At 36.1% G+C, this 144,179-nt stretch overlaps 2 protein-coding genes, 1 long non-coding RNA gene and 1 pseudogene across 3 annotated transcripts; 2 read left to right on the top strand and 2 right to left on the bottom strand.

Moving 5' to 3' along the window:
* Positions 1-36,799: 36,799 nt before the first annotated feature.
* On the bottom strand, positions 36,800-122,760 carry PTEN (phosphatase and tensin homolog). Its single transcript, XM_028512714.2, has 10 exons — positions 122,571-122,760; positions 121,576-122,352; positions 98,376-98,460; positions 73,614-73,658; positions 66,418-66,461; positions 64,369-64,607; positions 53,972-54,113; positions 48,892-49,055; positions 45,512-45,736; positions 36,800-42,523 (listed from the first exon to the last, which is right to left on the bottom strand). Exons 1-10 carry the CDS (start codon positions 122,758-122,760, stop codon positions 42,338-42,340), a joined length of 2,097 nt encoding a protein of 698 aa, XP_028368515.1. The 3' UTR covers positions 36,800-42,337.
* Positions 122,722-127,816, top strand: KLLN (killin, p53 regulated DNA replication inhibitor). Its single transcript, XM_036026957.1, is given in 4 exon segments — positions 122,722-123,706; positions 123,708-123,882; positions 123,885-124,027; positions 124,029-127,816. Coding segments are annotated over 4 exon segments (825 nt in total). The 5' UTR covers positions 122,722-123,523; the 3' UTR covers positions 124,353-127,816.
* Positions 127,817-131,841: 4,025 nt separating this feature from the next.
* Positions 131,842-139,588, bottom strand: LOC118500850. Its single transcript, XR_004903434.1, has 2 exons — positions 138,240-139,588; positions 131,842-132,160 (listed from the first exon to the last, which is right to left on the bottom strand). It is a non-coding gene; the product is annotated as an uncharacterized LOC118500850 (long non-coding RNA).
* Positions 139,589-140,868: 1,280 nt separating this feature from the next.
* LOC114496348 lies at positions 140,869-141,553 on the top strand (annotated as a pseudogene).
* The last annotated feature ends 2,626 nt before the right edge of the window (positions 141,554-144,179 follow it).

Below are 144,179 nucleotides of genomic sequence, written 5' to 3'. Positions count from 1 at the left end.
CTTATCAGCTGCCACCAGATTCAGAGGCCCTAAGGTAGGATTCTGACTCCCTAGAGGAAGGAGCCTGAATCCCTAAGCAGCTGTGTGTAGTCAACACCCTTGACGACCAAACTACAAGGACAGTAACATGAGCAAAAAAGAAGGCTTTGCATATTGCAGCAGTTACACCACTTGATTTAGTACATTTAGTGCCATTTTATTTAGTACATTCTGTATGCCCGAGCTTCCTTGTCAATGGCAAAGATTAAATGACTCACTTAAACAAATTAGCACAATGCCTGCCACACATGAAGTACTAAATAAGCAGTAGCCATGTTATTTTTACCGTTGATATTGTTCTTATCATTGCTGAGGCCACGAATGCAGATACAGAATTGTAATAGGCAGGAGGCTCTTTTTGCAATGGATAGTAGAGGGAAGTAAAATTTCTATAAATACCAAATGATACAGGCTGTATTTAAAGTGAAATTTGAGCAAACACATTTTCAGAGACTGAGAATAATCTGCAAATAGTAATAAAGACCCTGAAACAGGGAAGTGACTGATTCCCAGGCAGGAAGAGTATGTGAAGGACCAGCGTCAGACTCAGAGGAGGTCAGCAGAAGCCAAAAGTGGAGGAATCTGGGGGAGCCTCACTGGACAGTGCTTCTCAGCGCCTCCTCAGGGAGGAGGAAGTGGTCTTCATCACCGAAATTTCAGCCTCTGAGTATATAATGGTAACGTTAATGTAGACTAAAATATAGGAAGTTCTTTTGTAATAGCATGTCAGTCATCCCCGTTGATTCCTTTACTGTTTCCAAGGTGCTCAACTAGAAGACCTTTCGGGAACACACCCCCACCTGCAATTGGAGTCGATTCCAGCAAATAAAGTGGCTCCTCCCTGTCAAACACGGCTTTGACAAGCTCTCTCTAGCTGTGTTACAGGGTGCAGCCAAGAGGGGGGACCCCAATTAGGCATTTGAAATGGGGTCCAGAACTCAAGGTGTCCAGGAGATTTTAAGGTGCCTTCACCCCTTCCCCCACAGGTATGAGTTGGGGGAAGGGACACACAGAGCAAGAACATGCAGGGCAGCTTTGCAGCTAATCCATGGCATGGTCATTTAGCATACCTATAGCCTTTGGCTGGTCACTTAAATATGCTAAATAGCTATGGCCATGCTCAAGGCCAGGGGGATGGAAAGGGACCTCCCCCCCAAGATGGGACCTGGGAGGTAGGTCCCCTGAGTTACAGCACCTGCGTGGGAGCTGGGAGAAGATTGGCTCCATGACATGGGGTGACACCTGCCCAGACTGGTGTCTGGATGGTGACCAGAAAAGCTGGAGAAGACAGCAGATTGAGGGCAAGTGTGCCCAAGTGTAGGAGGAGTCGGAAATGGGGCTGCAGAAGAAGATTGGCGCGGGGGATTTAAACACGGACACGGCAGCCATCGAGAAGAGAAACCACGCGGCCTTGACGGAGTGGAGACTCCTGCAGCCCTGAGAGAGGGAGAACCACGCGGCAGCCCTGGAGGAGAGAACCATGCAGTTTTGGCAGAGTGGGGACTCTCCCTTCCTGCAGCCCTGAGAGAGAGGACCACGTGCCTGGCAGAGTGGGGACCCCCACAGCTTTAGAAGGGGGAACCACCACCTGGTTTTAGCAGAGATCCTGGTGACTCAGCCGAGGGTGCCGGGAATCCAGGGAGGTCTCCCAGTCAAGATGGAGTTCTAACTGGGAAGAACCAGAAGACTACCTAAGCCATGGACTTCTATTTCCTTTCCTGAGATACGGTACTCTGGACTGGGCAAAGGGGGAAGGAAGGAAGGACTGTGTGTTTGTGGGTGTTTTTAGGGACTTTAGGGTTTTTTTGATAAAGACATTAGGTCACTACTTTAAGTTAGTATAGCATTAAATAAACATTTTCTTTCCTTTTCACGAATCTCTGGCATTGAGAGACGTCTTTCCTAGGGCGGGGGACATAACGGACTGGGGTCTTCTTTTAATAATAGTATATCGTCCCAGGCCCCCCCGCCCTTGTGTGTTCTGTAACAGCTGTGTCTGCAATTCATTCTGCTATCATTTCAGACTTTCCCCAGTCCATCTTGTCAATTTTTTATTCATTCATTCATCTATTTATTCATTCACTCAAGAAATATTTATCGAGTACCTACTCTGCCAGGTACCATGTTAGCTACTGGATATACCCCAATAAGCAAAACTACTACAGCCCCTGCATTTATTGTTCTTACAGCTCAGTGAAGAGGTTGGGGGAGTGCACAGGAATAGAAAGAAATAGGTAAACAAAAAAATGAATGATTACACATATAGAAAATGTTCTAAAAGTGAAAAAAAGAAAAGAACAAAAGGAAACCATGATGTTCCCTAATGGGAAAGAATCTCTCCATTTAGAGAGATTACGGGGAGATGATATTTGCTTGGTCTCTTCAATAGACTGTAAGTGTCTTCAAGATGGGGGAATTCCCATAGTATTTGACAATGTCCTCATGCATAATAGGTGCTCATTAAATCCATCGATGAGCCTTTTCCTCTTCTAGTGAGTATGAGCCTGATTCTGAGTTTTGGCCTCTTTTCTTCTGGCTATTCATTCCTTTCCCTTTCACCAGTAGCATCAGCTTCAAGGACATGGGCATATATTTCAATGATCTCATGTAAGATTTGCCCCAGTGGCCTCTCAGCAGGTCTGATCTCCGTGGTTTGAACAAAGCTGGCGGATGTTTGGGAATAATCTCGATAACTACCATTTCTCGCACACTAGTCTTTGATGGCGGCTCAAACACCCTGAGATGGTTTCCAGGATGGTCTCCTTTTTAGGAATGTTGTCTGTGGCTTAATCTTTCTTTATCCACTCTCTTAAAATAAAGAAACACAACAGTCAGAGTCATTATTAAACGGAAAAATCAAACAGTAATAATACTCCAGAGACACTAGAAGTATTATGAAAAGGAAGTATTTAAGTGGAAAATACCCAGCATTGGAAATAAAACTGCAGGCATCAGGACTTAAGTATGAAGCCCAGTTAAGGGATGTGAGAAATGGTGGAAAGCTCTTTTGCCATTGAGTCAAGTCTCTGGCAAGTGACCCTTGGTGAATCTAAATTTGCACTGGGATTTGAAACTTTCCGTGCTCTTTATTTCATCAGCTGCTTTGAGTTACTTTTAAGAAACACATTTTTAATAAGAAATTTTTAACAGAGAATGCAGTGCAGATGTAATTCTTCAGAACAATTATTTCCTTTGTTGATGGCTTTTTTTTTCCACATTACCCACTTGCAAAGAAATAAAACTTTAATTAAAACTCTACATTCACTCAATATTACTGTCCCACTGGTCGTCTCCAGAGATCCTTCAAATGTCATTGTGGAAAAAATGTCTTATCAGAAATGCAATGTGCTAAGACAGAAGGTCTTCGATTTTTCTAATTTGGAATCATAAATTGATTATACGTGGGAAACTTTTAAGTGATTTGAAAACTACCACAATGAAATAAAAAGCTAAGGCTATAGATCACAGTAGAGCTTAATTCTCTTGGGGGTGGGGGGAAGACTGTTTTTTTTTTTAACATTTTCGTCAAATTACAAACACATTGAAGAATTTAGTGACATATACGTTGCAGACATAGACCGACACACTTCCCGCAGTGCAGACATGAAACGTTCAGTCTAATTTCGCCATGACATAAGTGTGTCTTTCTGAGTCTTTCCCTAAGTGAGACAGGGTGTGTTAACTCATCAGTTGAGTCTTTGAAGCTTCTTAGAGTGATTCAAGAATGGCCTCCCCTCCCCCGTTATTTTCCCCTCTTCCCCAGCCCCTCCCCCTCCTCTAGCATTCCCCACTTTCCTAAGAGGTTCTGCATCCTTACAAAAACACAAGCAAGCAGCATCCTAGAGTGACTCAGACTGCTTCGTTTCAGGGCCCATTTGAGCCATTCATCTGTAACTTTTTTCTCGTTTGCTCTCTTCTTGTTCACCTTTTTTAAAAATGACACTGTCCCTTATTATCTTTCACTAGGTCTCCTGACTTTTGCTCTCCCCTTACTCCAATTTTCACAACACATTGCATCCAAGTTAATATTCCTAAGTACTGCTGATGACTCACTCTCTCATTAATGAAACTCACTTTGCCTGTGTAGGGGGCATTTTGGGATTTAGTCTCCATTTATCTTCCTGTATGCTTAGCACCCCAATTGAAATGAGTAGTTGTTAGTTTTCTGTATACACAGCATACTTGACCCTTTCCACATCTTCCATTACACTATTTTCTCCAGAAAGGATGCCATTCCTCTCAAGTCTGCATAATCCTAATCATCCCTCAAGCTCCAGCTCCAAGCAATGCTGCTCTGTGAATTGGGCCTTGAAGGATGGCTCCAGACTCCGTAGAAGTCCTGGAGTGCTTGGACAATTCCTGATTCAAACTTGTATTACATTCAAACCTTCTCTTTCTCCATGAAGCTGAAGTTAGATATATTCTCCTAATATGTTCACTCCCTACAATTAATTTTCACCTTTTGTTCTGTTGCTTTTTGTTCATCAACACGAAGAGTGGCATTGTCACCATGAACAACCCTGCGGGTGTAAATGGTGAAAGTGGGTCAATAGTCCACCCAGCGTCATTTGCAAATACTCCCTCATGACTTGAAAGCATCAGATGAGCAGTCCCTGAGGGGGCAGACCGCTAGGCCTTGTGAGTTGGAGTGCAATGAAATCCCAGACCTGCCAGTGAACCTTACGTCCTCCGGCCCTGGGCATTCCTGGCCTGCACTAAAAAGTTCATTCTCCAATCCTACAGATTTTCTATGAGGTAGACAAATTAGATTCCACTATCTACCTAAACATGGACTTCCCATATTGTCAGTGTTTTGGGCCAGGGCCTTCGATAGCAAGAACTCTCAAGCTAATACACAGAAAGGGCAGGTAGGATGAGAATTCATCAGGATCTTACAAAAACCCAAGAGCAGGAAATTGTACTATATCCTGGTGCCTTGCTGAGAACTAGAGCTAAGGAACTACCAGGAGCCAAGGTCACTTCATTTCTTAGGGCTTATCTGCTTTCCTTAGCACCCCTCTTCTCTCCTTCTCCTTTTGCCATTCACTGGCCCCTGTTTCCTCAGTCTTTCCTCCCTCATAATTTTAACTTGTACTTGGCTTCTGAAGACCTCCCTTGCCCTAATTTAACCTGCGATCTTCATGTCCAGTCCCTAACGGGCACAGTCTCTGTGCAGCCAATTCGGCCTTACTGAGAGGGCAATGTGATTCATCCCAAAACACTTCCAGCAAAGGTTACCTTAGGTGCCCGTCCAGCCTGTCATGTGTATGTGTGACAAGGCCATGGTAATGAGGACAATAACATAATAGCTGTGACCACTGCCTATGCAAAGCTTCTCCTCCGAGGAAGGAGCTGTGGCAGAGCAGGCAACGAGACCCTTCACTGGTTTGATTAGCACAGGTGCTGCAGCCTAGGGGGCATCTTAGACTTTCCTAGATCTCCCTTCACTGAGCATATTTTTGGGTAGTGAGAGCACCTTAAATACTCTCACAGTTTGGGAATCTAGCCTACAGGCTCATCATTAAGACCTTAAAATGTTTCGCCTGTCTTCTTACCCTATAATTAAACACAAAGAAAGGTCTTTACAATCACATTCTCATGGAAAGATGGCTCACTTTTCATGACTTTATGGAATACTTTAAAAAAATTTCCCCCCACACATAATTCATTAGCTTTGTATTTAGAGAGGTTCAGGGTGTACCTTGTGGAAATAATTGTGAGCACAGGAGATAATTGGGCACAGTTGCTGAACATGGTTCACAAGAACAGCATTTACCCATAGCTGTTAGAAATCCCAAGACTTAGTTCTAAAAGTTTGGCATTACGGAAAACTGCTAAATATGAAGCGTTGCAGAATTAAATCCCCTAATCAAAAACTAAACAAAATGAGGAGGGGGAAACAGAAGCAGCATTAGAGAAAATCTTAATGAACTCAGTCCTTACATGCCCTTTTGGCAGATTGAACTGGCAAGGAGAAAACCTGTGATGTCTGCACCTGGTTACTTCGCTGGTAAACAGCCAGGTTCATAATTTTCTAGCCTGCTGGCTTCATCTTGCTCAATGGCTACAGCATGTACCCACACCCTGGCCAGGAAGCTGACTCTGCAGGCCCTTGTTCTCCTGTTCTCTTTGGGGATAGGTTAGGTTTGGGGAGAGTGATGATAATTTATTGCCATGACAAAAAGAAAACACACACACACACGACTAGCAAAGCATACTTCAGTCCATCCATCTTGCCATCTCCAGTGAAAGGAGACATCCGACCTATCACTCGTCAGGGTCTTGATGACCAGCCTGCTCTGCAATACGGAATACCCAGGAGAAAAGAATGACAGCGACTGCTCTCAATTAGGAAATGTGTTTATTTCATCAACTCAAGGGGGAAAACATTGACCTTCTGAAAAATGGTCAAAAAATTTGATTAAAATTCAACATCGATGTTTAATTTTAAAAAAATAGCTTAGTAATCTAGAAATAGAAGAAACAAAGATATATAACCCAAATAAGATAAAAAATGTCTATATGAAACCAATAGCAAATATTTATGTGCACAGTGAAAATAGGGGTCTTAGCAACATCAGAAATTAGATAAAGATGTCCTCTCTTACCATGAGCATTTGACATAGTCGGGAATTGCTGGTCAATGAAATAAGACAAAGAAAAGAAAAGTAACATGTAGCTTTTACTAAGGAGATAAAATTCTTGTTTGCATGTAATGTCATTGTTTACCTAAAAAACTTGAAACAATTAATAAGAGTCTATTAGTCTGAAAAAGAGAATTTAATACAGCAGGAAGTTACAAAATAGGCATTCAATTTTTTCATACTTACAGCAGCAACCATGTTTGTCATGTATAATGCACACATTTTTGCCCAAATTGAGGGAAAAATAAGGATGTGCATTATACATGGTAATAGTAATTCTGTATCTATATAAATGTTTTGTATTCTTTCATTTACATTTATGCATTAAAAGTGTAACTCTAGGAAGCAATCATGATACCCATATGCAAAATAACACCCTGGTATATGATCATCAGCTTTGTTTCTAAATATAAATAAGTAAATAATTGAATCAAACGATTAAAACAAAAGATTTTTTTCTGAAAGTTTGGGCCTAAAACATGGGTGTGCACTATACAAAGGAGTGCATTATACACAGCAAAATACAGTACATTGGAAGTGGGGCAAGGTGATAGACTGAACACAGATGATTGTGGAACCTCCAACCCCAATGTTTTTTTTAATATAACAAGGACAAACCCAATGAACACTGGAAAATAGAGGGAAGTCTCATTAGTGACTAGAAATTTTGAGTAATCCCTTGAAAATAAGAGAAAAAAACTGTAAAGAGAACAGAACACAAGAACCTCTACGCAGACTGAATGAACACAAATTGCATGGGGGTGGGGGGGCTTGGACCAATCAATGTGTGATTAATAGTTCAAAGGCCAATTTCATTTATAAAGTGATATAAAGAGTATCTGAAAATGGAATCCAGCAGAATATTAGGGGAATAATGTTATGACCAAGTAGAATTCATTCTATATTCTATGTAGAATATATTCACAAAATTCTCTACAATAACCGATCAAAGGAAAAATAAGAGTTTTAATAGACTTTTAAAAGGATTTAGTAAATTTCCATATGTATCCCAAGTTAAAAAGGAAAAAACCTTAGGAAAGGAAGAAGAGGAAATTTCTTTATTTTTTTAAGACCACGAGGATCTGCATTTCTACCACACTCGCCATTAATGTCCTTTCCACTTTTTGCCAGTCTTTATACATTTTACCTTCTCTAGGCAACACCCCAGCCACAGGAATCATGCCCGTCTTTAGGCACGAGACTCATGCCCTTCTTTAAGGGCGAAGACTCTGCTCTTCGACCCCTGCTCTCTGCAGTGTGTGCTTATCACACACAGCAAGCTGGGGCCACATATTCCACATGTGCCTGCACTGTTTTCTCATTCCATGGCATTCCTTCCCCCGTACCTGGTGGGGTACTCAACAGTGATCACGCATGAGAGTCATTTCAGGAGCTTTGTGAACAGTATTAATACCCAAGCTCAACCCCTCAGGTATTCTGATTAAAAGATGTGTAGTAGACCCTTGGCAATGGTAACTTCAAAAGAGCCCCAGGTACCATAGTTCTAATCCGCAGCCAGAGTTGAGATGACTGCCTTGGAGTTTCAATGCCCAGTGCCTTCTTGCTGACCTCGGCTACCCAGAGTCCCCCCCATGCCTAACTTCCCTTCCAAAAGAATCCCTCTTCCCTCAGAGATTTCTTTAATTTAACAAAGGTTATAAGGATATATAGTAGAAGCCTATAGAAAGTACCATATTGATATAAAATACTAAAACAATTCCTATTAAATCAAAAAAGACCAGAAAACATTCCATCACTGTAGCTATTAAATATTTTACTAGCAGTACTAACAAATAAGAAAAAAATTTAAAGAAACATATATATGGGAAAGGAAAAGACATATAATCATTATTTTCAGATAATATAATTGTTTACATAAAACCTAGGGGAATAAATTAAGAAATTTCTGAAATAATATGAGAGTAGATGTGGCTTATATAAGATCAACACTCAAAATTTAACTTTATCTCCAATCATCTGTAATAATCATTTAGAAAGTTTAAAAAAAGACACTATTTATAATAGCACCAAACAGTGGAAAATCCAACAAGAAACACTGAAGAACTGTACGAAGAAAATAAAGAAAACCTAATTAAAGGAAGATATACCATCATTTCAAGTGGAAGTATACAATATTTTTTAAAGTTAATCAAGATTCTAACAAAAACTTTTCTGGACCATGACAGACTAATTCTAAATTTCATATGAAAGAAAATGAATGAAAGAAGCCAAAACATTTTTTTTAAATAGCAATAAGGGGTAACTTGATGAATGCAAAAAAGCTAAGGGAAAAATATGTTAGTATATGCTGATGAATAGAGATATGGCTCACTAAAATAAAATATTCAAAAATGTTATGTGTATATTGGAATTTAAAATACTATAAAAGTAGCATTTCAGATCAATGGGAACAGTCATGATATTGTAGAAAATGGGTATTCATTAGATTACTACCTTATACCATGCAAAAATACATTGCAGATAGATTCAAGAATAACGTATATAAAAATAAAATTTAAGGTTAGAAAACAAAGTATCTTTATATAATCTATGAGTGTTCAGGGTAGGACAGAAAACCCAGCAGCTAAAAACAAAAGCAATAGCTTTGACTGTATAAGAATTTTAAAAATGTGAGGGCTTCTGGTCAAGATTGAGGTGTAGGTAGACATGCCACACCTCATTGCACAACCATAAGAAGCAACGTAACTAACTTAAAAATAAAATAATACCCAGAATCATACTTAAGTCCAATAACCAAGGATTCAAAGAAGCTATATTCATCCAGACAGGTAGAAGGGTCGGAGATGGGCAGTCAGGGTGGAGGGGACTCCATGTGGCAGCAGTTGGTGGCCAGAGGCAGAGTGGCTGCGAGGCAAAGGCGGTGGTGGCCGGCAAAACAGGCAGCCCAACATTCACCGGTGATGAATAAGGATCAGGGAGATACCTTGTGAGCCAGCGAGCCCAGCCCCAGGCGAGAACACACAACCCAGGGCTCCAATGCCAGGAAAAAAAAAAGCCTCATAACTTCTGGCTGTGGACCCAGTGGGGGCTGGGGCAGTGGAGGAAGCTGCCGGTTTTTCAGGAGAGCTGGGATTGTGCACAAACCCACTCACCCTGGGAACTGCAGCCAGGACAGCGGCCCAAGGGGTGCCAGTCACAAACAGGGAGTGGATGAAATGGCTGGAAATGGGGGCCAGGCAAGCTCCCAGAAGTCAGCCAGCTGTGGCACTGTCCTCTCTTTGATCCCCAGAACCATGGTTGCCCCGCCCCTGCAAATGCCTAAGGCTATGCCCCACATGATTTTACAGGTGTGCTAAAATGGAATCAAAGTGGCTCTACCTAGTACACAGACATAAAATCAGGAGACAAAGAAATATGGCCCAAAGGAAGGAACAAAACAGAATCCCAGAAAAAGAACTAAGCAAGGCGGAAATAGTTAACCTGTAAGATGCAAAGTTCAAATGACTGGTGGTCAGACAGCTCAAAGATCTCATTGAGTACAGCAAAAGCATAAGGGAAGAAATGAAGGCTCTATTAAGGGAAATAAAGAAAAGTCTACAGGAAACCAACAGTAAGGGAAGAAAGTCGGGATTCAAATCAATGATTTGGAACATAAGAAAGAAATAAACATTCAACCAGAACAAAAAGAAGAAACAAGAATTTTTAAAATGGGGAGAGTTTAAGAAGACTCTGAGACATCTCCAAAAGTGCCAGCATCTGAATCACAGGGTTGCCAGAAGGAGAAGAGGCAGAGCAAGAAATTGAAAACTTATTTGAAAAAATAATGAAAGAAAAATTTCCTAAATTGGCAAAGAAAATAGACATATAAGTCCAGGAAGCACAGAGAGTCCCAAACAAGTTGGGACAAAAATATCCACACCAAAACACTTCATAATTGAAATGCCAAAGGTTAGGGATAAGGAGAGAATCTTAAGAGCAGCAGGAGAAAGGCAGAGAGTTACCTACAAAGGGGTTCCCATAAGACTATCAGTTTATTCTCAAAGGAAACTTTTCAGGCTAGAAGGGATTGGCAAAAAATAGTCACAGTGATGAGAACCAAGGACCTATAACCAAGAGTACTCTATCCAGCAAAGCTATCAATTAGAATTGAAGGACAGATAAGAGCTTCCCAGATAAGGTAAAGCTAAAGGAGTTCATCAACACCAAGCTGTTATTATATGAAATGTTAAGGGGACTTATTTAGGAAAACAAAACTATGAACAGTAAAATTACAACAAACTCACAGCTATCAACAACTGAATTTAAAAACAAAAACTAAAACTAACTAAGTGAGCAACTAGAACAGGAATAGAAGCATAGACATGGAGATCATTTGGAGGGTTACCAGCTGGGAAGAGGAAGGGGAAGGATGGGGAAAAAGGATTTAGAAGCATCATTTGGTAGGTACAGAACAGACAGAGGGATGTTAAGAGCAGTATTGGCAATGGAGAAGCCAAAGAGCTTACATGCACAACCCATGGACATGAACTAGGGGAGTGGATCACAGGAGGGAAGGAGGGAACCAGGTGGAGAGAGTCAAAGGGGGAAAATTGGGACAACTGTAATAGCATAATCAATAAAATCTACTTCAAAAAATTTTTAAATATGTGAATACTCATGGACAACATAAAAATGTTAAAAGGCATTCAAAAGATGGAGAGAACATACAACCAATAATAAATTACTTTTCATAGTTCAGAAAAAACAGTTAGTTACGAGTAAGTAAGGGAAAGATAGGCAACTCACTAGAAAATAAGTAAAATATTAGAACAAGCACATGCATAAGAAGAAATACCAATAGACAAGAAATACATGAGATCTGTTCAACCACACTTAGGAGTCAGAACGATGCAACTTAAAACGATGAATATAGTTTTCCCAAGCTAGAAAGCACTAAAAAGATTAATAGCATCCAATACCAGCAAAGCTGTAAAGAAACCTTATGACAGGAAGTAAAAAGTTTTAAACCATGACAAAACCCTTTTGCAGAGCAATTTGGACACATGTGGGTAGCATTCCCACAATTTGTGAAAACACAAAGAAGCTTAAATATATTAATTAATTGAAGTATTTTTTCAATTGTAGTTCATCCATTCAATAGACTCAAGCCTCTTGACTTCATGGGTGCTGCTCCTTCCCATTCTTCACTGTTGGAAATGAATGGAGTTCAGCCCAGCCCAGCAAGTCAATTTTTCAGCTTCTATTGCTGAGAGTCCAGGATCTAAGAAGCACAGAAAAGGGTAACAGCAGAACTCACCACCCCCTCCACTGCCCAGATTTAGCAGCAGTTTAAATATTCCAAGGGTCAGATCAGAGGGCCTGTACCAACCAGATGGCCCCAAATCAACACTACCGTGACTGGGTGGTCTTGTCAGTCTGCCTCCGGGGGATGGCAAGAAACTAGAAAGTTTAGTGAAGTTCTTCACTGTTTATTGAAATTGCTGCTATGGATGCAACTCAATTCAACAAGCATTTCCCTAGACCCTACATGGGGTCACGTGGATGAGTAAGACACAGTTTGTGTCTTCTAGGAATTTAGGTCTTGGTTTTCATTTTCTAGTCCAGATACTTAGTGATGATTATGATCCCATGGGCAAAGGCTAGTTACTCTAAATTAGTGGTTCTCAATGTGAGGTCCTGGGAGCAGCAGCACCAGCATCTCCTAGAAACTTCCCGAAAATGCACATTCTCAGGCCCCACTCCAAACGTACTGAATCAGACTCTCTGGGTATAGGGTTCTTCATGTAATTCTGATCTACACTTAAGTTTGAAAACCATCAATCACTGCTCTATATTAACCGCTAAACAATGCCTACGTTATTTTTCTTGTAAAAATTTTGCTTAAGATCACTTATAAATACAAATGAGGCTGCTGTATGATTTGTATATGCTCTTTGATTATAAAGTGGCGGGACACATTTTGCACATATGACTTTTGGAAACATCCCATTATCATAGAGTTATCCTATATGGAATGTTCCTGTAGCAAAAGCATGTTCCTTCACTGCTAGATCGATACATGATTGTTTCCTGAGCTCCTAGTATCTATCTGACACGGTGACATTGTAATGAACAAGTTCGTGCAGATAGCTTTTATCCCTGTGAATTAAATCCATGGGATAGATTTCCAAGCATAGGATAACTGGATGGGGAATAAAAATTAGAAACATCTTTATAGTTCTTGATGCATGTTGCCATGCTGCTTGCCAGATGGATTTGTCCTCAAATGATGCCAGCTGTCCTGTGAATGCAAGTTTCATCACCAACTTCCCCACTCAGGGCATAATCATTCCATTTTTATGTGTTTAAAATAATGCCCCTAGGCTGTTCCATTTTACTTCCTTTGTTTTCCAATGAGATCGTCCAATTTTCCCATGTGTTTCTTTAATACTCACATTGCCTCTCATGTGACTCATCTGTGCATGATTTCTTGGTTTTCAGAGATATCACTTTAGAAAATACTCAAGAAGTTCCTACTAGATTCTGTAAACACAATTGTGTTCTGGATATGTTCCAAGTGTATGAGAAGGTGGAATTAAGCATCTACAAGATAAGAAACCCCTCACCTGAGCCCGTGGTAACGCTTCTATAACACTCAACAACTTCCTGAGTTTTTCCAGGGCTGCTGCTAGCCCATATGGAGTCCGTGTGAATGAGAGGGGGAAATCTCTTCTTGGGGTGACCCTCCCTCGTCCCAGGCATGGGGCTCAAACAGAGAGTTCTGTTCTCCAGTCTCTCCCTAGACCAGGAAACAATAAACCTGTTTGACCTTATCCTACTGCCCTGAGTTGGTCACTCCCAGTTCCTAAAGAGAACACCTGAGTTTTTGAAAACCGGAATGAAGGGAGAGGATTCCTGCCTGCCATTTCCCCATTCCTATGGCCTAAGCTTCTTTTTCTTTTTTTCTAAGATTTTATTTATTTATTTTTAGAGAGGGAAGGGGGAAGGGAGAGAGAGAGAGAGAGAGAGAGAGAGAGAGAGAGAGAGAGAGAGAGAGAGAAACATCAATGTGCGGTTGCTGGGGGTCATGGCCTGCAACCCAGGCATGTACCCTGACTGGGAATCGAACCTGTGACACTTTGGTTCGCAGCCTGTGCTCAATCCACTGAACTACGCCAGCCAGGGCTAGCCTAAGCATCTTACATGGTGGCTCTAGGTTTGAGGTTGGCCTCACCACTTCTGGTTGTCTCTTCTGTGGTTCCTAAGGAAGCCCTGCACTTAGATGGATTGCAGACTAATAAGGAAGCAGGAGTTGAAGGGCACCTCCTGCATGGCTCTTGAAAGTCTATCACTGTGCCCCTTTACTGAGAAGGGAAAGCATATTGCTGAGGTTATTTCTATGGGGCCTAAGGAGGCTCCCTGCTGTGGTGGCGTGTTCAGAGAATTCTCAGTCTCTGCCTCACTTACCCCTGACCACTGACCTCTCACTAACTTTCCTTATTCTTCCAAATGTTGACACTCATTTGTACCATGAGCAGAACATGTGCAAGCTTTCCCTAGTTTAAAAGGAAAATCCTTTATTCTGCTCAGCCTCCCCACTAGCTCCTGCCTTTTCTCTTTCCTTTGACAGCTAAGCTTCTAAAGGCATCCTACACAATAGTCTCTACCCCTTCACTACTGGGCCAGCATAATCTGGCCACCAACCCAACAATTCCTCCAGAACTGTTGTCAGCATGGAGGCCCGCTTAACTCTTTAATTGCCGAACCCAATGGACATTTTTTAGCTCTTATTTTTATTGGTCTAGACAAACTGTTGATCCTTAAAACTGCTGTTTCCTTGACTCCAACACGTAAAGACAGGGGTCTGTTTTGCAATAATGTGCCTCGAATGCCTAGGACAAGGCATGGCCTATAAAAAACTCTAAATAAATACTTGTTGAATTAATTGTTCTTTCCTGGTTCTCCTCCTGCTTATATGGACTTTCTCAATGCCTTTTCACCTCAGTATTCAGCTGATATTCAGCTTCAGCTCTGAATGCCAATGTCATTATTATTTCTGGCATCCTTGAACTTGAGCCTAGCAGAAATCATGACAGCACAGGTATCCATCATATCTGACCATGTACCAATGTAATACAGAAAAAGGATGTTGTTCAGATTTATTGTTAATATTAAAATATTCACTTTCAAATATAAATAACATTCTGTATATAATTTGGAGTGAAAATCTTGAGTGCCATATATGCAAAAACTCTACCAGTTACTTAAAATACATAAATAACTACAAGAATAAAATGCTGAAATAATTAGCCGTAATTGTTAAAGATGTCTATTTTATGAACAAAAACAAGTAAAGGCTTTCAAATAGTTCAATAGAAATTTATGATATAAACATACAGTATATTTGCTAAGTATCTTTAGCAATAACATGATATCCTTTGAATCAATAAATGTTTATAAAATTTTAAATAATGGCAATACAGGTCAAAATAGTAAAGATAAGATAACATGACTTTAGTCTTTGTGGCATTTCCAGGTATACTAGCATTCATGAATCATAGATACATTTTTGCTTTTTATTGAATTTATTGGAGTGACACTGGTTAACAAAATTATACAGGCTTGAGGTGCACAATTCACACATCATCTGTGCATTGTATTGTGTGTTCATCACCCCAAGTCAAGTCTCCGTCCATCACCATTTATCCCCCTATACCCTCCCCTGCCTTTTTCCACCCCCTCCTCTCAGCAATCACCACACTGTTGTTCATGTCCATGAATCTTTTCTCTTTTTTTGGTTTATCCCTTCACCCCTCTTTTGACAGCCCCCACACCCGACAACTGTCAGCTTGATCTCTATGAGTCTGTCTAATAATTATATTTAATGTTCAGCTATTTAATTGCATTAGGACACACGTCTTTCAAGATAAAGTACTATTTGGGAATCTTTGCATGCCTAGTGAGGATAAATTAAAAGGAAAATGTCACCTTTTCTACCTCCAACTCTTATAAGTATGAGGTTCTTCAAAAGCTGGACACAACAGCCCTAGCTGGTGTGGCTCAGTGGACTGAGTGCCGGCCTGTGAATCAAAGTGTTGCTGGTTCGATTCCCAGTCAGGGCACATGCCTGGATTGCAGGCCAGGTTCCCAGTGGGGGGGTGCATGAGAGGCAACCACACATTGATGTTTGTCTCCCTCTCTTTCTCCCTCCCTTCCCCTCTCTCTATAAATAAATAAAATCTTTTTTTCTTTAAAAAGCAAATCTGAACACAAAAATCAGTTACCTTTGTTGTAAACACAATAAAGAATATAAAGAAAAGAAGAAAGTATTAGAAAACAATGAGGTATCCCCAAATATCCTGCCTCTCCACTGACCTCAACTGAAAGCAAATGGCAGTTCAGTGTAAACGGGCAGGTGCTCGAGCGCAGGAGATGTCCCGGAAGAGACAGCACTAAGGAAGAACAGTTTCTATGCTGTGACATCACAGTTTTCAAATTTGACAACTCAATTTCTAAATAACCAAATAGTAAAAATAATTACATTTAAAAATAAGAATTTATTTTTTATATGCCAAAATTTCATTCTGTGACAGTGTATCATTAGTTTTGGTCAAATACTAATTATGACACTAGACCATTCCACAAAACTGTCTATTTATAATCCCTGTTTCTCTGATGACTCATTAAATATTGATGTCTCTTTGAGAAATAAAGACAAAAAAGAAAAATGTTAAGTAACACTGCATTACTGAAAAAGCAAACTAGGGGACAAAACAAATAACCCATTTTCTTTATCAAATACATGTAACCCTATTCATAAGCTATCTCTTCTCTCCCTGTTACGAATGGGGCAGCAACCATTGAGGCAGCTTTAGCATTCTGCATTTCCTATGTCTCTAGTTCGTAGCACTGTAGCCAAAAATAAAAATCAGAAAGGTAAATACAAGTTTCCTTCTCTAGTCCTCCAGTTGGATAAATGGCACCATCACCATCACCTCCATTACCCTAGCCACATATATGTATTAATATATATAAATATATGTATTTTAGTCTGTCTGGAAAAAGTCTAGCCATTGTTAATATAATGAGAACGGTTTGCATCACACTGATGTAACCTGGCAGCCAAAGAGAGTGGACTGGGATGCACATGTGTGCACAATGACGACTTCACTGTACTAGTCAAGCATCTCACTCGACCTCAGATGCTGTTGAGTGAGCACGGGTACTGTGTGGCCTTCACATTCAAAATGACTGAGTGAGTAGAACAATGAATCTGCATCAAATTTTGCATTAAGCTTGAACATTCCTCCATGGAAACTGTTTCGATGAATCAGAAAGCTGCAGCTGTGGGCAACTGGTGATGGGCATTTCATTACGACAACATACCCACTCATTCATCATGTCTTAAGCAGAGTTTTATGGCAGAACATCAAATCACCCGGGTGATTCAGACCCCCTGCAGCCCAGATTTGGCTCCCTGCAACTCTGGCTTTTCCCAAAACTAGTATCACCTTTGAAAGGGAAGAGATTCCAGAACATCAGTGAGATTCAGGAAAATATAATGGGGCCACTGATGGCAATTGGGAGAAGTATGTGAGGTCCCAAAGTGCCTACTTTGAAGGAGACTGAGGCGTCATTGTCCTATGTACAATGTTTCTTATACCTTGTAACTTCTTCAATAAATGTTTCTATTTTTCGTATTACATGTTGGATCCCTTCTGGACAGACCTGTACACACACACACACATACACACACACACACACACACAGTACAATGGGGATTGCCTTATCTTCTCTCATCATTTACAATTAAATCCTAAATCCTGAGAATTCCACATCCCTGAAGTTGCTAGGTACCCTGCCTCTCTGTGTGCTCAGAACTGGCAAGTTCAGCCCTTCACTCCCTCTTCCTCCTCACTGACCTTCCTCTCTTTTGCTCTATGCGTTTTCACACTGGTCCCCATCTGGGCAGGAACTTTCAATGATACTCTCACCAGTAGTAGCTGGTTGCAAACTCCTCATTCTAAGCATTAGCAAGTTGTGGTCAGGTCCCACATTCTTTCCAGCCTCATTCCCTGCACTATTCCCATCCACTGATGCTCTAACACCACAGAACTGGTACAATTTCTTGATTCTGATATAAGAGTTGCCCTTCTAAGTCTTTTACCCTTTCATCAAGGTGTCCCTCCTCCTACTCCCTGCACTTTCCTATGATAAAACTATTCATCATAAAGTGGCTTAAATAATATCTTTTCTGAAGCCAGTCCTAGCACACAGAGGTTCGTACAATCTACTCCTATAGGATTTACTATAAAGAGCTACTTCAGCACTGAACACATTATAATCATTGTTCATGCATCTCTCTCCCAATGCCCATCAGTGGCCTCACTTTTCCCCTGCTCTACTCCGTATTTCCCGGAATTTTATTCCCAGGTTACTTTTCTTCTAGTTCTGGATAGCTCTGGCCACCAGAAGACACTGGTGAAAGATGAGAAAGCTGGAGACTGATAGGAGTCAGGTTCTCTCTCTTCCCTCCCCTTCAACTTCCTGTGATGGTCCTGGCAACGAACTTGGCCCCACTTCTCTGCAGGACCAGCTCCGCCATACTTCCACGCCCTACCACACTGCCCTGCCTCCTGGGCTTCGTTCTTGGGCAGTAGCAGTGTCCTGCTCGTGTAAACCCCTGGGTTGCCTCACCATCCTCTTTGGCATCTGTTTTTCCCTCACCATGTAACCAGTTCTCTATATGAAATTCTATTTGGTTTGACATGTCGAGTGATTCTCTTTTATTGAGTGGATCTCGACTCATATATATCACCTTTAAATCAGGATCCTCATCAGCAGGAGTCATGTATTCAACCAGTGCATAATAAATGTTCATTTAAAGAATGAGTAGAGCCCTATAAAGTTCTGTCTAAAGTTAAGCAGTATCCATACACCATACACTGTTTCTCTATATATTGGAGAAAAGGAAAGAACAAAGAGTCCATACAGATGTGAGTGGTTCCCACAGGCAGGTGATCATATGAAACACTCCCATAAGACAAGCCAAGAAAGAAGGACCCTAGTGGGGGGCCTCCACAGGAAAAGGCAGAAAATTCTCCCAAACTGACCCTGAACTCTGGCCTTCTTCATTAAAATCAACCAGTATTCCGTTAAAAAGTTTCAGCCACAAAATGGGGCATTCTTTCCTTGTGATTCACATTACCCAGAAGCCTCTGGTTTCCCAGAATCTGTGTTAAGTAGTAGCTTTCAAAGAGGATAATATTTGCCAACAATCCCTGGGGCACTGCTTTACATTTTCATGAAACAAAAAGGGGATTATTTTGTCCATATTTCTCATTTCTACAGGCTTTTGCATATATTAGTTCTTCTTGCTCTGGCATTAAATAGCAAGATGTTCCCATTAAATTATGAGAATTACTCTATTGTCTTTTAAACATCAGTTGTCAATTAAGGTTGACAAACGAGCTCTGACATTCTCATGAACATCTTACTCAGCATGTGGGTGCTAATTTTTCACTTATTTTGAGAAATACTGGTCACAGGCAGACAGAACTAAACATTTGAGAATTTTATTCCTACCAACTTCCCGTAATGAACCTGCTCAACTCTACATGGCTGCATTGTCATCCCAAGCACACAATCTTTTAAATTGTACAGAAAAAAATGATGCTGTGATTATTGTTGTTCTAATCAAATCAAATTACTCTTTATTGACAACTTGTTATTTTTCTTCTCTGGCCTTTTGTCATCTTTTCTCATATCCCTTTATCACACTTCCTCCTGCCCATTGGTTAGTATGTCCAGACTCTAGCTTTCCTGTAAGATTCAGTCCACGTGCCCACATCTCCTGTGTGAAACTTCCGTGGCACTCTGCTGCCCAATGTCGTCTACCTGCCCTCAGTGTAGTTCCTTCTCTACTACCTCACATCGCATTTGTAGATATTACTGTATAGTCTTAACTCTCCTACTGCATTACAAAGTCCTTGAGGAAAAAAAAATACACATGTTCTTAATATGTTATCTTTACAGGACTTACCCGAGTGTTGAACTTATAGAGTTTGTTGAATTAATACATTTTTCTTGAATATAAATTGCTATCATAGGTAAATTGTTGCTCTAGAGGTTTTAGTGAATAATTAAGAGAAATCTAGGACAAGGTTTTCATAATTATTTGAACAGTATTTGATGTATGTGATGTAATCTAAGATCCACTATTCTTTCGCTCAGAAATTCACCTCGTCTGCCCAGAAAACTCTTAGTCTTTACGAGAATGAGCTGCGTGAAGGCAGAGACAAGGTCTATTGTTTCCCTCCGTGCCCCTGTGCCTGGCATGTAATAAGTATTCAGCACACACCTACCAAATTAACTCCTCAAGGTCCAGCTCAATTTCTTTCAAAAGCTTTTTTCTAACCAAGACCAGATTCGTTCATGCCTGATGCTACCTAAATATGTGTAATATACATACATGCATAAACATATATGTGTTTATAAACAGGGTGGGGCAAAAGTGGGTTTAGTTGTGAGTACATGAAACAGATATTACTCTTGTATTGTTCTTTACTAATTATTGTATTATTTTCCAAACAACTGCAAACCTATGTTTTCCCCACCCTGTAGGTATACATTTATGTATATATTCTTTCTCTGAATAATTCAATATAAAACAAGCATCCAAAGAAAGCATTATCCCCTTTCAATAGATGAGAATACTGTGGGTCAGAGACTTTTAAGTAATCGGATTACAAACTGGTTGAGTGTTGGACCTTGAATTCCAATTTGAACATGCTTAATTCCACAGGGTTCTTTTTACTACACCACAGTGTCTCTTATCATTTCATGAGGCTTGAAATTTTCTTCACTTTCCAAAATCAACAGTATAGTCATATAATCCTTCCATGGTTAGCATTAATTTTAATATCTATATTCCTTTGAGATCTATTTCTCTTTCTGTTCTTTACTTCATGGAAAAGCATTCTGCCTGTGATTAGGGCTTTCATTCTAGTTTTGTGCTGCCATGGCTTCGTTTTCTCTATATGAATGAATAATGTATTTTTCTTGGAATTCTCTCAATTCTTATAGTTTAATAAAGCTTCCCAAAACACACTCTTTTTAGTTGTTGCTGTTTGTTTTTTGTGTTTGCACACTTTCTTGTTCCTACTGTTTACTTCTCTTTTATAATGGTCTTTTTTCTAATAACATTTTATTTTAGCATAAATTAGCTAGCTGTTCCCTTCACTTTTTGATTATCTAAGCAATACAACTTCACTGTAGAGATGTTAGGAAATACATATAAAAATATTAATAACTAGAAATTTGCCCTGGTCAGGTGGCCCAGTTGTCTGGAGCATCGTCATCCCATACACCAAGAGGCTGCAGGTTCGATTCTTAGTCAGGACACATACCTAAGTTCTGGGTTCGACTCCTGGCTGTGGTGCACACAGGAGGCAACCACTCAATGTTTCTCTTTCATATAGATGTTTCTCGCTTACTCTCACTGTAGCTCTCTCTCTCGTCTCTTTCTCTCTCCCTATCTTTTTAAAATCAATAAACATATCCTCAGGTGAGGATAAAAAAATAATAATAATTAGAAATCCTATGACCCCCCAAAATACTATTATTCGTGCAGTCTCTAGTTTTTTTAATCTATGTGACTATATTTGTATATGTGTATAGAGAGTTTTTTAAAAATAAAATTATGCACACAAGTTATTTTTAACTAAAAATGTATCATTTAGTGTTCCATGGACATTAAAAAGAAGAGTTTTCAGCAAAGAATAAAATTTACTATATACTTAAATAAATCCATTAAGTTTGAGATGCATTTGAGAGAATAGACAAGATTGACACTCTAGGGAGAAATCTGGGAAGGAAATGTAAACCATGAGTTGCCAGGGTACAGAAGACATTTAACATCATGTGAGTGGACTGGAGCACCTTGGGTAAAGGCATAGGGAAGAGGTAAGGAGGTAGTCAAACACCTACAGCCTGAGGGAATGCCAAAAGTTAGACATGTCACAGAGAAGAAGGAGCTGAGAGGAGAACGTGAAGCCTGTGGCGTCACAGAAGCCAAGGAAGGGAGATGTTTCGAAAGGAGTGGTTGACTTCCACTGAGCATGGGAAGGGTACTGCTGTGTACTTTTTCTCAGAAACTCCTCCAAACAACAAGGAGAAGGAGAACAAAAACACAAATTCCGACTTGAATGAATCCTGGAGACATTCGTAAACCACAAAAATGGGAAGAATGGAAGAGGTATAGAGGAATAGTGATCACCAATCAGGATAGCGGAAAGTGAAACTTACCTGCTTACAGTCGGACACACTGATGAGAAGACGACGGTGAACTTATTCCATCAGACCCCGAAAAGCTGCCGGAAGCAGAGTTAGTTGTCCGGTGCTGCAGAAGAGGTGGGGGCAAAACTGAAAACAGAGCTTTGAGATCTGGGCTCTCTTGCTCCTCCACATGAATGGGCAACCAAGCAATATCCAGAAAGACGTCTCCACGAATGTCAAAAAGATATCCAAACAAACAAACAAACAAACAAACTGTAAAAAGTATCTTGAAGAATAACAAAAACAATGCAAAGAGCAGAAGAAACCTTAAAATTATTTCGACTGTAGTTATTTTCCTCAGGGTGATGAAAATCTGTTTGTGTTTATAAATCCACAATAGGAAGTCACACAAAGGAAAAGTTGAGAGAATGAGAAAGAGATCCTGAAAGTGAAAATAAAACTAAAATTCTTTTTAAAAATCAATGGAAGGATTAGAAGGTAAAGTCAAGAAAATACCCCAAAAAGTAGAATAAGGAGAGAACAATTTTTTAAAAATTAAAGTATTAACCTAAGAATTCACATATGGCTAAGAGGAGTTCCAGAAAGGGAGAACAGAGAAAACAGCGAGAGGGAAATGATCAAACACACATACGTGCACACACAAAATTCCTAGGATTAAAAGACCAAAGCTATAAATCAAAAGGGCTACTGTTGCACAAAACAAATAAAACAGATTCCTAGGACACATAATCATGAAATTTTAGAACACCAAAATAAGAAGTTCCTAAAAGCTTCCAGAGAGAAAAAAATAGATCCCCCAAAAGGAACAGAAATCCAAATGCTGTTGGACTTGATAACAGTTCCATCGAGGTGGCGGCAGAATGTAAAAGTTGGGAACCTGATGGCTGGGCTTGAGTCCTGACTCTACTCTTTACTGGCAGTGTGATCTTGCACAGTTAATTTCTCTGGGCCTCAGTTTCCTCATCTGAAGAATGGCATTAATAACACTAGCTACCTCATCTGGTTGTGATGAGGATTCAATGAGTTAAAATGTTTGTACAAGTGCTCAGAATAGTGTCTGGCACCTAGTATTTTCTACTTAAGCATCCTCTAAATAAATTTAAACAGGACAAATTGAACAAGACTACAAACTTTTAAGGGAAAGCGAGTTGAAACCTAGAAGTGAATATATACCTAACTAACCTCTTGAACAAGTATGAGAATTAGAAAAAAATATCTTTTTAGACATGCAAAATCTCAAAAGCTGTTACTTCCTCAGCACCTTTTTCTTAGGAAGCTCCAAAATTATAAGCATCACTAAAACAGGAATTAGAGCAAGAAAGAGGAAGACGCAGTATCCAGGAAACAGGGAATCTAACACAGGAGAAAGGTCCCAAGATCAAAGCAGTGTAGCAGGCCTAGCAGATCAAGGGAGTGTCTCCGGGGAAGTCCAAGGAGTGGATAGTTTACATCCAGACTTGGCCACGCAGAACACTGTACTGAAAGGAAGGAGAAACGTCACCAAAGAATACAAGGTACAAGGAAATGGACAAATGAAAATAAATCATGCAATTACTAACTACAGGAAAACCCAAAAGTTCTATAAGAAACAATTAGTACACAGCTTGGCGAAGCAGAGAGCAATGTTTATTTAATCTAGTGATGCAAACACTTAACAGTAATTTAACCACAAACTGTGATGTAATTGTACCAGGAGGATTGGAAAAGGATAAGAGTTGGGGATTGGGAGAAATGTGAACTAAATGGCATCTACTAAAATAGGAAGTCAATATCATCTCTAAAATTAAAAAATAAAGAGATTGAGGGGTGGGTGGGGCGAGGGAGAGCAACAGGGGGAAAATTGGGTCAACTGTAAATGAACAACAATAAAAAAAGAAAAAAAGAAAAAAATTAAAGAACAACAACAACAAAAACCAAGAGATTGAGTATTGACATACTATTCAGAAACATGGTGGTCAATTCGAGATCAGATGTAGCCCCGAACGGGGTACCTGCGTTCTCCTTGAGTCCCCGCACTGACCCTGGGCACCCCTTGTGCTTCCTCTTAGATCCCGCTGGAAGGCTGACCGCACATGTCCTCATAGCCACTCCAAAAGAAGTGTGCAGAAGGCTGGAGAGAATTGAGGCCTGAGCCTGTGCTGGGGTGACCAGAGTGGGGGAATTCTTTGTTGTTTGACCTCCGGATTCCATTCTCTGTCATAGGAAGGCAATTTTTCATGTCTAGATCACTATTTGGCTTGACAGCCACTCTTGGTACATCGTTTGCAAAGCAGGCATTGAGACCACTCCTGTTCGGGAAAGTCCTTACCTGCCTGAGTTACTGAGAGCATGGATCCGAGGAAATCCCCAACTTGCTTTTCATTCCTGTAAGTTGTGCAGCGCATTCTCATATTAGCTACATCTCTTTCCTCACTCTTAGGCTTGATCTTTTTAACCTAAGAGGTGCCGATAGGGCTTCCAGGGCCTCCAGGGCTTCCTTTTTTCTGTCACTTCAGTCCGACCCCATTGCACCATTCCTAAAAGAAATTCTTTGAATCTTCTGGAATGTGGTTGGCACTATTCCCTGCTTTCAAACCAAATGAGTGGGGGGTGTTTTGTTTTTGTTCCTTTAATGTCTCTTAACCATTTCCAATTCTGAGAAAAACTTCAGAAGCTTGCACATAAGCTACCATTTTTCCCAGAAGTCTGTGGCAATTGGTAAACTTTCTTGATTCTCCTAAATGTGCTTAATGTAAGTAATACATTATAATAATTTATATTATTAATAAATAAATAATATAGAAACATTCTTGTAAAATGTATCTAAAATAGACCTTTTCGAATTCACAACCTGAAAAGGATTTATGTGCTTTTTGTGTGTTTTTTAAAATATTTTCTTTCTTTATTTTTAGAGAGAGAAGGGAGAAAGAGAGGGAAAGAAACATCAATGAGTGGTCACCTCCCGCGCACTCCCCGCTGGGTACCTGGCCCACAACCCAGGCATGTGCCCTAGACTGGGAATCAAACCAGTGACCCCCTGGCTCGCAGGCCATGGTTCAATCCACTGAGCCGTACACAGCCAGGGCAAGGATTTATGTTTTAATGTATACTGGATCACACCACTTGGTCCCGTAGTAATTTGGGAATTCCAGCAGAATTAAAAGGTGGGTAAGAAAACAGTGAGCCAGACAATGAAGTGCAGAGGAAACTGCAACAAGAGGAGTCTTGGACTGTCAAGTCTAAGGGCATAAACTTCAGAGACGGAGATGCAGTATTTGTGTGTGTGTGTGTGTGTGTGTGTGTGTGTATGACTTTCGTTTGTTGGACAAAAGAGATAACAATGAGGAGCAAGATTTGTACCTGTTCCATCACATCTCTACCAAATCTTGATTTATCTGAAACATACTATAAAATCAGCTTCCACTGGAGAGGGCTACAGGGGAAGCAGTGAATTCTGGGTGCAGCCAGATATCAGTTATAGAGTACTAATAATAGCATATCATAAAATAGAAGAAATCACCCCAGAAGGTTGTTGGTATAAAAGAAGGGAAGAGAGAGAAGCTTAGAATCCTGGAGAACACAGACATCAAAATCTTATGCCTAACTTACAATTATTTGATATCAGAACAATAAATGTACCTCATTTTAAACTTCAAATAATACTAAAAGGTGTATAATGTACCCACCTCCATGCTCTGGCCAAAAAACTAACTCCAAAGGCAAAGTCTGAAATCCATTCTCCACTGTTCTTATTTTCCTTGGTATTTGCCTTTTTATATTTAACTGAAGATTATGCTTCTTTTTACTCATCAATTTTAGGTTTTAGGTGTTAGCTACTGACTTCCTACTGTGGTGGATGAGGTCTTAGCTCTTCTACAACATCACCTCCCTCCAAACCCCACCACCCACCACAACCAACAGTTCAACAGTTTTCAGTAAAATCATTAATCAGAGTTTACATTATATTAATGTATCATAATGCTTCTGAGGACCCAAATTGTCCTTTGGGACCATATATCATGTCTTGTTCAACCCTTCATTTTTCCTAGAGTTGATAATTACCCCATCTTTTCACTTGATTCTCAATATACCTCTAATCTGTATTATTTTTTCCTAACATGCTCCAACATCTCTGTCGCCTACCTTTTGATAACGTTTTACACACACTCAAACACATTGGTTCCATTTTCCCTCCTAGGTATCTTTCTACCTGATGACTTCATGTTTCTGCTTCAATCTAGACTGGTTTTCCTTAGGCCTGCTGATAGTTTCTATTTTTAGGACTTCCCTTTGCTGCTCTCCCTCCCCTTTCCCAGATCCCATGTCTTCCTCTTTCTTAGCTTACTTCTGCATTTTGGTGGAACTTATTCTCCCATACCTTCCCGAGAAAGGTTGCATAGGAGATAAAGTTTCAGCATCCCTAAATATCTGAAAGTTTGTATATTCTACCTTTATACTTGATTGGTAATTTGATGAAGTCTAGAATATTTCTAAATTGATATTTTACATATGTGATATGTGAATGTACACTTGTAACTAAATTAATATAGTAAATATTCATAAAAAAATGAGTGAGTGAGATATGAGGCAGTAGAGACAAATGTAAATTGTCTTTTTGAACTTGATTTTGAAAAGAGAAAGGAGAGGGAAATAACTAAATAGAATGCGAGAGAGAGGACTTCCTTTTTCTCTCCCTTTACTAAAAAAAAAGGATTTGTAATATTTATAGGGTTCAAGAAATGATCTAACAGAGACTAAAATGCAAATAAAAAGAGATAATTCAATTGAATATGATCTTGGTCCTAGAAAAGAGAGGAATTAGTAGAAAAGTTAGCCTTATACAAGAGGGTAATATTTTTTATTCAATATTAGCGACAGGTAGATTTGAAGGAGGTGGAGGCTTCACTGATGGCAGACATGAGAGAGACAGGAAGTTGAGGCAATCTGTGCGTATGATAACCTTTATTTTCTCTGTTTAGTTGAAGGGTAGGTTCTGAGAGACAGAGAATAGAGGTGGTGGGAGGGATAACCCCAACAGGGCAGTAAAGTTCTGGGGAATGGGAGAGAGCTGGACAGAGGAGCATAATAAGAATGCCAAGAAGTTCTGAGTTACAAAAATAATCCAGTCCTAAGTTTTAGAATCCTGAGTCAGATAGTAACTGGCACATGAGATAAACAGTCACTTTCCCCTTCCTTGCAGCCAGGATGGTCAGGGTTAGGTTTGGATGGGAAAAGCAGAGACAGAGAGAGAGTGCCTTGGATTGCTTTGCACCCAATAGGTCTTTACTGATGAAGTTTCCACTTCCCCACAGATGGTCCTCCCACCAGAAGATCAAGTTCCTTAGGGTGTCCAGGCACTGTACAAATCTGCTTTAATCACACAGTGTGGAATTGCTTCAAAACGTGCTGCACAGGTGGTGACAGAGGCAAGGAAGTGAGAACATGTTTAACTACTTGTTTACAGGCAAGGTACCTTTGAAAGGGTGGTTGTTGTGTGTAGTTTTCTCTTGCAAGATGTGATTTATGCAGTAGCTTTGCCAAATGTGTTTAGTAGCATGCCATGCTTCTAGGGAAGTCTACTGTACTCTATTCAAACTACCCACACAAACCCCATGTTTTACACATGGAGAGATGGAGGCACAGAGTAGATAAGTAAGGTCACAGAGTTACTAAACAGTAGCACTGAGAATCAGACTGGTGCCTGACCTGGTCCAAAGCCTGAACCCTAAACCATCATTCATTTTCCCTGAAACACGCACATACATTTGGTACACTCATTCATTCACTTAATACACATTGAACGACTTTCTGCTTGAGTAAAGGGAGGAGAGAAAGCCCCCATACCCCATACTAGGTATCATCCCTCATGGTACTTGCCCCCACCCACCGCTGACAAATCCTGGGAGCAGAGCTGGTGGAGCCCTAGCATTCATCTGACCACAGACTGAGAACACGATAAAGACCAAATGTGTAGCAAATGGAGCTTCTGTGAGGTTCTCTTGTCAGAACTGTGACTGATGTACATCAAAGGGTAAAATTAGATTTTCACTCATTATTCTTTTTTGGAAACTGTTAGCTAGAGCAGCACTGTCCAGTAGAAATATAATGCAAGTCATATATATATATATTTTTTAATTATCCAGTAACTATGTTTTAAAAGTATGTTTAAAAAGTACAAAGACACAGAAATTAATAATTTAAAAAGTGCAAAGACACAGAAGTTAACTTAATAATTTAACCCAATATACCCCCAAATTATCATTTTAACATGTAATCAATATTAAAATGTTATTGATTAGATATTTCACTTTTTTCTTTGATACTAAGTCTTTAAAATCTGGTGTGTAGTTTATGCTTTCAGCAGATCTCAGTTTGGACTGGTCACATCTCCAGAGCTCAGTAGCCACATGGGGCTAGTATTCGACAGCTCAGACTTAGGAAGCTCCTTATTGTGAGGCAAACTTGGCCTCACTAAAATTCCACTCACAACTCTGGTTATGTTCTGTGAAGTAAGAAAGTATAACTCCATCTCTTTCAGGGGCCTCTGGCTCTTTTAATGCTACAGGCATGGAACACAGGTCTAGCATTTTTTTTAATTTTAATCATTGTTCAACTAGTTTTCTCCCCCATACTCCCATTCCAGCCCACCCACCCAACCCTTCCCCCTTCCCCCCCATTACCCCCCACCCCTAGTTTTTGTCCATGTGTCCTCCAAATTTGTTCCTGTAAACACAGGTCTAGCATTGAACTAAATGCCCAAGGCCATGCACTGAGCTGGTGTGCAAGCCAGGATGAGCTCGCAGATGTTCTAACTCCTGTGCTGTCCATGCTCTTCCCAAAATGCCATGCTACTCTCTCTCACAAGGCAGACTTCTTCCATTTGGAAATATTCCTGGGCTCCTGTTTTCAAGGCAAATCCTTTCAGTTTTTCTCATGTGCCTCCCAGACCCACCCTTTGCCTGTCGCAGCATTTTGCATATGGCAGATATTCTATAAATGGCTTTTAATCAAATGAGATTTGTGCAGTTTGTAAAAACAGTACCTGTACAAAGTATTGTTCAATTGTCTTTCTGTAGTTTTTTAAGCATTTTGGTATGTATACCATGGAAAGCACTGAGTCACATAATCATGAAGGAAAAATGAACTTTGAGAGCACCTGCCTAGCCCTCATGACATCTGGTTATTGCTGAATTATTTTCTAATGTTCTTAAACTACCTGCTACAGAACATAATATAGTCCCTTTTCTGGGAATCAGTGTTAAACATGCTGGCCTTTGTTACCCAGAATACATCCCTCTAGAGAATTAAGGCAATCTTTTCGCATTTCTGTGTGTCTGAACTCTCTCCCATTTCCCCTAATTTATCATAGATTGCTAGTGATTCTGAGACCTCATTCTCAAGTTCCTTCCGCACCCTAAAAATTCATTTGCATGAGCCTTTTAGGTCAATGTTCTTCTACTTGCTTCTTTCCCATAGAAATTCTTATACCAGTGACCCTCACAGCATGGCCTGCAGCCCTGGCGGCACAGCGAGACCCTTTCAGGAAAACAACTAGCAGTATTTGTTATTAGTAATAAAATTCTAGCTTTTAAGTAAAAATTAATATTTAAAAAAACTTATCTGCCACCTTGAACTGGGTAGCTTCTAGATATTTAAAAACTTTTCTGCTGTGCTCAGGATGATATTAACAAATGTGGGGGGGGGGTTTTGCATTGTATAATGAAGTATGTCAACATTTGGAAGCTCTACACAAGTCTATGGACCAATGTTTCCCAAATAACCCATGCTTGACATTGCAAAATCATACATAAGCAAAAAAAATTCATTCACAGAACAACAATACCAATGGATTTGAATTTAACAGAGTACAAAAAAATTCATTGAAGATTTCCAATTCCATATTGCAACTAATCTTTAAGAAATTATAACTTATTGAGTTTGGTAGTGTCAAATACAATTATCTACAGTTATCTGAAAGGGCTATTAAAATACATCTCCCTTTCCTAACTACATATCTGTACAAGCCCACATTTTCTTCATATGCTACAACCAAAACATGTCACAACACATCAAATGCAGAAGCATATATGAGAACCCACCATTTTCTATTAAGCCAAGTAATAGGTAAGAAAGATTTTTCAAAAAGCCATTCTTAGCACTAAAATTGTTGTTTTGGAAAGTATAGTTTTTTAATTAAAATGTTATTTATGTTACTATGTAATAAGTTTATTATTGCTATTTTTAATTAACAAATATTAGGTAATAAGAAATATCTATTATTTCTGATATGGTATAACCAACACAAACAATAGCTCTTTGAGGTCCTCAATAAATTTTAAGAGCGTAAAGAAATCCCAAGGCCAAAAAGGTTGAGAACTGCTTCTTACACAGTTTTTACCCTCTCCAGTTCGAAGATTATGCTCTTTAAAGAAAATAAGGTCTTACTGAGTATTAAAGGAGGTGACATATAACACAGGAGTCAATGGCCTAGGTGTGGTAAGCTGATTGACTTGGATTTAAGCCCTGGCTCTACTACTTACTAGTTTTACTGTGTTCAGCAAGTTCTTGAACCTTTCTGCACCTCGATTCCTCATGTATCAGATGGATGTAATTGTTACGTCTTACATTATGAGAATTAAATGACAACACTGTTAAACTCTTAAATCCAGAATTATCATTGCCATTACAAGGACTTGTATTACATTTTAAGAGTCATCTGGTGCTAGCAACTCATGGGGGAAGCATTCCAAAGGTTTGAATTTCTCTTCTTTCATCAGAAAGTCATTTCTCCAAACATAATACCAGTTCAGTTTTTCTCCAAACTCACTTCAATGATTTCTCATAACAGATTTCTAGGTACTAGCAGCATTAAACATTGAATCTCTTTCTATTACAAAATTGAAAAGCACATATTGTGCTTACAATGATAGGTTGACTTTCCTGTGGCATCTTTGTAAGAACATTTATATTTGGGCCCGATTGCCAAGGCAGAATCAGAGTCAACATGAGCAGGCGAGCAAAGCAATTACTAGACACCAACTCTGGATGAGCTTGGGAACTATCTAGTAATAAGTCTGTCATGTTTCAAAATTACTTTTATTACAGACACAATTTAATGGACCCAATCAGAAAACTTTTCTTTCCAAATGTATATTTCATCTTGGACACTGCAAGTCATGGAGCATTTGAAACATGTTCTTACGTATCTAGCCTGTATAAAACACTGTAATAGAAAACTCCCTAATCATGATTGGCCCTATGATAATGCTAATTCTTTACTCAGTGTAATTGACAAACAGCAGAAACTTCTTCATATGTATCTGAGAGAGCCACATAAATGTACTTGGATTATCTTATTAAGGTTTGTTTGGTTAAGCAATCAACAGCTAGGATTAGACTGCAAGTTCTGTCTCATCTTCTGTGAGTGGTGATTCTGATCTCTTTCATTTTGCAGGACTTTGCTGGGGTTTCCTAGGTCTTGTTCTGTGTATGCCTGCTTAGGAGTGAGCCCAGGACTTGTGGAAGTTCACACACAGAATTAGAAGATTCACTCTCCAGCTCTCTCCTCTTCGGGATTTCCCCCAACCCCTAACACCCTGTTCTCTGGCCCATAGGAAACTCTTCTGGTTCTTCTTGGACAGAAAGCTGGATTTCTCTGAGTTTCAGCTACTCATGCTCTCCACTGTTGTGTAGCTCCACAAGTGGGGCCACTTTTGGGGAAAAGCCAAAAAAGAGAAAAAGATGAGGAACATCCTCGTATAGGTTGTTTTTCCAACTCTTGACTCTGCTTTACAATCTGCCTGCTTTTGTTTACTTTCCAGTGCTTCGGTACGTGCTTTCTGTCTTTAGTTCAAAGATTTTTAATTGCATCAACAAAAAAGATGGCCTTGAGTAGTTTTATTCCATATTGGCTGGAACCAGAGTTCCCCTCCCTACTCCTCCAAATTTTATCTTCCACCACTCTCCCCGGTCACTTATTAGCCTCTCTCCTTCTGATTTCCTAAATGGCATGTTTGTTCCTACACCAAACCATTGCACTTGCTCCCTCCTGAGTAAAACTTGGTTCCCCACTCTACAATGTAAGCACTGTATGATTTTTTCTGCCTTGTATACTACTGTGATTCCAACTGGACACAGTAGGCAAGCAGCGACATACTTGTTGGGTGGCTGGTTGGCCCATTTAACTGAGAACCAATGACTTAAAACTGGGTATACTAGTTCAAGCAAAAATAAAGTACAAGTTTATTCGATGGATTTAAAAGCGGTCTCAAGCTGCCTTGATATAAAAATGTGCCAACATCTTACCATCTTACCTGTCAAGAACTTTGCAAGATGGAGTTGTTTGTTTTCTCTTTTATGACTCAAACAATTGCTAAATACTTATTTTGCAGGACTTACACCTTGCACTAAAGTTTGTTTTTCTTCCATCAGTAATAAAGAATATTGGCAGGACTTCATGACCCAGTAATTGTTTAGGCTTTTGTTTTTTGTTTGGTTTGTAAATCTGATTCTGTTCAAGAGGTAGCCGACTGCCTGGGGTTCAAATCGTTTACTACTCACTAGTTGTGAGACCTTGGTAATTTATCTTTCAATTTTTGTGCACAGAATGAGATAAAGCCCCTACCTCAAAGGGGGTAGTTAAAACAGGTGAAATGTCTATCACAGTCAACTGCAGGCTTGAAGTATTATTTGCCTACCCCCCTATCAGCCTTCTAGTACTCAGAGTTAGTTTGAGCTTTTCCTATGTTATGCTTCTTCCCTTACTTCAGCTTCCTTTCCCTCTCTGCTCCTTTATCTTGGTCTCTTAAGTAGCTGAATAATCACGTATGGGTCCTTCAGGTGTTCTGAGGTAGGACTGTGTTTAATTTTCTTGAGAGTCAAGTTGCTTGAGGTTTTCAAGTAACACCTAGCCAAGATGTTACCTCAGTAACTGTTCATGTGATATTTTTGCTTTAACCTTATTGGATTTTGTAATAAAAACAATGGCTCAGTCTTTTCTAAGGACAGCGAAATGCAGTTAGTGGTGTCTGCTGAGTCTAGCAAAGAGAAGTTTTACCTTATGCCTACTTTCTTACTAGAGACTAAAAATTATTATTTTCTCCTTCAAACATGTATATAATATACAGTACTAAGAAGTCAAAGCTCATGTGTTATTCATATGAATTGTGCTGATTGGACACAGTGAACAAAGTATTAGCTCATTAATTACTTAAAAAACAGAGTTCCCTTGTTGAGAATTAATGATATAAAATGTTGGGCTTTCTTAACAATGATATCTTCATGGAAATACTGAAATTAAGAAGTTTCCTAATTTTCACATCTACTTCTGAAATTTAAATACATTTTTTTTCCTTATAGAGAATAGGAATTGGAAAATTAGATCTTTAATTTCAAAAACATGATTGAAATTGAAAAGAGAACATAAACATAACTCTAATTTGCTAATCATTCCTCCTAATTTTCATGTCATGAAGTGTTTTAATGTCAGTTAATTCAACTACTTTAGCTCTCTGAAAGTTCTACCATAGAGAGTATTGTCATACTTAGAGAATATTATTAAATGGAAAAACATAACTACATTTTTCCAAGTCTCAGGAAAAGTTATTTCAAGAAGCATATACACTACTGTAAAACATGGCATATTTCCTTATAAATTGGGTTTGAGGCTTATTTATCAATGTTTAAAAATACAATCACAATACTATTGGAAAATACTCTCAAATTCAATGAAGTAGGTTCAGGAGACATTCCTAATAAGTGAAGTTTAACGCTTATGCTAAAACCAAAGAATATACACAGTATTTTTTTTCTCTAAATTTACATGACAAGCCCTAGTTGGTGTGGCTCAATGGATTGAGTGCCTCTGGCCTGTAAACCAAAGGGTCTCTGGTTCAATTCCCAGTCAGGGCACATGCTTGGGCTGCAAGGTGGGTCCCCAGTGGGCGAGTGTGAGAGGCAACCACACACTGATGTTTCTCTCCCTCTCTTTCTCCCTCCCCTCTCTAAAATGAATAAAATCTAAAAATAAAATAAATTTACATAACAAATTTTCTCACATTAGGGAAACCCACTTAGCTGTATACCTTAAATGTTTCCTAAACAGCAAAAAATAAAACAAAAAACCAAAACCTCATTAGAGTAAGAACAAGATGCAAAATTGCCAAGGAAAATGTCTTTAAAATCAGTTAGAATCCTAAAGATTAAGAATTAAAAGCTAATAGTTAACATTTTCTTTCAAAATATCATGCCTAATTATGTGTACCTGTCCTGATGAGAGGAAGAAACTGATTACTAGTAGATATCAGTTAATAATTCTCTGACAATCCAGACTGGTATGGCTCAGTGGATTGAGCATTGGTCTGCAAACCCAAAGGTCACAGGTTCAATTCTCAGTAAAGGCACATGCCTGGATTGTGAGCCAGGTCTCCAAGGAGGGGCCCTGCAAGAAGCAACTGCACATTGATGTTTCTCTCCCTCTTTCTCCCTCCCTTCTCCTCTAAAAATAAAATCTTTAAAAAAATTAAAAAATAAAAACAATGCTCTGATAAAGTTGTAAATTTCTTTTGTATCAAATTAATCCAATTATACTATTTTCCCTTTGGCCACAAAGTTAAACTTCTTGGATCTTAAAATAGAGTAGAAAAGGGAGGTTTCTCTCTTTGTGAAAATATTTCTTTTACTATTTAGATATTGATACTTTTCCAAAGGTTTCTGCTTGTGGGCTAAGAATTAAAACATATAGGCTTAGGCCATAAACTTTGCCCATCTTGTTTTTCAAGTAACTCAAAATTTATAACTTGTTTCCCATCAATAAATCATAAATGACATTCCTTTCAGCTTTAAGAAATGTTTAAGGCCATAACAGAACTTCAACTTCTACTGAAGTAATATCAAATATTTTCAAATATAACCACATACATTCAGTATTATTAAAAAATTTTTTAAATGAACTCTGAGAATGAGGAAGTACAGATTTTTATAGATTTTCCCCGATTTAGAAAAAATGACTTAAAATATTTGACTATTTTGGGTGATACTCTTAAAAATTCTCCACAGATATACCAATACTAACCTTAAGTCAGGAATTAATATCAAGTTTTATAGAGGACAATGAGTGCTTCCTGCAGTTTGTATTCAACACTGCAATCTCTCCACTGCTGCAAATGCTCTTCCACATTTTCTCCCCCACAGCACTTAATACTGTACATATGGTATGTTATCACCTATTATCCCTTATTAGAATGCAAGCTCCATGAGGGCTGGGATCTTGCTATTCTTCCACTCATATCCCAAGCATGTCAACTGTTGAGTGACTTGTAATTTAGTTTCTTATTGCATCACACTGTTTACAGATGTCACTTGTTTTGCTTCATTTTTACCTCCCGATTGGTTGCTCAAGAAATCTCTTTGATCCTTTCAAAACACTAGTTACAACATAATTAATTATGCTATGGCAACAAATTATTCCTTATCAGTGCAAACTAATTATTTCTGGCTCATGCTAAAATCTAACACATTAAATGTAGAGGAAAGATTTTAGTAAATTCTTTTCCAAATGGTCACTCAACACCCACACTGACCAGGCACATGTCATTTCTGGTCATCACATTAAGGAAAGAGAAAAGCTAGAGGAGGATTGTACAAGAGATTTTATTTTTAATGCCTTTCCTCAGAAATGTCACATAACTTTCAGTGCTATTTCATTGCAATAAAGTAGTTATAATGGTCCCGTCTAACTTCAAGAGGATGGAAATTAAGAAAGCATATGGAATGTTTGGTGATAATTACTGTAACATATGCATCTCATATTTCACAGCATGTATCACAATTTATAATTATTTTAATAAAGTTTATTTTCTCTACTAGAGTGGAAACTCCTCAAGGGCAAGAGAGGGTGTCTGTTTGATCACTAATATATTCCAAACATCTGTTATATATAGCGGTGACTTGATAAATACTTGCTGAATAAAAAGTTTAAAACCAACTATTCAAAAATATTTATCCTTTTAATTTGTTAAAGAAAAAAATACTCTCCATAGGAAAGCATTTCTATTTCTTATATCCATCAGTAGTCAAACGGAACTTGATATAAACATTTCCAATACACCAACTTTGGTTAAATGCATAACTCTGAAAATAACTCATTATGTACACATCAAGACACTACTAACAAACCCATTAATATGCAAGATTCATTAAAGTATGACAAAGGTCATCCAGGATTAACATTTTCATTACAACGAACCATGAACTTTCAGTGAGAACTGTTTTGCCTGAATCAAGTTATTTTAATTTCTAAAACTGGAGTCCAGTGTGCACATCCTCTGACACACACACACACATACACACACACAGCCCACTAGGGCATTAGGACAATTTAAATAGGGAAGGAAGGAAAGAAAAGAGGGATGGAGGGAGGACACTGAAAGGTGATTTGTAAACATGGGATATCATTTGGACAACTGTATAGAGTAGGCAGAAAATCCTCAATGCGCACGTAAATTAAAGTCAATAAATGATATGCTACAGAAAGCCACAACTAAACATTTTAAGAATTTCACTACAGTAAACAGACTTCACCAAGTGAAACACTGGCGCCATGACCGCAAGCCTCGCTCCATTCCACACAAACAAATCTCTGACCGTTTTAAGGACAAATGAAAATCCACATGCAATAAAGGAGATATAAATTACTTTTAATTTAAAAAAAAAAGAAAAATATATATCCTTGTTAAACACTTCATTAAAAAATGTGCAGCTTTATTTTAAAATGTGGTAATGCTTAAAGATGGCAGTTGACTTCACTCATGTGTGTTAAAATGTCCTTAAAATATCAATACATTGGTTTGTAAGTTAAGTACTGCCCTCCAGCTAAATTCTCAAATAACTGTGAAGAGTTCTATGTTCTGGGATAAGCCCACCATTGTACTAAACAAGGTAAATTCTAGAGCCAAAGGTGAAACATTTATGAAATATTGTTTTTGATGTGACAGAAATCACATGAGCACACAGATTTAAAGACAACGAAGTGATAAACCAGATCTGCTTTCTTTTTAAGGTGTTAACATAACCACTCTAAATTAAACAACTACTTGGGAATCCCCAAAACTGAAAATCTCATCCTTTTCCCACCTGTAAGAGAAATAGAAAGGTGATGAAGATAACTAATAGTGTTTCACACATTCTTGTTGATCTATTTGACATATAATTCCAAAATGCAAGTATTTAAAATGGTGTTTGAAGAGAAATATCTACAATGTCAATCTTGTGTATGCTAAGTAAATGTGACTTTTATTTACTTAGACATATATCATCCTGATGCCAACCGTATTTAAACACTCATGATTAACCTACTTTACTGGGAAGGGCTCTCAACAATTGCATATAACCTGCACCTGAAGCATTAGAAAGACTGAAGCCACTGTCCATTTCCTGATGTTAGTGAACACTCTACAAATCCGTGACAGAAATACTAAGCTGAAAGGTTCTAAGTATGCAGAGTACAGATTTCATTTTTAAAGAAAATATACATGAATATACAGAAAAAATGATTGTATAGTCACTAAAGCATTAATAATGGCTATATCTCCAGGTGGTGGGATTATGAGTGATTATTTTGTTGTTGTTATGGAAAAGTCTTCTTGAAATAACAACCTTTAAGAATCAAAGGTTTTACCATCAATAAAATGTTGTCCTTTCCTGTTTTCACATAACAAACTTTTAAAGCTACTAACCAATATGAATTTTTCAGAGCATCTACTACATTCTGACATAGTTGTAAGATCTCTTGAAAGATGGAAATATAGCAACATCATGGCCATAAAAGAATACATTTTCTCTAAAATTGAAAACAACCAACAAGGAAATCAATCAATAGGCTTCCTATAGCTATAGAATTATAGGAAAGTCAGTCTCTAACATTTCCTCTTTAAAAGTTTCAAAATATTTTCTTTTTTATCTTTTTTGCTACTTTTTAGATACTGTACTTATTACCAGTTCAGATGGAGTATTTATTATTATTCCCATTCATAAGCAATTCTCTCTGTACTAGTAACAGCACTCCTAATCAAAACGTTACTTAAGTTATTTAAGTTTTAGATGTGTAGTTAATTGTCTGGCAACAATAAAAGGACACAACATGTTTCATGTTAGCAGCAAATCAACTAGATTTAAGGGTCTTGATTTTTTGGAAGCCTTTGGAAGCCTGCATGTTAAACACTGGTGATTTTTAAATTCTCAATGGAAATGGTGATGGCATTCACTTAACTAAGCTAGCTCAGATTACAGTGTAGTAAGAGCATGAATAAAGACAAAATTGCCAGTAACCTCCTATTTTTCAGAAATCACCATGATCCTATAAATCATTTTTAACTATAGTATAGTCTTTGACCATATTTAAGAAGTGTGTATCCACATATTTTTCATACTTCTTTAGGTTATTATACATTGTTCATTTACTTTTAAAAAGTCACATGAAAAAAATGTAAACTTGAAATAACATTAAATTCCACTGTTACATAAATGGTCTGCTTTATTTTCAAAACATTTGTACAGCCACACTTTCACTTATTACCTTACTATGCTTTGGTGAAAGAATATGCCTTAGTCTTTAAGCTTTTAAGAATATTAAAATACAAGATATAATTCAAGTATACCAAGTTCTTTAAATTCTTCTGGAATATCAATTTTTAAACGGCACTAGTCACAATGAGTAGATGAAAGCTTTCCATAGGTTGATGGCAGACCAGAACCAATAAAGAATGAAAAAGCAACAAACTGAAACCTGAAATATCAAATCTGTTCTGGGCAGTTATCTGCAGACCTCTGGCTTAGTTCCCCCTCGCCCCAAAAGCACAATTTTTCAAGAATCTTGGTTTTTCAAGATTAGAATGTTATATAATGTGCTCAAAACAATTTAAGCGTTGACTAAAGCCCTAAAAAGTGCCTTTCTCAAACATGAGTAGACTGACACTCTACTCCCAAGCTGACAAAGCCCATGTTTTAATTACTGCAGACTGTGAAGGACAGCAGGGAAAAAACGTACAGAAAACTTATTAATTACATTTGGCTGTCCATTATTTAAAGTTTCAACAAATTTAAGCCATTTTAAATTATACTCTGATTTAATAAAACACCCACACAATGACAAGAATGAGACTTTAATCAGTTTTAAGTGGAGTTTATAACACTAAGAGATAAAGGGTTGTTAACAACACAATAACAAATGGACATCTGATTGGTATGAGGCATTATCCTGTACACATGTTTTTTTTTTTGTGTATCCTCAGTGCATAGCATTTACACACAGAGCCACTGCTGCACAGCACAAGAGTATCTGAAGAGGCTGAATCAGAGTAAGGCTGTTTAACAGACTGAAATTTCTTAGTATATATATTCTATATGAAAACTGATTGAACTTTTGACTGGCAGGGTAGAAGGCAACTTTGCCAAATACCGCAGTTAAAGCCCCCACTTTAGTGCACAGTTCCACCCCTTCCACCTGCATGCATGACACATTAACAGTATTTAAAGGTAAACGAGGCACTTTGTGGCAACCACAGCCATCGTTATTAACATATTGCACAAATTTTCTAGAACTAAACATTTAACTTGTACCCTTTTATTTTTTAAAGCTGAAACATTTGATGCTGCCAGTAAACTCCACTTAAGTTTATAACCTGTGCCACAGCAAAAATGGTGATGCTATTTATTCAACTACCTTTAATAATTATGGCAAAAAATGTTCAAGAGGAGCTACAGAGGACTTGTGATGGTACATGGCCCAATTGTAAGCTTTCTTAAAAGTGATGCCTTCAAGTAACTTCAGACATGTAAGCGGCTGCACATCCAAAATGTCTATGAAAACATTCCAGAAACTCAGAGATTACCTACAGAATGCATTTCAGGCTAATTATGAATACTGTCATAAATAAAGTTTTAATAAGGACTCAAAAACTTTCAGTCATAGCAATTCTTGTCAAATTCTATGGGGATGGTAACTGAAATAAAGGAGAGTAATATGTATAATATATATTTATATATAATATATATAAAATGCCATTTTTCCATTTCCAATGACTACACCATAAAATGTAAGCAAGGCTTCTCAAAAACATCGAAACATTCAAAATCAAAACCCTCATTCAGACCTTCACATTCCAAAGGAAAAATAATAACAGTGCAAAAGCCCATTATAATGTCATTATTTATGACCTGGCCTTCCATGTTACATATTGGAACAATACAAGTTATGTTTTAATATACTGTGCCCAAAACTGTAACAAATAACAGTATTAACAACTATCTTCAAAACATCAATGGTTGATTTTCAACTTAGTCAACAATTTTCAGCTTTTCTGAAAGACAAGATGGCATATAAATTTCAATGGTGAGGCCTTAGGAATAATTGTCTCTGATCTTACCAATTTAACTTATGAGAAGTCAATCAATTTTCTATATATCAATGTTTAAATATAAATGTGTAAATCCTAAGAGCTTTGTTAAAAATTTAAAAATTTTATTTGTTGAATGAAACTGACTAGGTATGGAAAACATGTCAACGTTATTTACTAAGAATATTTTAGATGAAGTTTTGCCTAATCTACTTACCATCAAACTCTATAAATGCTGCTGTAATAGGTCCTATGCAATCTGTATTTGTAAATTAACTAGGTCAGACCACAGCTAGTGAACAATTTCAGCACCAATAAGTTATTGAAAATGAGATTTTACACCATTAAGAAATAAATTGCCTGGATAGTCAAATGTTTCAAAATCAAGGTATAATTTGAAAGACACCAAATTTCTGGGGGAAAATTCTTTTAATAATATCTTCACATTAGCTTTACAATAGTAGTTGTACTCTGCTTAAAACCGTATGCAGTCAGGGCATATCAAATATATGATATTTAAGAAGTGAAAACAAAGCCCTAGTCCTAACTCTAGCACTATGAAGAAATAATTCAACACTGCACATAAAAAAAAATCTATTCTTTCAATAGCAAATCGTTAAAAGCATTATGTGGGACAATTTCTACTGAAAAAGTAAATGCCTTATTACTTGTGCAGTGCTGAAATTTTACTGCAACTCTAATTTCCTTTTTAACACAAATAATGTCCTTTTAAATATAAACATTATATGTATTCAGTATTCAAGTAAAATTCCCTAACAGTTAATGACATTTAAAATATGTGCAAAACTGCAAAACTCATTGTAATAGAATGTGTATGGTCAAAAGGGTGGAACGGCTGACAGCTATTGGATTGAGTAAGTGCATCGTAAATCCTCAAAGGAAAAAAATCTGCTTAAAACTGTAGACTCTCAAATTGAAATTTCCTGTGCAGCATTACAAAATAGTTTATACTTAATGAGAAAAAAGAAGCTTGCAGGCAGCACATGAAGCATCCACAGCAGGTATATGATTGAAAACTAATATAATATGTGTTAAGTTGTTGACTGATGTAGGTAATAATAGCATCTGACTTTTAGCACTGGCCTTGATTACACAGGAGATGGAGCAGTCATTACAATTGAGAAAACATATTTAATAAATCATTGTCAATTTTTATAATGTTTCAAGCCCATTCTTTGTTGATAGCCTCCACATTTATATGGTTAAGTCATTGTTGCTGTGTTTCTACTACAACCACATTATTTTTATATCCCTTCATTTGTGGATTCTCAAGATGTTGTGAAAGGTTCATTCCTCTACCCCAATACACATTCACTCCCTCTAGCTGCCTTTTCTAGCACCAATATGCTTAAAGAAAAATAAAATAAAATGCACAAACAACAAGCAGTGACAGCGGCCAATTACTCAAATATCCAGATTAATAACTGTAGCATGCTAAAGAAAGGTGCATGTAAATAGCTGAAGATGGTAGATGGTTCAGAGTCCAGCACAAAATATATTCCTTTCTGAGCATTCCTTCCATTCCCCTAACCCAAATACATGCATTAGAATGTAGCACAACCCTTTAGAAACTCCTCCAGCCAACTGCAAACTTATCTGTTGCCACAAGTGCAAAGGGGTAGGATGTGAACCTGAATATCATCACAAAGCTCTTTAGCCACTTCAGTTGGTGACAGAACACAAAATGAGAAATTCCTACGTATACGCATCAGTCTGTCTCCACTTTTTATAAAACTGGAATAAAATGGGAAAGTGCCATCTTTATTTATCCTAATTGAATTTTAAATGTCTTTTTGACACAAAAAGGTATATACATGACACAGCTACACAACCTTTTTTCAACTGGACAACAAGTGTCAAAACCCTGTGGATGTATAGGGTAAAACAAGATTGGTCAGGAAAAGAGAATTGTTCCTATAACTGGTAATCTGACACAATGTCCTATTGCCATTAAAAAAAAAGGTCCATTTTCAGTTTATTCAAGTTTGTTTTCATGGTGTTTTATCCCTCTTGATAAAAAAAAATTCAGACTTTTGTAATTTGTGTATGCTGATCTTCATCAAAAGGTTCATTCTCTGGATCAGAGTCAGTGGTGTCAGAATACCTATAATGATCAGGTTCATTGTCACTAACATCTGGTGTTACAGAAGTTGAACTGCTAGCCTCTGGATTTGATGGCTCCTCTACTGTTTTTGTGAAGTACAGCTTCACCTAGAGAAAAAAAGAGAAAGTTTAAATGGAAAATCCTTAAATCTGACTAATCTTAAATTACCTAGTATAAATATATATTTTTAGCAGATTCATTTTTAAGTACCATGACAAACATGATTTTTAAAAGGCAGAGCTGCCTTCTAAATGACCCTCTTAAAATTTCCTGCATTGTCTTTCTTGGTATATGGTGAAAAGATAAACTGGGATGTTAATATATACATATATTTTATAAAGATTTTATTTATTAAATATGTTTTAATAAGCGTTAAGTGCAAGCATTAACTAAATATACAAAAGAAATACACTGAGACTGAAGTTCATCAATAGCTCACATAACAGATTTTCAATCACAAAATTCAATTTACTAATAGTTGAGTTCCAAAAGAATGTTTCACTAACTACCTATCTGAAGCTCAATGTATTTTTTGATACAAACAATATTAAACAAATACCAATATTATACTATATAAAATATTGATTGACAATGTTGTTTAGGATCCCAATAGCCCTAAAACCTGAAGGAAGGAGAAGAATGTTAATATTATACAGTGGTCTAAACAGATAACTAAGGGCCCTTACACACTTAAGCTAAAATAATTGTCAAAATGGCTCTACAAGGCAGGCAGTTCCATTTTAAAGGAAAGGATGCTAAACTCAGAAAGGTTAGGTAATCTGCTGAAGACTACGTATCTAGTAGACAGTGGATGTGGGATTTAAATTAGATTTGACTTAGAATCCCTTGCTCCTTCCATTATATCTACAGCCTCTCCCCCACATCATCCAAGAGTCCTTATCAGTTCTTCTTCTTTTACACCCAACATTCACTCCACCAGTAATCCTTTTAGTTCTACCTTCAAAATACTATGAACAGTTCATCCTGGAACAATGCAAGGGTTAGGAGCACCAACCCCTGTGCAATAGAAAATCCATGTACAACTTCTGACTCCTCAAAAACTTAACTACAGCTGTCTCCCACTACCCATGAGGAACTGGCTCCTGGACAGCAAAATTTGTGGATGCTCAAGTACCTTATACAAAATAACACAGAATAATGTATACAATAATGTATACAGTGGTCCTCTGTTGGTTGAATCTGTGGATGCAAAACTCAGGGACATGGACAGCCAAATGTATATTTACTGAAAAAGATCCAAATATAAGTGGATCCACACAGTTCAAACCCATGTCACTGAGGAATCAATTATAGGCCTAATCTGACAGCCTCTCATTACCCCTTGCTGCCACTACTCTAGTCCAAACAACCACCATTTCTCATCTGAACTAAAGCACTGCAACAGCCTTTTACTAATCTCTCAACTTCTATTCTTATCTCCACTCCCTACTTTTCTCTCCAGTCTATACATTAAATAAGTGGACAGAGTGAACTTTTAAAGAAGACACATTTCATTTTTCCTGTGCTAAAAATACTCTAATGTCTTCAACACATGGACTAGTGTGATTTAGTGAAAATTATTTCTTATCAATCCATCCTCAAATACACCAAGCTCACTCCTGTGTCAGGGCTTCTGTACCTGCATTTCCCTCTTTTCTCGGATGGCTCACTTGATTCATGTAAGCCTCTAATTAAATGTCACCTACTTGGGGGGGGGGGCTTCTCTAACCATTCAGCTAAAAAACACACCAACATCATTCTCTAGCCCATTTTTTCCATAGCACTTACCGTTATGTGATATATTTGTTTACTGATAATTAAGATAATTTTATGCATAATCATAAATATAAGATCTCTTATAGTATTAAAACAAAATAATAAAACTGGAGGAAGTCCTACTTTAAAAGCTAGTGATTGAGGAAAATGTAGAATTCAAGAAAAGAAAGAAAACGGAAACCTGTGGATTCTAAAAGGCACTCCTAAACATTTAAAAGAAATAAAGATCTAAAGATAACTAATATTGGATCTATTTTCATTTAAAACATGTAGTCCCCCCTTTCCTTTTTATATTACTAGCAATATTCTTATAAAGCTATGGTTAGTTTTGTTAATTGTAAAAATGGAACGAAGCAAAAAAAGTTAAGAGAATTTTTAAAAAGAGAAAGGAGGAAGGTATGGTGACAGTAAGGGGAAGAAGTAGAGTCCAAAGTGGGAAAGGGAAAGAGAAAAATGGCAAACCTCCATTTAGGAGCCTAGAGAATCCTTACCTACACAGAGAAACAGAAACACACACACACACGCGCGCGTGTGCGCACACCACATCACATATAGCTGAAATTAAAGCAAACCAAACAATTCCATAATAAGAGGAAACAGTTTTAGAAAGGCAAAAATAGGAAAGGATAAAGAGTATAAACTTTCGGGCCATATGAAATTGAAGCTAAGACTACAATATGAGAAAGGTATTCATGCGAAGGGTGGGGGAAAGGCTGACAGTGGAGAGGTACAGGGAGAAAGAAAAGAATTGGAAAGACCAAAAGCAGAAGAAGAGCTTAGCATTGTGAAGAAATGAAGAGAAACCAGTTTTGGGTGAATCTCAGGGAACAAGGTAAGAATGTGTCTCGAGTTGATGTAGGAGGTAGACAAAGACCACAGTATCTTCAAAAAGTGTAAACAAGAGCGACATAACCAAGTCTATTATTTTTAAGATCACTCTGAGGGCACTAAAAGTAAATTGGAAGGGTACAAGAATAAAACCAGTGAGAACATTCCATACAAACCATTTGCAAATTGATTCCGAGTTCTCCCCTACCTTTCTTCCCCCGTTTCTCCTTCATATCCCACTTACTTAACTCCCCTTCCCAATGTCTGCCCCGAATTTCACCAAACAATAAAGTAAGGGAAGTGCAGCACTCATGACTTTTTACACATCCTGGATTTCAGACTGCTTCTACATAAATATTACTTCTAAATAATATTTAAATTAAAAATTGGTCAAATAAATTCTTCACTAGTTATACACCAAGAATGAAACACACACACACACACACACACACACACAGCCACCCATCAACTCAAAATGATTTTTAACTGACCTTAAAATTTGGAGAAAAGTATCGGTTGGCCTTGTCTTTATTTGCTTTGTCGAGATCATTTTTTGTTAAGGTGAGTACTAGATATTCTTTGTCATTATCTGCCCGCTCTATACTGCAAATATTATCAATTTCTTGATCACATAGACTTCCATTTTCTACTTTTTCTGAGGTTTCCTCTGGTCCTGGTATGAAGAATGTATTTACCCAAAAATGAAACATTTTGTCCTAAAAAAGAAAAACATGTCATTTTTAAATATTTTTAAAAAGAAAATGTTACCTATATTCATTTTCAGTCTTTGCCATGAGAAGTCATCAAAATAAGCCATTAGTCATTTGATATTTTGAATAAAGGTCAACACTAAGATTAATACTTAGCAACCTGTGGGTTATTTGTTGCATCTAATTTGTATATGATTTTTCTTTTACTCAAATTTTAAACTGATAATGTAGTCCCACAAGTTCTAAGGTAACTTACTTTTACTCTAAAACCTTAAATAAAGTATTTCCTTTCTAGTCTAGTATTAGCTTTATAAATATTTTGAGCTTATACGTATGTATTTAAAAATTCAGAAACTGATTTAACATTCTCTTTGATTCAGTAAGTTATCTTTTACAAAATTTATTTAAACAAAAGTTCTTGAAATGCCAGTACAACCTCCCAAAGAAGCAAGGCAGATACATTTTTACTGCTACAATACAAACATTAAGTGGCTCTAGTTTCTTAAATGACAATGAATGTTTGAAAAAATTCATAAACGTGGAGTGGGGGGAAAGAGGTTAAGTACTTCTGACTTTTTTATGTTATAAAACACATTTTGTTTTGTCTTTTAATGGAGCAATCTTTTATTTTGAGATACTTTTACAAAGACGTTGTCAGTACATAAACTTTCTAGTAGAGAAGAACAAACACAAAAATCAGCCTCCAGCCATGGGCAGCTGTTCTCCTCAGGGGCTAGGATCCTCTTTACCCAAGTGACAGGGTGGAGGCATGTACTTCCTCTCCTTTATTAGCTTATCCCACAGCCTCATGATGGTACTTAGTTGTTTCTCTTCTTCTGCTGAATCAGATATTCTATGAAATCATCATATTCTATGTTGCACTCTTTCTTTGCACAGATACCAACAATTCTATGTGCACATTCTAATCCTTCTCTTTCAAAAGCATGGCACAAAGATGGAATTTCGTGAGGCTGCTCAGCACTCTGGGTTGTCACCCAGTGGTCTAAGTCGATGCTGAGCCTTTTCTGTATATCAAAGAAAGGCATGGCGTCCTGCAGCAGTGCCCTGGTCCATTCCCTGGCTGAGGGTACTAGATGATCTCTAAAATGCCTATTTTTAAGGAACCACCTCTTACTAATAACATGAGGTCCTCTTGGTCAAAAATAACATCAGAAGTTCATCACTTCAAACCTTTCTCAAATGCTCTCTCTCTTAATTACTGGAATTTGGTCTGCATGGATCATCTGACAATTAATGATGCACGGCCTATGATACCTTATCTGATAGCATTTAAATATTTTTTCTAATTTATCTTCAAGTTATTTTCCCCCCAGGAAGATGTTACGCCCTTAAGTATCATATCTTAAAGGTCTTTGTATCTTCTAACAGTACCTAGCAAAGCAATCTTATGTCTTTTTAAAAATATTTGTTAATTTTAATTATTTTAGCAAAGTCCCTGAATTTAGTTAAGTACACACATAATTTTACTTAGAGCCAGAAGAAAATAAGCTGGTAATATTTAAGTTTTCAGAAATGTGGATTCCATATATATACATCGATTATATTAAATCTGTTTTTGTTTAAATCAGTGCAAACATTTATAACAGGAAAGGTAAATCACATAAAATAGAAATGTATGTGAAAGAATACAAGATACAATTATAAACATGGAATCTTCAATTTTACATGTGTTAATGTAACACATAGGTGGTAATAACTGAAATAGTAAGAAATGGAAAATGGTGATTTAAGTGCCTGCTTCCAAAACCAAAATATAAAATTTTAAGTGTACTTATCTTACAATGAACATAAGAAAAAATACTACCTTAATTTTAGAACATTTGCTAACACACCTTGGATTATTAAAAAATAATTATTCAAAGTTACTGAGATATATTTATACAGAACAAGCAAGAAATGAGTTTCTGGTGAAAAGAATCAGTTTAGCATTTTTTGATTTTTCTAACTAGTTGGATTCTAAGTAAAGGAAATTATATTTATTCTAGTAAGTCAAAGTAGAGTTTAAAATTTTAGTAGTAAATACAACTGCCTCTATTTTCTTTCAAAAAAAAAAAGCTAAAAATCACGAAAACTAAGTCAATCCTATTTCTAAGAACATCTAAACATTGGCTATATGTTATCTAGCATGTCTAATGAAGCATTAATAATATACAAAGCTAGAATTTTTGTTCATTACCACTTAAAAATTTTGTGCCTTATCTTCATTTTCAATATTCACTTATACTATTTTAAAACAAGATTGTTTTAAAATAAGCCCTCACGTTTTCTAAATATAGCTCAATAAGATGCAAACCTCAATTTTCTAAAACTGTATATTTAAATAATGCCTCATTTTTCATTCCTTATTACTTCCTCTTCATACCTATTTCTCTCCTAGCTAAAAATCAAAATATTCAGTAAATCTGTAGAAGATAGAACGATCTAACTGTAAGAAACATAACCTGGGGAAAGTGGTTTGTGTCATTACACAAGACCATGAAACAGATCATTCACATACATACACACACACACCTTCTTGAAACTCATAACCATAGGTATGCTAACTTCTCAGGTCTAAGAAAATTATAACTCATTTCATGGAGTATGTATACATTTTTAAATGTTTTTACAAAATTTCTTTACATAACCCAAATTAAAGAAAATTAATCTCTAATTACGACTTTTAAAAGAAAACATGGCCTTTTACTTCTAACAGGATTATTTATTATAATGGCTAATCAATACCATAATAAGCAATGCATATGCAAACCTAATAGAAAACAAGTTATAATTCATTAGATATCAGTCATAAAATAAAATATACCTTTTATCTCTTACAGATTCCTTTTTTGGTAAGATTTTATTTATTTTTAGACACAGGGGAAGGGAGGGAGAATGACAGGGAGAGAAACATTGATGTGAATCATCGACTGGGTTACTTCCCATATGTGGGACCGAACTGCAACCCAGGCATATGCCCTGACTGGGAATCGAACTGGTGTCCCTTTGCTTTGCAGGAGAACACCTAACCAAGTGAGCCACACCAGTCAGGGCTACAGGCTGACTTCTGCCTAAGCAAATAGTTTAGGCAAAAGATCTAAGGTTACTATTTAAGATACGGTTATTTTGAATATTTTCCCCAAGAAAAGTAAAGTACAAACCTTTTTTAGCTTGTTCTGTTTGTGGAAGAACTCTACTTTGATGTCACCACACACAGGCAATGGCTGAGGGAACTCAAAGTACATAAACTTGTCCTCCCGCCGTGTGGGTCCTGAATTGGAGGAATATATCTTCACCTTTAGCTGGCAGACCACAAAATGAGGATCTGCACGGTTAAATACACGTAAGTATCATTTTACAGAAAATGCCTTTAACGATCAAACTGTCAAAAACTATCTTAATGATTAATATTAGCAATCATACAAAAATAGCAATGTGGCTTTTATAACCCTGATCTAAAACAAATCAATGAAAATAAATTAGGTAAAAAATATAATCAATACAAGATTTTCCCTAATCTCAACCTTCAACATAAGGTTCTATTATTGGTATGAAAGTCAATTTATTTCATAAATTTTAAATCCAAACACTAGATTTCTAGCACTATAGTAACATAAAAACCTTAATATTAAAATGATGTTAAAAATCTAATATAAATTATTTTAAGCATTAAAAATGCTAAAATAATTTCCTGGCACCCATGAACTATATAAAAGGTAGCTTTTAAAAGTTATTTTAAAGTCTCTACCATGTAACAAAATCCACAAAGTATAATCTATAAAAAGTCTATACTAAATTCCATAATCTCAGTATTTATGAAAATATTAAACATCATTCATTTTACCTATAGTTCACATTTTATTTTTAAAGGTATATAAAACCACCATGATGAGAAACAAGGAGAAAGAGATTTGAAATGTCTGCAAAGAACTATAACAGACATCAAGTATAAATTTTAGGGCATCCCCTCCCTCCAAAACACATATCATATTCAGTAACAATTATTTTGGCTTTGGCCTACATCTGTTTTAAAAAAAACTGATAAAATATGGCCTCTCAAAATGTATCATGCTTATGTACTAGCAGTACAACTAAAAGGTAGTAAGGTGTTAAAAGTGAAGAATCATGTTTTACATTTTTATATCTCATAAATATACCTAATGACATTAATGATGGAAATTAAAGATATGAATATTAAAATCCTAGGATTTTATAAAAACTTTAAATTATCTAAGTAATTTGACAAAGTATATGATTCATTTGTAGTATACTGAGTTCAAAAACAAGCTCATTAAAAAGAAAGTGATTAACCTTAGGAGGGCTAGGAATGGGTTTGGAAGGAAACATGGCAAGACAATCAAGAAATAAAGGCAAGCTTGCATACAGTGCATGAGAAATATATGTATGTATATATACACAGAGACATCAAATTCTCAGCACCAAAAGGCATTACCCTTAAAGATGAAAGGAAAAAGTATCACATTCTTTATCAATGTGCCCAACAACTAAAAACAAGGTAAAAACCTTATCCCGGCTAAATGAATGTTCCAGTTTAATAAATATCTACTAGCTCATCTATACAGTATCCAAAGCAATATAGGCAATCATATAATAAACAGGATTGATGAAAGCATATGGGATTATTCTAATTTGGACTGTGGATTCAATTTCCTCGGATATATGCGTATTTGTAAGATATTTATCATGAGAAAAAGGCTCCCTAAAAAGGAGAAATATTACACTAATAGTCAATAATTTTCACTTCCTTGACTAACAATTCAAAGTACAATAAGCCATTTTACACGATAAATTTTACTGGGAAGTCTAGCTTGAAGAAACAAACAGGTAAGATCTCAAAGCTGTGAATAAAAAGCAACCATAATGAAAATGCCTTGTAACCTTATTAATTCAATATTAGTTCAAACTCCACTAATTCAAAATCTGATAATCCTGATTTCAAAACTTTAAAAAGCAAATTAACTATTTAAGTCATACTGCATCTAAAATGTGTTACTTAGAAATCCCCTCATCTAGTTGTTTGCTTTGTTTGTTTGTTTGTTTGTTTTTTAGGTTCAGTTGTTAATTTTCAGTTTGTTATTTTACTGTTCATATTTTTGATCATCTTTTTCTTAGACAAGTCCCTTTAACATTTCATATAATCAGGGCTTGGTGATGATGAACTCCTTTAACTAGAAGGGGAACAGAGTCACAGAAATAGAGATCACATGAAGGGTTATCAGCAGGGAGCAGGTGGGGGGAAGAATGAGCGAAAAGGTACAGGGAATAAGAAGCATAAAGGATAGGTACGAAATAGACAAGGGGAAGTTAAGAATAATATAGGAAATGGAGAAGCTAAAGAACTTATATGCCCGACCCATGGCCATTTAAGCAGGGGGATGCTAGTGGGAAGGGAGGTGCAGGGTGGAGAATAAAGAGGAGGGAAAAAAATGAGACAACTGTAATAGCATAATCAATAAAATATATTTTTAAAAAGAAATTCTCTCAAAAACTAAGCTAAAACATGATAATAAAAGTGGAAAATATTTCCTCAAAGCACTAAAGAAACTAATTTTCTTTATAATATGAATTTCACATTTTAAATACAAGTCCAACATTAGTATGGTTCTGTTGACTTCTAAGACACAATTCTGATATATCCTTTGTATGACTGTTCTAGACTGGTACCTAGTAAAAAACATCAGAATTAAATTTTCTCAGATATATGCAGAGTGAGAATCGTATTGCGAGAAAAAACAGTGATGATCTTTCATTAACATTTTAACTATTTAAGATACACAGAATATAGTAAGTTTTCCTTTATTTAGAAATATTAAGACAAAAATAAAATTTTTAAAAAGTTGTTAATCCCTGACAATTTTGCAGAAGACACTTTACTTTCACCACAAGTTTTGTTTTCTTCACTGATTCCTCTTATTCTTCCTGAAAACAAATTGTTGTAACTCCCCTTGTTCCAGCCAGTCCTCAGCATTTCCCTGACTGTTCCCATCCTCTAGAGCCCCACGCCACCTTTACATGAAATGCTCAACTTTCCTGCTGCTTCCCAAAACATCTGACAACTCTCATGTAAAGATTCAAACCAATTCTTTCAAGTACTCACTGACTATCTATCTTCTTGTAAACAGCTCACCTTCACCTGAATTAAAACATGTTTAAAACCATATCAGCATCCATGTCTCCAAGTCTCAGATTCACTTCTTTCTTCTATCTTCTAAAGGGAATAATTATTCACCTGACCAGCATCAAAACTCTGACAAAATCTTTAAATATAAATGGCAAAAGAAAAACTAATCTGCCTTGCCAGAGTGGCTCAGTTGGTTGGAGCATCATCCCAATGCATCAAAAGGTTGCAGGTTCGATCCCTGGTCAGGACATGGACAGGAGGCAACCCATTGATGTTTCCTCTCACATCAATGTCTCTTTCCCTTCCTCTCTCTCTAAAGTCAGTAAAAACATATCCTCGGGTTAAGGATTAAAAAAACAATTAATTTCATTGGATTTCCCTAGTAAAGCACATCTGGTTTATAGCAAGTCACATAACTGGTTTCCTTTCCACCATTTTTTCCTCTCTTGCTATCATCACTTTCTATACAAGTGTACTTAAAACATAGTTTAAGCCTCCAGTATTATCACTGACACTGTAGCATTTATCATACCAAGTTCAACATCCCCATTCAAGGTCCTCTAACAATCAGTCACACATTCTGTTCCTATTTTATTTTCTGCCTCTACATTTCTTGTCCAGCTCCTTTCCTTCTGCTGTGCTTCAATTCAAGCTATTTCCTATTGCCTGTAGTACTTCCTTCAGTTTTAATGCCAATCTGAACTGTACACTTTCCCCAGTGTTCAATGAAGAGCTGGACTTCCTTCACCAAACTATCTGACAAGCCCTCCGAAACATTTTCTTTTATTCAATATGCCCTTTGTAATTTATACATACGACCTCCTATTTAACTATATATTATTTATATACAACTTTACTACATAGTATTAAATCAGAATGCATACAAAATTAATAAAGATGAAAAGATTTCAGTAGTCAGTATAAATGTAATACTGAGACCAAAACAAAAAATAAAACAATACAAAACAATATTTGAACATAGGCAAGCAGAACAGAACTGATGAGATTTTTAAGGGCAATGTGAAAATATACACAAGGTAAGATTGCTGAACTGAATGTTCTCTTTCCCTTATTATTTCTCTAATAGTTTATTCCTTTCTGTTGGCTCTTATACTGATATTTATACTATAGGAAAATCATGAGATTTTTTTTCTTCCTTTTTCCTTCTCCTCTATCTGAAGCTCCTATATCAATCACCTGACAGTTTAGTGCTTTGCAATCAGCAGTTTTTTAAATTGTACTGAGATGACAAAAGCACAAGAGGGGTCCCTTAAAAACCTTAACGTGCTATATTACCAAAACTGTAGTCTTTGACAGAGTTGTCTTGCTCTAAGAATACAGAAAATATCTGATCACACCTAATGACAAAAATAAATAACATCAAGAAATTAATTTTCTAGATATGAATTAATTTTGGGATAGAAATTATTTAAAATTACATAAATATTTTCAACAAGCAAAACTTAAAACTAAAATCTAAAACCACTAATGAACTGCAAAACATCACTGAAATTAGAAGTATTAAAAGAAATAATGTGGTAGTATCTTACCTAGAAACTATAAAATGCATTCTAAATACTAGAATCTAAATCCAGGTTTTCTCTAATATTCCATACAATCTGACTCAACCCTACTCAGTCAATATACTTTAGTTTGTTTTCATGTCTTGTCACTTTTTCTTTTCCTCTTTATTGTCCCTGTCACCATTACTATCAATATCTAGTCTTCCCTAAGATATAAAGAAATCGGTCCCTGCTCAACCCCAGGAAACTATGAATCCTACTTGGACTCTCATGCTGATGTGATGGGACAGATTTTTTAACCATCTAATCAGAATTTAGGCTGCATGTGGTAGTTGCCTCTCAGAATACTTCTTTCATAAATATAATTCGGCTTCAAAGACATTAAAACACCTTGCTCTTGGCTTCCTTAGCCCAAGGCACTAAACAACTGAGCAAATTAATGAGTACTTAAAAATATATACACTACTGCAAAAATTTTCAGTATGGTAAATTTCTTTCTAGATTTTTATATTAACTTCTATATATATTAAGAAAACTGTTTCAATACATGGAAGAATGAAAATCTAAAGCACTTACTGCAAGTTCCACCACTGAACATTGGAATAGTTTCAAACATCATCTTGTGAAATAACAGTGCCACTGGTCTATAATCCAGGTGATTCTTTAACAGGTAGCTATAATAATACACATAGCGCCTCTGACTGGGAATAGTTACTCCCTGTGGACAGAAAAAGAAAAAAGCCGAATTCAAAAGAAAAGTTCCATTATAGTGATTTCATTTAAAAATTGTTGTGGTAACTGGGTTGTACCCACTGAAGAACATATATATATATATATATATTAGAAATCTGACCTGATTAATATTTAAATCCTGCTCAATAATAGAGTAAATCAGGGCAACATCCATACAAAAGAATATATCAGAATACCTTTTCTCCCTTAAAGGACAATTACTGTAACATCACAACACCCCCATTTATTCAATGGTCAAACAATGCTCTGACCCATGAGCCCAACAAGTGAAGGCCACTACATATCCAAAATAACTGTCAGAGCCTCTGCCTACAAGCTGCGCTCTTTATACACAGGGCTCCCCACAACAATCTATGGACTCTTATTAAACACAAAATTCCTCACCAACTTGGTTACTTAATTTCCACGCAAAAGTGTATTAGAATCAACAAACTAGATGAAGGTAGACAGCCTTTAGAAGGCAAAAATAGCAGCAGCAAAAAGTGATACTGGCCTTAAAGCCCCAGAAAAAAACAGGAGTGTGTAACCAACACAAATGTGTACAATAATCAGAGATGTTCCTGATCTACACTCTCTTTGTTGAACCAGAAAATACGCATTGTTTTAGAAAATTTAAGTATTACAAATGATAAAAAATATATAATTTGTGTTATTTAAAAGGTGATCTTGATTTATCTAAAGAAAAAATATCTTATGTGTGCAGCAATGCATTCATTAATGATGCTGAATAAATTGAGATATTAGATTTTTATGTAGTTTCCTTACCTATTACACAATGTGACTTAAAAAAAATTTACCATATTGTCATTAATACTACTGTAGCCTTTAGCTGTGTTTTAAGTACAGCTGTGCAGAAAGTGGTAACAGTAAGAGGAAACTATTCAGTAAGAATACCTACCTCTCACCACCCTCTTGCATGTACTCTTACTTTTGGCCAAACTAAAGTATTTAATGTCCCCATATTGTACTTTCTGGCCTTTGTAATATGCTAATCTATCAGATTAAGGACTACACAACTGGGACGTTTTATATATTTTCTAACACCTTGACCAAGTAATTATTTGAAGCTTCCAGGTTAGATAGCAGACACCTGAAATGCAATTCAGACCAAGTACTTGAAGGCTCCTGCACACTTTCACTGATCTGTTTAGACTTTTTTTATTTCATCATGAAGGATTTATGATTAATGTTTTTATTGAAAATTGCCTGTTTTCCACTGAAAATTTCAAATTCATTCACATGGGCTTTAATATGAATTTTAATTTCACCTTCACACTGTAGTAATATCTCCTTTCTCAACCTAATTTTTGTTTTCTTCCTCTTTACTTTTTCCTTTAACTTTCCTTTATATATATATATATATTTTTTTTTTTTTCCCATGGTACACTTTTTATTCTGCATGGCTCTGGTACAAAATATCCCCACTTCCCTTGAGAAATGGCACCACATCGAAAACACACTTTGATGAACACTGAATATTAAAACATTCCATGACACTATATAAATGGATTTAATAGAAGTGGACAAAAATACAAAGTCTTCATCCTTTTGGTATTCTAAGAATATGCCACAACATTGATAATATGAAGGAAAATGTTTGGAATTATTTTTAAATTCAAAATTCTTACGGTTGTCCTTTGTATTTTTAATAAAAAGTATATTGATTTTATTGGCATTTTCATACAATAAGTTTAGATTTATTATTTGAAAGGGTTTACTTGGTTTGTTTACTAACTCACACATTTATATTTTCATATTTATTTCTTCTTTCCTACTTGTTATAGTAATCTCTAATATGAATTTGTATTTCCTCATTGACTAAAAATTATTTTAAGTGGTTTTAAATTTTTAAGTGATTGATTTAGTTGGATTTAACTTTAAAAAAATCTCTAATTCTATTAAACTGTAATCAAGGACTGGGATTTACATATTTCTACTGGGAGGTGAAGTTTTCTTTGTAGTTGGCATAATGAATTACTAATCTTGGTAACTGTTTAAAGAATCACAAAAATACATTCTTAGGGGCTGGTTTCATTATGTTAATCAACCTATTTACATATCTTACTTTGTACCTTCTTGATCTTAAAGTATATTGAAGATTCCTACTATAGTTGCTTTTCTATCAATTTTTTCTTTTCTTCTTTTACCTTTTACTTAATATATTTTGATGTTATATTTAACACGAGTCTTTAACTTCTAAGTCTTCATTGTGGAGTGTACCCTGTGTTGATAGAAAATGACATTCTTGATCCAGTTGTATGTGTTTTAGGTATAAATGTACTGATATTCTATCATCTGCTTTTGAAATTTACATTTGCTTGATTTATCTTTAACAAACTATTTTTTAACCTGAGTTGTTTTATGTAAATCTGTGTATAATTAATCTCCTAAGAAACAGAAACTTAAAAGTATAGGTTATGTATATCTTCCAAACCTAGAATACTACCAGACCAGAATACCACTTAGATACCACAAGATATGTAATGTTTTGTTTATACTGTGTATCAATACTCTCAGATCATCTTCTCTATGATGAATTCACAACCTAGACTCCTCCGTTAAAAAAGTAATTTTCTACTTCAGTAAACTTTTCACTGGCACTTCTAAACTCAAAAATAATGTAGGTATTTTAATATATAGTATTTGTTTATAGCTCGGACTGATTACAATGAGATTATTATAGGAAAGTAATTCAACAAAGGAAGAAATGTGACAATGTATAATAGTAGTTATTGCATATTAAACTACATGCCAAACATTTTACATGTATCTCTAACCCTACTACAACTTTGTAAGAGATTTATCACCTCTTATTTCCCAGTACACACTAATTATCTTGTTCAAAGCCTGCATCTGAACCTAAATGTGAATCTGATTCTCAAACTTTTTATTCCTATGTCCTGGGTTTTACTGACAGCATGCCTACTAACTATGTGATAAAAAAAAATACCTCTTTGAGCTCTTATTTTTCTTATCTATAAAGAATCTCCAAAGTTTGGAGTATCACAGTGCTTCAATTCTACGCAACTAATTTAAGTCTAATGTATTAAACAGTGGTGTATGAACCACAGAATCCTTGAGATTAATATGAAGCAGACAACTGTCATTCTCCTCTCAGCACAGCATCCTTTCCCCTTTGGGAAGCTATCATTCTCCCTGTGGTTTGGGGGCATCAGAGGTGGACCTTATTCTTCAGCTCCATATATACGCTCCAAGCCTCTGGCAAGAATGTTTAGTTAAGGAATGGGTGCATGCCCTAATCCAGTTAAATTAGAACCTGATCTATAAATTTCTGCTCAAATTGTAGCTCTCCTCCCATTGTAGTTGCTAAAGCAGGCAGATTGTAAAGCTGGACCAGCTGGGAGCCATCCCCTGCCATTGTATTACAGAGAGCCTGCCTAAACATAATATATACAGAGGAAAGGAGAGAGGTGAGAGAGATTCCTGACATTTGTTAAGCACCTAGATCCAGGCCAGAGCATTTTTAGGGTAATACAAGCCAATAAGCATCTCCTTCTGTTTATCAATTTCAAGTCAACTGAAAATGCTTAGAGTTCTTACACATCATACCACTGCTTTCCCCCCCTTTTGAGTTTATATGTCTTTTTTGGAATCAAAATAATAAAGAAAAATAATTTAAACAAGAGAACATAGTACAGTAGAAAAAATACTGGATTTGTGTTTGGGAGGTAGGTATAGTTTTGAATTATTATGCAGACAAGATTAAATGACCCAGGACAGATTAATATTTGCAGATCTGTTTTATCATTTACATTAGAATAAGACTGAATTAAATAATTACTGAGGTCCTTCAAGGTATAAAAATCTTACAATTTTAGCCTTGGCCAGGGTGGCTCAGTTGGTTGGAGTGCCATCTCATAAACCAAGGGGTTACAGGTTCAATTCCCGGTCAGGGTACATGCCTAGATTGTGGGTTAGGTCCTCACTAAGGGCACACAGGAAAAGCAACTGATCCATGTTTTTCTCTCGCGTCAATGTTTCTCTCCCTCTCTCTCCCTCCCTACCCCTCTCTCTAAAAATCCATGAGCATGTCCTTGAGTGAGATTTTTTAAAAATTTTTTTTAAACCTTACAATTTTATGAATATATCAGAAGAACACAGTTTAGCCCAGAAGAACATATTAGAAAAAATAAAAATGTTATGTTGAGTTTTTTAAAAGCTGAAAAAGAGGATAATTATAGCTTATTTTGTTTTAAATGAAGAGAAAATAATAAAAATTTCATTAAGTTCCTATATGGGGAAATTTAATAAATAGACTAGAAAAAAGTAACCTGATTAAAATGTCATAGGACATAAAAATTCATTCTTTAGAGAAATGAGAAAATTCCATCTTCTTGGTATCACTTAGAATAAAGTTAGCATTTATTAATAGAATAGTTAAGCTTTCATTACAGATAGGTTAATAAGCTCTCTTACAGAGATCATAACATATAGGAATTTTATTCTAATAATTGCTTTGGGAAAACATCAAAAGCTCCAATACTACTACCACCTGAAAGGCAGAAGGCAAGGGAAAGAGAGTGTAGCAGAGATTCTGGGGAAATTTGTCATATTTTAAAAGTTTGTCTCTTTAAATTCAGAAAATTTGGAAATCTTTCCAAAATATATACTTAACCAGTACTTGTAAGATGTTTTAACTCTTTATTCATAGCTTACAACAAATACTGTGAGTTACTGATTACAATTCTGAAACATTAGTGCAAATGCAAGCAGTGTGAGGCATAGGATTAGACTGGAAACAACCCTAGGAATTACCTTATGGAAGTGGAACATAATTGCCTCTTTTTTTTTTAATTTAAGGAAACACTTACTCTGTGTACAAGTGCCTTATTTTTTAAAATTTTCTTATTTATTTATTTATTTATTTATTTATTTATTTATTTTTAGAGAGGCAAGGGAGGGAGATAGAGAGAGAAACATCAATGTGCGGTTGCTGGGGGTCATGGCCTGCAACCCAGGCATGTACCCTGGCTGGGGATCGAACCTGCGACACTTTGGTTCACAGCCCGCACTCAACCCACTGAGCTGTGCCAGCCAGGGCCATAATTGCCTCTTTATTGAATGAGAAAGATAGGAGTCTTCCTTTCCTCAAGAAGTTATCCCACTTTCAGAAAACATTTTTTATAGGAGGTATCAGTTGTACTTTTACTTCTACCAAACATTCAAAACCTGAAATATTAATTGGGCATTACTAACACAAAGACACATTTTATGGTAGGTAAGCTGGCACCCACCACTCTGCCATCTAATTTGCATTCTGTGTGCTGAGAAAATGTTAAGACTCTGTACCACATTATTCTGGGGAAAATCTCTGCAGTCTACAAATCCTTCACCAAAACATGAAAACTGGATCCTCTTTCCTTGAAACAAGGGGGAGGGGGAGAGGAAGAGGGAAGAAGGGGAAGAGAGAAAATAGAGGTGGCAGGGGGCTGCGGCAGACAGAGTAGAGGCAGGAGGGAGAAGAGGAGGAAGAGAAGAAGAAACTGTACTCCTATATAAATAAATGTCAGAACACAATCTTCTTCAGCTTCCTAATGTTTCTCTATAATTAAAATTAAGGACATAAGCAAAACAACTTTAAAAATAGTCCTAATAAAATTAATCAAACATAAACTAAAAATTGGTAAACTGTATGCGTCTCCTATAACAGTAGTTCACTATTACAAAAATGCAAACTTAAAGACTCAACCTAAAAGGAAATACTGTCAAGAGAATACATCTATTAGCAGATGTTTCAAGAATAAAACTACTTGGGATAATCAATTATATTAATTATAAGACTCTTCTCTGGAATAACTCCACAGTTGTATCACAGCTTATGCTCAGCTAAGTTTTCTTACGATGAAATTAGTTAGTCTTTAAAGTTTAAAAATATAGTATTTCATTAGTATTCCAACCATTAGGTAAACATGTAATATATTTAAATGTTTTTAACTATTAATTACTTAAATAAGGGATTAAATGCCCTAGCATCTATAAAGAAGAATATAAATTGAGAAGCCTTTCAAAACTGGCCAATTTCATCAGCATTACATGACCTCTCAGGAGAGCTTGAGCCTGCACAGATTAATTTTGAAGTCTCAAAATTCTTTTGCAGTTCCAGGATTTGTGGGCTTAATAGTGTAGAAAGAGGATCAACAGTGTGCCAGGGAACTCAAATTTCACTCTAAATGCTATCATTAACTGGATAATCTTAAAGCACTTCATCTTCCTAGGCCTCAAGTTTTATCATCTATACAATAAGAAACATTCCTGCAAAACAAAAACAAACAAACAAAAAACCCTATGACTTTATCCACTGTATTAGTTTTCTAATGCTGTTTCAACCTAAAATGCAAATGGCACTGTTTAGAAAAATATAGCTTTGACAACAATGTCTACTTATACATTTCACTTTAGCTTTTATAGTATACACAGGGATAAAGGTAGAAGCACATTAAGATATTCCTTTAGAGCACATGAATAATTCATTTAAAAAATGGTCTAGGTATATTAATTAACCATGAGCTAAGCACAGCAGATCTCGATGATCTGATTACAAGATGCTAAGAGTGATCAATTTTGGTAAATTACTCAACTCTGAATCCTAATATCATGGAACAGCTAAACATTACAATTTTACTGCATATATCCTTAACAGTGTATACAAACCTCATTTTCTAAGTCCAGCGCCTTATACTCTGGGGAGAGTACAACCTATAAGAATATGCTGTGCCTACAGCAGCTCTGCTGCTGATGCAGGTACTATTACCTTCTTCCACATAACACTAAAAACTTTACATTTTCTTTCCATAAATATTTCTCTGCTATCTTTTCACTCTTGCCCCTAATGTCATAACACTGTCCCATAGGGCTTGCCATATCAAGTCTCTCCTCATCTCTATGGAGTAACAGAATTGCCAATATTACCAGATTGGGATGACTAAAGTATCTTCCAACTGACAAATTAAAATATGTCCTCACTTTTTGATTATGGAGACTTGATTTTTCTGTGGAATATCCCACATGCTTTTTCTGTGGTTATTTCCCAGTATTAGAAGCATGCAGTCATCTATCGTGAAGCACCTCCATCAGAAAGCGTGTATAAGCATATGTGTGTTGTGGTGGTGGGGGTGGGGGGTGGGAACGGTGTAACAGGAAGGAAAGAGAGGAATAAAGATTGAAAGTATGAGAGCACAGCTCAGTTAGAAAAGGTCAGACCACTACAAAATTTTTATTTGCTCCCAACTCAAAATCCTTCAGCATCCTCTACCAAGCTGTTGGCTACAATGCCAAACAAACAAAAAAGTCACATACCTCAATGTGGTGAAGGCAAATACCTTAGAAATGGTAACAAATATTTGTAGCTTGCAATAGAAAACTAAAACTGTTGCAGTATCTGTGTTAAACAATTTTCATCCATTTCAAAACAAAAGACATTTCCCCCCCTAAAACTATTAAGCAGGTCATGAAAGGACTGGAAATGTCACTTTCCTTCACCATACGACTTCTCAGCTTAGCCAGCTACTAATTTTCATCAAATAAATTCATGGTGACACAATCAAAGAACAATTCTTTAGAGTCCTTTTTGGAAACTTCAAGGGACATAAACAGTTTCAAAATGGTGAAGTTTCTTTGCCAAAAAAACAAAAACAGAAACAGAAACAAAAAAATACTTTCTCCTGAAGAAATCTCAGTATCCTCCAGACAGACAGTACACCTTAATGCCTGGCAAAACATCTGGTTTTGCTGCTTTGGTAGAGGAGTTTTGCATGTCACTGTGACTCACCACTTTGTTCATCACTATGTACTGCGGTGAAAGACTCCACAATCAATTCTAAGAGAAATCTTATCTGTTGCTGTCAAAGTATTCCACTGCTTCATGAGTGCCAAGCCTTGAATCATAGCCTAGCCTATGCAAGAGGATTTGTCATGAAAAATCTGTTATGGAAGTTGCCAAAGTCATAAAAGCCAAGACTTTCAATCAAGGGCTTCTCAAGAGGTTTGTCAAGAAGTGGGAGCAAGTATGAAATTCTCTGCTACCCATAACACTGGCTTTCAGAAGACAAATCTACAGCCAGAATTTTAACTGCCATTAACTGGGTAAAATACAGTATAAACTCATTTACAGTTCCAACACAGCATTATGTCAGGGTCTGCCAAAAATGATCTTATTAACTAGAAGACAAAGACAATGATTCAACATGAATTTATCTGAAGAATCTTAGAAAATTCTTTTTCTTCTTTTTTATTTTTACTTTTTAGATTTTATTTATTAATTCTTAGAGAGTGGAGAAGGGAGAGAGAAAAGAGAAACATCGATTGGTTGATTCTTGCACATGCCCCAACCTACCTGGAATGGGGCCCACAACCCGGGCATGTATCCCGACCAAAAAATGAACCAGGGACCTTTCCCTTTAAGGGACAATGCCCAACCAACTACTTGACACAATACTACTTTCTCATCTGACAAGAAAACCTACAGACTCCACTTGCTCTCTCATTCTTTCACGATATAGGATTTTTAGTACTCATTTTGACCAAAAACAAAGTCAAAACTGATTGGATATCAAATATGACTGAAAGACTGCCAAGTCAAAGACAATGGAATAGTTTGAATGTGTTATTTAAAAGCCAAAACTGATTGGATATCAAATATGACTGAAAGATTGCCAAGTCAAAGACAATGGAATAGTTTGAATGTGTTATTTAAAAGCTATGTAATAGAAGCCCTTTCATTAAAATTTACTATTGAGCAGAACTAAAGCTTAATTTTGGTTCATTTGCTCCACTTAGATTTAGTCATTCTCAAGGAGTGGCCACTGATTTTTGCATAACAAAAAGAGGCATAATTGTTATGAAGATTTCTTTTACATTCTTTCTTTAAAAATAGTGTTCAGTGCAATTAAAAACTGCTAGGAACAATTTTATGTCCATGTATATCATGCACATTTTTGGAGAGACTATTTATAGCCTTCACCATATTTTTAAAAGGTATATAACATACATAAATAGTTTAAGAGCCCCTAGCTTAAATCTAGTGCTCTGGTTCCACATAACACAACTTTTCTATTTTTTATATTAAATTCTTTTTACCTGATTTCTTTTCAACTACCAAAATGGTTGCTGCTCATAAACCCTGTTTTAAATTTCTACCACTGCTTCTGTAACTGTCATTTTAATTTGATCCATTTCTATATGGTTTTCTTCCAATTAAGTCTCTTTTCCTGTGTCCTGCATTTATTTACTTCAGTAAAAACAATTTACCTTCTATAGTTTTAATCAGCAGAAGCAATAGTTTCCCTCTCAGGGGTGTCTAAACTTTTGGTGTCTCTGCGCCACAATGGAAGAAGAAGAGTTGTCTTGGGGCACATTTCAAATACACTGCGACATATAATCATCAAAAAAAATCTCAATGTTTTAAGTAAATTTATGATTTTGTGTTGGGCCACATTCACAGCCATCCTGGGCCACAGGCTGGACACACCTGCTAGATGAAAGGATGAATGGAGGTAAACATCTTAGGCTGTCTGCTCTGGAATTCATTCCAGTGTTATCAACCCAAGGACGCACTTTATTCTTCTGAATAAGAGAAGAACTTCTGACTATTCTTAACTACTTACATTAATATGTATTTAAAGAATAATCTTTACATATTTTAAGAGTAAAGATCATACTTTACTAGGTAATGATGGCATTCAAGCTATTATCCAAACATTTTATTCCCAACCAAGCTTCAGAAATATCAAGCTTACTTTTGATCATGCTGCTGCTGTTTAAAAGGCTTTTTAAGTATTCTGAAACTGAATATGCACTACAGTTAATGGGTAAGATTTGCTAGAATGACACAAAAATGCTAGTATACACAGGAAAATTAAGTCAGTCATTTACTCATATAAAAGTTAAAGTAGGCCCTGGCTGGGTGGCTCAGTCGGTTAGTGTTGTCCCATGCACCAAAAGGCTGCAGGTTTGATCCTCAGTCAAGGCATGAATGGGAGGCAACCAGTTGGTGTTTCTCTGTCTTTCTCTGTCTCTCCCTGTTTCTGTCTCTATCTGAAATTCATGGACAAATCCTTGGGTAAGGAAAAAAAAATTAAGGTAGTAACTGATTTAAATTTTTAGGAGAAAAACATGAGGTTACCAACTTTCCTTTTAAAAATCTATTTTCAAATAAATTCTTAGATCTAAGAAAAGGAAAGAAAAATATCAAAATAACTTACCTTTTTGTCTCTGGTCCTTACTTCCCCATAGAAATCTAGGGCCTCTTGTGCCTTTAAAAATTTGCCCCGATGTAACAAATATGCACAAATCATTACACCAGTTCGTCCCTTTCCAGCTTTACAGTGAATTGCTGCAACATGATTGTCATCTTCACTTAGCCATTGGTCAAGATCTTCACAAAAGGGTTTGATAAGTTCTAGCTGTGGTGGGTTATGGTCTTCAAAAGGATACTGTGCAACTGTGATAAAAAGAAGATAACCTCAGACTGAGAGAAAAATCTCTTCTGAATTGTTTATTAAAAGTAAGTTAACTTTAGAAATGCTGCATATAAGATCAACAGATGTTTAAAATAAAAACTTAAATCCAAAGAAAAATAATTTGTCTGATAATTTTCTAATTTTTGAATAGAAATAGTCTCTTGTTAACTATTAAACTTATCCACTATAGACAGGGAGGCCAAGTATTATTTTCCCCACTTGATGAAGAAGGAAATTTTGCTATGAGAAAGTAGCACAGGTCACAGCGTATCAGAGGTGGAAGTGAACTCAAAGTGAAATGTCACGTAAGCATCTTGTCCAGACTCTGAATACATTTTCTAATAAAAAGAATAGTAATACTTGTAATATTGCATCACCACAAAACATATTCAAAAGAAAAACTATTAATAAATCAATAATAGAAAGGACTGCATAAAAGACTGTATTTTAAACTTCATATAGTAAAAATATTAAGTGTTACTTCTTGCAAATGTTAGTGTTGTATACACTGACTTCAAAAAGCATTTACAAAAGAAAATGAAAAAAGTACTTATAAAAATTATACAGTTGTAGTAAATTTTATAAAATAGTTTCAGGTCTTTTCACACGGCTTATTAAGAACCCAAAACTTCTCTGTACCCTACAGTCAGAGTAACGTTTTTAAAAATTTGTCTACAAACTTAAAAAAAAATGGGATTTTAAATATATCACTATTAAATTTCACCTTATTTTGTAATCTGCCTTAACTCCACTCTATTAAGACCCTTAAACATTCTGACATCTAATGTTACCTCATTATCCTGTATCATCTAAATACGTAAAAAGTATGTCTTGTATTTTCAACCAAGGCATAGTGTGGCACAGGATAAAATCAATTAAGTCCTTTGCTGTGACAGGATAACTCTTCTGGTAGACAATGACTACCATTACAGGGAGTTATGGGGACAGCTTTCACTTAGTCATCTGCCTACTATCATTCTATCTTCATTTCCCCCATGGCACACAAAAACATCTAGGAAAACCTGTTAAACATCAATTTAAAGGCAGATAAACCTTGACCAGAACAAGCTATGCCTACTAAGCAGTAGCCTAAATTCACCAAAATAGAAACATTCTTAGTGATTATACCAACTCTCACCATTAGTGCTTTTGAATCCTCAAACCAACTGTTTGAAAGTCCATTCTAGGTTTTCAGGAGGCATCAATGGCAAATACATCAATTTGTAGCTCATGGTACTCACTTTCTTTTAACAGCATCTGCCAAGCTTCTCAACTCTCCAGTTCTCTCACGGCTCAAGGGGGTCCACAAATACAAGTGCAAGTTTTTGTGGGCTTTGAGATAGAACTGATCTTACCTGAAGAATAACATTGAAAGCAGTTCCCTGCTCTCACCTATCAGGCTCCCCTTACCCATATTTGTTAATATCCTTTTCCACCTTTTAGGTCACGCTCCTTGATAGAGTTAAGTTGTTCTGCTTTCTCTGTATAATAACATCTTACTATGACACCAAACGCCTCACAAAGCAGATATAACCTTTTCCTTATTTTATTATTAGTCTAGAAATTTCTAATTTATAGTCCATTCTGCAATTTAGTTTTCTAATATTTCTTGCACATTTATATGGTACTTGTTTCCTAAAACACATTAACAAAATTCTAATTTTCAAAGACCACCTTTAAGGCAAGTACTTATCTCACTTACTAATAGAGATTACTTACTATTGCTATGACAGTAAGACTCGGTCTCTTGATTTTAAGTTATTTAGCATAATAAAGTGCATTTACACCTACCTCTGCAGTTAAATTTGGCGGTATCATAATGTCTTTCAGCACATCTAAAAGAGAAGTTTAAATGTGATATAAAGTTATCTTTTACAATTAAGAAAAAAGTAGAACAAACACTTTCTGAACCTTTATAAGGTGTACCCAGCATTATGCTAAGTATTTTTTTTAAAAGATTTATTTATTTTTAGATAGGGGAAGGGAGGGAGAAAAAGGGAGAGAAACATCAGTGTGTGGTTGTCTATCATATGCCTCCCACTAAGGACTTGGCTCACAACCCAGGCATGTGTCCTAGACTGGGAATTGAACCAGCAACCCCTTGATTCACAGGCTGGCACTCAATCCAATGAGCCACACCAGCCAGGATATGATAAGTATTTTATATTAACTATTTCTTTAATCCTGAAGTAGGTTCTGTTATTATTCCCATTTTACAATTAAGGAAACCAAGACTAAAATGTTAAGTATATGCAATTAGAGCTTATACATTTGCTTACAAAACTTGTGAAGTCATTAATAAACAACAATGTAAATTCAGCTGCATTTATACCTTCAAATTTCCTATGAAAATTTTGTATGCTAATGGAGTTTTTTAAATAACTAGTTTTCATAACATCTTTACTTCACAGTTGTGCACATACAGTTTTCTCAAACTATTTTTAGAAATGTTAAATAGTGAAACTATAAGTACAAAGGAAAAGTAAAGAAACTAATGATGCTAATCTACTCAGACACAACACTGACTAAACTTTTTTTAAACCAGACCTTTCTCTCTTTAGATAAGTCATCATCTTTTTCAATACTCTCTGAAGTTACAAATTTTAATTGAAGTCTTAGAGTAATAAGTAAAATAAATACAAAATAGTAAAATACTGACTTAGCACTACCTTGGAGCATGCTAAAATTCATCTTTTCAATAGTAGTGACACATTTGTTATCACACACTGGCTTACTCATAATTAATAAGACATATTTATAAACATCAATAGGCTCAGAAAGGGATTCCATATATTAGTTTTTGGTCAGCAGCATCCTGGTAACTCAACTACTAACCAAATCAGATTTTTTAAAAATTATTTAAAATAAAAACTTAGCATTTTAAAACAAAGATCCATAAATCCTTAATCCACAATTCCAAAGTCTCCGAAGTTTGAAATACCTAACTTTTTAAAAATTTTATGGCAAACTCAAATGCTGCAGAACCTGATATTAATTTATGAGGCTATATGTAGTCCTTAATATAATATAATGAAGAGGCAAACATTTCATTCTAGGTACCATTTCAAATCCCACTGAGGGTGTTACAAGAAACTGTATGTTTCCAAGTTTGTTCTCTTTCTGAAAACTGAAAAAAATTTTGAATGTTGAAACACAACTGGCCCTAAGAGTTTCAAATAAGCAATTGTAGACCTATGTTTTACATTTAGAAATCCTTAAAGTATCTGTATAGTTCCTCTACTTTAAACAGTTTTAAACCTAAATCCACATGAAGGTGGAACTGATTAGAAAAAAACTACAATTCACAAATTTGTATCAGACCTGAAATAAACTGTCATAGTACTGCTCAAAGCTTTTCCATTTTAGCATATTATAATTTACTATGTTGAGTTTTGCTAGAAAGAAAATTTATTCAGTAATGGCATGTGCACACATATGCATCCTTATTAAATAATTTCATACTCACGAACATTAAAAAACATGACAGGTGGAAAGAAGAGGACTAACCATGAAAACAGTCACATGGTCAACAGTGAAAAATCATAGGGCTCAGGAGGTAAGGTGGGAGGTATACGCTAGAAAACAACTCTAAGAAGCTGGTCTCATGATAGCACAACAAAAATAAACATTTTGAGTTTCATGCAGATTCAGTTCTCTAAAATTCCCATGCTTTCTCAAGAGCTCAAAATGTTTGCTTGACAAACAGTGCATAAGACTAACTTCATAAACTGACTCTCAAATATTACTATTAAGAGGAAGCAATGAAGGGAAAGTGGAAATACTGAGTTACTAAATGTCTACTAAATGCACACAACTTACAAAGGAGTTTCCATGTTTTTTGATTCATCCTCACAACCATATGATAACAGTTAATAATTATCTCCATTTTATACATGAAAAAGCTAAGATTTAGAAGCATACTAAAAAACTTGCCTCAAACCATACTATGTAAATGGAAGAGGCAGGACTCAAGCTCAGTACCTCTGATTATAAAAATCAGAGTTTTTCCAGTTCTGCTCCATACTGCTACTTATAATTAAAAAAATTGAAAATAGGTTTTAAAAAAGAGCAGTAACAAAATTTTGTCAAAGACAGTCTTCCAACAAGAGCAGTATTTAGAACAACAAAAAAACAATAATGATAATGAAAACAATATGAAAATCTCTATAGGTATGGATAGGGAGTTTGTGAGAACGCATACCAGGACTGGGAGTGATGAAAGTGAACTGCAGATAGATTGGTAGGGGAAGAATAAAGACTTTCTTCTTAATTAAAACCTTCTGTCATAACTTCATGCACACACACAAAAAAACTCAAAAGTTTCTTGTAAAATTTTTTAATGTTATTAAGTCTCTCAACAAACTTAAACTGAAGTTACAAAAATAAAGCAATAAAGTAAATAGGACTTGACTGTTAGAATTAATCATTTGTACTTCTTTAGAATGAAAATTCAAAAGGTATTTTCTTATCATCACCTCATATTGACTTACTTACATGAGACAAGAAAAATAAAGGGGCTTTGAAGAAGAGAGTTTTTATGAAGTAGTAGACAAAAAGTAAAAAAAAAAAGGATAAGATTAATTAATAGAAAAAGCTTCCATGAAGTGAGATTTGCCATGGAATCAGCTAGGCATGTACATCTCCTCTTTACTCTCTTTTTTAAAGATCTTATTTACTGTATTTTTAGGACTATAAGATGTATCATATCATAAGATGCACCTAGGTTTTAGAGGAGGAAAATAGGAAAAAAAATTTTTGAAGCAAAAATGTGGTAAAATATTTAATAACCTGTGACCCTGCCCCACTGCCACACACAGTGAGCCAGGTAAGCCACATTCGGACTATAAGACGCACCCCCTCTTTCATCCCAAATTTGGGGTGTGCGTCTTATAGTCCGAAAACTTTACACTGTTTCTTTTTAGGGAGAGAGAAAGAAAGAAAAAAAAAACACTGATGTATTTATGTGTATGAGAGATACATAGATCAGCTGCCTCTCACACTCCCTCAGCTGGGGATCTGGCCTGCAATCCCAGAATGTGCCCAGACTGGGAATCGAACTGGTGACCTTTTGGTCCACAGGCCGGTAGTCAATCCACTGAGCCACAAGTTAGGGCACCTTCTTTACTCCCTTTAATGAAGCTAACCCTATCTTACAGAGGAAAATGGATAAACATTAATAAAAGCTAAATGTTTACAACAAAACAGAATATACTGGGATGGCCGAAAAGTTCATTTCGTTTTTTCCATAAGATGGCTCTAGTAGCATTTATAGTTGTCTTTAACTTCATTCAAAGCAATTTTGTAAGACTGTATGACAACAGTTGTCGTATCAGCATGCATTTCAAAAATCTTATCAAAATTGGTGAATTTTTGTGTGCCCATTTTAATACTGAAGATGGAAGTAAATACGTAACATTTTTGGCATCATGCTTTATTATTTCAAGAAAGTAAAAATGCAACTGAAATGCAAAAATAATTTGTGCAGTGTATGAAGAAGGTGCTGTGACTGACTGAATGTTAAAAGTGGTTTGCAGCCCTTGCTGGTGTGGCTCAGTGGATTAAGCACCGGCCTGCAGACTGAAAGGTTGCTGGTTCAGTTCTCGGTCAGGATACATGCCTGGGTTGTGGGCCACATCCCCAGTTGGGGGATATTTCTCTCTCCCTCTCCCTCTCTAAAAATGAGTAAAAAAAAGCTTTTATTTTATAAAAAAATATTTTATATTTTTAATATTTTATATTTATTTTATAAAAAAATAAAAGTGGCTTGCAAAGTTTCATGCTGGAGATTTCTCGCTGGACAATGCTCCATGTTCAGGAAGACCAGTTGAAGTTGATAGCAATCAAATCAAGACATTTAGAACAATCAATGTTCTACCATGCAGGAAACAGCCGACATACTCAAAATACCCAAATCAATAAAGTTATTGTTGAAAATTAAAAAATGTGTCTTTTATTTTACGGACAAGACTAAACAGACTTTTTGGCCAACCTAATATAATAAAACATAGTATCCAGTGAACACTTAGGTTCCTCAAAGGCAGGAACTATATTATGCTTTTATTTCCTATCTCCCCTACTGCTCCCCTTACTCCCACCAGAGTACAGGTAATACAGAGGAACATACAAAAATACAATACAAACACTTGTACAAAAAAAGCTACTTTACTAAATATTAGTATACCCAAATTTGTTAATGTCAGGTTAATTTTGTCTTTTCTTAGAATAACCTAATGAATGACTAATAGAGATATAAAGTCTGTTTATATATTAAGAACTCAATTCTACAGTAAGAACTCTTTCATCCACATGTCATTAAGTGCCATAAAGTTCAATATACTAGTAAATACAGATATGTCTAGTACAAATATTTTAATATTTCTATTTATGTTTGCAAAGCTATATATCACATATAATTAATATCCTAAATATAAAAGAAATAAATTAGAAACATCTGCTACTTGCCAGACTCACTTACCCAGAGCCAGAAATATAAACAGGTAAAAAGAAAGTAAAAAAGATTGAACAGTGACATCAAGAAATCAAAACATGCTACAACTAGTGGTTCTACAAACTTCTCAAGTAAGTAAAATCTGGGAAGGTTAAAAAACAAACAAACAAACAAACAAAAATCCCAGGAAGGAAATATGGCATAAACAATGGATGGTCTGCTACCGTATGTACCTGTGTGACCTTGTTCAACTCACTTAACTTCTCTAGGCCTCAGATTCCCCATCTGTAAAATGAGAAGGTTGGACTAAATGATCTCTTTCAGGTACTTTCCAGTTCTGAAAGTCTATGATTCCATTAAATGGAGTGGAGAAAGGGAGTTAAAATAAAAGCACCAAAAGCTATTCTCAACTAATAACAAGACGTTTCATTAATTTGGGAGTCCACAGTTTGGAAATACAAAAACAAACAGGCAGTCACGTTCCCAGGCTAGATCCCAATGCCAACTTTAATCATAATAATGTTAAGTGACCCATGATACTGACAATACAAGCCTAGGTCCTAAATTCTGGAAGCAGGAAGCCACTGCATACAGGAATGAAAAGAATTTCCTTCCCTATCTTTGAATATAATGCTAAACTTGAATAAAATTTTGAAAAAGGCAGAATCTTTCTTTAGTATTTCTCTACCTTCCTTCTGGGACTCTAAATGCATAATCCTGAGAATCTAAACCTAGTGACTTATTTAATGGACTCCAGTTTTTGACAGTTCTTGTCTTGTTTTTTTTCTTTTTTTTCACTTAACTTCTAGACCCAGTTGTTCAAAAAGTGCAAAGCTTCGTGGTTTTTATTTTCCTCCACAGAAACTCTCTGGCATCTGAAACAAGGCTCTGTAGAAGAAGTTAATCAGGAAAAGAGGGTAACACCCACACAGACCATTTGTAAGCTAGGACCCACCTAAACTTGTTTCTATAGTGCCTTTTACTTTCTTTTATCTTGTCATCTATTTCTACCACAGCCAACTCCCCACTACACACACCATAATCTGACCATAATGAATTGTCTGTCACAGTATGCCAACGAGTTTCTTACATACCATTCTGCCTGCCTGCAGTACCACTTCCCCTCCTACTAGGCCTGTGAGTCAATCTCTACTGATTCTTTTCATCCCCACTCAAACATCTTTTTCTTTTAGTTCTCTTCCATACAAGAGTTATCTCTCCTATAATACTTTATTTACCTTTCGCATTATATTATAAATTACCTAAAGACTACAACTACATCTTACCTCTGGATGGACAACATATCTTATGATGTCTATATGTCTATTTTATGATGCCATTTCATAATGGCAGTCCACAATGTTTGCTTTTCTGTGAATCTGAGGAAATTAGTTGAAAACTCACTAAAAGAAACAATATGGGAGTCTATTTCACTCTCAGGTCTTATCAGAAAAGAAAGATCACTAAATTAAAGATAAGAAAGCAATATCTCACAAGCCAATAAGACACAGAAGATACTTTTTGATGAAGATATAAATGTCCATTGAATGTAGAAAAGAATCTTGTTCTTACATTTGACAAATAAGCTACAAAAACTAACAGCGAATTAGTATAAATATATTTAGATTAAAAAATTTCCTGCTGCATTATGTGTGTATATATATATATATATATATATATATACACACATATCACATAGGGAAAATAAAATCTAGGGAGAAAAAATCATACATTTTATTTTTACATACCCTTGTTTAAAAATAAAAAATGTTCACTATTTTGGGAAAGAAAAATAGTCTTCCAGAGCAGAAATGGTTAAATATATACTTTTGTTTCTTTCTTCTTTTTTTAAAATATTAATGACATTTCTTTTTTTTCCCAGTTGAATTTTATTTTATTTTATTTATTTTTATTGTGGTTTTTTTTCCATTACCATTTAGTCCCCCTTTTACTCCATGCCCACTTTTGTTTCTTCTTTCCTTTTCACATCTCAGTTACAAAATCAACAGCGAAAAAAAAAAAAGGTTAAAGATAAGGTCAGCTAGCCATACCAATTGGGCAATCCTTCCAACTCTGCCCCAAGAAAACAACAATTTTAGTTAACTTAAATGTTATATGCAGTTAAAGAATACCCCAAGAGCTGCATCAACCAAGTGATCTAGAGACACAGAATAAGCAAAATTATATTCACTGTGGAGCATACCTCCATGGAAGATGTCACTAATGCTTTAACAGAAGCTCCGCTATATTTTACACTTCAAGTTACCACATGGTTATGCACTCAAAGATGGGCTAGATGCCCAGTCATTTAAAGCAGATCAAGTAACATAAATCTGTGCCAACATTGTTTTACCTCATCACTACACTTTCTAAATGACCTAACAATGCTCTCAAACAGACTTCTTGAACTAAGTGTTTTAGGAATACAGTTCTATTCAAATATATCTTTAACTTGACCTTATTCTAACAAGGAAATAACTTTTACTTAACAGTTATTTTAGAAGTATTTGGAAGCATACAAATAAGAAAATATACTTACAGATTGTATATCTTGTAATGGTTTTTATGCTTTGAATCCAAAAACCTTAAAACAAAACAAACAAAAAGCCACCATTAACAAAAATGAGTTAACACTTGAAATTATATTACTATTAGAAAAACCAAGACAGACTCTATTTTTTCTATTTTCCTAGTCTCAAATACCATTATAGAAAAATAAATAAATAAACTCCAATAAATATTCCTCCCATGGGTTAAAACTAGTAACCAGGTCATTCTTAAATAATTATTACATTACACAGATTTATACAATCTGAAGGAAAGTTAGAGCTTTTCATAGGATGAATATTTTCATAATCTCTCTTTAACCTAACATAGGTTGAGTATTAAGAAATAATTTCTTTAAATAGTAGCATTAACATTTAACTTACGTTACCTAGCTCATATAGATTTGGGAGAAATAGTCACATGCAATCAAATAATCTTAAAAAATAACCCTAAAAGCCACCATTTTCTTTCTAACTAAAAACTTTTGATATCTGAAAGATGTAAGTAGTAACTATTAACTCTGTACAAAGTTTATTAAGAATTTTCACATATATATTCTCATTTCATGTTCACAGGCAAAACAGAGCTTATTCACATTTTACAGATGAGGAAAGTAGGTATCAAAGAAACTGTAGGACTCACCCAAGGTCATACAGCTAATAAGTCAAAAAAATTGAGACCAAAGCTCCCCTTCCCTCTAAACAATTACTTAAGAAACTAACAACAATTACACCCAACACAAGAACTTACTATATGCCAGGCACTAAGTAAATTAAGTACTTTGTGTATATAAATTTGTTTAACCCTATGAGGAATTAGAAAAGTATAAGGCTAGGGAAATATCAAAATAAACGGAATAAAAAAAAAATAGAAAACAGAAGGTAAGATTTAAAGTGCAAGAGGTTCAACACAGGAGTAAGAGTTCCAGAGAAAAGAATAGAAAACACAGAAGAAAATTCAAGAAAAGTAGACAAAGCTTAAAGACACGAATTTCCTACTGAAAGACACAAAGAGTACCCAGCAAAAAATGATGAAAATATACCCAAATAAAGGCATGCATATCTCAGTGAAATTTCTGAATATTGATGAGATAAACGGACCCTAGAAGCTGCCTGAGAGGAGACAGATTTCATAAAAAGAATCTGGAATCATAATGACACTAATGTCATTTTTTTCTAGCTGCTAATGTCAACACTAGCAACTAGAAAAAAATAAGGAAAAACTTTCAGACTCTGAGGAAAAATTACTCCATACCAAGAGAAACTATAAATCAAGTGTGAATATATTAAAAAGGCATTTTTAAATAAGCAAAGTCTCAAATAATTCTGCTTTCTATATATTCTATCTCAGGGAGTTACTAGAGGATGCATTCCACCAAAATGGGTAGGAAACCATAATAGATGGTGTTCCAGGACCTGAAGAGTCAAACTCATGAGAAGAAAAAAGAATGACAGTGAAGGAACATCCCAAGCACACAGCATTACAACAAGCCTCAAGAACAACTAATTTGGATTAGGTAGGACAGACCAGAAGACTTTTAGAAAAAATAAAAGCCATATAATACCAAATGTGCTCAAACACGCTATGAGATTTATACAACTGGCAGGGGTTGCAAATTTAGGGTGAATTAAAGTTAAGAACACAGAAATTAAAAAGAGAGGGAAGAAGGAAAATTAATTTTAATTCCAGGGAAAACAAAATATGCAGGAAAAAATGGTCATAATATACTGTATCATTTACTGTGGCTGGTATTTAGTCATATTCACATTAAAAAAAACAAAAATGATATAACAAAAGAATTACAATATAACTATTAGAAAGAAGGAGATTGGAGAGAAAGTCTGAAAATATGTATTGTTGTTGTAGGGGGAAAAAAGCGACCATAAACTTGGATGTGAACAATTATGCTACAGCAGTAATAAAAGCAGTACTTCTAACTTTGTCAGGAATTAAAATGATATTTTTCATGTCATACTAGTTGTTGCAGATATCAAAATATTTACAATCAACAATTCAAAATTAACAGTCACTAGACATGCCAGTATTTTTCAGTATTTTATTGTTGTTCTAGTATAGATGTCCCAATTTTTCCCCCTTTGCTCTCCTCTACCCAGCCCTGCCCCCAAAGTCAATCCCCACCCTGTTGTCCATGTCCATGGGTCATTCCTACATGTTCCTTAAATAGAGCCTTTCCCTTCTTTCCACCCTTATCTCCCTCTCACCTCCTCTCTGGTCACTGTCAATCTATTCCTGTCAGTCACTGTTTCTATTTTGCTCGTTTGTTTTGTTCATTAGGTTCCTCTTATAGGTGCAATCATATGGTGTTTGTCTTTCACCACCTGTCTTATTTCACTTACTGTAATATTCTCCAGTCCCATCCATGCTGTAACAAAAGGTAGGAACTCCTTCTTTCTTTCTACTGTGTAATAACGTTCCGTTATGTAAACGTACCACAATTTTTGATCTACTCATTTACTGACAGGCACTTAAGCTGTTTCCTGAACTTGGCCATTCTAAGTAACACTGCTATGAACATAAGGGTGCATAAATTCTTTTGAATTGGTGTTTCAGGACTCTTAGGGTATAATCCCAGCAGTGGAATTGCTTAATGCATTAATAATTACATCATTATATCAGAGAATTGGCTTTTAAATATTTTCATAACTACTATAATCAAAACTAATGAGTATTATTTGTAATACCATGAATTTTATTTTATGGATTTAAAGTCGCTCTAAGAAGGGGTCCATAAGCCTTACCAGATTACCAAAAAGATACCAAAGGGTAGGAAGAAACAAAGTAAAGTAGCCACCTTCTTGGTTATGGTGGTGATTGCTAATAAACCCTGTAGAGCTATTTGGTTTTAATGTTTCATGTGTACAACTCTTTTTTAAGGTAAATATTTCAGGTATGTGTCACTTTTTGTGATTATTTTTTTAAATAATATTTCTTATTTTCAGTTATAGTTGGCATACAGTATTATATTAGTTTCAGGTGTACAACACAGCGATTCAACATTCATAACTCTCTAAATGATCACCCAAATAAATCTAGTGCACGTTTGACACCATATGTAGTCACTATAATATTACTAACTTTATTCCCTATATTATACTATACATTCCCCAATTTTTGCAACTAGCAATTTGAGTATCTTTTTTTTTACTTACTAATTTGAAAGAGAGACAGAGAGTGAGTGAGAGTGAGTGAGAGAGAGAGAGAGAGAGATAGATATTGAGATTTGTTGTTCCACTTGTTGATGCATTCATTGGTTGATTATTGTATGTGCCCTGACCAGAAATGTAACTCATGACCTTGGCATATCGGGACAACACTCTCACCAACTGAGCTATCCACCCAGGGCAATTTGCACATCTTAATCACCTCCCATTTTTCACCCATCTCCCCAAGCTCCCCTTCCATCTGGCAACCATCAAAATGTCCTCTGTACCCATGAGTTTGTTTTGTTCATTCGTTTTTTTAGATTCCACATACAAGTAAAATTATATGGTATTTATCTTTCCTGTATGACTTATTTCACTTAGCATAATGCGCTCAGGGGTCCCTCCATGTTGTCACAAATGGCAAGTTTTCCTTCTTCTTTATGGCCAAGTAATATTCCATTACATATATGTACCACTTTATCCATTCGTCTATCAATGAACACTTAGGTTACTTCCCTGTCTTGGCTACTATAAATAATGCTGCAGTGAACATAAAAACAAGTATGTCTTTTTGAATTAGTGTTTTGGGTTTCTTCAGATAAATACTCAGAAGTGGAATTGCTGGGTCCTTTGTCCCTTGTTATATAGCCTTTGTTTTAAAGTCTATTTTGTCTGATGTACATACTGCTAACCAAACTTTTTTTTTGTTTCCATTTGCATTAAATATCTTCTTCCACCCTTTACTTTCAGTCTCTTTGTGTCTTTCATTCTGAAGTGGGTCTCTTGTAGAAATAAGACCCATGTGTATGGGCCTTATTTTCTTACCCATTCAGCTACCCTATCTTTTAATTAAAGTGTTTACTTCATTTACATTTAAATTTAACTACTGCTAGGTACATAGTTATTGCAATTTTATTATTCGTGCTTTTTTTAATCCTCACCGGATGACATACTTACTGATTTTAGAGAAAGTGGAAGGGAGTGGGAAGGAGAGAAACATCCATGCAAGAGAGAAACATTAACTGATTGCCTCTTGTTTGCACCTCTACTGGGGACCGAGTATGCAACCTAGGCATGTACCCCGTCTGGGAATTGAACCCAGAACCCTTTGGTTCAAAGATGATGCTCCAATCAACTAAGCCGCACTAGCCAGGGCTACTCATATTTTTTATCTTACTTTTCTTCTTCTTCTCAAGGAAGACCCTTTGACATGTCTCATAATACTAGTTTGGTGGTGATAAACTCTAGCTATTTTTTGTCTGGAAAGCTCTTTATCTGTCCTTTGATTCTAAATGATAGCCTTACTAGGTAAAGTAAATCTTGGTTGTAGGTCCCTGTTTTTTATCACTTTGAATATTTTATGGCCTGCAAGTTTCTGTTGAGAAACCAGCCTGTATACAGTTTGATGGGAGCTCCCTTGTAGGTAACTTTCTCTTGCTGCTTTTAAGATTCTGTCTTTGACCTTTGCCATTTTAATTATGCTGTATCTTGGTGTGGGCCTCTGTGGATTCATCTTGTTTCGGACTCTCTGTACTTCCTGGGCTTGTATGTCTATTTCCTTCACCACAGTAGGGAAGGTTTCTTTCATTATTGTTTTCAAATGGGTTTTCAATTCCTTGCTCTCTCTCTTCTCCTGGTTCCCTTGTGATGTGAAGGTTAGTACATTTGATGGTGTCCCAGAGACCCCCTTGGAACTATTGTAAATTTTAAAAACCTTTTCTTTATGCTCTTCTGATTGGGTGTTTTCTGCTACCTTATCTTCTAATTTGATAATTTGATCCAATGCTTCATCTAATCTGTTGCTTCCCTCTAATGTATTCATTTCAATTATACTATCCATTTCTGACTGGTTCTTTATGTTTTCTACCTTCATTTTTATGTTTTCTGTCTCTGTTCAAGTTCTCACTGAGCTCATCTATTATGACCCTAATTAAGCATCCTTATAATCAGTGTTTTAAACTCTGCATCTAACAGACTGCTTGTCTCTACCTTGTCTTTTTGAAACTTCGTTTCAAAAAGAAGTAAAAACAATTTATTTTTTTTCTTTCTTGTGTGTGATAATAGTTTTATTGTATTTTTTCCCCCATTACCATTTATCACCTGTATATCCCTTGCCCCACCTCAATCATCACACCGTTGGTTCTTTTTCTGGAATTTTGTTCTGTTCTTTCATTTGGGATATTTCTTTGTCTCCTCATTTTGGCTGTTTCCCTGTGTTTGTTTCTATGTATTAGGTTGAGTCGCTACATCTCCTGGTCTTGGTAGAGTGACCCTATGCAGTAGGAATCCTATGGGGACCTAGTCATGAAATCTCCCTGGTCACCTGAGCTGAGTGCTTCAGGTGTGTCCCTTGTTGTGTGTGTCTTCCTGTTGTAGTTGAGCCTTGATGGCTGTTGGCACTTCAATGGGAGGGACTGACCCTCAGGCGGACTGACTGTGAAAAATGGCCATGATTACATCTGAGGAGCTGTTGTGAAGGGGCTGACCCCATGAGGCAGGATTTGCTTTAGTGGTGCTCTAGTGTCTGTCAAGTCCACCCTTTGGGTGTATCTTCTGTGTATGTGTTTGGGTGGTGCTCTGGTATGGTCTGAAGCTGGCCAATACATGCTAGTTCTGGGGCCCCTTAGAAAAGCTTTGGTTCAGGGCAACATCAGCTGTTGCCTGTGCCTGGTCTAGGGACATCTGGTATGAGCTACAACATAATCTGCAGATGGCTGCCACTTGTGCTGGGCTTGAAAGTAACTGGGAGAGACTAAGCTGTGAACCAAGGCCAGCTGTCACTAGTGCAAGGTTTGGGGCTGATAGGCAAGAGAACTGGGCATGCTGAGGACAGCCACTGCTTGTTTGGGGTTTGTGAACCTTTGAGAGATTTTAGGAAAATCCCTAGCAAGAGCTGAGACAGGCCATTTTTATAAAAAAGCTGCTTGAAGTGGCTTGGGTGGGTGTACAAGTTTGGTCAGATGGAGTTCCAAGGAAACGCCAGTGTGAGGCCAGGTTGTTAGCCAGGTTAACAGAGACTCAGATATAGTGCCTATAGGCAGGATTAGAAGAAAGGCTCAACAAGGGAACTGTGTCTACCAGCACTTCTGTCTGGAAAAAAAGTTGTCCCTCCAGTCCTGGCCCGAAAGCTGAATACAAGTCAGTTCCTCTTCATATGCCTCTGGGTGCTGCCCCAGCATTGGAGTTCAAAGTGAGTAAGTCTGGAAACAAGTAAATATGGGTTCTGGTCCTTTAAGAACAATGCATGGGGTGGTTCAGTGGATTGAGTGCCAGCCTGCAAACCAAAGGGATGCTGGTTTGATTCCCAGACAGGGCACATGCCTGGGTTGGGGGCCAGGTCCTCAGTACAGGGCACACAAGAGACAACCACACATCGATGTCTCTCTCCCTCTAAAAATAAATACATAAAATCTTTTTTTAAAAAAGGAAAAATATAGAGCAATGCATGGGACTCAAACGGGCCTCCAGCTCACTCAGCAACAATCACCTCTGGTTTTCACAGACAGAAGTTACGGAAACTTCTCTTTCTGGCACTGAAACCCTGGGCTGAGGAGCCCAGTGTGAGGTTACGACACCTAACTCCTCAGAGGGGACATCCTCAGAAATAGACATCCCTTCTATTTCTTTAACCACCACACCTCTCCAGTCCACAACTCCATTCCTCCTACCAGTCCAACACGGCATCTACTGTATATCCCTAGTTATAGAACTTCTGTTCAGCTAGTCTTTAGGAGGTTCTCAATGATGGCCGTACCATTTAGTTGTAATTTTGACGTGGTCATGGGAGGAGGCGCACACAAACAGCATTTACCTACTCCTCCATCTTGACTAGAAGTTACAATTCTTTGTTTTAACCCACTACTTCAACCAACCAAGGAAGCACTAATTCTAAATTATGTTAACGAGCCTTATACTGAACTATAAAATACTATAGTGAAAGTGGTATGTTACACATCCTTTCACTGTCTCTTTTACCCTCTTTATCTTCTACATTCCTGTACCTTTTCCAAATTGTACTTTTGGATTTTTCTTTAAACTGAGGCAAAATTTACATAAAGTAAAATACATATACCTTAAGTGTACAATTATATGAGTTTTGTTAACCACCACCTCAATTAAGATAAAGTACACTTCCAGCACCCAAGAAAAATTCCTTCATGACCATTTGCACTCAAACTGCACTAAGCTCCCAGGCAACTACCAATGTTACCATACATTAATCTGGTCTTGAATTTCATGTAATATACTGTATTTTTTGGACTATAAGACACACTCCCCCCCTCCCAAATTTGGGAGGAATAATGGTTGTTAATGCTGCTGTTGAGTTCTGTTTACATTTACATCAGTGAAATATTATATTATTTATGTTATTAAATATTTTATCACATCTTTTGTTTCAAAATTGTTTTTCCTATTTTCCTCCTCTAAAAACCTAGATGAATTCTTATGGTCCAAAAAAATATGGGTAAGTGACAAGGAGATAGCCAACCTATCAGGTGCAGAGTTCTAAACACTGGTAATCAGGATGCTCAAAGAAATGATTGAGCTCGGTCACAAAATAAAGGAAAAAGTGAAAGCTATACAAAGTGAAATAAATAAAAATGTACAGGGAACCAACAATGAAGGGAAGGAAACAGGGACTCAAATAAACAATTTGGACCAGAAGGAAGAAATAAACATTCAGCTACAACAGAATGAAGAAAACAAGAATTCATAATGAGGAGAGGCTCAGGAACCTCCAGGACAACTTTAAACATTCCAACATCCAAATCATAGGGGTGCCAGAAGGAGAAGAGGAAGAGCAAGAAACTAAAAACTTGTTTGAACACTTAAATACTTAAATGAAGGAAAACTTCCTATATCTTGTGAAGGAACTAGACACACAACTCCCGGATGCTCAGAGAGTCCCAAAGTTGGATCCAAGAAGAAATGCACGAAGACACATAATAATTAAGTTACCCAAGTTTAAAGATAAGGAGAGAATCATAAAAGCAGCAAGAGGAAAGGAGACAATTACCTACAAAGGAATGCCCATAAGAGTATAAGCTGTTTCTCAAAGGAAACTTTTTAGGCTAGAAGGGGCTGGATAGAAGTACTGGAAGTCATGAAAGGCAAGAACCTTCATCCAAGACTACTCTATCCAGCAAAGTTATCATTTAGAATGGAAGTGCACATAAAGTGCTTCCCAGATGAGATCAAGTTCAGGAGTTCATCATCTCCAAGCCCCTATTATATGAAATGTTAAAGGGACTTATCTAGGAAAAAGAAGAAAATCAAAAACGATGAACACTACAATAACAACAAATTCACAACTATCAACAACAGAACCTAAAAAAACAAAAACAAACTAAGCAAACAACTAGAACAGGAACAAAATCACAGATATGGAGATCACATAGAGGGTTATCAGGGGGGAGGGCGAAGGGGGAGAATGGAGGAAAAGGTACCGGGAATAAGAAACATAATTGGTAGATACAACACAGACGGGAAAGTTAAGGACAGTATGGGAAATGGAGAAACCAAAGAAGTTGTATGTACAACCCATGGACATGAACTAAGTGTGGCAGGGGGAGATGCCAGAGGTAGAGTGGGTGCAGGGCGGAGAGGGTAAAAGGGAGAAAAAAAATGGGACAACTGTAGTAGCATAATCAATAAAATATACTTAAAAAATAAAATATACATACACAAAGAGGTACAGCTAAAAATTTAATAGAAAAATTAAAATGGAATACCTAAAAATACTCTATTAACTCCAAAGAGGAAAGGAAAAGAGAAATGAGAGAGAATGAGAGTGAATCAGACAAACACAAATAGAAAGATGGTAGATGTAAACAAAACATATCAATAATTATGTTAAAATATAAATGGACTAAACACTCTAATTAAGAAAGTCAGTGATTATGGAACAACTTAAAAATTGATCTTCATAATATTTCTTTATGAAATGTACTACATACGTTTACACTACCTGCTACATAAGTTGGAGCATGCTCCAGGCAAATTAATATACTATGCAGTATTCAACTGGGAAGAAGTAAGATTAGATAAATCAAATGCTGGCTTTCTATAACACCAATTTCTGAACTCACACCAATAGAAGGAAAGGAGTCTGGGTTGCAAGATAAGTTTTATACTCACTCTGAAAAGGCTTCAGAAATTCAGTTATTACTTTGGTGAAGTTACTAATGGTTGTTCAGGGTCTGATCTACCTCTCAGATATAATCCTGTCAGCATACTGAGTGGCACTTTTTATCAGGGGCAAATTCAAATTCATGCCATGTGACTGATACATATTAGTATCATAAAGACTATAAAGGAAATATATTAATTTAAAAACCCAACTTCCACAAGAACTAAATTATTCCTATCTTTATGACTAGTCCAACAGCTCATCACAAGCCTTTCATCTTTGAGAAATGAAATCAGAATGCTGCTAGTTAAAAATGTGGATTCGAATAAGAGTACTTAGTTAAATGAAGCAATTTTTAACAGACTAAGACATTCTAATGTTTCCATATTCACAACAGTAATAATGCTCTTGCCAAAAATATCTGAAATTCACTGGCTAAGGCTTCCTTTCCCTTGGTCATGCTTTTCTCATGCTCAGTAATAGCTAATCAATCCTTCTTTCCACTGAAAGGCTTTAGTAGACAAACTAGATATATTTCACTGGATTAAATTCAAGTGTTTCTCTAAGGCCCAAGAGTTATTCTGTTTCTTAAAAGTCAATTGATGTATCTTTGTTTGGCAACAGTATACATTGATATTAAAGTTTATATAATTAGAACAATATATAATTTTCAAATACATGAGGAACTAGTAAAAATTCATCTAATAAAAATTTATTGAGCACCTGCTATGTGACAAGCACCACTGCTAGACACAGTGGTAACAAAAATCCAAGCACTGACAACCACATCCTAACAACAAATACTCCTAGCAGCTAGAGAGAAACCCTGGAGCAAACACCCCTTCAAGGAATCCAGTTCAGAAAACAGCCTACAAACACTGGACAGCTCCTACAAATCCAAAAATAAGTTTAAAGGAAAAAAAGGAAAATTAGCATCTGAAAAGAAAAATGAAGAATAGTTACTTATTTGTTACCTTTTTCCATAGCTAACTCACTGTTTGGTAACCATATTTATTTCCTTGGCTGTATTCATGTTAAATCAGCATTTGCTCTTAGAATCCTAATATACCTATAGTTGCTACTGCTACTATAAAAACATAAAATTGAATTGCTATTTTTCTTTTCAAAACTCAAATAATCTCTGCCTTAATCCCATTAAAACAGATAAGCTCCAAACATTCTAGACCTTAACTATTTTCTCTCAGTCATCTTCAGGTTTCAAAATTAAAATTAATTATATATCCAATACAAGGAAAGTAACTATCTTGCTGAAAAATGTACTTTTAACTCTTGCCTGCACAGTACTGCTTGCTTTCTCCTACACTACCCTGAGTTAAATAGAAAAGCAAAACTAAGGGTTGTATATTAACTTCTGCTCAAAGATAATGGTCCTCAGTACTAAAGAAAATCTACTCTCTTTAAAGAGGCATAAAACTAGAGGGAAAAGAAATGAACAGTAAAGCAAGTGACTTATAACTCACTGAAAAAATGCAGAAGGCTATTAAAAATAATATAAGTAAGAAACTGCCAAACATTTCTCCGAAGAAGTTGTATCATTTTGGACTTTTACCAACAGAAATGGATGAGAGTTCCAGCTGATCCTCATTTTTGCCAATCCACCAGACTTTTAGCCATCCCAGTAAATATGAGGAGAGCATCTCATTGTGTTTTAATTTTAATTTCTTTGATGACTCATTTTGAATATATTTTCATGTGCTTATCAGTCATTTAAAAATCTTCTTTTGTAACACTTCTGTTCACATTTTGCCCTTCTCTTTGCAGGGTTGTTCAACCTGTGGCTGGCCCTAGGATGGCTATGAATGTGAGCCAACACAAAACTGTAAATTTATTTAAAACAGTATAAGACTTTTTTTGTAATTACGTGTTGCAATATATTTAATGTGACCCAGACAACTCTTCTTCTTTCAGTGTGGCCCAGAGATGCCAAAAGGTTGGACACTTCTGCTTTATGGGATTGTTCCCACAAATCTTTAAGAGCATCTTTATAGTGGGTGAAATTCAAGTCCTTTGCCAAATGCATTGTGATTACCTTTTATTTTACTAATGGCATCTTTCAAAGAGAAGTTCTAAATGTTGATGAAATCCAATCTGTCAATTTTTTTCTTATATGCTAAATTTTGCATGGATTGCCTAAGAAATCTTTGACTAAATCAAAGGTCATGAAGATTTTCCTCTGTGTTTTTATCTAAAAATGTTTTAGTTTTACATTTTATTTATATATATTATCTATTTTAAGTTAGTTTTTGTCTATTATGAGAAAGTTCATTTAATTTTTCATACTGACATCCAGTTGTATCAGCATAATGTGTTAATAAGAATACCCCTTCCCCAGTAAATTTAGCTTATCACCAAAAACTGTGTATGTGAGCTTTTCTAGAATCTCTATTCTATTCCACTAATCTGTATCATATGGTCCAGCAATTCTACTCATAGGTATTTAGCCTACGGAAATAAAAATGTATGTCCACAAAAATCTTGATGTGTATGCTCATAACAGCTTTGTTCAGAACAGGTCCAAACTGAAAACAGCCCAAATGTCCATCAGAAGTGAATGAATAAATTATATCATATCCATACAATGGAATACATCTCAGCAATAAAAAAAGTTATTGATAAAATAGGGATGAATTACAAAAAATTGTGCCAAGAGAAAGAAGTCAGGCACAAAAGAGTGCACACTGTGTAACTGCATTTATATGAAATTCTAGTATAGGCAAAACTTATCTACAGTGAGAGAGAAAAAATTTAGATAATGCCTGGAACTAGAGTTGGTGCCTGATAACAAAGGGACAAGAGGAAACTTTTTACCGTAACAGAAGTTTTCTAAATCTTGATTGTGGTAATGTTTACATGGGGTGAACATACAGGATCTGGCAGAAGTAAGGCCTGCTGGAGTGTGGTTGGTAGGGTAATAATATGGGTTTAATAACTTTTAGTTTGGGTTTTTTTTTAAATTTTTTAAAGATTTTATTTATTTATTTTTAGAGAGGGAAGGGAGGGAGGGAGGGAGGGAGAGACAGACAGACAGACAGACAGACATCAATGTGCGGTTGCTGGGGGCTGTGGCCTGCAACCCAGGTATGTGGCCTGACTGGGAATCGAACCTGTGACACTTTGGTTCGCAGCCTGTGCTCAATCCACTGAGCTACGTCAGCCAGGGCTTAATACCTTTTAGTTTTAATTTGAACATTTCACCTAAAGTGTGCTTAAGTGTGGTACTGTTATGTTATAGAATTACATACTTATGATGTTGTAATAAAACATTCTGTAATAAAAAAGAGGCGTTATTTGTACTGAACCCTCTGTATGTTAAAACTCACTGAACTGCATGTTTAAAATGCGCACATTTTATTGCATATAAATTATAACTCAGTAAAAATTAAGAACAATTTGATTATAACTATCAATGTGCAAAATGCAACTGACCTCAAAAACATCGCAAATTTCTTCTGATTAATACCAGACATAGCAGAAAGAGCACATCATCTTTGGAAATTATTAACTTTTTAGAATGAGAAGAAAAACAGTATTATCTAGAATACCACTGTCCAATAGAACTTTCCACAATAATAAAAATGTTGTATATCTGTGCTGTCCAACTACAACTCTTTTGCTAACTAAGAATAAAGAACAAGTTTGAGTGGAAATGCCAGGAAACAGAGAAAGTGCTCATATAATTTTAGAGTTCACGTCAGAACAAGGAGGAAATACTGGAGTAGTTAGATATGATACAGATCAGTAAAACAGATTTCAAAAGCTTCATTTAAATAACAGGCTATGAATTCATAACTCAAAAATCAAAAAGGAAAGACTAAGACTATATAAACAATTACAAATGATCCACAAAGGAGGCAAAACAAAAATTACCTAAAAAGAGAACTTACCCTCTAAGTTCAGATTTTAAAAGGTATATATAACAACCAGGTGTAAATAATCACATAAAAATTGTAAACACAAAAGAAAGGGATTGGAGTGGGGCAAATGTTTGTAACAAAGGGAACAATAAATAAGGCTGAATTCCACAAGTTAAACAGCTGTATAATGCTAGAGGTGGAAAAAAAGCAGGAACTCCTAAATTCCCTTTCACTTCCACCTTTGCAGTCCAAGATAATGCTGTTGAGTAAATGAAGAGTGGTGAGTGCACAACATTTCTCTAGATTAGAAGTATTTTCTAATTTGCTACTTAAGCAACGTTATTTCTTAAAAATACTTAACATCAACAGAAAAATCTTTGATATTCCACGATTTTACTTCTTTGTGAGGCACATACTAAGCAGTCAATAACTCAAAACACAGATAATCCACCACACTCTATATCTCTGCTTCATCTGAATCCCGTAAAATTAAAATGGCAAGAGAGGCAAGGCAATATAAAATTGTTTGAAGAAAGAGTACCACTAATTATTTTTCAAAAAGTTCATAAAACTCTAATATTAAAGAAAAAAAACTAAAAAAAAAAAAAACAACTCAGTTGAAAACAGGGTCAGTACACACCTACAAACCAAAGGAAAAAAAAATAGGTAAGGCCAATAAAACATCACAAAGTTGCTTATCCCTCACTTAAAGAAATGTAATAAAAAATCAAAGCACAATAAACTGCAAAGTTTAAGTCTGACAGAATTCAGTTTGCCAAGGTTGTAAGAGGGGAACAATATACTGTTACATGTTGGTGAGAATATAAAATTATAACATTTTTTAGGGTAAAAGTTTAAACCATGGATTCACTGGTTCCAGAAACTCCACTGCTAAGCATTTACCTTAAAGATAAATTTGCAAAAAGACACCAAGATACACAGGTGAAATGTTTATTAAACCACTGTTTTTTAATAGCCATAAACTGGAAACAACTAAAATATACACATCAGAAGACTGTTTATTATAGTATGATCATAAAATGAAATAAAAAAGAGCCAATAAAAGAATCAATTGTTATCTCCTTTCCTAAGTATGTTAAATGAAAAAAAGCAAGATGCAGAAGAGTATGCAGTATGTTCATTCCCGCTTATTTTTCTCAAAGAGTGGGTATAAGATAAAAACGACTTTTTTAAAGAATATACAAGCCCTGGGGCTCAGTGAATTGAGTGCCAGCCTGCGAATCAGAGTGATCGGTTCAATTCCCAGTCTAGGGCACATGCCTGGGTGGCCAGCTGGGTCCCCAACTGAGGAGCATGAAAGGCAACCACACACTGGTGTTTCCCTCTCTTTCTCCCTTCCTACCCCTCTCTAAAAATAAATAAATAAATACAATCTTTTTTAAAAAATGAAGAATATATGAAACTTTTAACTATAGACATCTTTGGGGAGAGGATCTCAGGATAGGAGGAGTCAAGTATGAGAAATTTGTAAGGGACATTGTGATCTTTGGGCTGCTAAGCATTCAAAACAATTCTAATTTAAAGAGGTGAAAAGCAAATACTCTCTTCCCCATCTTTCAAGTGTACAGACCTATAACAATTAGGTCTTCCTACTCTAGACACTGAATTTTAGGCACTGAGAATGAGGTACAGAGGAGTCAGAGATAATTCAGAGAGATCTCCAGAGAAGCTGAAACTTTATAGCCATCACCAATATCCAGTCATGGCAGCAGTACCTGGAACAGCATGTATCCAAGCAATAATGTCCTAAGCAGAGACTATAAGGTTACTGTAACCTCTTGACCATGTCTTGCTTCCCTTAGCTTCTGCAACCTTCAGTCTGGTTCACTAATTACAGACTATGAGTCATCTAATATTTTTCAAAAGATTCTTTTCCAATTTAGAATTACTTTCAGTCATGTGCAACCAAGAACTCTGACTTCTTTCTTTTACAGTATTTTCCTACAGTTTTTTTTTTTAAGTGAGGATTGGTGAAATCATACTTTTTTGTCTGCTCCCTTTAATATTTAAACTTTACAATTTCTTATCTAGCACTTTTGGCAACAGTGAGACTAGCAGAAGAATAAACAATCTATTTAAAAGAAAATATCACAGCATTTTTAAAAAGGAAGGAGGGTAAGTTCTCTCAAAGAACTTGAACATTGCTTAGGAAAACATTCACTATGGCTGCCCCTCCCACTTCCTCCTCTTTCCTCCCAAGGATTTCATGCTCACATCTGGCTCACTGCCTTATAAGTTTGATACAATAGAAAGGCGGAAAAAAGCAAGAAAACAGCATTTCCAAAGGGAAATGGGAAAATTCACTGTAGATATTTGGAAAATAGACAAAAACTTAGACAAGAGCAGATAGGTTAATTTCCACAAAACTTGGAAAATCAAGGATACAAATCTTTCTAATACAACTATACCTTACTTAAATTCAACGTAGTAAAACCTTGATTCATTAAAGACAGTTGTGAGAATAAACACTGCTTTCATATTTTTTAGCTTTTCCTTTCCTCAAAGAACTTTTAAAGATACAGTTCTAAAGAAGCTGACTATTGTCAAAATAATACATATATATTTCAAAAGATATAAAAGGTCTGTAATAAGAAAATTAGTCAAGGGAAATGGCGGAGGAGGAAGCACTAGGAATCCATCTTCCCACCTAGATAAAAATTGTACTGGCACAATGTAGCTGATTAACTATTTTAGAACTCTGAAGTCTACTTCAAAGCTTGCAGCTTCCAAGGGAAGGCTTGGACAGTAAATCAGTTAATTTTGGTCAATTTCAAATCTTAGTATGGTAGCAGCTCCCCACCAGAACACCCCGCTTCTAACCATCTCCCCCACCCAGCAGGTAGCCATGCCATATTCCTAGAGCAGTTTGTACCAGCTTATGGGAACTTTTTCCCCAAACACCAGAGATATGCATTGCTGTCCTTGACTTCTGCTTCTGATTAAAGAAGTGCAGACACAGAAGCAGACTATGATTATATCATGAACTGAAACAGCATCCAGCAAATTTTAGATCCACAGCCTATTTTTTTCTTAAATTTTTTCCTTCTCCTTTTGAGAGACAGACGCTTACCATAAGAATAATGTTCATGTACGGATGTTTGTTAGAATATAGGTTTTCAACTCCTTTGGGTAAGTGGCCAAAGGGATGCAATTCCTTGACTGTATGAAGACTGTTTAGTTTTGTAAGAAACCACCAACTGTATACCAAGGTGGCTGTAACATTGTACATACTATGGGTCTTTTATACACCGACATAATATATAGAAGCAGACTTTCTCTATGCTATACACTGGATAATTCCACCTATATGACATTCTTTAAAAAAGTCAAAATTATGGAGGTAGGAAAAGTGTCAGTAGTTGCCAGAGGCTAGAGGGAAAGATGAAAAGATGAAGCTTATAGCACTTTTAGGGCAGTGAAATGACTGTGTATGATACTATAATGGTGGATACATGTGATTACAAATTTGTCCAAAACCCCCAGAATGTGCAACACCAACAGTGAACCCAGATGTATAACAAATATAACAAATATGCCATTCAGGTGGAGTACACTGATAATAGAGGGAGGCTATGCATGTGTGGGGCAGGAGGTATACGGAAAATCTCTGTACCTTCTGCTCATTATAGTTATGATTGCAAAATGGCTTTTAAAATAATCTATTTTTAAAGATTACACACACATAAAAATGTCAGGATAAACAAATTTGACAAAATAACAACATACAATATTAACATACAAAATCAGTTGCTTTTTTACATACTAACAAAGAACAATTAAAAAAGTTAAGAAAACAATTATATTTAGAATAGCATCAAAAAGAATAAAATATCTAGGAATTAACCAAGGAGGTGAAATACTTGTACACAGAAAACTACAAAACACTGTTGGGGAAAAAATTAAAGAAGACCTAAATAAATGGAAAAACATTCCAGATTCATGGATTGGAAAACTTGCTATTGTAAAATTTCAATACCACTCAACATAATCTACAGATTAATTGCAATCAAAATCCCCCAATTTTTTTGCAGAAATAAAAAGTCCATCTTAAAATTAATATGGACTCTCAAAGGACCCTAAATGGCAAAATAAAATCTTGAAATAGAAGAACAAAGTTGTAGGGCTCACAATTCCTGATTTCAAAATATGCTACATAGCTACAAAGTGTGGTACTGGCATACAGACAGATATAGACCAATGGAACAGAATAGAGAGCCCAGAAATAAACCGTTATATATATGGTCAAATGATTTTTGACCAGTGTAACAAAACCATTCAATGGGAAAAGGACAGTCTTTAATGGTGCTGGGAAAAGTGGATATCCACATACAAAGCATTAGGTTGGACCCTTACTTTATACCATATACAAAAATTAACTCAAAGCGGCTCTAAGACCTAAAAAATTATAAAACTTTAAAAAGGAAATATAGAGGGAAAGTTTCATGACACTGCATTTAGCAATGATGTGACAGCAAAGGCACAGGAAGTGAGAAAACAGATAAACTGGACAGCATCAAAATTTAAAGCTTTTGTGCACCAAAGGATACTACCAATAAAGTGAAAAAACAGCCCAGAGAAATGGGAGAAAATATTTGCAAATCACATATCTGAAAAGATATTTATTTCCAAAACATAGAAAGAACTCCTAAAATTCAACAACAAAAAAACCATCCAATTCATAAACAGGCAGGGGACTTCAATAGACATTTCTACAAAGATATACACATGGTCAATAAGCACACAAAAAGATGCTTGATGTTATTTATCATTAGGGAAACATAAATCAAAACCATAATGAGGTACCATTTCATACTCACTAGGAGGGCTATTAAAAAAAACAAAAAGCTCAGAAAGTAACAAGTATTGATGAGGATGTGGAGAAACTATAACACTTGTGTATTGTTGGTAGGAATGTAAAATGGTACAGCCACTATAGAAAACAATATGGTAGTTCCACAAAAAATTAAACAAAATTATTTGATCCAGCAAGTCCACTGCTGCAGGTATACTGAAAGAAATTGAAAGCAGGGACTCAAACAGATACTGTTACACCCATGTTCATACTAGCATCATTTATGACAGTCTAAAAATGGAAGCAGTCCAAGTGTCCATCGACATATGAATATATAAACAGAATGTGGTATATAAAGTGGAAGGAAATTCTTGACACATACCACAGCACAAAAAAACCTTTAAGACATTATATATCAAGTAAAGTAAGTCAGTCACAAAAAGACAAATATTGTATGATTCCACTTATATATGTGGTACCTAAAATAGTCAAATACATAGTGACAGAAAACAGAACAGTGGTTACCAGGGGCTGGGACTAGGGGAAAGGAAGTTACTAAACAGTAACTTTATGAATACAAATGTTTAATGAATACAACATTTCAGTATGAGATGATAAAAAAGTTTTATAGATGGAATAATGGTGATGGTTGTACAACAGTATGAATGTGCTTAATGCACTGAAGTGTCAAAAATGGTTAAAATGGTAAATTTTGTTATATATATATATATATATATATATAACCACACAAAAAAAATACTCATCACCAGCTCTATTCATCCTCAAACCCACATTCCTGCTTCTCTCCTAAAAGCAACTGCATCCACCTACATGGATTATTTTTCCTTGTATTTAATTCAGCATTTCTATATAATATACTATAATATGGCTCTTCATAGATTTATTAATTACCTATATATTTTCTGCTATGGTAGAGGAGGCTTATAAAACCAGTAGTATACACACACTCAGTTTCACATTTCTTAATTCCCCTTAAATGTTAATATCACAATATGAGGTTAAATCCATCTACAGATAATAATTGCTCCCTGTTTCTAATTCACCTATTTTTCTAAGACTGTATTGCATCTTTTCCCCAAAATTTTCAACATCCACCTATCAGTTTTTGTTTTTGTTTTCTGACTCCTTCTGTCCTACACTGCTCCATTCAGAGCTGTTGCTCTTCAGCTTGTAGCACCTTTGTTGTCATCCTGGGGCTGCTTTTCCACTTGAGTTGTATTTTCTCTTTACTGAAGTGCTTTTTTTTTCATGGTTTATTCTTTTGTTTTTATTCCTAAGAAATATTACATGGACTTATTTTTTTAGTCCATTTTTTTAGTCCTTTTGTACTTAATTGACAGTTTGGATAGACACAGAATTCTATACTGAACATATACAACTTTTGGCATGCCTTCTCTCCATCTTCTATCTTTAATTGTACTGCTGAAAATTGAGATGCCATTTATATTCCTAATTCTTCCTAATTGGTCCTGAAAACTTTTGAAATACTATCATTATTTCTGGTGTTCTCAGAGAAATTTCATAATAATTTGCCTGGTATTGGTTTTCTGCTTAATGGTTTGCTTTGTGGGTATCTGAGTTTATTTACCTGTATGCCATGTGCGGTTTACAGTTTCCTTCCACACTCATTCCCAGGTAAATTCCAATTATGATAGTTGACATCCAGCTAAGAGATTCCATCTCTTCTCACCTCTTTCCTAGTCAGTATATTCAGCAAACATTTACTGAGCCCTTACTGTGAGCAAAAATTGTACTGGATAATTGGGGGAAAATAGAATAAAAATTCACTTATTCAATAAATGTCTACTGAGCACAATCTAGTGAATAACATTACAGTATTGCCTCATTGTTTTGATTGAGGTGTATTGTTTGTGGCAATATTTTACACCATTCATATCCAATGTAATTATAAAACCCAATACACTATCAAAGATAAGTAATTTTTGTGGTTACCTGCCATTTAAAAGTATCTGGTATTTATTTCTGTTTGCATCCCATTAATATAAATAATGAAAAATGATGTTTAATCTGTAATAAACTAATTTATTGTGCAGTGACTATAATATACTAGAATTATATTGTTAACTCTGCTTCCTCAAACATATTAGGAGAAAAACCCCTGCAAGTATTTCATTTTACATTAGATATGAAGAACACTGGGTGCTATAATTAATTGAGAAAATGTTCACCAAGTTATACTTTTTAGTGATTGACATGTACATTTTATAGGGGACATGTTCTGTGTATAGTAAATAATTTTATAGTATCTCAAAAAATAATAATAATTTGCCTGGTATTGGCCTATTTGCATTTACTATGTTCTACACTACATAGGTCTTTTCAATCTGCAGACTCAAATCATAAAGAAGTTGTCTGGTATAATACCAGCAAAGACCTTCCTTGATGATTTCCCACACTGTGTGAACCAATGCTGTGTTAGGGCAAACAAAGGATGACAACAGGCTAGATTAGCCTAATAGTTTCAATTTTTGTCCTCTAACATACAGGATTATATGGTTATTAGGGAAATGAGCTTTGGAATCTGACAGACCTGGACTCAACCCTCAACCTTATTACTTGCCACTTATGGCAGTTGGGAGGGAAAAAACCTTTTTTAAATGGTTAATTTGTGTTATATGATTTCCACCTCAATAAGAAAAAAAGCAGGAAACAGAGGCAATATGAAGGAAGAGGTCAAAAATTGTTGGAAATGGAGAATGGAATTGATACTTGCCTCAAAATTATTTTGAATAAATAATCTCTAGACATTAAAACCTTTAAATAATCTCCTTTCAATTCTTTTTAACCGAATAGCCAATAATGATAATGTTAGGATAACACTTCTCTTTTTTCACTGCAAATTAACATATAATTTAATGGTTGACTGAAAGATCAACATATAATTTTAAAAAATCTGGAAAATTCTTCAATAAGAAAATTCACAAAACAGGAAAAAAGAACTCCTGAATCTGTAGTATAGCTGTTTATATATAGGTAAAAAAGTGATACTATACAAGATAATGGGTGTCTTTAAAAAAAAAAATCACTATTTATCAGAAGAGTAAACTCTAAGCATATCCTTACAAAAAATATGGGACTCTTCCCATATCTGAAATCTTTCCACTAGAAGAGGAAGAAGTAAATTATTTACCACTAATTCAGACTAGGGGAAAATACTGTTACATGCATCTTTTTTCATTTTCAACATTTCCCAATTGTGCTCCATAAAACACTGTTCAAAAACATGTTATTTAATATACAAAAGAAACGCACAAGACAAAGGGAGAGGAAGGGAGGGAAAGAGAAGGGGGAAAAAGGAAAGCAGCTTATTAGAATTTTATTTCAGTGCATAGCAGCAGTAAGAAAGCCAGTTCACCTCTATTAAACCAATATTTCCCTGATTTATTAGGTACGGAACAGTTCTCAGGCTATGTCTGTTAAACACATGAAGTATCAATTTGTTAAAGACTGCTTAGATTTATACCAGATAATATATACATTAGATAACTTAAATATTAGCCTGAGGAATAAGATTAACATACATATAAAAAATAATCAATTATCTGAATAAAACATTGTTTCATTACCAGCAAGTAAGAGCAAGAGTTTAGTGGTAAGAAAGAAGGTGGGGACCCAGGGGGATGGATAAGACAAAAAGAAGAAAGACAATCTGGAAAGTTAGCTCTTCAACATCATTTCTATGAGGGGTCCTTGTTCTGCCCTGTCAATTCTGATTGCTTAATAATAAAACATTTGCAATTAGGATGGTAAAAAAAGTTCACTTTGGTTCACTTTGCCCATCCTCTTCCTTTTTGTTTATTTTTTACATTTATTACTGATCATAGGAGGTAACCTAATAATGGGAAGTTAAATATTTGTCACAAATGTACTTTGAATATCTTAAGTATAAAATTCACACTGCTACATCATATCCCAAAACAGTTAAATACTGGATAATTTCAGCATGAAGGTATTTACAACCGTACTTTCTTTTACTCAAAGCACTGAAATACAACAAAGTCTGAACTCTGCATAATATTTCCTGTTTGGAGGAAAATAATAAGAAAAAATATGGATTTTGAAAAAGATAATATTCGTTATACACCCCAATGCAGAGGGTAAAGGACAATCCAACTGAAAATAGTTTCATTAACAGACAAGATAGTAAGAAAATAAAGACTTTTTTACTGAGATGTTATCATCTTTAGAACGAAAAGAAACCACTACTGATTATAACTACTGTCTCCAATATAGTGTGAACTAATCCAGGATGTCAAAGTAAATCCCAACAGACAATTAGAAAATATTTATTTTCATTTTAGCTCACAGGAAAAACTGTATCTCCCTTCCCTGTCTCTGTCCAGTCTTTCTCTTAAAAAAAAAAAAAAAAAAAAAGATGGGGAAATGGGGTAAGCAACTGAAGCCAACAAAGCCTTACTGACCATTTATCCTCCAAGTCAGAAAGAGAAGAGAATAAAACAAAAACAAGCAAAGCTATTATATTCAGCTGATAATTCATTTTTATATGCTATTACCATTACCATTACTACAAGGTGACAAGATCAGTCAGCTAAAGCAACCACTGGCTACATAGCAAACTATACACACAAAACATTTTTAGGAATAACAGATTTGGAAAACTTAAAAACTAGATAAAATACACTACATACATTAAAGCAGACAGACTTAACTTCAACTTTGGTTACTGATTACAAACTAAATGTGTGAATCAATTCAGAAGCATAAAAGCAGTGGTTATAAAGTCAGGAAATGACACATAAAAATACTTCCCAGCAAAGTATTTTCTGGTGAAGTTATTACAATTTAAGGTCTGATAATCAAATGTATAATTCCAAAAACTGGACTTCATCAGTAACCTAAAAGATGATCATTCAGCCTCAGTGACTAACTCACAGTCAGAAGAGATTAACTTGCATTCAGTAGAGAACAATGAAAGAACTAGCACACCAGATCAATTTACCATATAAATATAATCACAGTGATCACAAAACTTATCCTTACTCTTTCTCAGTATGAGTACTAATCTGACTTGGTTAAATCAGTACTTGGTTGAATATAGAATTACAATGATGTGAAGGAGATCATCTTATGAGACAGTTCATTTAGGCCACACAGGCATGATAAACACTCCTGCACCACATAGAAGAATACATGTCTGGTGACTGTACTGCTCATTTCTCAGATTCTTCATCTTTCCATTCGAAGATAACTTTGCTCACTCTCTTTTCTATCACCCATTGCATTTCCTGTTGATATTACTAATTAAGCCTGTGACTCCCATGGATCTTCAAAGTTAAGCCTCCTTCCACTGTGTTTCTGCCTATGACAAGGGCAAATCCATGTCCCTATTTTCAATTTCTTAAATAGTATTCCTGACAGCCTCGTGTATACTACCTATAATTGTAACAGAAACCACAATGAATTAGTCTGGGGTTCTTTTGTAGTTTTTGTAAAAACAAATTTAATTTTGAATACAATGTGAATGCTATAAAAATCCAACTGGACACAATTCAGTGCTGCAAAACTGTAAATATATTTTGGTTCAAAGCAAATTGCCAAAAATTAACAACTTATGGCTAGCTCATATAAGGGTATATGTAAGCTTATATAGTTAGATAACTATTGTAAAAAGAATTCTACATTGCATAATACAAAATATAAAAGTTTTACCACTCTTTATAACAGTTAATTCTCATAACCAGCAAACGTTTAAACTGAAACTCTTCAAGAAAAAATAATCCAAAATTATAACTTTTAAAAAAGTCATTAAAGTTCCTAATGATATTTTACAGTTAATTTTATCATACATATATATTTCTGCTCTGAAATAAGAAAATATATAAGACTATTTACACAGCAAACACAAAATGTATCATGTACAGTTAGGTCATAAAACACATTAACAATTATTGAAATGGGCCTTTTCAATGGGTCTTGTTCTGAAATGAATGATAATTACTGTAAGAAAATTATGCAAAATTATAAAATGCACAAAGTTAGGCTTTGGTATGCCCAGCAATGTCTTTCTAGATCCCTTGTACCAAATACTTCCTTAGGTGCTTGGTACACTTATGATCCATTCTAAATTTCTCTATGTAAAAATACATGGTATCAGTTATCTATATCATAGGATAAATACATTTAAGTGAATAAATGCACTTAAGGATTTTACACCTAATCCCCAATTGTGAAATAAAAAACAAAACTCACAGTGTAACAAAATCTAGGCATTAATCTACTCTAAGGATCACAGAGTCCATGAAAGCATATTGCAGACATCTAATTATTTAAAAAGTTTGTTCTTATCAAATGAGTTGTATCCTATTGAAGCCCATTAGGTAAAATAGGAAAAAAAAAAAAAAAAAAAAAAAGCAGTTGTAGAGCACCAACGTAACAAAAATCAAGTTTACATGACAAACTACATCTTTTTCTTTTCTTTTTTTTTTAAGATTATCTTTTTTTTTAATTTTAATCATTGTTCAAGTAGTTTTCTCCCTTTTACTCCCAAATCCAGCCAAGTCTCCCAACCCTCCCCACTTCCCTCCCATTACCACCCTCCCCCTAGTTTTTGTCCATGTGTCCTTTAAATTTGTTCCCGTGAACCTTTCCCATTGTCCCCTGAAATTCCCTCTTACAAACTACATCTTTTTCAATGGTTTAGAAATCTCTTCTAAATTAAAATACAGCATTAATATATAAATATTCAAAAAAGAAAATTAGGAGTTCTTACCTTACTACATCATCAATATTGTTCCTGTATACACCTTCAAGTCTTTCTGCTGGAAACCCCATAGCAATAATGTTGGGATAAATATCTGAGTATTTAAGTTAAGAAAACATCTAAAATATGCAACAATGCAAACTACATGCACACATTTTTAAAACATTATTTTTAAAAAGCTTTCCCCACTACAGCTATGCTACTAAAAACTGTCAAATTTATTTATAAACCATCATGTGTAATTAAGAAATACAGGCAAACACAGTCATTCTTTCCTCTAAATGATTTCTTGGCAAAATAATGTTCAAATCCCTCTACTAAGTACATTAAAAACATACCTAAGGTAAAAAGTAGCTTCTATATTTATAGTATTTAAGTATATATAACAAATGAAAACCTCACACTTTATAAATCACAAGTATTAAGTATCTTAGGACAAAAACCAAAAATCAAATTAAAAACAAAACAAAAGCTTTATAACTTCTAATTTTCCTGATTATAGAAGGCACCATGGGATAGAGGCAAGTAGATACATTAAAAATTAGGACATCAGATTTAAGAGCTGGCTATGCCTCTAACCACTTGTACCAATTTGGACATGACACTTAGATTTCAATTTCCTATTCCACACGACTACTACATTAAGACAACTATTAAGATCTCTACTAACCCTTAGTATTTAAGACTTGATAACAACAAACTAGGGTAGAAACTTACTCTCATTTCCTATCAAGGTAATCAATACTTAGCATACCCATTCTATTCCCTTGTTACACACTACAGTTGGCATAAAAACAAACTTCTACATTTATAAGAATTCATATCAAATTAACTATAAAAAATGACCAATAATCTACATTTCGATGTATTATGTCCATCATACCAGCTCTCAGTTCTTCTTGCGCTCCATCAATCTTCTCTAATCTCACGGTTTTCTGACTGGAATCTTTCAGACAAGCCAAGCTTATCTGCCTAACCTCCCTTCAAGATCATCTCTAAAGTCATCCACTCACCTACTTCTAGACACATTCATTTTCCAAAATACAATTCAAAATTCACCAAACCCAGTGCCCTTTCCTACATCTTTTTCTTTACTTTCCGCTGTATTCACATTAGTGAGCTGATTTCACTATTCTTTTCAATCCAAACATAATTATTAAATTACTGAAAGCTTTTATTTTGATAATTTAAGAAAGGGTTGTTACATAATCTATTCATAAGATTACTATGTATTGATTGGACAGATTTACAGTGTATTTTAAGAAAAAAAGGCAGGCACAATAGTGTATATACATCATGCTACTTTTTGGATAAAAGAAATATTTCATTAAAAAATAACATTTCATCTTGGATAAAAGAAATAATATTTACATATACATATATATATACATATATATAAATATAAAAGACTTAAAGGGTCTAACAGCCAAGTTCACAGGCACAAATGCTGTTCTAGATACTGTTTTAGACAAACCAGCCATTAAAGACATTTTTGAGCCAACTAGATAAATTTTAATATGATCTGGGTATTGGACAAGATGAAAATTTACTGAAATGGGTAAGTAGAAATTAATGAATAAAGAGGGTTGCAAAAAAGAATGTACAGTGAAGTACCATTTGGTAAAAGGAAAAATATATGTGTGTGTGTGTGTCTCCAAAGAGTCACATGCAGATAAAAAGATTACAAACTAAGGTATAAGCTAAGTAATAATCTCTAGGTGGTGGAAATATATTTTTTTCTCATTTTTTGTTTTGTATTTTGTCTTGGACACAATGCACCTGCATTGTTTCTATAACGGATTTTTTAAACTGTTGTTTTATAATTATCTCCAAGTCTATTTACCAAGGATCATGAGAAAACAGCGTCCTGTCCTGTTCCGATGACTCAGAATCAGCTCTGTATGTAGTTTTTTAAAATGCTGAATTTATACCACCCAAAATTATTATAACAGTATCTAAGGCATAAGTAGCATTTACTATGTGCCAGGAACAGTTTTTGTCACTTTAAGATACATAAATTCACCCAAATCTCAAAGGGTTCTTCTACCCTATGAAGATTCTGAAAGAAAACTATTAGGATGGTAATTTTTAAGATCACAAATATTAGCTATCATCTATTATTAGCTAACATCACAAATATCAACTATCATCTATAAGAAAGTAGACCCACCAAAAAATGTAGCTCTTGGTCAGTTACGGTAATGTTTTAGAGTATTATGACCATTCATGAGAGGAATAAAGTAGAATAGCTCTAGCTGGGTGGCTCAATTGGTTGGAACGTTGTGGGATCAATCGCAGGTCAGGACATATACCCAGGTTGAGGGTTCAATCCCTGGTCAGGGTGTGGTCCAGGTACATATCAGAGGCAAAGGGTCGCTACCTTTCCATCATGTTGATGCTTCTTTCTCTTTCCCTCCCTCCCTCTATCTCTCTCTCCTCCTTCCCTGCTAAAAATCAATAAACATGTCCTTGGGTGAGGATTTAAAAAAAAAAAGAAGGCGGCAGCAACAGAGGCTTAAATCAACCCTCCAGGAGTACCATTCCTCGAAAATGAATAATCTTTACTTTTTAACTCTGTCTTGGAGCACAAGCATAAGAAAATGTGGTATCAGCAGTCAGGAAAAAATGAGGCAGCAGTAGGGAACCCAAAGCAATGGCAGCTACCACCAATCTGGAATTCCTAGCTAAAAAATTGTAAATACATTTTAGTGAGAAGTACCAATTCAAATCATCCAAGTTTTCCTGAGCAATGCAAGAGAAATATTTTTTATTAAATAATTACCACTAACAAGCTTACCTAACATAATCTTTAATTTGTGAGAATACTAGGAAGATTTTACCTTTATAGAAAAGCACAGAAGTACTGTATAAAATCCCTTTAAATGAAATCATTTAAACCAAGAAAACTCCCTTTAAATGAAACATCCCTTTAAATGAAATCATTTAAACCAAGAAAACTCAAATCTATTGTTGCATTAGGAACACTAATAAAGTAAGTTTGCAAAAAATTTGGTTAACCTAATTAAAGGAACTATTTGTCTATGACTACATAAATGGGAATGTTAAATACTCATTAAAGTAACTCAGTTGGCATCCTCCTTCATTCACTTCACCACTGAAACACATGGAACATTCTGTAGAAGGGGCACTGAGAATTTAAGGCTAAGTGAAAACTACTGTACTCAAGGAATTACTTATTCTATCAGGGAAGACAGACACACAGACCCACAACTGTGCCAAAGGCTCTACTGAGAATATATCAAGATGTTTTATGAGCTGAAGAAAGAAGGATTAATTCTGTAGGGTCAGAGATAAAACTTCACAAAGTAGGTAACATGTTAAATAACCCTTAAGAAGTCAGACATAAGTAGACAGAACAAACAAGCAATTACAACATTCCAAGCAGAGCTTAGCGCAGACATGGAAATGCATACAATTTTCAAAAAAAAAAGTGAGCAGTCTAGTGCAGCTCACACATGAAGTTTGATGGAGAAAGCAGCAGAACTGGCAGAAGATAAGGAGTAGGACAGGCAGAATATCAGGTCTAGTTTTACGGATGCCATGACAGGGAGTTCAATTTAATCAGGCAAATAAGGAGTCAAAGGCCGGGATCAACATGGGAATCTCTTTCAGAGAAGCAATCCATTGCTCTATAACGTCTTGTAGAGCAACTATGAAATCGTTCCTTTAAATAGAATTTAAGAATTAAGTCTTAATTAAGGTTTCATTTTCCTCAGATTCTCACCTTCCTTATTCCCAGAGTTTAAGATTTTACTCAAGACTTTGGCATCCATCTCATATTAAAAAGACCATGTGCCAGTATGGAAAATATATTCTCATTTAATCCTAACAATTCTACAAAATAATATTACCATTTCATAGATGGAAAAATTGAGGGTCAAAAAGATGGGGTAATTTGCCCGGGGTCCCAAAGCCAGTAAGTAGCTGTTAAGATCAAATCTGTTATGAGTGTAACTCCAAAGCCAGTAAGTAGTTAAATTATGATCAAACCTGTTATGCATGTAACTCCAAAGCCCAAACTTTTTGAGCCATGCTGCCTCACAAGATTATTTTTTTGTATCTCCAAGTCATTAATGAAAAAATAAAATTTTCAAGAAAGCAGGGCCAAATGAGAGCAATCCACTAACCAAATGTTAAAACCTAAAATCTTTAAAAGCAATACAAAAATCTACTGGCATTTCCAAAACTGATGTCAGCAACTAGTGAGTGCTGAATTTTGAGGTGAACATTTCTTACACCAAGTATCATACTAATAAATAAAATCTCTAATATAACAGTTTTGCTTCCCCACTCATTAAAATTTTTACATTTTAAACCAAGTAAGACTGAGAGAAAACACACACATACATATACAATTTCTAATACAGAACAGTCTTAACCTTATACATTAAATGAGTTAATGTATAAACAATGCCTAGAACACAGAGTTGTTTATCAATTGAACAAATGGTACAGCCCTAGACCATAAGAGTCCACTATAACTATTTGGCTTTTTTCCAATGACAATGACTTGTTAAATAACCTAATCATCTTAAAGAGCATCAAAGCCTAATAGAAACTTTAATTCTTTGAAATCTTTACTATATTAATTTGCCTCTTAAGTATTTAACCTAAGAACATATACAAAATATTACTCTAAAAGGTCGGGGAGAGGGGGAGCCACCTTTCCCCATATCAGTGATTACTATACATTCAAGAAGACAGGTAAAAGAAATGCATACATGGTATCTTCTATCTTGCTTAAGTTGAATGTTCAATGTGTTTTGTTTTAATTGAGGTATAATTTACATACAATAAAATACACAGATCTTAAGTGATTAGTTGATGAGTTCTGATCGTTATGTATCATTGGGATAGTCTGGATTCAAGTGCTACAAAATCCCTTCTCATATCCCAGAACATGGCCCCTCCAAAAAATTAATAAATGATATCTAAATTCTGTAGTTATATTGACTTTTCTAAGAGAAGTCAATGTAACTAATAAAATAACTGGCTGATTAAAAAATAACGTGGCTCAGCTGGTTGGGCATCGTTCACAAAGTGAAAGGTCACCAGTTTGATTCCTACTCAGTGCACATGCCTGGATTGCAGGTTCAGTCTCTGGTCAGAGCGCATACCAGAGGTGACTGATCTGTTTCTCCCTCACATTAGTGTTTCTCTCCCTCTCTCCCTACCTTCCCCACTTGCTAAAAATAAAATCTTAAAAAATAAATAAAATAACATGGCTACCATTTGAGCTAAATTCATTTTTATTGGCTGTTCTAAGCAACTAATCATAAAATAAAACACCAAATATATGTTCCAAATTACATCTAATTAACAAAACATCTTTTAGAAAACCACCCGAGTCTACAGACATATCACCCTGAATGTATCCGATCTTGTCTGATCTCAGAAGCTAAGCAGGGTCAGGCCTGGTTAGTACTTGGAGGGGAGAAAAGAACTTGAGCTGATATTTGAGCTTAAATTAAAGGGACTTATCCTCTATTTAAAAATTCTAGTTAAATTTATATAGTGTAACAACCAAAAATAGCTCCCTAACCTTATTTTATACAAATGTGTTCCTGACTAAACCTTATTTTAAGTATGATTACTGAAAGCAGTTTTGAAGTTCCTTTTTCATACTCTATATATGGATATCTTATCCCTAAACAAGTTATAAACTAAAATTCATGCTAGTATACAAACAAGTAACTACTTTTTTCCCTGCCATAATTATTTTGAAGAAAATTATTCCCACAGATCACATAACAAGCTATTTCTAAAATTCTAGTTAACTGAAAGGTAAAGTAACAACATGAAGCTATAACATACATGGAACATGACTGACCGAACAGAAAGTGATAAACAGATTTCGAGAGGTAGTAATCAAAAAGCATCAAGAGCAAATCTGAAGTTTCCTGGTTCACAAGAGGAACACTGAACTGAAACAGTAGTAAGCGTGAATAAAGTCAGAGTACCAATAGAAAACAGGAATTGAAGTAAGTTAGAAAATATCAATACTTCGCCATTGAATTTTACTTTCTAGGAGTTTCTGGAGCTTTCCCCCCTGCTTTCTGTCAGTGCTTTCAACCAAAAAACACTTTAGGCCAGGTAAAAGGAAATGAAATAAAATCACTGATTCATATGCTGCATCAGGCATACAGTTCTCTCAAAAAATTTTACTAAGTTTAACAAATGCTTTCCAAGTATATCACAGTTACATCCATATTATCTCTTCTAATCAAATTATGCTTTAAATACTAGCCACTCTCATGGACTTGTACAACTTTCTCATTTAATGAAAGATTTTATTTTTTAAGAGATTTAATTTTTCCCTATTAAGTGTGTTAAATGTTGGAATCTGATTTCTAACTTGAAGATTATCAGGAGAACAGCAGAAATAGGGAGTTCTTTTAAGTTCCCAGTTAATAAAGTGTTAATTCATTATTTAAAAACAATTTGTCCTAATATATAAGGCATATAATCACTCCTGTACATACCAAATTAATGCAACCTAAAATCTTATTTTCTAAATTGAAAGTTTGAACCACAAAAATATTAAGAGAAAGAATGCTTCCAAAAATGGGGATTTTAAGAATAAAGGAATGGCCAGACATGACACAGGAACATTTAAATATTTACTAGATGTCAGGCCTAGTAAATATTTAGCACTTAATGCATATTGTCATTAATAAAGAAGACTTGAGCCCTGGCCAGGTAGCTTCGTTGGTTAAAGTGTCACCTACTATACCTAGGTTGCAGGTTCCATCCCTGGTAAGGGCAAGTACAAGAAGCAACTAATGAATGCATAAATAAGTAGAACAACAAAATAGATGTTTCTCTCCCTGCACCCCCCTCACTCCCTCCTGTCTTAAATCAATAAACTTTTTTAAAAGTTTTTAAATTAAAAAAAAAACCTAGAAAACTAGAATTTCATTCTCAGCTTTGTAACTTAAAAGCCTATGACTTCAGGTTAAATAATTCAGTATCTCTGGGCCTCAACTATTTTTGTTTTTTTGTAAAATAATGATATGCTGTAACCTTCACTGGCTGTTTCATGAAGCAAATGAGATATCTGGAAATAGCTTTAAATCTATAAACTTGAAAAGGCTCTCAAATTGTAAATAAGGGGCTATTATTTGAGGTTATGTAAGAAATGTCCTGCTATTTTAAATGTCTCATTACAAGGCAACACAATACAGTATTTATATAAACAAATTATAAAAGAATTCCAATATATTCACTTAAAATCACTTTAGCATAAATTTGTTTCTTTTTAACACTTTTTATTATTTGCTAGTAGTGCCAAACCAGAAAGGAAAACTGACTGTCAAATAATTTATGAACTCTACTGAAGCTGTCTACTTCTCCAAACAATTCGAACCTCACGACTTTTACATTTTTATGTAACCAACACTAAAAAGTTTACACGTTTTTGCTTTGAAATAGAAGTTTATGTATCTCACTTTCTAAATGAAAACATCACATTTATCAAAGGTAACGTAAAAAATTTCTAGTAATTCTACTTAGCAATATTATAAATTGGTTCATTAGGCAAGAAACCTACAACTGGTAACAGGTAACAAAGATCTATAATAATGTTGTACCTTTTATTCCAGCAATCTTACTCTAATAGTATACTTTAAAAAAACAACAACAACGAAAAAATTATACAAAGATATGCACAATAGGACTGTTTACAAAACAAAAAATGAAAAGAACCCTAACACAGTGCCCCAAGTAAGCAGAGTAATTACCCTGATGAAGAAGTATTACCCATAGCTTTAAAAATGACATGTAACTTACAGATGAAAATTTGTAAAAAAAAAAAGAGCTCACAGACAATAGGAAAACACTGATTACAAGTGTAATTATGTGTATATGTGTACACTAACAAGCAGAGAAAAATATTTCCACTGAAAAAAGTACAGTTTTTTTTAGTCTATTAACTGAGGCACTATTAGCCACCTCCACTAATTTAATCAGTTTTTCTTGAGAGTAGTCATTTATTCTGAAATAATACAAATATATCCACAGCTCTTCAAGCCTACCTCTGAGAACCTCTAAAAAATTTAGGTTGCCCAACTAACTGGTTTTAACGAGTATACCAAACAATTACCTTCTTCCTAGGTCTCTGGATGAATACGATAAGACTGATTTCCTGTTTCAGAATTCTGCTGCTGTTAAAATACACACACATCCCTCTCTACCCTTTTGCTCCCACTAAAAAACATCTAAGAATGACTTCAATAACAAATCAAAAATACGGCTATAACTTACATAACAACTTCCAAAAAGATTATCAGTTCAACATGCATTAGACATGCTTCTCAACATTATGTACTTGAACCAAGCTAAATGCTAACTCTAATTTTCTACAGCAAAATCAGAATAAAGCATATGAAAGATTATAAAAGTTAAAATTATAATATTGACGCAGCATTACTATGCAGTACATAAGGTATCTTCATATTCCAATCTTTATATTCAATATTAGATTTATGTTACTTCTGTAATATCATTATATTATGAAAGCCATGCTCTTATGATCTTACCATAAGTGACTACCTAAAACATTTAGGTAGTCTCTAGTTATGCAAAATGCAAAAGCATTAACTTTTACAGAAAAAAGATTGAACAGTTAAGGTACAGAAGATGCTGAGGGATGTGTCAGTAATTTCACAACAAAGGCCTAGTAATATTTAATGCCAAAATTACTCAGTATTAGCAAACTGCTCTGTGGAAAAAATAATTCCAAGACTTCCAACTGTACTGATCTTTTACATGCAATCATGAACTAATTTCCTAATGTTCAAAAAATACGACACACACGAGGTACTAAGAAAACAAGGTTCTAATACGAATGTGTCTCTGGCAAGTTGGTTTTCTTTAGTAAGCCAAAACTGCAAAAATTTTTAATTTAATTCTAGCAAGCAGATTTATGTTTCAAAGAAAACCCTATGAATTCGAATCATTTTAAAGGAGAAAACCTCCAAATATGTGTGTATTACACAACCTCCTTTAATATATGGCTTTCATAAAATAAAGTCTCTTTATTCTGTATCTTAAGCCAGGAAATTATTTGGAAAGGACTTCTTTTTTTCCAATTGGCAAAAATAGTTTTGCTTAAATGCATGATGTTAATCTGTGTAAGAACAGTATGAACCAGAAATACATGTGGATGCATATATAATGGCATTCATCACTATACTGGTAAAATCAAATTAATGATTTTGTAACTCCCTTGTTCAAATATTACAAAAATTGATTCATATCCCCACTGAAACTGTTGTAACCATTATATCAGCTTTACAATCACTTGAATAAGTGGTTTATCAAAATATCTGAAATTAGCCCTAACTGGTATGGCTCAGTGGGTTGGTCACAGATTGAACCAGTGACTCCCTGCCTGCAAAGGTCACTGGTTCAATTTCCAAACAGGGCACATACAGGAATTACAGGCCAGGTCCCAGGTTGGGGATGAGCAAGAGGCAACCAATCGGAAGTTTTTCTCCCTCTCTCCCTCCTTTCCACATTCTCTAAAACAATAAATAAATAAAATCTCTTTTAGAAATATTTAAAATTACATACTAAAATACTAGTTAAAATGCCTAATTAAAAACCTTATAATATGCAGTATTAAAATACACTAACAGATATGAGAGTAAGTCTCTGCATTGCTTGGTTTGAACAGAGAACACTTAATTTTAGTCAGCCACCTATAAATGCTTGTTCCTGAAGAGATATCATTTTAGTATGAATCCAATTATTGCAACTGGGGGGAAAAACACAATTACTAATCATGGGTAGTTGTCGAATCTTAATATTCAAAGAACATACTAAAAATATTGGAAAATAATTAAGCTGAAATGTAAAAGAAAATAATTCAGGAGTTAACTTTCTCAACCTCTAAAGAAATTGGAAAAACATCTTTAACATACAGAAAGACAAAAATATCAATAGATAGGTGGGAGGAATATAAATAAAAACAAGGAAAAGTCGCTCTTTAATACCACACCCTTTAAATCCTATAAAGTAAAAAAAGAAAAAAGTAAAGCCTTGTAAACTTTTAATATTTGGATAAAAATCTCAGCTACATGTGTGCCCCACTTAATTTAAGCAGTACACATTATCTGTCTATCCAAAAGGTATCATTTTTTTCCCAGCCTACAATTCAGACCTGAATAAATTCTATAAACGGGTGTTGGTAAAACAATCCACTTTCATCAGACGTTAATTTGAAATTGGCAAGATGTTTCTTGTTAAAAAAATAGAGGCCCAGACACAAAGTTGCATTTGAGACCATAAATTCAAAACCATATCTAAACTGAAATATTATATCTCATTATATTAAGCATTTGGCATGAAAACAAACTTCTCAATAAAAAACAATGTTAACAAAACAAAGTACATTAAAATTAATCAGATTTATTAAAATTATGCAATTTTAAAGAGTTCATGCAACTTGGCAAGAAACTTTTGTAGTGGTTCAAATTGCAACAGCAAAATTTTCAATGGAGAAACTCATTTGCTAGCATACAGACAAGAATTGAGTTGTAAGAGAAAAAAGAAGAGAATCTGAAAAATATTTAAAGGAAATCTTTTAAGGAATTCTTAAGTCAGCTGCCTGGTTAAGTTTTACTATAATGAATTCCTAAAAATATCAAGTTAAGAACACTAAATTTTAAAATTTAGCCAAATCTTGAATAACTTATTATCAGGTTAGAAAATGATGTTTCTAAATATCTAAACAGTCTTGAATAAAGGCCAGACTTTCATTACATAATCATTAGGTCTAAATCGGTATCTCTGTACAATATTTTAGTAGAAAAATACAAACAACAGAATAACCATTAAGTTTCACTTTTGTAAAAGCTTAAAATGTTGACATTGGTGTTTAAAAGTCATAATTAATAGAAAATTCCCAAAACAGAAGTGTCAAAACCAATTATATCCTAAATTTTCTTAACTTTTTCCTATATTTAAGTAACAGATGGCAAGCCTTAGTTCTTGGACACTACACAATAATCACAATCTGTGTGTCCTTTTCAGTATTAAAAAGAATCCAAAATAGCCTTAATAACCTTAGCTATTTTACAGTATTATATATAATCTGATCATCTTGGACAAAACCTAGATACGGAAAACTGTACACTTTTTGTGTAGTAATCATTCTTTTTATATAGATTTCCTATAACTAATCTATGAAAACTATTCAGATGTTAGATTGCTTCTCCAGTTTTCAAAAAACATACATGCATAAACAAAATATTTTTGCTTTCACGATGTTTTCATTAGCGCCCAAGAAGGTATATACCACACCTACATCAAAATTTCCTTGTTTAAGAATTGAAACAACTTTTCCTCATTTGGAAAAATGTTACTTTAACAAGTAATTTTGTTTAAAAAGGAGGAGAATTTGTTTCTTTGTCAGTATTTTTTATTTTAACTACATAAATTAACTCATTGAGAAAGAATTATCACTCAACTAAAAGGTTAAAATTATTGTCCTTTTTTCACATCTGACACTTAAAAATAGTACCTGACATAAACATGCAATTTTGACCACAAAAATTAATACTGATCACAAATACAAATACACAGTAAATCTTCAACAATATCACCAATTACTGAGGCAACTATTAAATATAAATTATATCATTCTAAATATGATGCCTCAGGGAACAGTAATATCATGACCAGCCATTCCCTTTCTCATTAAAGACTGGAAAGCAACAGGATTTTAGTATATTACTTTAGTATAAAATGATGTGATAGTTTATTCAAATCACTTCTACATCCATTCTAATTTCAACATAGTAATTCTACAACAGGAAAAAGAAATCTGACAGACCAAAGTATGTAAGTAAATTTTACTTCATCTCACTTAAGTAAAATATGCTTACTATGCAATAGTTTCCCTATAAGTAAGAATAAGAAAGCTTCAAGACTGAAATGCTTCGACTACTTTTTAAGATTATGATTTTTGTGAATTAAAATTATGAAAATCTTTCCTATATTTAGGCCATCTTAAATTCACTCTCAAGAAAAAATCAGAGAATAGATGTGTGTGTGTGTGTGCATATGCACACACATATATATTTATACATGCCAAATACAGGGAAATAAATAATTTTGATGACTTCAGTATTTAAAAATCATTACTTTAGGCAATTATGAGGTGCTCTGGAAATTGTTCAAACACACACACCCCTTTAAGTTCACTATGATAAATTACATTTTAAAACAGATGCATATGAGCAAAAGAAGCAGCTAATGTGGAAAATGAACTTTCAGATAAGTACAATTTTTTAATTCTTTATAATCACATTTTTCTGATAAAAATGTTCTTAAGTACAGTAAAGCAAATGGAGTTTACTCACATACTGCAATAAACACCAATAAATGCTGTTTTCTTTTTTCCTCAGTTTTTCATTTATACTAGGTACATTTTCTTTAAAGACTTTTATTTATTTATTTTTAAAGAGAGGGGAAGAGAGGGAGAGAAACATCGATAGGCTTCCTCTCCTATGCACTGTGACTGGGGACTCTACTTGCAACATAAGCATGTGTCCTGATGGAGATGGAAATGGCAACCTTTCACTTTGCAGGACCCAACTGAGCCACCCAGTCAGGGTGCTGTTTTCTTAACACTTTTGAAAGTTATCTGTGATTAGTAGTACTAGTTTTAAAATACTGATATTTTTAAAATTTTTAATACTTAAAATATTAAAGAAGATGTGATACATATATACAGTGGAATACTATTCAGCCATTAGGAGAGATAAAATATTGCCATTTGCAACAACATGCATGGACCTGGAGAATATTATGCTAATAACAGTTACATAAGTCAGTCAGAAAAAGCTAAGAACCATATAATTTCACTCATATATGGGATATAAAACTGAAACTCAGACACAGACAACAGTTATGGTGCTTCCGAGAGGGAAAAGTGGTAGAGAGGGTAGTAAAAGGTAAAGGACTACAAATATATGGTCAGGGAAGATGATATGACTTTGAGTGGTGAACACACAATGCAATACACCATAAAGTATCATAGAAATTAAAAAATAAAATATTGATCAGTTTCTCTGAACCTCATTTCAAAAAGAATAACTCAGTTAACTTAAATTTCATAAAAATTTTTAAAATATGCCTCAACATTTTATTCTGCTTGTGCAAAGTGAGAGGCAAAATAAATTGTAGTCAAGCAAACAGAAAAAAAAAATAGGAAACAATCTATTCCTAGAATACTTTCATAATTATGTTTTTCTACCCTAAAAACAAAACAAAACAAAAAAACTCTGAACCCACTAAGCTACTCCCTTGGCATATTCTCGTATCTGAACTAATAATCTAAGACTCTGTTCCAAACTTTTCCAAAAACTTCACATTAATTCAAGTTTTTAATTTAGATAAAGCACTTTAATTCAACAGGTTGAGAGTGCAATTTAGGATCTAGAAAAGAATGTAATACATGCATCAGAAAGCCTTAGAGCCCATCTTACTTTCTTTACTCAGACAGATTTGAGAGGTTTTTATAAAATATCACAATTTGCCATTTTGCATCAATGCATTTAACTTCACCATACCTGACTATAACAAAAGCAACTTTAGAATAAAAAATGTTTAAGATTAAGGAATGCATTAAACAAAAAAACAAGTATACTGGGAGCAAAATAATTCCCAACAAATACATAATTAAAGGAAACAGTTAAGATTACTTTAAAAATTACTAGCAATATAAAAAAAATTTTAATGCTTTCTTTTAATAAAGCATACCCATCCTGTTAGAGCAGTTCTATATAAAATCCTCATGCAGTGCATTACACTTACACATTTACTGAAAACATTGTTAGAGTTTTCTGACAATCTGAAAGCAACAAATTCACAATCAGCCTAAGAGACTTCTTATTAGCAGGGATCTTAGGTGGATAAAGTTCTTATTATAAAGAATACTGGCCTAGAAGCGTAAGAAAACCTCGATGTTGAAAGCCTGGCTCTACCATTTATTAGCAATTTGACCTTAAAGACCACAACCTAAGGCAAAGACACACATTTTTATTAAATATTATACTTATTACAGACCAGACATTTTATACCTTTAAACCCAAGTTTCTCAACCACAGCAGTACTAGCAATTTGGAGCCAGATAATTCTTTGTTGTGGGAGGGGCTGTCCTGCGCATTTTCAGATGTTAAGGCAACAGGCCCACTCTCTACTCACTAGATGCTAACTGCATCCCTGCCACCTCACTCCCCCTCAGCTGTGACCACCATAAATGTCTGGACATTGCCAAATGCCCAGACAAGGCAGGAGGGATCACCCCTACTTGGCAACCAATATTCTGAAAATGTCTAAACTACACTTTCAACAAACCTAAAAACCCACCCCACATGCTAAGGATTTTTACTAACACATTAGAGATGTGGGAACTAGGGTTCAGTAAGGCTTAGTGTACCTGTTATTACACAACTGATGAAGTGGCTAAGGATTTAAACTAGTTTTAGTGCAACTTGATTCCCAAATCTATTCTTCTTTCATTACACTTTATTGCTGTTCTTAAACTCATTGCCTCATCTACAAAACCAGGATACTTGCCATGCTGAATTATTTCGGTTTAGAGATTTAATGAGACAATGTACGTGTAAATGCTATAAACTATAAACTATAGTTTAACTAATAGTTAAACTAAACTAATCTCCTATAAACTATAGAAGATTAACACATCATAAGGATTTGCTTGATGGGAGATCATATAATAAAGAGGTTCACAAAGTATGATCCCCACACCACCAGCATCAGCATCACTTAGGAACTTGTTAGAAACAAATTCTCAGATCCCAACCCAGACCTAATGAATCACAAACTCTGGAAGTGGTGCAAGTGTCTGTGGTTTGACAAGCCCTCCAGGTTATTCTGATATCCCTAAAGTTTGAGAACCACTGATAGAATCAGAAAAATACTACACCAGATGCCCCAAAACCCTGCGTCCTTCTTTGGACTCAATCTACCAATTTTTAAGAAGTTACTGATTCTACTGGAGCCATGATTCCTGTACTACAGAAGAAGAGAGGAAAGTAATGCTGGCCCTATGGGGTTTTTTTAATCTCCTTAAATTTTTTTATTGTATTTTTTGCCCACTACCATTTAGTCCCCTTATACCCCCTCACTGCCACCAGCAATTACCACACTGTTGTCCATATCCATGAGTCCTTTTTGCTCAATCCCTCCACCCCTACCCTACCCCTTTGATGTCAACTTGCTCTCTATCAAACCTGTCTCTATTTTGCTTGTTAGTTGTTTGTTCACAGATTCCACATTATAATTGAAATCATATGGTATTTGTCTTTCTCTGATTAGCTTATTTCGCTTAGCCTAACATTCTCCAGGTCCACCCATACTGTCACAAAAGATAAAATTGTCATCTTTTTTACATCCGAGTAGTATTCCATTGTGTAAATATCCCATAGTTGTTTGCCCAAAATACTAATTCAAAAGAACATAAACACCTCTATGTTCATTGCCACCTTATTTATAACTGCCAAGATAAGGAAGTGGCCCTACATCTTAGATAACCTCTTTGCCAAATCAAACAAGCTAATGGTTAAGAAAAGGCCTTGCAGCCCTGGCTGGCGTAGCTCAGTGGATTGAGCACAGGCTGCGAACCAAAGTGTCGCAGGTTCGATCCCCAGTCAGGGTACATGCCTGGGTTGCAGGCCATGACCCCCAGCAACCGCACATTGATGTTTCTCTCTCTCTCGTTTCTCTCTCTCCCCTTCCCTCCCTTCCATCTCTAAAAATAAATAAATAAGATCTTTAAAAAAAAAAAGGCCTTGCTAATAATAAAAATATATACTAAACAAATATAAGACTGTCAGGGTACATACTAGCTAATTCTACTACATTAATTAAAAAGAAAAATCCTTCTGACTCAAGTCCTCATTTTTTCATGTTTCATAAATATTAAATAAAAATGTTAAATTTTACAACATGGCTAAATTAAGCCTAACAAAGCAGTTTTCACATTATGAAAAAAATAAAATAAAAGCCCAGGCATCCCATTGTTTCTGACTCAGAGTAATGTAATTCATAAATACACATTTTTAAAATACATTAACAATTAACCTTAGTTATATCTCCCCCAAATTTAATTTTAAAAGTAGAAAGTTTTGAATTCTACTTATTTAATCTCCAAAATCTTTAATCATTTCATAGTAACTAGAATACACTAAGGGAAGGGTTCCATTTATTCATGAGAGCAACAGAATTTTAAATGAAAAAAAAATTGCATACATTTTAAAGCAGTTGTTTGCAACTTTGAACATGTATGCTATATTTACAAATAACTTTAAGAATACATCCGATTTGAAGAGTACCTTGTTCAAATCACAATGCATTTCATAATACCTTAAATAATTACATCCTCTTTAAAAGACTGGAAACATTAAACATATAAAATAGCAATTTTTATTGCTATTGTATTTTAGCTTGAAAATCTATAAAAATCAAAGAAAATAAAATTCAGAATTATTCCGAACGGCTTTAATAATAGTAAATCAACTAAGTTTTGGGTAGAGATTAAAGCAAACCACAGATCCATGTAGCATGAGAAAGCAAGAAAGTGTTTTAGACTACTCAATTTTCCCAGATGTCAAAATGCACAGTCCAATTCCACAACCTATATTTGGACCAAAATATAGCCAGTTTTTATGACACCTAAAATATGTCTAAAATCACATAATGAGCCCTGGCTGGTGAGCACCCGCCTACAAGTCAAAAGGTTGCTGGTTCGATTCCTAGTCAGGGCATCCACCCGGGGTTGCGGGTCACATCCCCAGTTGGGGGGCATGTGAGAGGCAATTGACTGATGTTTCTCCTGCATCAATGTCTCTCCCTTCCTTCCCCACTCTCTGGAATATAATAAAATATTTTTTGAGAAATCACATAATCAGATAGTCACATATATAATTAAACAGGAAACCATCTACAATGCTAAAAAAGCAGGCAAAAACCCCTAAAAATGAAGTGCTTCATACTGAGAGTACAATGGGAGACCAGAATAGGCAAAGGGAAAAAAAAAGATTCCTATGCACACAAAACGGTCTTTACTACGCAGGTCTCAAGCTGATTCCATACTTCTCCATACCTGATAAAAATAAACGAAGAGAAAAATCCTTTAGCTCTTTCTTCCCACTTCTAGGGCCTAAAATTATACTGACAATCTTGAGTAAATGTGAAAATGGGACACAATAATACAATGGTTTAACACTAAATTTAAATCCTATATTATATTTATGCACTGCCAGATTAAGTGTAAATTATACCGTAATAAATGTAACTGGCTTGCAAGGTTGCATGACTCACCCAAAATCTTAACACACACACATACACAAATGCTAAGAAATATACCTTTTTTGATAGTTCACACAACTCTTGTATCATACATTAAAACTTTTCTTTCATTTGAGGCAGAGATCACTCTTTATAAGTAAAAATATACTTATGTGGACCTATCTTTAACACTAAAGAAAATTTAATGTAACAAATTTTTTCCTAAAACTTCTACTTTAGTATGCCATAATAATAGGAACTTTTAATCTTACCTTCATATCTTAAAGCAAATACTTTTTGATTAATCTAGTTAACTTGTTTGGTCAAAGCAGGGCTTTACATTCTATTTGTGATGAAATATCAAAATCACAGGCATATTATATACATACTAAGAGCTCCTAAAGAAATATCTCGTATTTTAAAAAATACTCAATTTTTTGATTATTGAGGTTAAACTAATTAACATTCTAACATATCCAAAATTGAGGAAATTCAGTCATATTCACTGCTTGTCCCATAAGTGAAAAGACAAGTAACTTCTCACACATGGGTAATCTAAAATTATGATTTTTAAGAGAAGCAGCAGCTACCATTTAAGTATTTACAATGTCTCGGGTACTATGTTAAGTGAATTATTTGTATTATCTCATTTATTCTTCAAGAAAAACCTTATGTGGATAGTTACTATTACCCTCATTTTACAGATAAAACAGGTTAAGAGGGTTAAGTAACCTACTCAAGTCATCTGGCTACTAAGGGGCAGAGCTAGGATTCATTCCAACACAAGGCAGGCTGGCTCCAGAGTGTACACTGCCACCCTAAAATCGAAAATGACACAATGTACATATAATGTATAAGTAAAACTAATACTCAGTATTTTAATGCAATTTTAAACAGATTTAACCGAGTTTGAAAATTCTAAAACAATATCCGCTAAGATAGTCTATTCTTTAAAGAGAAAATAAGTTCTCTTTTAAGAAATATTATGGTAGTTTGCTAACTATATTCATTTTACCTGTATACACAGAACATTCACACACTTATAAGATTCGCTGTCCACACAGATTCCTTGTTCATTCTTATGGACAATGAATCTAACTTATAAGTATATGAACATTTTGTATTTACAGTTGTCTTTTCCACACTATGTATAGATTAAGAGTTTTCTTCTGCTGACAGGCTCAAGCCACAGTATCCATCTGTCAATATTCTCACCACCACCACCAAGTATATAACTAATAATCTAAAGATATCGACACATCTCTTAAATGCCAAAAGTAGAAAATGAAGACTATCTGCCTTAACTATATTTGAACTAAATTAAAACTTCCCATCCAAAATTATTTTACCACTAAATTGTTTATTCTTCCTACATTAGTATTTTCCAACAGCCATTTTCTATTCCAGTGCAACTTACATTAAAAGAACCAAATTGCTAATATCTGTAACCAATGACAAATATTAAAAAAATTAGGGGATAGGTGAACAGTCAAATTCAATATACTAATTTCACCTTTCTTGACAAATGAAAGTATTTTACATTAGTTAGTGCATATACTCAATACTTCCAAAGAGACTCATTATTCAGATCAAAACACTTTAGACCACCTAGCAAAGAACGCCTGTGAAACATATGGCCCATATAGAAGAATTAGGGTATCAGTTTGCTCAATAAATCCTTACCAACCTAAGGTTATTCAGTTTAACTTTAACATTGCTGATACCTCTGATAGCAACTGAACTAATTTCTAAGCTACCAGATAGAAAGCAACTGTAAAACATAACTGGATAATTACTGAAATCATTATTGACCCCAATCTCACAAGCTGATACAAATGCCTTAAATCACTATCCTTAGAACAAATCCTAATACCTTTTCTTAATGAATTCAGGCCACAAAAGAATTCCTCAATACTGACAATATTTAAAATCAAGTTTATCTAACATACACAAACAAGCTGAGGATAAAAATTCAGAACTAATGGCCTCTCTAGGTAAAAATTTGATACTAAATAAACTACTTATACTAGCTTAATAACATATGTTCTGGAAGGTAAATCCTTATATATATTATACACCACAGCCATGGCCTAACATTTCAAGTCAGTCAAAAATTGTTATATGCATGTACACTTCTGTCTTTACAAACTCTGATTTCACACACAATATTAATATAAAAACATTTCCTATAGTTTTGTTTTAACAGTATGATACTAACATAAAACCATTTCTTATACTTTTGTCTTACTAAAAAGGCTGAGGTGAAAATTTTAAAATAGAATGTTTACTGAGTGTCAATTAATGTTGAAACTTTGTGAATTGATTTTCCCATAATAAATACTCCTCTATCAAAAGTCCCTTAAGTGATTACTTAAATGCCTTAAAAATTATTAAAAAAGTATTAAGCTATCATCGAATGAACAAGTAGCAAATGAGGCAAATCTCTAAATGAGAACTCTTGAAAATAAGAACTGAAGACTTCACTTTCAAGTAAGAAATTTTGTAACATTAAGAGGTTTATATATTATATATGGTTATTAGGAAAAAGCAGATAAACTGTTCCACACAAAAATTAAAATAATATTGCAAGCTACAATTCTGATGTTGAAATAAAATTCTAAAAGGTAATACACACAAATGCATCTTTTTCTACTGTCTTTCTAAAACTAAATTTAAAATTAAGGTGATTATATCTCACCATGCTTTATAATATTTATTAATTTTGTATGTTAGTATATTATAAGCAATGTAAATCTGCATTGATGACTGTACTACAGTGCAAACATTTACAATGGACAGCAATAAAATTCCTTTTTCCTTATACTGAGTCATATAACCTGTAAATTACTCTCCATTCAGATATGCTTTATTCTTGAATAAGCTTTATGAAAATGAAGTTTTTAAATTATCTTATAGCAATTAGGTGGCCTAGTTATGTTGTTTAGGAAATACAACTTAGCAGATAAATCTAACAGTGTAAAATTAAAACCATGAATAGACTCTTTAAAAAAAACCTCACAAAATGGTCATTTCAGTAACCATTAATATTAAGAGATTTCAATAATCACTGTATTCTATACAAGTTCAAAATAATCCCTATGAGGGTTAATATATGAAAAGACACAAACTTATCAAACAAAAATACGACAGAAGTCTAAAATTTCCATGAAATCTAAAGATACTAAATATTTTACAGACTCAGGTTCGGCACTACCAACAAATTATTTTTTGGAGTAATTTAATTTTGCAAAAATCTTTTACAATTGGATTATGGTCCTCAATTTTCCTTTAAGAAATCACTTCATTATTAATCTTCCTTTATCACATAAAAAACTCCAACCACTACTTTCATAAAATAATTTAACTTTCAACAGGCTGGCTATACAACCTGCCAGAGAAAAGTCTTCTATGGCCATTTTAATCCCCCCCACAATAAACACAAACCACTAACAAAACGCTAAAGCCAAACCAAGCAAATCAAAGTGCTTTAGTGTATCAAAATTATTGGAAGTGTAACCATCATTAAAAAGTAAGCTCTTCACTGACTTTTTCCTAACTAATTTTTTTCATATGAACATTTGGCTCAATAAAACCACAACTCTAGAAATTAAGTGCTGTTAGTCATTTGATGCAATATTTGGCACTGCTTTCTATGCATACCATAACTAAAAACAGTTTTAGAGAAAGTTTTAAGTGACATTTCACATATAAAGGCACACATACTCTGAAATGAAAAAAGAAATGGCCACCCAGCTCATTTCTCATATATAAGCAACTGGAAGAATAATTTTAGTTTTATAACCCCGATTCTTTTAATTCAATGGGTAAAGTACAAATAGCATAAACAAATTTTGATTACTGAAAGTAATCTGTTTACCAAATGTCATTCTAATTTTTTAAAAAAATTTAAATAAACATTTAGTTTGTTCTTGTATACCTAGACAACTACCACCAGTGCACTACTTTTGAAATGTTACAAATCAGAAGAGTTTCTTCATAATTAATTATCCCCTAGGCAAGCAGGTCAAGTTCATTGAGCCTTACTGAAATTTTTCAATTAATGCAATCTCCAAAATTTCCAATTCTTTTTCTTCAATACTATTTCTAACTTAGAAAACTGTTAACATTTTGTGTGGTGTAAAGCTATTTCTTTAAGAACTTCTATCATTTCAAAACAAAAATTAGCTGTGCACGTTTATGTGAAGCTACATATCCAAAGAAATATAACCTCTTCAGACAGAAAATGTTTAAAAAAAAAAAAAAACCTTTCCCACAGTATTTAGCAGGACTTACACACATTAGTGTCACTCTACCTTTAAGCAAAATGTTTACTGATATTTGCCAGAATAATTTTTACTAAGAATACTCTATTAACACTTATGCAATTACATAATTTTAACTAAATATTGCCCACTGCTACAATTCGCACCAAATTTTTGGCCTTAATAGACTAGTTCAGTCACCTCGAAACAGTAATTTAATTCTGTTTTTTATGCTTTGTACAGTGGCCTACCAATAACTCTCAATTCCTGTGATATTTTCCATTCTGCAAAAGGAGGGGCTCTATCCCCATCCTTGATCAAAACCAGTTTCTGATATCTGAAACTGCAAAGATTAATGCCTTTTGATAATCGCTATCTTTTGAAGTACAGAGACCTAACTTTTAGACAACCAAAACTATGCACCGTTAAAATTTTCTGGGTTTCTGCCTTATTCAACAAGCTGACTCAGTAAATTTAACACTGTATGAAAAAGCAAACATACCTACTACCATCTGAAGCTGGAGTAATCCACTCTCACCAGTATTTCTGGCTATTAGGTGGTCAATTATACTTGACACGTTACACGAGCCAGAGTAAATTTCAGGGATGCCTAAAGGTGTCAGGGGTCTTGAAACCTAAATAAGGTTGAGTAGCAATTCTAGCATCACAATACTTAAATTTCAAGTGAGAACTTAGGTTTAATCTTTGCAATCACCATTTGCTGCACACAATCCCTTGAACCGACACAACATTATTATCTGGGATCAAAAACCACTCCGTCTCCATTCTATTAGGTGTAACAAGAGCACCGAATATTAAATGCTACTGGAACTGCAAATTTCATGCCCTATCCTACACCACCCCAACACCAGAGAAAACGGTAAATTTAACAAAGATCTACTAAGAGTGCCGTACGAGACATATTATGGCACTATTAATCTCAAAAAACAAAACTTCTAAATGCCAAAGTTGTAATTAACTTAGTTTAAATATACCAACCTCACTTTTGCCCTCAAATAAGCACCATATACACTGAAAATGACTCTGCTTCTAAAATTATGCAAACCAGCTTACAATTCACATTTTAAAAGAATCTATCGATGCAACCCAGGAAACTAAGAACAATCACTGCAAGATTTCTGATGCAATATGCGTACGTGCAGCACTAATTTTCATTTAATCTGATCTATACCCTTGATCTAGGGCCTAAAGCCAAGATTTAATCAAAATATGCTCAAGCTCAAAACGTCTACTTTTCTGTTCATTAACTAGACCAGATTACCAAACTCACTAATCTCTAATAGCGTACTGTATTCTGTATTAACGGACAATAGCCTTCAGGAAGAGACCCCCATAGATAGATCAAGAAACCAATCGGTGCCTTGACACTTGCAACCAGGCCAAGAGTTCCGTCTAGCTGAACACACCCTACCTAGGTTGAATGAATTCAAAGACACACACACACACACACACACACACTAGAAATTCGACCAGGGTTAAATGTTATAGTCACCCAAACTATGGAAATTTTTCGCATTCGTCTACTCCCACGTTCTAAGAGAGAGTGACAGAAAAAGGCAAAGAACAGTAGACGCAGAAATGGATACAGGTCAAGTCTAAGTCGAATCCATCCTCTTGATATCTCCTTTTGTTTCTGCTAACGATCTCTTTGATGATGGCTGTCATGTCTGGGAGCCTGTGGCTGAAGAAAAAGGAGGAGAGAGATGGCAGAAGCTGCTGGTGGCGGGGCTTCTTCTGCAGGATGGAAATGGCTTTGGACTTGGCGGTCGCTGATGCCCCCCGCTCTGCTGCCGCTGGGCTCTGGCCCGCAGCCGGGTAATGGCTGCTGCGGCGGCTGTTGGATGGTTGCAACGACTGGGCCTGCTTCTCCTCAGCAACCAGAAGCCTGGAAGCGGCGGCAGCGGAATGGGGTAAAGACGAATAATCCTCGGAACGACTGCTTCCTCCGGCGGCCTCCGGAGCCCGGACCAGGGGGGGTGCGGCGGCGGCGGAGGGGAGGTTTAAAACCGGCCCCGGTCCCTGGACGTGCCGCCGCCGCCGCCGCCGTGTTGGAGGCAGTAGGAGGGGAGAGACCAACTCTCCGGCGTTCCCAGCCCTGGAAATGGTGACAGGCGGCTCCGACCCTCTTCTCGGAGCTGTAGCCGCTGCGGCTGCCGCCGCTTCTCCCCCCCGCTCCAGGAGCGGGAGGTGCCGCCGCCGCGCCTCAGCCGGCTCCCGCCCGAGCCCAAGGCTTCCACCTTCCCCTTCAGAAGCCGAGGACGAGGCTGCTGCTGCACGGTTAGAAAAGAAGAGGAGGCGAGGAACGCCGCCGCTGCCGCCGCCGCCGCTGGCCGGCCGGCTCTCCGAGGGCGCGGCCCCCGCGGCTGCTCACAGGCGCTGAGAGGGGCTCTGGGCCGCGGCCGCTGCAGTCTCTCATCTCCCTCGCCTGAGCCCGGCCTCGCCTCTCAGCGGCTCAACTCTCAAACTTCCATCATGGCTGCAGCTTCCGAGAGGAGAGAACTAAGCGCAGCCGCAGCGCAGCCGCGTCCCAGCGTCCAAACGTGTACCCTGCCGCAGTGCACAAAGAGTTCCGCCACATCACCGTCCGCCGGTCGTCCCGCCCCCTCCGCTGCCGCGCGGGGAACCCGAGCGCCTCGGGAGTCCGAAGAAGGGCAGGAGGTGTACGGGAGCGCGCTGGGGGAGGGAGGGACAGGGTAGAGCAGGGGTGGTAGGAGGGGCAGGTAGCTCCAGGTGCGAACCCCGAGCCCCAACCTGCCTGCGCCACTGAGCATGCCCAGTGTGGCCCTCCAGGCTCGTTCGGGCTTGTTCTGAGACGCTGGCCAGTAGCGAGTTGCACTTGCCGTGGCTGTTTCTGCCGCGACGCAGGGCGGGGAGGACGACCTAAGCCTCGGCCTGTGCCCAGAAACGCAGCCGGATGCAGGGTAGGCTGTTGCGGAGTGCTAATGGAGAAAGCTGAGGCGGGTGCGTTGAGTGGTGGCACTGACGCGGGTCTGAGGCTACCTGTGCGCAGGTGCAAAGGACCGGTTGACCGCGCTGGTCAGTGTAAAGGGAAATGCAGGTACGGTCCTTACAGCGAGGACAACCCGCCCCCTGCAACCGCTCCTAAGTTTCCCTGGCCAAGGCCTGCAGCCTCACTCTTTTACACCGCTGTCGGATTACAATCGTCAAAGATTTGACTGCGGCAGCCCTTGCCACGAAATTTCACCTCACCCCCACCCCTACCCCCTTGTCCTCAAGGTGTCAGTCTTAGCACAAATAACACCCCCCCCATTGTGTTTCCATTGTGTATCACTTCATCCGGCCCCCTTTCACCGCCCCACCTCCCGCTTCCCCGGCAACCCGGCCCTTTTGCCCTGAAAATGAAAGTCGAGCACGCTGAGTGTGAAAACATCGTTCCTGTATTTCTTGGACCCAAAAAACAACTAAGTGGACTGAAAGCCGGACCCCCTGGGTGGATGCAACCCACAGCCCCTGCACTGTCCCCTGGAGGGCCGAGCCTTTCCCCCCAGTTGAGGATCTGGTTTGGTTCTTCGCATGGAACTCAAGCTCTGTCCTCAGTGGCTATATCGCCCCGCCTCTTTTGGGCCGCTGAGAAAACCCGGATGGGTGGATCGCCCTCGGGCCAGGTTCCGCGCTCCCCTAGCAGTGCTGTGCACGAGGAAGGCCGGGGTTGCTGGGCGCGTTTGTAAAGTACGCGACGGTAGGAAGCTGCAACCTCTCCGAGTGGGCGGGGCTGAAGGGACCAAGGAGGGTTCAAAGGAGGTGGAGGGATACACGGGCCACAGCCGGAACTACATTCAGGAGGAGGTCACGTGTGTTCTTAGTTGGGGAACTTTCCAAATTCCCACTCGCTTTTGATAGCTGGAGAGACAAGTGGTTCGCTTCCTTCGCCCAGGGTGCAGGCAGCGGGACCCCAGGGTCTCCCAGTTCACGGCGGAAACACTAGCTCAGAAGAACCACCCTCCAGAACGCTGTCGAGGCTGACGCCTGGGGAGCTGGTTACACAAGCACCCACATCCAAGCACGTGCCCTAGCCTTTCCGCACCGTTGGCTGCCGCCGCTGCTTTTTGCAGACTTAGGAACGAGAGTTCTCAAGCTAGTCCCACCCTTCGCCTGCTACCCACAGAGCACACCAAATGTCCGAGACCTGAGACTCCTGCCTCTGGATCACCTAACACTGCGTTTTCCCTACCTTGGGAGAAGGGGCTGTGCCATGGAGGGCTGTGTCTCCCTCGCTAGTGCCCTGCCCCTTAGGGCGAAACTCTCTGGTGCTGTGGTCTCAGGGCAAGAGGGTATCTCTTGCCGCAGCCCGCTGCTTAAATACACCGATGTTGCAACAAACTTCCAGTCACTAAGTCACTAACCCTGAGCTAGTGAGCGCGCCCCACCTACTGTAAACTTGGCCAAGTGACTTATCTGGTCCAAGAACCTAATCAATGGCCGTCAGCCCAGAACAAACCTGTCATGTCTGCTTACAGCCCCATTAGTTGACCCATCCCTGTGAGGCAGCTAGTTCAGAAATGCTGAGAACTGGAGCACATTTACCTAGACACTGATCAGCTACAGTGAGCGCTATCCACCTTCGGTTTGGAGAAAATAGGCATCAACAACACCAATCTAAGAATTTCTTTTTCCCCTGGGACGTAAGACTCAAGGACTCAATTGGAATCCCCAAGTAGTCTGTGATGAGACCTAGGCTGAGAGGTGCTGGGTCGGTTTAGGCACTGGAAGAATAGAGATCAATTTGCATGAGTATTGCAGTAATTGGGAGTAGTTGCCTAGGAAGGTCTGAAGAAGACTTATTTTGTATATGAAAGAGATTGTATGTGAGTGCATTTATAATTGTAGGCAACCCCTGAAGACCAGAAACCCCAGGAGACCTAGCTTAGAAGCCACAGGCCATTACCTAACTCCAAGACTACTAATTAAACCAGGGATACTTACAACGTTCTTAGCGATCTCTTATGCTCCATAAATCTTGCATTTATATCTAACACCCTTTTAAGATAGATCTACAAGAGTTAGCATCCTGCTGAAACTTAAGCGTTGGTATTTACTGGAAGCTGATTTTGCACACAGCCCTGGCCAGCTTGGGGAAAACGGGCCAGTGTGGAAAGGACAATGAAGAGCAGCCTGGAAAGAGTAGGAGAAAAGCCTGCTCCTACTTTGGTTTCCAAAGATGAAAGTTCTGTCCACGCAGCCTAGCGGGAGCTAGAGATTTCTTTAATCTACAAAGGACAAAGAGTTGCTGATTTCTAGGTGTTCCACTAGATTGCATGGTAAGAACCTGAGCTGTGCTCGGATGAATATCAACTACTGCTTGAAGTGGGCAAGGCAAAGTGAAGATGAAATTAAAAGAGGGGAAGTAGATTGGGGAGGGGTAGAATGTCCCATGTTTGCTTCTCAGGTTGCTGAGCTTGTCCCAAGGTCCCTGAAGGCTACCCTATGTGAGAATTATTCTTACAGCATCTGAGAAGTTCTGAAATCCACTCCTGGGAAAAACATGTGTTTGTTCATTTCTGCCCTGCTGGAGTTAGGCATGAGGAGAGAGGATTCTTTTCAATTCCCATGACACAGAGTTACTGTGGAGCCGAGAGAGCACGCATCACCAGCACTAAAGTGTGGGAATATGAGACTGGCCCACAAGCACTTCCATCGGCTAAAGGGAGAAAATGGGAAATAGTTGTGCTGCTACTTTAAACACCAGGTTCTTGTACTTTTCTCTAGTGATGAAGGAAAGGATCACCAATGTTGGCAGATATTTGGCCAGCCTGACAGCAGTATTAGGCAATTACTAGAAATTGGTGAATAAAAACCTCCTCCTCTTCCCACTGTTAAGCAGATTCCTGAAGGAAACAGTGACGTATCCTTTTCCAATTTTGTTTTTCTTCACTTTTTTCTTCTACCCAAGCAATCTCCTTACCTAGGTGGTAGAGCTGAATCTTCTAAATAGCTGACCCTATCTAATGTATAGAAAGGTTTTTAAAATAATTTTAAAAATTCAATGGCAAACATGTACTTGACAGTACAGATAACACAATACATATTGGTTTCCAAACACTTCAGTTCTTTACCTGTTGGGATTCAGAACACCCTAGGGAGAAACAGAAGCTTATAACAAAGGGAGAATTATATAAAGCTTCAGGGAGACTATATAGAATAATCAGTGAACATGACAAACGAGCTTTAATTATAGTTTCTAACAACTAATTACAAAACTGTATTGTTAGTACACCCAAAGAATATCCAAAGAAAATATCTTGATAAATGAAATGACCAGCAACTTGATGTGGATGATATAAATGGTTGATCTGATCTTTGTAGGTCCTGCTACAAACATGTCTTTTGTTGAACAATGCATGCTGTAGTGCCTTTCTCACCTCTCATACCTCACACATTGACCTTTCAAATAGAGACATAAATCAATGGCTTTAATTTTAAAGCAAGTTTCTCTATTTGTATTGTTTAACCACTGTCTTCGATGTAATGCAGAATAGGACAATATAATAGTTATAGGTTTGAATCTGAACCATCCCATCCTTCCAATGGTCTGAAGGCTTTCCCCTTATTTCATTTATCTTGATTACAAATATTGCTGTTCTTTTAAATAAACGTACTTTCCAAAGGCATTTCAGCAGAAAGCTCTACTATGGATTATACAAGTAACCATGTCCTAAAAGAAGTTTCCATGATTGTCTATGAACTCCATGTCCTAAATCTCTCCTGGAGCTATTTCAAATGGCCCTTATTTTTCTTTCACATTTCAGTAGAGAGGTTTGCTGTATGAAATTATCACTCTGAGAAATAAAGATTGGTCTAGATACTCCTGGGAGAACAACAAAGTAGATCAGGCCTCCACTGTGCCCAAGTGGCATTCAGAAATTGTGATTTGGACTAGAAAGTGATGAAAAGAAAAGACTCAACATGGCAAGACAGCTTTGACTGTTTTCATCTTCAGTCTGACGTTGGCTGTTGGATATTCTACTTTGGTCCCCTTAATATTAATTCTAACTCTAGTTCTATGGAACACACATTCTGCTTTTTAGCTCTTCCAATAATAGAAAATATAATAATTTTTATATACCAGCAGGTATTGGGGCATTTAACCAGCCACCTTACAGAGTAGCCCTTACTTGTCTAGGTATAGGAGGTACATTTAGAAGAAGTCAAGTTTGACCCTTCCCTCACTCCTGTCTTTTCCTTCAGAACTTCTTGCTGGCTTCTGAGACATCACTTTTTCTGATAACAAAGAATACCTTTTTCAAAGAGTAAATGCATGGGATAAACTCAATTTAAAGTATCTCTTTTTGTCTGTCCAAAGGCTTTGTGGTTTCTGGTCTTCATTCATTCATTTAATGATTCTACCAACAAATATTTGGGTGTCTATTATGTGCCAGTACTGTGCTAAGCTCTGTAGATAGACCGATGATATGGCATGTATGGTTCAGCTTTTATGAAATTTAGTCTCCTTGGAGAAAAGTTAAAGCAACAGAAAACACCCTGAAGTTTGAAAACTGTTTCAATTAATTATTGCTATATAACAAACCATCATAAACTCGATGGCTTAAAAAAATCATTTATTTTTTCAGACTTCAGCAGTTTGGAGAAGGAAAATAGTTCTTCTTCTCCAGGATGTCAGCTGGGGTCAGACATGTGGTTGCCTTCAGCTGTGAGTTTGTCTGGGGCTGGAATGCCCAAGATGGCTTCACCCACATGTCTAGCACCTCGGCTTGACATGAGGAGCTGAAATGGCTACAGCCTTCCCTCTCATCCTGTAATTGCTCATCATTTTGAGGTCCAGCCCAAGCTTCTTTTATACAATGACTGGATCCAAGAAGGAAAAAACAAAAACTACAAAGCCTCTTGAAGCTGAAGTTTAGAAGTTCCAGAACATCACTTTCATTGTATTCTTTTGGCTAAAGCAAGTCAGAAGGCCAGCCAGAGGAAACAGACTCTACTTCTTAATGGAAGCAGTAGCTGTGATGGGAGGAATAATTAGCAGTCTTATTTGGAAACACTACGCCATTATCCACCTTGTGGCCACAAAAATTCAGACATACACACCCACAAAGACATGCAAAATATACTTCCTTTCTCTCCCAAAATGATCATTCTGTATCACATTGGCTCTAAGGTCTAGGATCTGGTCATTTACAGTAGGCCCGGATGCAGATGAGGCATTTCAGATGCTGCTCCTCTTCATCTTAAGACCTGTGCACTAAAAATACAAGTTACATACACAACATACAGGGATAGAATCCCTACAATAGACACTCCTGTACTAGACGCTCCTGTTCAAGGGAGAGGGGTGATGGAAGGCACGCAGCAGTCACTAGCCTGTAGCATTCTGAAAGCCAGCCAAACACTGTCATCCTGACTGAGGATCTAGTTCTTCAGTAGAGCCTGCTTCTTCTCCCTCAGAGTAGTTCCCTAATCCAGTGTTCTTGGCTCCTGCTCTGGGATCCAAGCTTATCTTCTCTGAGTTCATCTTCCTTTTCCATAGGAAACTGCCTGCCCTTTATAGTTGAATATCTCCCTCAGGTTCCTTCCTACCCATACAACTTTGGGGGCCTAGAGGTTTTTATTTTCCCCATTTGAACTATCTCCTCCTTCTTTGGTCCAAGCTGCTGGTGGTCTTCTCAATACAATTCTATTTAAAATTTTGTGGGTTTTCTATCACTCTTATTGGAGTTCACTCCTTACCCACCAAAGCCACATCTTTAATTCTTTCACTTTGAGCCCTGTTGGACCCTGAAGATTCCTACAAGCTCTTTGTTCTAGATAAGATGGTCTATAAGGCAATATCTTAACTTTTTTAGAGGTCTTAACATAGAATTCTGATTAGATCTTCACGTTGAGGCCACATTTTACAAGCAGGCCCCTGAGGCCATTTCTTACTTTGAGGCTCTTGCTGGCTAAAGAGACTGGCCCTAGGAGACAGGGCCCTCAGAGGCCCTGTATATTTCCTCTACAATCCTCTAGAAAACTAAATAGTTCCTTTCTTATAACATCTCTCTTGTGATACCATCTAACATCACTAAAAGAAGCCAACTGAAAATTTGGCAATTCATCTTGAATTAGGTACATTTTCTACCTTCTGTGTTTTACTGCACATAAGGGTTGCCGACTTTAATTTTACCACTGCATAACACCACGTCTTACAGCCTCACTTCCTCCAGTGGTCCAATAGCAATTGCCTCACTTCTTACGGCCTCCACTAAGAGTCTCCTCCCCAGACCAAAAGACATATCAACTAAATCTACATGCTGTGGACTCCCATTTGGTCCCTGGAACAGAAAAAGAACAGCACTAGCAAAACTGGTGAATTTCATATAAGGTCTGTATCTTACGTTAATTTCCTGCACTTGATAATGAGTCCATGGATATATAATTTATTAAGATTAGGCCAGCTGGGTGAAGAATTTGCATCAACCCTGGATCATATTTGCAACTTTTCTGGAAGTCTGAAATTGTTTCAAAATAAAATTTTTAAAAGTTAATTTTTTTTAAGAAAAGAAGTTAGAGTTCCCTCTTTACCTTTTCAACCAATGCCCAGTCAAAAACCAGTGTCACATGTGTTACATTTTTGTTATGACAGTGCCCAACATTCAGACATGAATTTCTGTTATCTACTGGGCGTCATCTGCCACATGGTGGTCATCTACAACAATGACTCTGACCCTCCCCTTATCGATGACGAATCAAAACATAATTTTCCATGGTCAATTCTGCCTAGACTCTCTATAATTTAAGAACCATCACTATCAGCTGACATGAGAACTTGATTAGCAACAGAATGTTTTCAGTTTATTCTTTATTTTATTCCTTATCCTATAATTTATTCATTTGCTTACTCAACTATTTTACATGTATGATTATATTCTAGGATTAGTATATGTCACAAAAGGGTTCATAAAAATAGTGAAATAAAACAAAAGTGAGACTTGGCTGGGTAGCTCAAATGGTTAGAGCATCATCCCCATATGCCAAGGTTGTGGGTTCTATTCCTGGTCATGGCACATACAACAAGTAGCCAACGAATGCATAAAAAAGTGGAACAACAAATTGATGTATGCTTTCTCTCTCTCTCTCTCTCTCTCTCTCTCCCTCACTTTCTCCAAAATCGAGAAATAAAAAAAGTTAAAAGTGATAATATGTATACCAAGCTCTGTCTGGAAAAAAGTCCATCCATTGTTAATATAACAAGAATGATTTGCATGGCATCACTGGCAGCCAAAGAGAGTGGACTAGAATGCAGATGCATGAATAATAATGACTTTACTGTACTAGTCAGTGGGAGCAGTAGACACCGTTGAGTGAGCATGTGTACTGTGTGGCCATCGCATTCAAAATGACTGACTGAGTGGAGCAACAAATGTGCATCAAATTTTGCATTAAGTTTGAACATTCATTCCTCCATAGAAACTATTCAGATGATTCAGAAAGGCACAGCTATGGACAGCTGATGATTGGCAGCTTCATCACAACAATGCACCCACTCAGGTATCACATCTTGTGCAGAGTTTTTTGGCAAAACATCAAATCACCCAGGTGACTCAGACCCTGTACAGCCTAGATTTGGTGCTCTGTGACTTCTGGCTTTTCCCAAAACTAAAATCACCTTTGAAAGGGAAGAGATTTCAGATCATTGATGAGATTCAAGAAAATATGACAGAGCAGCTGATGGCAACTGGGCAAACTGTGTGATATCAGAAGGTGCCTACCTTGAAGGGGACTGAGACATCACTGTCCTGTGTACAATGTCTCTTTTATCTTGTATCTTCTTCAATAAATGTCTCTATTTTTCACAGCACATGGCTGTATACTTTCTGGACAGGCCTCATATGTGTATTTGTTTGCACAAATACATGGAAAATATCTGGAAGAATAAACAAGAGAGAAGATAGCACTGATTACCTCAGGGTGGGGAGGGGGCACTTCAGAAAGAGGAATTTCTCTTTTATGTATTGCTCTTTATATGGTTTGAAGGTTTATGATCATGTCTTATATTCTTTTTCTTTTTTTTAAAAAGATTTTATTTATTTATTTTTAGAGAGGGAAGAGAGGGAGAAAGAGAGAGAGAGAGACATCAATGTGTGGTTGCTGGGGGTCATGGCCTGCAACCCAGGCATGTACCCTGACTGGGAATTGAACCTGCAACACTTTTGGTTCGCAGCCCGCGCTCAATCCACTGAGCTACGCCAGCCAGGGCATGTCTTATTTTCTTAAGGTAAAAAACTGACTTCACCCAATAGAACTAACAATAAAAATAAACAAATGGCAATTATCAAAATAATATTAAGGAAACCAGGGCAAGAGTCAGCTCTAATACCATTTTAAAATAAATGAGCATACTAAGGAACTTCCAGCATTTAAGACTAAAGGTCTGTTTGGCGTCTGTTTCACCATAGAAACACGTGAGAATATCTGGCCTAAATGATAGCTAATATAGATGCTGTATAGTAAGCAGGTTATATCTTACCCTGAGTACCCTCTCCCCCTAAATCAACTATCCCTACTAGTCTACTCTTCACTCTTTGTACTGTTTGATGACTTTTGTTGCTTAAAGAAAATTTCTTCCAGAAATAATCATATAGAACCACACAGTACCACCACCATTCAAATCAGTGGCAGATTACTTTATGATCCAAGAAACTTCAAAGATCCCTTAGTTGATCAATTTCATTTTATAGATGAGGAAACTGAAGGCTAAAGGGTTCTCAGACTATGCAGCTACCCAGTAAGGATCCTGAAATGGAACCTGGGAAATTTCCTGATACCCCTTCAGTGAATAAAGACGGGAAGAAAACATTACTTGTATAGTACCTAAACAAGTTAACTAGAGAAAAAAATTGAATAGAAATGGCTTTTAAGGGTATTTTCAAGACTTGGACTTGGACAGGGATGATTGAAGGGAACAAGAAGACTGACTAAGTAGAGAAAATAAATAGGGTTTGGAATAGGGAAAGATGGGGACGAGTAGGCAATACATTTACTGGTGCACACTCTCTGTCCTTAAGTGTCCTGAAATTAGACCATGAGGATTAGGGCCTCAAAAATCAAAAATGAAAACACAAATTGCTGCATGTTGCAAATTTGCTTCTCTTCCTCAGTTCCTACAATCATTTGGAGAGAATCTTCCAAGCGAGGATGTCAGGGAGGCAGCCAATCCTGGATAAAAGAAAAGGGACCATTACTCTTTTGGAAAGGAGGAAACGCCAAAGCCACTGGGAATAGAGAGGAACACTGCCACCTGCTGAAGAGTTGAAGTCAATAAAAATGGTGCCATGCATAGATACAGTATCTCCATCAGGGTTCAAAATCATCAGAATTTGCATTCTGAGCAGATCAGTGCAGAAAGTTTAATTCTAGAATCCAACAGGCCAATTTGTGCTGGAGAAAAGTTCATCTGTCTCTGGCATGAGGCAGGTAGAGGTCTGCATCCCTGATTCCCTTCCTTCCATGTATAATTGTGCGTGTGGGCTCTGAACTGTTTTCTCTAAACCTAAATCTCAAAATAATAAAATATACCTGGATAAGACAAGATAAAAGTGATATAAGAAAAAGCAATACAAAGAAGTTTATTTATGTAATATATACAAGTGGTTTAAAATGCCCAATGGTCTAAAACTTTTTCCCAGATTAAAATGTTTTTTCTTTTTCCTTTTCCCATTTCCTCCTCTTCTATTCATATACAAAATACATACAAACAAAAAGCAATTGCAAAAGAGGGCTGGGAGAATGTTGCTGATCCTTTGTATAAAACCTCAGTCTTTCCCCTCTGGTATGGTCTGAATGTTTGTGTTCGCCTTCTCCCCCAATTCTTATGTTGAAACTAAACCCCCAAGGTGATGGTATTAGGAGATGGGGCCTTTAGGAGGTGATTAAGTCATCAGGGAAGAGCCTTCCAGAATGGAATTAGCGTCCCTAAAGAAGAGGCTGGTGAAGCTTGCTTTCCCTTCCCCCATACCATAGGAGGCCCCCACTAGACAGAAACTGGTGACACAGGCACCCTGATCTCAAATTTTCACCCTCAAAAACTGTGATAAATATGTTTCAGTTGTTTATATGCCACCCAGTACGTGGTATTTTGTGATAGCAACCAGAACACACTAAGACATTTTTCTTCCATCCATCTTTCTACTCACCTTTTCCCTGTCTTTTCTTGCCATTCTCCTTCTTCCTGTCCTCATTTTCCTCTTCCTCACCTCTATGTTTCAAGAATCTCCTTATTAATATACAAGAAACCGATATGGCTAGGAAACCAGGTGGGAAGTTGACATTTACAAGGCAGCCAAGTTACACAAATTGTGTGTAACTTGTGTTTTACACGAATTGTGTGAAGCTTCAAGGGCCACAATTCACATCACATGTGATGCTCTTTCATGCTTTTTTATTTTTCAACTACATGAATGTAGTATCTTTAATTTATATTTAATTTTTTAAAACCTATCCTTAGTGGCTCAGTGGTAGGCCAATATTTAATTCCATGGTTCTGTTTAATAATACAATAAAGCAGTTATAGATCCTGCCCACTTATGTTTCTTATTAATAATGTCTTAGTGTTAATAAAATAGGTTCAAAAGATGCTGTCATTGTGATTTAGTTTTTCTGTCTTTTAGGAATATCAGAAAAAACACCACAGAAAAACCTAATATTGTCAGACCTAGCTTAGAAGAGAATTTTATCTCTTCTAAATACAATAGATGAAGAGTTCCCTTTTGTGGGTTTTTGCTACTTAATTATACTTCAATGTTTTTCATTTCTTACAAGATTTACAAGTTTTACATTTCAGGAAACCCTAGAGAAAAAGGATGTCTTTAAACAAAGATTATGGTACTTAAAAATAAATTTGGGAATATATCAAATCTTTAACATAAATTTCATGAAGCCAGGGAACAGGGAGGAAGCTAATGGATATGTACAGTGTACTTTCTTTTTTTTTTAAGATTTTATTTTTATTTATTTTTAGAGAGGGAAGGGAGGGGGATAGAGAGAGAGAAACATCAATGTGCAGTTGCTGGAGGTTATGGCCGGCAACCCAGGCATGTACCCTGGCTGGGAATCGAACCTGTGACACTTTGGTTCAGTGTACTTTCTAAGAGGAGAAACCCACCTCATCTACCCAACTCTAAGCCATAAGCAGTCTTATCTAAAATTGTTTTTTGGACACAGTACCTTTGTCCTGGCTGCTTCCCAGAGTGCATCCCAGGCTATTCATTAGCTATTACAGCTCATAAGACTATCCTTTTCCTGTATCACCTGTTGAAGCAAGCAGGAGGAAAGCCTTAAGTAAGATGTGACTTATTGTTAATGTGTTCTTATGGACTTGCTGTCAGATACTGTATTCTATTATTAGACCTTTATAATGATTTTTAAAATGACTTGTAACTGTAAAATAGGATTGTCTATGTTTCAAATCTTATTTATTTTATAATGTTGAGGCATTTGACCTATTCACCAGTTAACTTTTCCTTATTTAAATTTAGCACATTAAACCTTCTCAGTCTTTAGAGTAGAATTCTCCTGCCTGAGAATGTCTATTACACTGTCTTTGAAATGTACTGCCCTTTTTAACTACATCCAGAAATTTGCAAACTAGAAAACTTTTGTCCTAAGAGTAAGCTACCTTAGTATTTTACTTACCTTGGTAGCTTACTTGGCTTCAGTTTGCTATCAAAATCTAGGTCCAGCAATCCTGACTTCTAGTTCTCTCAAACTGTACAAACTTTTTTAATAACCTTCTCCACTGGGCATCTGTTTATTTTACAATTAACAGAGGGTATAGGAGGCCTTAAAGGCATTCTTGCCTCAGGTCACAGAATACAACCCAAGTACAGTGTTTTGTACCATCTTGGTTGATGTAGACTAAGGATGCCCATTAAAGAAAGTCACGAATAAATATATTTCCAGAGGTTGTTGCAAAATAAATTACAGAAAGAAATTAAGCATCTCATAGAACTCCTATGGGTTACTACTCATTGGTCACCAGTTATTTAAATAAAGTGACCATGGTCTTTTCCCAAAGTTAGAAAACTGCAATGACATAGACAGAGACTCAGAGGGATTTCTCCCAAGTCCTTGAGAGTCCATCAGTGATGCGGTTCGGTGAGTCACCCAGCTCAGGAGACTCAACAGTAACAGCTCTTCTACTTGAGTATAAACCTCAGAGTAGTGGTCTTCAAACTAGAGAACTGAGTCACTCAGTGTTAAGGAAACCAATTCTGGGCTTTTAACATTTATACCCACTCCCTCCTAAAACTGATTTACCTGAGAAGCAGTGTAGTTGAGTGGCCCAAATAGTTCCTAGTCCACATCTCCCCCTTCTCTCACTTTAAAACTGAAAGGTGTGCCTGTCTCCATCTGAATGCTAAAACGAAGCACTGCCCCGAAGTGTAAAAACCTGCAAGGAGCTAAAGACATGATCTGAATTAGTGATTTTAGTGTGAAAAGCTGAGTGATGCTACTGAGTAACAAACTCTTTTGAAAGTTATGATGTTTGATATTACTAGTTTTCTTGTAAATTGAAGGAAAACCTATTCAAATGGTCCATGATATATCCTTAAAAATAACTTTAACATTACCAGCTTTTTAGTAAACTGAAAAAAGATCTATTTAAATAGTCCATTGATAAATCATTAAAAATAAGACCACCAAGTGATATATAGCATATAATTTGGAAAGCTTTCAAATAAATAAGTGACATCACTAAAACAATTCCTTCCAATTGTTACCTACTTATGTAAATGATATTTCTCAGTGTTTACAGTATAAAGTAAAAAGTAGAGACAAACTAATGTTGAATCTATCTCCAAGAAATAAGTGAAATTCATTTATGATATACAAACCAATTTCTTCAAAGTCCCATTGATTTCTTTTTATATTAAATATTTGTCAATATTTAAAAGTATTTAATTGATCAATTATGAACTAGGAATAATTAATGACAACTCAATTGAGAAAAATTGAGTTAGGAGTAGCATGGTCTAAGGAATTTTACATAATTTAAATTTCTAAATAAAATTTGTTGCAGAGATATATGCTAGAGTGATTGACAAAAGATATTCTCACATAATGTATATTAATTACATTTAGATAATCTATGGCAGAAGTAGAAAGAAAATTCAGGTCCAAAAAAAAAGAGTGATGTAGAATTAATTTCCCACCATAAGATAAGAGCTTGTTCACATTGTCAATGTTTTGATGGATGATGGGAAGTTTCAAATACCTATGGTATTTATATTCTATTGGATACATTTAAGAATTCTACTTTTAAATGTTAATGTTTACATTACAAGGACATTATTTCCTTGATAACTACTTAAATTTATGCTGAAAACTTTGAATTCTAGTTCTAAAATATGTAAGAAGAAAATGTTTTTCTAAATTGTTTGCTAACAAAATGTTTAAATACCCCTACTCTAATTGAACTTTCATACATGTGCATACAAAAACATATATAGAAATGTTCATGGCAACATTATTTACAACAGCAAAAAGTTAGAAAGAACTTATTGTCCATCCATATAGGTAAAGAAAATGTAATTTTTTCATAAGATGGAATATTATATACCAGTTTGAAAGGAATAAATTAGATCAGTTTATCAACACAGAAACATCTCAAGATTTACCAGACCCTAGTTAAATCTGATCCTTAGAATTACAGTGGGTTCATCTTTTTCTCATATCCTAACCTCTCACAACAAGGAAACCAGTCCAGGAAGTAGGAAGTCTATCGGCTGTGTGACATCACCCAAACTTTGGCCCTGAAGCACAGAACTTTGAATGGGTGTGTAATTCAACCATATCATATACAGTCATGATCACGAACACTCCACGGCTATCTGGGGCATTTTAATGACTACCTCAGCTGGGAGTGGAAGGAGATTTAAAAGGTCAAAAGTCCAAAGAGAAGGAAAAAAATTTCCTTATTTATTTGAAATTCCTACCTGTCTAGAAAAAGGAAGTAAAGTATTTATTTACTTTTATAAGAAGAATGGACAGAGGAAATAGTAATCTAGCAAACATCCAATGCTGAGATAAGCAGAAAGTGAACTCTTAGCAAGAAATTAAGTCTATAATAAAATCAGTGTTCAGGAGTTTATTCCTACAGGAGAGCAAAGTCCATAATGTTCAGTAATGACAAGAAGTTTGTTGCCCATATGTATGAATTTCATTTTTCTCGTTCTGTTTAGAGAAATCTACTTAAATATTTGAATACTTTGGAAATTAAATTCTGTTTTCTCACTGACCCCAATTTAAAATTAGTGATAACATAAAATGAGGAGATAGTAAGAGCAAGTGATAACTGCTGATGCTTAGTATCACTAACATTTGTTGATAACACTTAGAAGTGTAGGGTCATTAAAGGGCATATTAAGGTCTTATGAGGACCCCTGACATGTTTATATTTTCTCTCCTTGGTCTCTGCAAATATGTTTCTATAATGACAGCCTGGGTGAGCATTGAGACTCATATGAGTCTCAATGATAATGAATAATTATTGATTACATACATACTGCTAAATGATCTACAGAAATACATCTCATGTAGTCCTTACAATTTGACCCTAGACCACTTCTCTACCATAGGAACTGAAAACATCCCTCTCCTATAACAGTTGAAGCATTGTCATTTCTGCAATTTTCTACCTTCAGGAATTTTCTCCCTTAGGTTCCTGGTATTCTGCAAGTGCTCTCCCAGCAGATCCGTCCCATCTGTTTAGCAGACATGCCCACACACATCCATAGCTCCCTAGCGAAGTACCCTTCATACAAGTTCCTCTACCAGCCTAAGGCCATATTGCCCTGAATGCACTGACCTCATCTCATACAAGTACCTCTACCAAAAAGAGAAAGGAAATGTTATCAAATTGATTTTATTAATTGTCTCTCATAATGTATATGTCAAAGGAAGATGCAAGGTGATAATCCTGGACATCAAATGAAACTGGATTGCTATCTGTTATAAATATTTCCAACTTTTTGCTACATTAAATACTTTCCTATTGCTCCATTCTTCTCTTTGGAGCACAGACTAAAGCATTTCTTGAGGTAGTTTTTACAAAACATTTCAGCTGAGTTACTTTTGCTTCTCTACACACTATTCCCCCACTAGCTTACCCTGAAAGAAAGGTACTGAACTATGTGTATTTGGATCATAAGTTTGAGAGAGTTTATTTAGCATGAAGGCTAAAAACACCATTTCTGGGGCCAGATTGTCTGCTTTCAAACTTTGCCCTGCCACTTACCAGTTGTGAAATCTTTAGCAAGTTATTTCATCTTTCTGTATACCAGTGTCCCCATCTGTAGAATGGGGATAATATTCGTACCTACCTCATGGAGTTGTTATGAGGATATAATGAGGATTGTACCACTTAGAACAAGCCTGACACATAGTAAACACTGCATAAGTGCTAGCTGTTGGCTGTTTTTGAGTGCAGTTACTAAATCTTATTCCATTGTACTTTGCTCATTGCCATCTCTGACACCTTGCATATTTTTGACATATGGTAAGCTTTTAGTAAGTGCTGTGAATGCTGAAGAACTGTCAACAAGTACAAGATAGGAGATGATAGGATGATAAGTATTCTCCTAGTCCTTCTAGATGTCCCTAATAAACAGTACTTTTCAAATAATATTATGTCTTTTATGGATATAATCTCATTCATATGAATGCTTAAGAGTATAAATAAGCTGCATTAGCCTTGAGTCCCTCTAGAGTCAGGGCTTGGTAGTGAATCAGGCCAATCCCATTGACATGCTTCTCTTAAGTCACATGTTCAACATTGTGACATGAGCAAGAATGCACACAACCTTCTCTTTCCACCTATTCAAAGTTCTCTGTGGGGGCCAGGTTCAGGAGATGTCACCTTCCCCATGGACTAGATAGCTTCCTGGATAATGCCACTGACAAACTAGAAGGATGCTAGTCCCAGCTGAACTCTGCAGATAGGGAACTGTCGGCTTCCCAAGAACCAGCCTCATTCACAGTTGTCAGAAGGTACAGTAACACTTGGAACCAAAACTTCATCTAGACTCTCTAGTTTAAGCCCAGAACAACTCCTAACTATATCTTATTCTTCGCTGCAGTGAAGCCACTCTCACTTCCCACTGAAGTCTTGGAGGTAAAACAACAACAAAAAATCTTTGTCCTTCTCATAACACCCAGCAGTTTTTTCACATGTCAGATAGACATTCAGTCAAGTATTTATAAACTCCATGGCTAAAAGCTACACGCTTTTTAAAATATATTCTTAAATACACAAAGATAACCTACCAGTTGGATATAATGTGATCCTTAGATAATACCACACATACATTACATTACATTAACATGTCATGTTATATAATCCTTTTCTTTCTATACTTTGTTCTGGGATATTATCTGGAAAGACTTTAATCACAATTTCCATCTTTTGTTTCCCAAAGAAAACATTAACAGATGAAATGTCAGGTTTAGTTAGTACTTTGTGCCCTGAAGGGGAGAGGAAAAGGTCTCTGAGGCCCTTTTAATTACAAAGTAAACACAGTAATGCACCTTTTCCTCAGTAGCAGCATAAATAACCAAAAGTCCCCAGAATGTGAAGTCTTAATTTTAGCTGAGATGAACTTTTGTTTTTCAAACAAGTTTTGATAGAATTGTCATTTTGTAATATTTCTCTTTTAGTTTTCTCTAAGGTGGAAGTAGACAAATCACAACTGAGTTTTAATTTTACAAATTAACCTTATTAATTCTGAAACAATGCGATGCTTTAATAAAACTCTAGTGTGTGGGGGGGGGGTTATTCATTCTGGAATTAGTAATAACCTTATTATTCTTAAGTGAGCCAAGCAGCATTAAGCCATGTCTTCTGGTCTGCAGTAGCAAAGGTAGAGCATGGCTCCCAGGAGGACATTACAGAAAGGTGGAATAGAAAAAGGAATGGAGCAAGCACACTAGGAAAAGATGGGAGACAGAGGTGGATAAAGGGCAGGAATTCCCCTCAAGGATCAGCAGCTTCTTTAAATCCTGCTCTACTGATTAACCCATTCATAGATGTAAAAAAAAAAAAAAAAAAGAAAGAAAATGTGAAGAATGGAAAAAGTAAAATGAAAGGATGAGATGAAAAAGAATATTGGGTGAAAAACAGAACTAGAAGTCCATTTGGTAGAGAGCAATAATGCATAATGTGAAATTGCCTTAGATACCAAAGCTCACTGATTTATTCTAGAGTCTTTGGCCCACTTGAGACAATAGCCAAGTTCTAGCTTAATTCCACTCCAATGATGAGAACCTGTCTTTCATTTTTAAAAGATTTTATTTATTTATTTTTAGAGAGAGGAGAAGGGAGGGATAGAGAGAAGGAGAGAAACATTTATGTGTGGTTGCCTCTCGCACATCCCCGACTAGACTGCAACTCAGGCACAGGCCCTGACTGAGAATCAACCAGCGACCCTTTGGTTCACAGGTCGGCACTTGATCCCCTGAGCCACACCACTAGAGCTGTTTTTCATTTTTGATGGTCAAGAATTACTAGCATGGTTTTTTATTGCTTTCACATATGAATTTACTTAAACACTATGAACAACTCTACATGAATAAATATGATAACCTAGGTGACATGAACTAATTACTTGAGAATAAAATACCAACGCTCATTAAAAAGTAAGTGAATGGCCTGAAGAATCCTATAACTATAAGAAGATTGATTAATAGTTCATTAACTTCTAGTTACAGAATTTTAAAATTCTTTAAAGGCCTATATAGTTACACTGCAGTAAACATTTAAAGATGAAATGGAAGTTGCCTTGGTGCTGGAGGACTCTGCAAAACACCTGAGGATTGGGTAAGTGATAAACCAGTTCATGCAGGAGCCCAGCGAGGAATCGTCTTGGTAGATGCCATCTATCACCATGACTAAAGGAGACCCCAACAAGCCGGAGGGGCAAGATGTCCTTATATGCCTTCTTTGTGAAAACCTACTGGGAAGAGCACAAGAAGAAACATCCAGACTCGTCCATCAACTTTTCCGAATTCTCCAAGAAATATTCAGAGAGGTGGAAGACCATGTCTGCAAAGGAAAAGTCAAAGTTTGAAGATATGACAAAGAGTGACAAAGCTCGCTATAACAGGGAGATGAAAAATTGTGTTCCTCTCAAAGGTGATAAGAAAGGAAAGAAAAAAAATCCCAATTCTCCTAAAAGACCTCCATCAACCTTTTTCTGTTTTGCTCTGAACATCGCCCAAAGATCAAAAGTGAACACCCTGGTTTATCCATTGGGGATACTGCAAAAGAATTGGGTGAAATGTGGCCTGAACAGTCAGCCAAAGATAAGCAACCATATGAACAAAAAGCAGCTAAGCTAAAGGAGAAGTATGAAAAGGATATTGCTGCATACCATGCCAAAGGCAACAGTGAAGTGGGAAAGAAGGGACCTGGCAGGCCAACAGGCTCAACAAAGAAGAATGAACCAGGAGGAGGGAAAGGAAGAGGAGGAGGAAGAGGATGAAGATGAAGAATAAAAGGCTATCCTGTAATGATGCTTGTGGAGTATGTGTGCGCTCAGGCAATTGATTTGCTAAGAATGTGAATTCAAGTGCAGCTCAGTATTAGCTTCCATATAAAAACCATACAGATTTTTGTATAGCTGATAAGATTCTTTGTAGAGAAAACACTTTTTTCAAAATGTAGGTTGTAGCTTTTTGAGGGGCTGCTACACAGAGTTAGATTTTAAGGCTTTGGATGTTAAATGTTTCTAAATATTTACTGGTTTCTTTAATTTCTTGACTTGTGTATGGTAGCACAGCAAACTCACAGGAATTAGTATCAATAGTAAATTTTGGGTTTTTGAGAATGTTGCATTTTGTTTTATAAAAAAGTTTTGTAATAAAATTATGTATATTAAAAAATAAAAATAAAGATGAAATGATACCAATTCTACACAAACTCTTCCAGAAAATAAAAGAGACAGTAACATTTACCAACTTACTTTTCTAAAACCCTGATGCCAAAGCCATTAAAAGACAGTATAAGAAAAGAAAACTATATGTTAATATTTCTCATAGACATTGATATAAAAATCAGTATCCTGGCTGGGTAGTTCAGTTGGTTGCAGCACCATCCCGATATGCCAAGGTTTGGGTTCAATCATGGGTTAGGGCACAGACAACAATGAATCAGTGAATGTAGAAATAAGTGGAAAACAGATCTTTCTCCTTTCTTCTCTCTCTAAAGTCAATCAACAAAAGAAAAAAAATGTTTTAAATAAAAAAATATCTTAGCAAATTGAATCCAAATGTATTTGAAAAACACTATCCACTATAACCAAGTGGGGCTTATCATGAAAAAAGCAAGGCTACTTCAATATATGAAAAATTAGACTTCCGGCAAGATGGAGGAATAGGTGGATGTACCGTACCTCCTCGCACAACCAAGAACAGAACCACAATAATTTACAACAATGATTTGCAGTCATAATATCAGAACTGTCAGAGGATTTATCTAAATGGAAGTTGGACAGCCAAGAAGTTGAAGTAGACCCGTACATCCAGACTGGTAGGGGACGACGAGCTGAGCGAGCGGGAGCGGGGCTGGCGCGGGTCGCAGGCGCGCGTAGTTCGGGGGAAATTTGGCGCAAAATCGGCGCAACAGCAATCCGGGTTGCAAGAGCACAGCGGTGTAGCGGTGATCCCTGAGTACGCAAGCAGCAGCTGTGGGAATCAGTGGGGCAGCGATTGTGGACCAGGGCAGAGCTCACGGCCCAGAAGCCCAGGGAAGTGTCTGACTCCAGGAGAACAGAAGGGTCGCCATTGATCCCTCCTGCCCCCGCTCCCACCCCTGCCCCCACATATAACGTCACAAGCTAGCCACTGGGGTGCCCAGCCCCGGTGAATACCTAAGGCTCCGCCCTCCACCGTAACAAGAGCAACCAGACCGGAGAAAAAATAAATAAATAAGTAAAATAATAGGAGAGATAGGGAAAGACATAAGACATGTTTCCAGCAGAACAGATCAGTCCCCCAGGACTCATCCTTTTGAGTGACCAAGAAATAGCCAATCTATCAGATGCACAGTTCAAAACACTGGTGATCAGGAAGCTCACGGAACTGGTTGATTTTGGATCCAAATTACATGAAAAAATGCAGATTACCATAAAAGGGATGCAGGAAGACATACGGAGGAGAGCCAATTGTGAAAGGAAGGAATCTGAGTCTCAAAACAACACAGTGGACCAGAAGGAAGATAGAATCAACCAAGCAGGAGAGCATGATGAAATAAGAATTCAAAAAATCGAAGAAAAGCTTAAGACCATCGAGGACACCTTTAAACGTTCCAACATCTGAATTATAGGGGTACCAGAAGGGGAGGACCAACAAGTGGAAAAGTTATTTGAACAAATAATAAAGGAGAACTTCCCCAAACTGGCAAAGGGAACAGTCTTCCAAGAAATCCAAGGAGCGCAGAGAGCCCCAAAGAAGTTGGACCCAAGAAGAAACACACCAAGGCACATCATAATTACATTAGCCAAGGTAAAAACGAAGGAGAGAATCCTAGAAGCAGCAAGAGATAAGGGGACAGTAACCTACAAAGGAGTTCCCATCAGACTGGCAGCTGATTTCTCAAAAGAGACCTTGCAGGCAAGAAGGGGCTGGAAAGAAATATTCCAAGTCATGAAAGACAAGGACCTACATCCCAGATTGCTCTATCCAGCAAAGCTCTCATTTAGAATGGAAAAGAAGATAAAGTGCTTTTCAGATAAGGTCAAATTAAAGGAGTTCATCATCACCAAGCCCTTACTTTATGAAATGCTAAAGGGACTTATCTAAGAAAACAAGATAAAGAAAAGACATGTATAGTAAAAGGACAGCAAACTCACAATTATTAACAACCACACCTAAAGCAAAACCAAAAGAAACTAAGTAAACAACTAGAATAGGAACAGAACCACAGAAATAGAGGGCACAAGGGGGGGCTAGCAGTAGGGGTGGGAGGAGGAGAGAGGGGGAAAAGGTATAGAGAATAAGTAGCATAGAATGTAGGTTGAAAATAGATAGGGGGAGGGCAAGAATAGTACGGGAAATGTAGAAGCTAAAGAACTCATAAGTATGACACATGGACACGGACTAAAGGGGGGGAATGTGGGTGGGAGAGGGGGCACAGGGTGGAGGGGAGTGAAGGGGGCAATGGGACAACTGTAATAGCATAATC

The sequence above is a fragment of the Phyllostomus discolor genome, chromosome 5 (assembly GCF_004126475.2).
Source record: "Phyllostomus discolor isolate MPI-MPIP mPhyDis1 chromosome 5, mPhyDis1.pri.v3, whole genome shotgun sequence".
NCBI lineage: Eukaryota > Metazoa > Chordata > Mammalia > Chiroptera > Phyllostomidae > Phyllostomus > Phyllostomus discolor.
The sequence above is the reverse complement of the archived record's forward strand: the minus strand, read 5'-3'. Positions and strand labels throughout refer to the sequence as shown.

Excerpts from the sequence above, each read along its gene's own strand:
- PTEN (XM_028512714.2), bottom strand. The coding sequence starts at position 122,760 with ATGCTCAGTGGCGCAGGCAGGTTGGGGCTCGGGGTTCGCACCTGGAGC. Across the intron at positions 64,608-66,417 it reads CGCCAAATTTAACTGCAGAG|TTGCACAGTATCCTTTTGAA; the intron begins GTAGGTGTAAAT and ends TTTTTATCACAG. Across the intron at positions 54,114-64,368 it reads TAAGGACCAGAGACAAAAAG|GGAGTAACTATTCCCAGTCA; the intron begins GTAAGTTATTTT and ends TTCTGTCCACAG.